At 41.0% G+C, this 107,080-nt stretch overlaps 1 protein-coding gene across 1 annotated transcript; it reads right to left on the bottom strand.

Annotated features, from left to right (window-relative positions):
• Window positions 1-974: 974 nt before the first annotated feature.
• Window positions 975-78,348, bottom strand: rps6kc1 (ribosomal protein S6 kinase polypeptide 1). Its single transcript, XM_079831496.1, has 15 exons — window positions 78,076-78,348; window positions 77,351-77,386; window positions 74,522-74,642; window positions 74,225-74,340; window positions 45,561-45,654; window positions 30,599-30,949; window positions 28,134-28,255; window positions 26,206-26,298; window positions 15,212-15,259; window positions 10,169-10,301; window positions 8,887-10,089; window positions 7,129-7,218; window positions 6,131-6,213; window positions 5,877-5,972; window positions 975-2,043 (listed from the first exon to the last, which is right to left on the bottom strand). Exons 1-15 carry the CDS (start codon window positions 78,175-78,177, stop codon window positions 1,942-1,944), a joined length of 2,790 nt encoding a protein of 929 aa, XP_079687622.1. The 5' UTR covers window positions 78,178-78,348; the 3' UTR covers window positions 975-1,941.
• Between the last annotated feature and the right edge of the window lie 28,732 nt (window positions 78,349-107,080).

Here is a 107,080-nt window from a genome sequence, read left to right as displayed (position 1 = left end):
TGTAACAAAGTTTAATGTTAACTGTTTTTGAGAGAGAGAGAGAGAGAGAGAGAGAGAGAGGGAGGTGTTCAGAGAGGAGTCTGTTAGATGTTAAGCTGTTATTTGTTTTATGGACTCAATGTTGAAATATTAAAACATTTCAAACACTGTTGGCAGAAGTTTACTGTTTACTGACAATTACTTATATCTTGTATTTTCACTTTATTACGACCAGATTCTGCAGGTAAAATTACAATAAGGTGACTTGACTTGGACTTGACATGACCTACTACAGGACTTGACTTGCCCAAGAAAAAAATACTTGGGACTTGAGACTTGAAGGTTCAGACTTGAGACTTACTTGAGACTTGCACATGTGTGACTTGGTCCCATCTCTGGCCTTTACTGCGGTCTGTTTAATGTCAAACAACAAAAGACAAGGACATCACTCACTGCTCTTGATTGAATAGCTTTTGTATGTTTCATAGGATTAATCTTTAATTTATACAGTCAAATATGCAATGTTACATTTGATACATTTCTGTACCTGAAAACTAATGTTAGACGTACCTGAAAAACCAGAAATTTTATTAGTAGGCCTATCTTTGCTCAATAGTATTTATTTGTGCTGCTGCTTGTATTTAAATTATTTGTTCTTTTTTCCCCTGAACATATAAATACTGAACCAGACCGAAACCGTGATACAAACCGAACCGTGAGCAATCTGTACCGTTACACCCCTAGTGTAACTTATGCGAGGGGGTGCCACAAAACTGAGAAAATTGTTAAAGGGTGCCATGACTGAAAAAAGGTTGGGAAACACTGAGGGAACTTATATAGACAGGTGTGTGCCTTTCCAAATCATGTCCAGTCAACATCTACCACAGGTGGACTCCAATCAAGTTATAGAATCATCTCAAGGATGATCAGTGGAAACAGGATGCACCTAAGCTCAATTTTGAGTGTCATGGCAAAGGCTTTTTTTTAATTTTTTTATAAATTTGCAAAGATTTCAAAATAATCTTCTTTCACGTTGTCATTATAGGGTATTGTTTGTAGAATTTCGAGGAAAATAATGAATTTAATCCATTTTGGAATAAGGCTGTAACAACATAAAATGTGGAAAAAGTGAAGCGCTGTGAATACTTTCTGGATGCACTGTAATAGGAAATTAATGGAAGAGATTGTTTTGGCGGTACAGCAGCTCTAGAAAAAAGTTATTGTCCAGCTAAAGCAAGTTTTTGATTGATTTATTACCTTTGTAAAAAATCATAAGTTATTTACTTTGGTGCCCCTTACACAACACCATTTTCAACTAAAATAGAAAACTCTTAATGTGTTCCGACCGTTTATTTGCATTACAAATTCTTCTCCATTCCACTCCATAGTTGTATTTGTCTGCAAGAGTATGAACCATCCTTGAAAAAGTAATACTGTACATCAAGTGAAAGAACCAATAAGCTCATTGGCATAGAGCGTTTAATGAGTGTTTAATAAATAACAGAGCATTAGATGGGTTAGTGGAAAATATGTAATGATGTAATGATAAATGTGATAGTGATCAATTTAAATCAAACAAATCACACCAAAAGTGTTTTTTAGCACATGCTAAAGATGTTCACGCAACAAAATTTGCCAACTGTTTTTTATAAACAGTATAAATTAAACACGCCCATACACAAGCAGTTTGATTTATATACCCATCTGATGAGATGAATCAGGTGTGTTTGATTAGGGAGACATCCAAAATGTTTTGGAGGTACAACAGGACCAGGTTTGGGAACCACATATACTATTGATAGTACTCATCTGATTTGAACAGGAAACACCCTATTCTTTCAAGTAACCCTTGAATCTAAATGGCTAACCCTGGTTTAAACAGATGTCGTATTTGTGACATTGTTTTTGTACATAGACACATTTCAGACAGTTTCATCTCATTCTAGTAAAGCATCTGATAGTTCAATTGGTCCAGTTCACATGAGAAAAGAAAGGATGAGACTTAATATCCTCCACACCGACTACTCCTGCACCAAGCCGCTCCACTGGATTATACTGCAACAACTACAGACAGAGACAGAGACAGAGGGTTTCAGTAAAATGTAATTTCTTTTAAGCAATAGCTTAATCCAAGAAAATAAAATTCAGTTCTTTATTCAACCTTATTTTTCAATGGAAAACAAACATTTCATTGTGACCATATGAGATTTGTTGAGATCAAAATATTAATGTCGAAAATATCAACATCACTGATGTGAAAACAGCATTGGTTCTCGAGTCTACTAATGGAAAGTGAATTGTGGATGCAAACGGGCTAGACGTGAGCTTTGGCACAGTAAATAATAATTCTTCTTGAAGTTCTTTTAACTGATCATATTAGCTACTTTACCTGTTGCACACCACTTTTCAAAAAGGGCTGTTTTCTTTCACGCAAACTCCACAAATGTCTGACTAGTAGATTTTGCATGCTTCCTAAAGCATTTGGGTAGGCTTTAGAAATGCACCTCATTTTCATTAAATTCTATAAAGAAAACGATCAAAGAAAGCTCCCTTTCCAATCGTTTGAGCAGCGCGCGCTGAACCTGTCAATCAAACAGGAGTTTATCAGTGACGCGTTTATCAGTGACTCCCGTTTTATTCAACGAATCTCAACTAGATCCCGTTTGCATTGTCAGTGAAGATGAAAGCATTCGTTAGTGTACAGAAACTGAGTTGCAATGACTAGATCGCTGCTTTCATGCGCTCAGCATGTGTGTGATCGGCTACAATGCTCATCACGGCAACCTTTCATGCCATAGATCTAAATATAATGCCATAGATCTAAATGTAATGCAACACTTTTCAAGATTAGTTAACCATGAGAGCTGAAATTGTAAAAACGAGCTAAAAGAGGGAGTAAATTAGTAATACTATTTAAAATGCAAAGACGTTAGCCAATCACAGCAGTGGGTGTTTACACTGAAGTCTCACAGCAGACACGCCCCTTAAAACGGAGCGTTCAGACCAGAGGCCTCATTTATAAACGTTGCGTACGCACAAAAGGCGGCGTACGCCGCTCTCTACGCAATAATTGGTATTTATAAAAAGCAAACTTGACAGGAAAATGTGCGGTCCTTCACGCAAGCTCTGACCCAGGCGGACGCACAAAAACGGGTGAAATGAGAAAATGGCGACACCGTCGGCAGATGGAAGAAACACGTGAATGTGTGAAACTGCAGACTGTTGTGTAAAAGAAATGGCTATGCCTCTCATAAATAACATGAAGACTTCACAAAGCAAGTCTTACAATTAACAGCCTACACGAACACCCGTTTGATCGATCTGCAGTGTAAAACAAACAAAATCAAACGAAAATTACAACAGAAATGCATATTAACACATTTGCAAAAAGAAAAGTGAAATATGTTCTGCAATAATATGGGCATGTTATGCAATTCATCCTCATAAATATGGTAAACAGAACGAAATAGCTAATGTACAAAACTGATATTCTCGTCAATGTGTCCGTCTGGCGGAGCAGATATAGATGCAATTAGATAGACTGATAGATAGATAATTAGGGAGATAGAGAGATAGATAGAGATATAGAGATAGAGAGATAGATAGAGATATAGAGATAGAGAGATAGAGAGATAGATAGATGTATTAATTGTCCACTGTGGAAAGTTGTTTTCATAGTAAAATTTCTTCATCAGCTACGGAATCATGGTATTCATGCATATGCCTTTAGTTTTATTTTTGATAAAATAACGTATGACGTATGTCTCAACCATTCAGAAAGCTGCAAGACATTACATTTGCACTGAATTAGTTCCCATTTCCACGTAGATGATAACCGACATCTGTAGCTTGTCAGATGCAATTAAATGGATGGAAATAAAATGCCCCATCACAATGCGTAATGACGCACAATGGCTGATCTTGCACTCTTAGAAGATGTGGCAAATGGAAGGATTCGGTGTGAACGCATCTTCAGACAGCAAGAAGACACACTCTGGCGATGGAGCGCTAGGCGCTTTTTTGCATCGACTTTGATGTCCGACCATTTCTTTTTTATTTCGGCCACGGTCCGAGGTTGTGAGGCTACAGAATTTACGGCGTCTGCAACCTTTTGCCACTCAAGTGCCTTTTTGGCATTAGTAATGCCCACACTGTGCCCTCCAAAACAACGTTTTTCTCCTCTTTTCCACCTTGCCAACGATAACTTCTACTTCACATTGAGTGAAGTTACGTTTTTTTTTTTCCTCTCTGTGTTTGCCATGATTTCGCAATCGATGAATATTAACTTGTGGGCGTTTCACAGACTATTTATGGGCAACTATGGGCGTGACATGAAGCCGCAAAAGCTGCGCTATATTTAGAATTGATTGTGATTTATTAAGGGAAAACTGCGTAGGATGTGCGTGCGCACAGTTTTATAAATCCGAATATTTCTGTGCGCACGCACGTCCTATGTTTCATCCGTACACCACTTCTGACGCAAATCCTACGCAAAGTTTTATAAATGAGGCCCCAGAAGGCTAAAATCAGGGTAGGAAAAATGCCTTTTATTTATAAATTATGACTATTTTTGATGTAAAAAGCATTCTAACATAACAAGTGCACCCCAGGAAACATAAAACAATATTAAAAAATGCAGTTCATGACCCCTTTAAACCTCCACCTAAATTATCCTGCGGAGGTGTGTTTACCACACATTCAAAAGTAGTTCTGTTAATGCAACTGGATGTATTTTGCAATTAGTCACTTCAGAAAGCATGGACTTGCTGAAAAGTCAAAGTCAATGCATCAAAAATATCTGGCAAAGGATAAAAAAAAAACTTGTGTTGAAGTCCCCTCCAATTATTAGAGCGGATTCAAAAACATAATTAAAGATAAATTGAGTATCCTTACTTGGAATGTATAGATTTACAATTTCTAATGTTTTGATTGCCCTCCTGAGCCAACAATACTGGTGCAAGATGCAAAGTAAAGTTGACAACCCTAATCAGATATGAACCATAATGAAGTGTGTGTCTTGTATAATACAGTATATCTGCTAACGCGTTTGTTCTTTAGCCTCATTTAAGACTTCCACTGCCATGATTGGGAAACATCTTTGGATACTTCCTAAGTATTACATGTGGAACACTTTTGAAACTTTTACTCCCTTTTTACTGCCGAGATAAACTTATCATGAAAAGGGATTATAGCATTATATTTTGATGTACTCCCACTGAATAAAAGGTTGAGGCACTGAGCACACTATAACAGTTTTATCTGTTGGGCACACGATTGCAGTGATATCGCCATTGAGTTTTGAGTGCAGAACTCCCTAAGCTTGCTCTGAAATAAAGTGATTGACAGCTCCAGTGATTATAAAGGGAGCTTTCTTTGCTCGCTTTCTGTATATAATTCAATCACAATTTAAATAATTTATTTTCATGCTACTAAGAGGAACAATGTGGAGTTAATGGTTTAGTCACTGGCCTGATTTGCAGATGTTGCATAAAAAGCCATAAGCAGCCTAAAGTGTATGCGAGTCCTTCCATATCACTGAGTAAGCTTTAGAATTAATATGGTAACTTACATTTTGTGGCATTACTAAACTTCAACTGGTTTACCAGAGAATCCACAATGAAATGTACTGAACAAATAAATAATGCTCTACTGAGACATCCTAGTGATAGTATCTCTCACTCTTTCCATTTCACTTCACTAACACGTCAGTGGACAAGACAAATGGATAATTGTGCATGCAGTCTTATGCTGATATATTCATCGCTATTACGTAATAAAGAGGTGGAAGTACAAAATGAGTCCTTTTTGCAGTTTAGATTCCAAAATTTGTTTTGGGGCCCTTCCCAGTCCTCTCACTTCTGGTCACATATATACTTTTCCACCATGGTAATATGTACCTGTTCCAGCAGAGACCGCGCCTCCTCTGACACAAATTCTGGGATGTTCAGGGATGAGTGTCTACCAATGCCAGCAGGATGACACTGATATAGAGACTACACACACAGCAAACTACAGATGAACAACTACAAACTTAAACTATAAGAGTGTTAAACTTTAACATTTTGATGTTGAAATTACAATTATCCCTCCATTACATTCATTTTAAAATTATTCACTGAAAATAATTCAACTGTTGATGAAATACTCTCACCTTTCCAACTATGAGCTCATATAGAAGGGCTCCCAAACTCCACCAATCACACGCTAGAGTCTCTTCACAGATTCCGCCCACTTCTAAATGTCATAGAGAAAGAGAAATGAAGAGTGTTTAATTTTTTTGTATTTACTGACAAAGACAAAAAGCTTTTGCAATAAAATATGCATTGGGTGTAATTGGTGTAAGAATGTCAACTCATAAACCAGCTAAATTAGTAAAGTAGTTGTATTGCTACTCTTCTAAACTTCTGGCCTTGCACCATTTCCATCCAAATATAACTGCCATGTCACCTCAAGCTGGATAATTGGAAACCTTTAGTTTGGCATTTGAACAAGGGCTCTCTACTCAAATCTGGACTCTCATCTGAGATTACAGAGACATTTTGAATGCAAGAGCTCCTTTTACTAGAAAGCTCTACGTTTTCAAGTGCCGTTTGTTTGTGTCCTTGTGCAGGAAACTATAACTTGGACCCAATTTACTGCCCAGTTGGTTCAGTACTAGAGTTCCTTCAAAATAGTTTTCTTGGGTCTCATGACTCATCTATAGTCTTAGAGGGTTTAACGGTTCTCCCTTTGAACTGTTGGAGTCAGCTACCGAGAGAATTCTGACTGTAGTTTCACGGCTCTAACATGCGACTGAAAGTTAAGTTATGTTCCTAAAGTTGCTTCTAATTCTTCCTACTCTCGGTTTGTAGTCTTGAAATCGTTTTCTTCTCCACCAATGCATAGGCTTATGTGGTTTCACTGGGTGATAAACAGCAGTTACACATTAGCATGGTACTGTGGCACTGTGGCACAGTTCAGTTTGAATGGATGTTTTGATCTTGATATGAGTTTTGATGATTATTAAATTCTGCTTTAGAAAATTATTTTTATAAAACTCTATAGTTGATTGTGGTGAATAGTAAGCTTAATGAAAGACGAAATACAGTGCATTTAATGAACAAGCACAAAACAGTACAGAATGTGTCTATAATGTTAAGACAAGCTGACCTGGTGCGCAGTACATCTTAGAGAAGGCGTTAGGGTCACATGACTCCTCTACATCACTCCAGCTACAGAAATAGGTCAGCTGCACACGACCTGAGAGAGATAGAGTGATTACACCACAGTCTTAAAAAAAAAAAAGTTATGTAGTGTGTACTGTGTACTAGTCTTTTAGTTATAATTCAAGACCCCACAAAATGGTTTAATGAATATTAAATAATATTTAAGGGCTATATCCTTTAAATAGCCAGTGGCATTGTGTGTGTAAATGCCACTGGCTATTTTTCAATATTCATTAAGCCATATTCATTAATCCATTTTGTGGGCGCGCGCAGGCACACGCGCGCACGCACGCACGTTTTTTTTACATTTCGTAGGCTTCAAAAATATAACTTAATTAAGTGAACTTAAAATAATCCTCACATAAACCCATAATAAATATCATACCTGTTCCCTTCTGTCTAACAGGTATGAAATATACAGAAATTAAATAAAGTTATCAAACAATCTGTACTGTATAAATTATAAATTAAATATAGATTAATCTTTATTTTAGCAACAAATGTTCTTTAGTCAACAGCAGTGAGTAAAATCTCTGTCATCTTATTCTATCTGTAAAAGAAAACGTGCCTAATAATTATGCATACCTGAATAAGGCATTTTTCATTTCCAGCTTTTATTAACAATTATTTATCACTTATAAATGATTAAATACAAAATAAATAGTAGTTATTAAGATTAATGTGGGTTGGAATTGTTCAAATGTGCCTGGAAATAAAATATGACCAGAAAATCAACGCGTCTAAGAATTTTGCACACACTGTATGTACCATCCCAAAAGATGGCATGCAGATGGCATGCAAAAGCTTGCTAGTAGCCTATACGCTGAGTGGATTCCTTTTTGTGACGTACTCCACAAACTTCACAGAAAAGAAACTGAGATAGCAGAAAGTGCCATCCTGTTTGTTTTCTTTATTTTGCAAAACATGTACGCAAATAAAAAATGACCCTTTTTTATACTTTTCTGTATGACCATAAATGACAGAATATTTTAAGTTGTTTCCCCTGTTATAATGAGACAAAATGATTTGGCATTGTGCAGATTCGTGTCATGGAAGTCTCACTACAGTCCAGTGATGAAATATGAAATGGGAGGCCTCAGTGCTGCTTCACTCGGTGTCTCCTCGTAGAAAGGTGAAGTAGGCTCAGATGTAGATGGCACTTTTCTCCTACTTGCTCATCTCTCCATGATTTCTTGAAAAAGCCTAATATTGAATTTTGTGCATCCGAATCGGTTACGTTTGAAAACAGCCATTGCATTTTACCCAACAGCACTTGTCAATCTATCAATTAAGAGTAATAAATCAACAATTCCTTAATTCTTTGTTTTAAGCAATCAATTACAAAAAATTACTTAAGCAAGAGTGCATTCGGTTTACTGCTTAGTGCATAATAAAGGAGGCTGTACTGTACCAACTATGCTCAGCTGTACCAACTCAGCGGGGATAAAATACCGCTAGATGGACCAAACTGTAATTTGCACTATGCCTGTTTAAAATAAATGAAAAGAAACCTAGCATTGTGGATTTTTTGCTCTTCCTGTTGTAGCAAACTCGTATCGAACCATGACCCCAAAACCGTTATGGTGAGTAACCAAAAAAAATGAATAGCCAATGGCGATACTGTAAGTTTTAAAGGATTATATCTGTCTTTAATAGTGTAATTAAGTACGTTTCAACAGTATGCAGTGAGTAGGTGATTCACCTGTGTTATTTAGCAGTATGTTGCTGGGGTTTAGGTCTCGGCATATGATTCCCTCCTGATGCAGTGCATCCAGAGCCACAACCATGTCAGCGGCCCAGCTCCTCACCAGAGCCTCTGGGATGTGCGTATCTAACGAAACAGCAGCCAACTTATCCAGCTCTTGAAACAACTTTGACACCTCCTGCTCTCCTGAAGTGCCCGCTGACCCCATCCCCACAACTTCATGTTCAACAAAGCTCTTCTGAGTTCTGGGAACAGCTGAGTCCAGCATGCCAGACAGCGTGGAGGAAGACAGAGTCAATAAGTCTGCGTTAAATGGTGTTTTTGATGGTTTGTGTAGAAGTGGAAGGGTGGCTACATCAACAGACAGGTCCAACTCAGCTTTCTCTCCTCTCTCTAGAACATCTGGCCTGCCAAATGTGGGAGAGGTTTGGTCTACAACAGCGAAAGCGATGCCTTCAGTGATAAGCTCTTCCTCTAACACGTCTACTGTGCCCCCTTCGAGTGCTGGCAGATTGACCAAAAGATCAGGCGGTTGTCCCTCAACAGCACAGCTGACATTGGCATCCTCCAATACAGCCTCTTTAAAGGAAATTACTGACACCAACTCATTTGAGCATTGATCACAGTCAGACCTCCAGAGATCTGACACTTCCTGTAGCTTCTCCAGTGGCTCTTCTGTGACCTCTATACCAGCATCTGAGGGTAAAAACAGTGGCTTGCAGACATCTTTACTCTCACTGTAGAAGAGCTCCTTTGGCGGTGATTGGTTCAGATGGTCAGGTGAACGTGTGCATTGATCCATAAAGCCAGCCAGTTTATCCTCCTCAGTGAAGAAGCACAGCTCCTGCATTGAAATCGGAGAGCACAGACTATCTGTGTTTAATACTGAACATGTATGTTTTTGGGAGCAGTGGTCTTCCTCCGGCTCCAGCTTCTCCTGCTCATACTCATTGCATAGTGTCAAGTAGCTGTTGGTGCATTCCTCCTCAGAGGTGGCACCCGAGTCTGGCAGTTGGGCTTCTAATGGACACTCCCCAATGCTTAGGCCCCGAGATTCCACACTGCTGGAACCGGTGGGCACAGGAGTCAGGGTTGAATGTATAGCTGTAGAGTGAGCTTTCTGGATGAAAGGTATGTTGAAGCTTTCGTCGGGACTGCTGCCATGCAGATACTTGCAGATATGCGTCCATAATTTACCACCTGATGAGACAAAGAGGAAGTACTAGTAAACACCTTGTTTACACGCTTAGGCATTTAGTAAAAAGTGAAAACAACACACCCTCAGCATACTCCAGTAAAAGAAAGATGGAATCCTCTGAGATTATGTATTTCTCCAGTTGTACCATGTTAGGCACGGAACGAGGCACAACAGTCTTCTTAACACGCCCACACGCACTGCTTTTCCTTAAACCCTGAACACACACAGAAATCATATCAGTACAAACCAGGGATCTCAATCTACCAGACTGCAGTCCAAAAAGAGTTTTATAAAACCATGTTAAAACAGTTGCACATTCAGATGATGGAAGCTCAGTTTCCATTTTTAATTTGCTGTACAGCTAATCCAGCCACTTTATTTTGTCTCTCAAACTTTAAAATATTGCAAATATAATGTGTAAACTGATTGCTATACATTCCTCTCATATATATTTATATTATTTATATTTATATACAAAGAAAGGTTGAGACGTTTCTAGTCTCTAAAGGGACTGCTACTTTCAGTGGGATTTCTTGGAGAGCAGTGCGTCCCCAGAACCAGGACTGAAAACCACTGCAGTATCGGACAGCACGCTGCATGCTAATACCCAATTTAATAATGGTAAGGTGTTCAGAAATACTTTTTTTGCCACAAGGTCAGTAGGCAAGTTTTTGTTCCAGGAAAATCAAAATGGGGGGGGGGAGCATCTGTATGGCATTTGTCTACCAATTATTCTTTTAGTTGTGCAACCCATAATTTTACACCCCCTTGAGATATTTAACATTTTAAAAAAATCAGGAGGGATCATTCACTGTCCAAATAAGTTCTCTCTCACAACACATACTTTCATTCCACAAGACAAAATTAATTGAATTCACACTAATGAGTTAATTCAATCGTTTAAATCTCTTGGTTCTTATTATGGTGTGTAGCTTCCTCTATGATTTATCATATTAAGTATTAGTATTACGTCATAAGATATAGTAAACTCTGATCTTACCTTTTAAAAATTCATATAATTGGGCTCAACTGATGGTATATAATTATTATTTATTTTTTTAATTCTCAGACTTCACTGCTTTGGCTCTTGAGACCCAATATCCTCATCTTTGATGACGTATCTATGTATCCTTGAAGTGCTACTGCTGCCCAGATGAATATGTATATAACGATTCAAAAAAACTATTGTCTGGACCTCCGCTGGGAAGGCTGTTCTAGTGTGTATACAGTACACAAAATGACATAAAAAGTACCAACAGGCGTGCAAATACAAAAGGTCAATAAACCAAAATTTAAGAAGCTAATATAAAATTAAATAAAAAATAAATAAGTTTTTAAAAAAACCATAGCACACCAAGAGAAACGATAACCCACCAGGTTTATAAATGTGATTGCATGCACATATCTGTTCTCTCCTATGTGATTTGTTAGTCGTTGTGTAATAGTCTTGAAATTGGGCTACATCTTGCCTCAAAATTATTCAACTGAAGTCAAGTCAAGCCGCTCCGGAGAAAATGGAGATGTCATCTAGCTCATTTCAATTATCATACAGTAACAATGTGGGCATTAGATTAATAAATAGATCAGTAATTTAGTTTATTTGGTTCATTTAGTTTACTAATTAGTTTTATTTGGATATTTAGTTGAAAAATTTTGTGTCCCCAACTGAGCAAGCCAAGTCTAAGGAAGTAAGTTATTTTTTTTCTATTTAATAAATATCTCGGACCCTTTGGACCCACTTTTGCATTTCATAGCTGCTGCAAGTAGTATCTGAAGCGATTCAATCTTCTTTCTTTCATACCCTCAGACATTGCCCCTAAAATGGCCTCATTAGGCTCAAAATGAATATCAGTGTTAAATATACAGTATCTCTGAGCAATCTATAAACGTGATGTGAACAGAAGATGTATGGTTACCTAATTGTGCCCCACAATCTCTCCGACTAGAATGAGTTCGTATTGACCATTTTTTAAAACTTGTCTAATTTAGATGGTTTCAATGATGACTACTTTATTCCACATTTTTAAAGTAACATCCATTTACCTATTATAATATTGTCAAAATGGGTATCTACAAAGGGAAGTAAGATCAGGGGCTGTAGGCCGAATCTTTTCTCTATGTTTAGCTAGTGTGTATAATGTTATCCTTCAACTGCGTTTCTATTGGTTTTAGCTGCGCTGCCCAGTAATAATACTTGAAATATGGAAGACTCGCATCTCCATTAGTCGTCATAAGCTGTAAGGTTTTGAACTTAATTCTTGGCCTCTACCCTGCTCAAAATACATTTAGAAATCCATTTTTCTAACTTGACTGATGTACTTTTTGGGATTTCTACAGGCAACATCTGTGGGCCCTTGAATCCACTAATATTCACTTAATATTTTGCTTATGCTATCACCAAAATTCTGATTGGTTGATTTTTTGCCGCATTCATTTCATTAGTTTTGCCGTGTTCATTTCGTCAGTTTTGCTGCGTTCATTTCATCAGGTGGAAAGCACTAATTGCTAATGGGGGTGTTTTCAGAGCACCCCTGTTTCACAGGTAACAGTCTGTCTTCAGAACACCCCCCCCCCTTGTTTTCACTTCTTTTGGATTAGCCCAACCCACTGGAGAAGAGAGACAGATTGAAGTAACGTTAGGCTGCTTTGCTGAATATTATTTATTTAATTGTGAGAGCGTTTTCCTAGTCAGTCCTCTTCTACCATGTCAACAAAGACATTTTGGCAGCATTTTTTTTAAATAGAAAATGGGAAAAAAGTAGAATGCACATTTTGCAAGCAACAGTTTGCATATCACAGCTCGACGACAAACATGTCATATCACCTAAAGACGGTGAGCTAACTTGTCTGCGTTAGGTTGCCCCGTCTGTTTTGAGTTGTCCCTTTTACTATTGTGCAAACTGCAAATTTATTTCTAGTATTATTTATTGGATTTGGGCACTTTATTATTTTATTTTTTATTTGGTCGCTGTGCCCACTGTTTGTATTAGTTTTGAGCCTATGCTTTATTTTTCAGTTGTGCACTTTATTTAGTTTCTGCTCTTGATCTGGCTTGTTTAATAAATATTCCTAGTTTATTAAAGTGTACTATTAACGTAAAGTTAATAAACGTTTTACTCTTAAACACAAAAGAGTAAAAGCTTTACGTTAATAGTCTATTCGTGTCTCAGCCACGAAGCTGAGCTGAGCTCCTATGTTTGAGCTAGAGCCCTGCATTTCTGTCCGAGCCCGAAGTGCCCCGCCAATTTTCACGTCATACCTCAAATGCGGGCCGGGCTTCGGGCATTTTATATTTTAAACATTCATTAATTAAAAGAAACAATGAGATGTGCTGTGCTGGTGGAAACAACATGAGACCATGATACCTGGCGCTATGCAGCGTATCGCCGCAAATAAGTAAAGCAAGCCAACACGCAAACGGCCGCAAGTGAAACTGAAAATAGGCTACGTCTTAGTAGCTCAAAAACACAATCATCTTAATTAAAACGAATTAGACTAAATGCTCTTACCAGTGCTTAGGTCGCGGTCTTTGATCTTGAAATGAGCTGATGAATAGGCTATAATGCAGCTCATGTCTGTTGCTTTCGTTGACGTGAACTCCGTTAAATGTGCATATAGCGCGGGTCGGGAATTGAAGTTCGAATTTATATTAATTTTGTAGAGAGGTGTAAGGAAAAATAAAAAAATAATAAAAAACATGTTGGTTGTCTGTTTCGATTGTGTAGCCCGTTATGTTTGCATGTGCCGTTGCGAGCATCATCAGCCTGCCTCAGCTTGTCAAAAATGCCTATTTTAGGCTAAAAGTTTAAACTAACATTGTGAACTTGAAATGTTTTATATCTATGGATTTTATTATAAACAAGACAAGTCCAGTGTTGATTTGAGAGGCTAAATTTATCTAACGTGGTTAACTCACTGTCGGCTGCTTGGTTGTTACTTTAAAAAACAAAAACTTTAATTTAACGAACAAAAAAATGCTTCAAACATTTTTCTAAATTAACGTAATAAAGAAACTAAACGAAATATAACTACTTTGACATTAAAATCAAAACTGAACTATTTTAATGGCTGCAACAATGTGTAATAGGGAGGATAAAAAAATAATAAATAAAAAAAACACGGGCTTCAGTCGGACTTGGGCCGAAAATTTTGATAAGCTGTCGGACATGGGCCTGGCTATGGCCTCAGCGTTTCGGGCCAGGGCCTAGATTTGAGGCCCATGCAGGGCTCTAGTTCGAGCTGCACAGAGCAGCTAAAATGATAGTGTCTGTCAATTATTATAATATGCTACATATGACAAACAATTGTCTAAATTATGTTGATAATCAATCAGGTCAAAAACAAAAAAAAGCAAAATAATCAGGTCAAAAACAATTTAATATACTGCAAATAGTCTACTAGTTTTTTATGTTTATTTATAATTCATTTAGGCAGACAACAAGGCTACCAAGTACTACGCACAATGCGCAGCTAATTAATTTAACCTTTTTTTACCTAACGTCATTTTTAGTAGATTTTTTGTCGAAAATTTCAGGACTTCAGTCGACCAAGATTTTCTTTGGTTGATTACAGCCCTAATAAATATTGGTAATCACTAAATTTAATAGTTGAAATAAGATGGTTATTTATATACAAAGATCCTAATTTAATAGAAGATCCCTGTATAACACGTTGGGCCCTTGCCTTCCTTATGCATGACAGTTTTCAAAAAGAGACTATTTTCAGTAAAATTCTAAATGGCAAAGGAAGGCATTTTTACAAACCATGGCAAAATTGGTAACACTGTTCTCCACAAAAGTTGTCTTTTCGTATATAGTTTAATCACTAGATAAGTTCACCAAACCTCTCAGGTCTCTATTATTACTTGCAAATACATCCATTAGGCCCCCTCTTTTTTCAATATTAAATTATTTATCAATTTGTAATACTTCAGTCCTCGATATGGTTCAGATACAGCTTTTCTGGTAGTTACTCTTGCTGTAAATAGTTAATCAAATCAAATGCAAACAGTCAAACTAAACAGAAGCAAAGCATTACACCTTTTAGGAGTATTATAACTCACTGTAAGTTTTAGAGATTCCTCTAACATTGTTAGGTGTTATTAACTCTTACTTTCTAACTTACTTTCAAAATAAAAGTTTCCTGAGTTCTCTTATCCATCACCAACAGCACCTGCAAATAAAACACTCATATAAATAAATAAAGTTTAAACAAAAACACTTTAGAACATTTAAAACAGTGTTATATAACGGCAAACTCTAAAAAAAATTGTCTAGGGAGTTATATTTACAGTAAATATGGATCACTGAATCACTGTAGCATATAGATAGAAAATAATTTTTTTGCAATGTATTTGTGGGTTGTTGTTGTTGTTGTTGTTCTGAACGAGCTGTAAAACAGGGAGATATCTGGGGACAGCTCCAGTCTGGGACAAAACCCCAAAAACGGGGGCATTTGGCCACCTTACTTAATGTGAAATTTCGTAGTTAATGCGGTAAGGCGGTGATATTAAAAGACCTTATTGAACATGCAACGCACTATATCGCTCATTAAGCGTTTTTATAATGGTTTTCTATGGGAGAAAAATGCCTAACCTCTCATGTTGTGTTCATAACCTTATTTAATCTGCTTGCCTGTACAAAGCATGCTTTATTAATAAGGTAGCCTACAGGCTTGCAGAGTTTTAACGTTTGTAATGTAAAAGCAGTTTGTAACACTTTTAATGTTAGCCTGCTGTGTTAATTAATTACGTTAAGCGGTTTCTTTATAATGAGGAAACATTCAACGTGAAACTTTGTACAGACAAGCAGAAAAATATGAACTCAAAACACGCAAAGTAAGCTATGTTTTATTAATAAGGTCTGTACTGAATTTGGTGCTTCCATATCACTTTCTTAAGCCACTTTGGCCCTGTCTCAAATGGCACACTTAATATGTACTTTCGGTCTTTTAGACTTACAATGGCTGCTGCGTGTGCGTGTCCATTAAGTCCATAGCATAGGGTGTCCCATTTGTCATTTTAGGTCTTAGAAGTGTGCTCGCACACTTGCAATGTAAGCTCCTCACCTGACTCGTAGGAAGGCTGCAAATGTTTAGGGTGCCATTTGGGACAGGGCCATCAAGATTTTTATGAGTGCCGTTGTCTGTTTTAGAAGGCTACTGCCATCTAGTGGTAGCAGGTTTTCTTAGACAGCCGTGTGTGGATTGCAAGCTATTTTTGTGTGGATCGTGCAAGGCTAAACTGGCAAAATGAAAGTCTCAAAAGTTTTATATTCACAGCTACAGTTGTGTTCAAAATAATAGCAGTGTGTTTAAAAAAAGTAAGTAAAGCTCAAAATCCTTATAATAGCTTTTATTTCAATACATGCAAAAGCATTGGGAACACTGCACGTTCTATTCAAAATTAAAACGAAGAAAAATGGATCAAATTTGTTATTACTTTACAGAAAGTGAAGAAAAAGGAATATTAGGCTGTAAAATAAATTGCAGTGTCTGCATTTTTCTTTACAAAGTCAAACATTTACTGTATAAACTGCTTGAAAAATGCTTGAAGATTTCTTGTCAATCACTGAACTAATATTTGGTTGTATAACCACGGTTTCTGAGAACTGCTTCACATCTGTGTTGCATTGAGTCGACCAACTTCTGGCACCTGTGAACAGGTATTCCAGCCCAGGACGATTGCACTACATACCACAATTCCTCCGCATTTATTGGTTTTGCCTCAGAAACTTTAATCTTGTTGATCTGGAACCAAGATGCTGCTTGCTTACTGGTGTGTTTGGGGTCATTGTCTTGTTGAAACACCCATTTCAAAGGAATTTCCTCTTCGGCATAAGGCAACATGAGTATTTTGATGTACACAAACTGATCCATGATCCCTGGAATGCGATAAATAGGCCCAACGCCATAGTATGAGAAACATCCCCATATCATGATGCTTGCTCCACCATGCTTCACTGTCTTCACAGTGTACTGTGGCTTGAAATCAGTATTTGGGGGTCGTCTGACAAACTGTCTGCAGCCCCTAAGAACAATCTTGCTTTCATTAGTCCACAAAATATTGCGGCATTTCTCTTTAGGCCAGTCAATGTGTTCTTTGGCAAATTGTAACCTCTTCAGCATGTGTCGTTTTTTTCAACAATGGAACTTTGCGGGGGCTTCTTGCCGATAATTTGGCTTCACATAGGCATCTTCTAATTGTTACAGTACTCACAGATAACTATAGACTTTCTTTGATCTCCCTGGAGCTGATCATTGGCTTTGCCATTTTGGCTATTCTTCGATCCATTCGAATGGTAGTTCTCTTCCACGTCTTTCTGGTTTTGGTTGTCATTTTAAAGCATTTGATATCATTTTAGCTGAGCAGCCTATCCTTTTCTGCACTTCTTTATATGTTTTCCCCAATCTAATAAACTTTTTAATCACAGTAAGCTGTTCTTTTAAACAATGTCTGGAACGACCCATTTTACTCAGATTTTCAGAGAGAAAAGCACAGTTCAACATTTGCTGCCTTCGTCCTTAAATAAGGGCCAAAAGAATCAAATAAGATGGACTCAGAAAAAACACCAATGTTTGTTGCACGTGCAAATTATGATACACTAATTCAAAAAGAAAACACTGAATTTTGCACACGCAAGTTAAAAGATGCTTGGTTGTGGATAGTAAAACATCTGCAACATTTATCAAGTTCATGGATAATTGTGCATGCATTTGTTAATCATTTTGAGACTAATTTCATCCCATTGAGGGAAAGCAGTGAGGGAGCCATCGATGCAGATCAATGTCTCCATTAATATGTGCATGTAATTATGTTTCTATATTTTAAAGCATTGAATCAAAATCGAATTACAATTCATTGGATTCAACATTTTAAATTGATTATTGACCAAAACAAAATTATTCTCAAAACCTGTTTCAAGATCATTGCATAGGCAAGATTTGTAATCAATGCAACAATCAAGAAAAATTAGTTAATTATTACACCCCTTACAGCAGTATGCAAAAATAACACATTCAGGGCCAGATTTACTAAACATGGCAAAGTAGTGCGAGTCGCAATTCCAAAAATGTGCAGATGGGAGTAGAAAGTTATGCGTGTGATCTACTGACGACGAGCAGATAAAAGAACACAGACGCCCAGATCATTTCCATAATGACTAACGCAATCTACCAAGAGCAGCGCAAATTAGCATCAGGTTTAAAATCCATCCCTTGTGGGTAAAAATTACCTGAAGCCCTAAAATTATACCTTTTTTTGTCCAGAAAGCTTATATCATTTCATTTTTATAAAATATTTTTTTCTCTTCAATTCGGCACTCAAGTCAAGTAACGTCATGTTTATTTATATAGCACTTTATACAATAGATTGCTTTAAAGGAAAGCAGCTTTACAGCATTAAACATGAAACGGCGTCAGTGTCTCTTTCAATTAGAATTACAACTTCAATTTAAAGCAGTTCTCCAGTGTATTCATGTTTTTATTCGTGTCTGACCTAGACAGACTGAAAAAAAGAAATGAACCGGAGAATATTTTTTACGTTAAAGGCGACAGAGCCATAGAGCACTCCTACCACATTGGTACTTAGATTCTTTTCCAGAAAGTTCAAGTTGGCAAGCTGTTTCTAACTCTAGCAAGCCATTTGAATTTCAAGCAAGTATCATTCTCTCCTATCCTCTTTCTCCTCTAGTGCTTCTGCTACTTACTACCAATACAAAAATCAGCAGCACCCAGACACTATTCACAACATTCTCCTCTTAACTCTGTCCCCCTCCACCTTCTCCCATCCTTCTCTGAATGCTGATGACTTTGCAAGATATTTTACAGATGAGGTGGCAACCATTAGCAACCAATTCTCTGCACCACTCACCCATAGCCATCTTCCACCCCCACACATTCCACTCTTCTCTTCCTTCTCTCCCCTTACAGAGAACAAGGACTTCAAAAGTTCTCTGCCAGCCGTCCTACAACCTGTTCATTAGACCCAAGAACAATTCCACTCTGGTGGAAGGAGTTGCCATCCTCCACCCAAACTGCTGAGACCATCACATATTTTAAGAAGCAGCTGAATACACACCTCTGCTGCAAGCACTTAAAGGGATAATTCACCCAAAAATGAAAATTACCGCATGATTTACTCACCCTCAAGCCTTCCTAATTCTATATATGACATTATTCTTTCAGACGAATACAATAAGGTTAATTAGTGAACTACATTAGTTCACATTAACTAATAAGGAACTGCACTTTTAAAGCATTTATTTAACTTTGTTAATGTTAATTTCAACATTTACTAATGCATTATTAAAATCTTAACATTAGTTAATGCACTGTGAACAAACCATGAACAGCTGTATTTTTATTAACCAACGTTAACAAAGATTAACTAATGCTGAACAGAGGTGTTGTTCATGGTTAGTTTATGTTAACTAATGCACTAACTAATGTTAACTAATACAACCTTATTGTAAAGTGTTACCAAAAAATGCTGTGGCTCTTCAAAGCATTATAATGGCAGTGAATGGCAGCCCAAAATTTGAAGACCAAAATAGTGTCTCCATCCATTATAAAAGTAATTCACACGGCTCCTGAAGCAAATCGATGGGTTTTTGTAATAAAAATATCCATTTACCACCGCTTTCCATATTCACCTTACAAAGAATGTGTAGTGCCTCTCGCAGCATTATGAATCAGTGAGTCGAATCATGATTTGGATTGCGTGTCAAACCGCCAAACTGCTGAAATTTGGCGATTCAAACCGCTGATTCGACTCGCTGATTCATAACGCTTCGAAGCTTCATGATGACTTGTTTTGAAATCGTCATCACAATGTAAGTTATTTAGGGTTTTTTTGCGCACAAAAACTATTCTCGCCGATTCATAAAGTAATTTTAGAACCACTGTAGTGAGATGGACTTTGTAACGACGTCTTTAGTACCTTTAAAGGGTCTTGAGAGTGTAAAGTGCCATTGTGCCAATGAAGGCCTTTCAGAGCCATCAGATTTCAACTAAAATATCTTCATTTCTGTCCTGAAGATGAACGGAGGTCTTACGGGTGTCGAACGACATGAGGGTGAGTAATTAATGACTTGATGAATTTGCATTTTTGGGTGAACTAACGCTTAAATTAACAAACTCCAGCTGGTCCAAAACGCAGCAGCTCGAGTTCTTACTAGAACCAGGAAGTATGACCATATTAGCCCAGTTCTGTCAACACTGCTCTGGCTCCCTATTAAACATTGTATACATTTTAAAATCTTGCTTATTACTTACAAAGCACTAAATGGTTTAGCTCCCCAATACTTGAGCGAGCTCTTAACACATTATACTCCATCACGTCTACTGCGGTCTCAAAATTCTGGCCAGTTAATAATACCTAGAATATCGAAATCAACGGCAGGCGGTCGATCGTTTTCCTATTTTGCACCTAAACTCTGGAACAGTCTTCCTAGCATTGTTCGGGAAGCAGACACACACTGTCAGTTTAAATCTAGACTAAAACACATCTCTTTACTATGGCATACACATAAAACACTTTTTCAATTAAATGATTGTTAGGCTGCATTAACTAGGTAAGCCGGAACCGGGAACAATTCCCATAACACCTGATGTACTCGTTACATCATCAGAAGAATGGCATCTACGCTAATGTTAGTCTACTGCAGTCAGCCGGATCCGGGCCGTATCCAGTTCAGATGGTGGACCTGCGCCCAGCAAGACCAGACCCTGAAGTGTCTGCAGAGACCGTGTCAATTAGACTCCCCCTGAAATTGCCTCATGGACACGGCATCCTCAATAAACCCGTCTCCGGCGTGATGACTCCGATTAGGGTTGGGCGATGGGTTGGGGGGGGGGGGGGGTGTAGATAATATACTATCTCTTTACATAAATACTATTTCCTACTTAAAACTATAATTTCGTTATTTTTACTAACCCAAATAATGACTCATCCGCTAGTTTGCACGTGAGCGGGAAAAAAAATAGGTTCCTTCCACTTAAGAGTTGAGCTCTTTTTATTTTAATAGCCTCTCTTTACAAAAATAGGCCTACTATTTTCTACTCTAAAAAAATTATTTTGTTATTTTACTAACCCAGTGTTTTGCATGTGAATGCTGTTTCACGTTAATATTACCACAGGAGTGAAGCACAAAGCTTTGTTTAGCCTAGAAAGGAAATAATGGTCAGATAGCACTTTTTCATTCTGTTTTGCAATCTGGATCTGGTCACTCGATTTTCCGTGATTTTTAACAAAAGGCCTAGTCCATTTTATCCCAATGGACATGGAAATCTCGTTTCCTTTCCCAAATCTTCACTCACGTCACCATTTTCGCAGGGGATTATAAACGTTTCTTCCTTTCGTTTGCTTATAATTAAGTCTATTATAACTATACTGTGGTAAAGTATAAAAAACACTGTGGGACAAATACCTTTTTACTTCAAACTTTATTTAACACAGTTTGTTCTTGTTATTAAACTTGGTAATGCGCGTCAAGTTTGGTTTATTTGAATAGCGCATTTCACACACACGCCGCGGTGATTTTAGTTTCGTTTTCTCTGGCTGTGAATAATCAAACATTGCCTAAATGTCTTGACCTTGTGGAAGATAAAATCCGCTCTTCAGACCTTTTACAACAAGTGTTGCCTTGCAACATCAGGAGAAAACAAAGATATATTTGAAAGGTGTCTATCCAGCTGGTGTCCCATTCCTCTCAAAGCGCAGAGCACGTCTTTGCGGGGAAATAGTATGAATCAAATATTTTTCTAACTAATATTTAATTTTCTTATATTCTTTAGGTAACCATTATTTACTGAAAATCGTTTAAATGTTGAATAGGCTGTGTTGTTTCACTGACGGAAGTGCTAAAATAAACATGCATGCTTATGGATGTTTCAGCCTCAAATGATTTCAAAATGTAGGCTATACATATATCTGGCATAGACTACAGTATTTAAAATAGCATATATGCATTAGTTACATTCTCAAATTAATTTACAGAGCAATCCCTGCTAAGTTTTTAGTCTAACTATAACTATAGAAGAGGATTAGTGTGCGTCGCACTCACAACAGACTCGCAACGGGGGCGTGGCATCACGATGGTGGCGCTCCATCGTGATGTCGGTCAGCCATCACGATGGACAATGATAACGTCCATCGGCACAACCCTAACTCCGATTGTTCGAATATCCCTATTTAATAATTGTTAAATCGATATGTCATCCTCAATAAAACCCGTCTCTGGCATGTTGCCTCCGATCTTTCGAATATTGCACTTTAATAATGGTTTCATCAATACGGCATCCTCAATAAACCCGTCTCCGGTATGATAATTCCGATATTTCGGTTATTCCTATTTAATAATTGTTTAATCGACACATCATCCTCAATAAACCAGTCTCCGGCGTGTTGCCTCCGTTCTTTCAAATATTCCGATCTATTATGACCTCTGACCTGTAAAGTTGTCAGAATAATCATCATACGCTGTTTGTTAATTGGCCATAGGAGAACTGGCACCCTGACTGAGCCTGGTTTCTCCCAAGGTTTATTTTTCTCCATTAGGTCACCTGATGGGTTTTGGTTTCCTTGCCACTGTCGCCTCTGGCTTGGCTTGCTCAGTTGGGGACAATACATTTTTCAACTAAATATCCAAATAAATCTAATTATTAAACTAAATTAACCATATAAACTAAATTACTGATCTAAAGCCCACATTGTCACTGTATGATCATTGAAATGAACTGATGACATCACCGCTTTCTCCAGAATGGCTATACAGCTGAATAAAATTCTGTTGCATTATTTTCCTGTTTAACACTGTGAAGATGCTTTGAAACAATCTAAATTGTTAAAAGCGCTTTATAAATAAAGTTGACTTGATGTACACTCAACATAACATGGACAACAAAGCAGAACATCTGCTTCTATATCTAGATTATGTAAAGTTCTTAGTGATTAGTTTAACCCTCTGGAGTCTGAGCTCTTTTGGGGCCCTTTAGAAGTTTTTGCATGCTCTGACATTTGTGTTTTTTTCAGTTGCTTATAAACACATTAATGGCAAAAGTATAATTACACTGTATTCAGCACAAACTGGGCTACCATAGTATGTGAGCAACATGTATGTACATGCTTGTATTTTTGAGAGAAAAATGTTAATGCACGGTAAAAAAAAAAAACAGTTTTGAAATGAAGGCATCAAAACACACAATAGATGTGTGTTCCCAAGACTTTTGACTCCTATTTGTTTTTACATAGACTTTTTTCTTTAAACCGATGTGAGAATCATTGAGCCTACTCATTTCACATAAAACAATATATTAATTTACAATTTGTAAGATTGTCAATATGCGAGGAGGCATGATATCTAATGAATAATGATGAGATAACACCTGAGATAACAAAAGGACATAATAGTTTGCATAATGAGCTGCATAATGAATGAGCTTCAGGTAGGCCTATGTGACAGAGCAACAGAGCAAAGGAAATATATTTTTTGTAGTTTTTTTTATTTGGAATGTGATCAACAAATGCCTATTATATTTTAAAATGATCAGAAGATTTGACTACACTGCAAAAAATGCACTTCTTATTTGGTACTTTTTCTTGTTTCCAGTCCAGTTATTTAAACTTCTTAAATCAAGATTAATTTACTAGATAAGTAAAAAATTCTGGGGGGAAAATCAAAATGAAGTGAGTTTTTGCTTAGTTAGTTAGTTAGTTAACTTTATTGTCCCCAAGGGGAAATTCTGCTTGGGCACAGTGCAGCGTTGCTTCATAAAGGTAGACCAGATAACTTAAAATAATCTATATTATCTGCCACAACAATTTATGATTTATTAAACCATAATTTAATGATTGATTACACCAATTTATTAAAACACAACAATTAGCTAATGAGATTAAAACCATGTTTTACAAACTTACTTTATATCACAAGTCAAATGTTTTAAATAACCTTGTGAGATCTCATTTGGCTTTGGATCAAAAAATCTGACAGAAAATATATCATTACAATATTCAGCATAATTATAAAAGCTCGAATAGCATTGCATTATAAATATAATCTATTATGAAAACACCCAACATGGTTTAAATAACGCAGATAAGCCATATATTGTCGCGATTGTGTGTTTATTATCTTCAAACCTGTCTGCCTGCATGTTAGAGCGATTTCTGGAAGCTGTTAATGTCAATGTCACATGGTATCTTCTTCATGCGTGCTATATATGGACTACATGTGCACGGAGCGCCCTCCGGCTGCCAGTATGAACTAAAAACAACACAGAGTATCCAGCGCTCATAATGATTACATCTGCGATTGAAATAATAACACTTCTCTGTATAGAAATTTGACACAGATATATGAGAATCTATCAATATTTCTCCTCATCTGCACACTTTTGAACTAAAAGCCCTGAGGGATGTTGTTTTGTCTTGAGTTTTTTATGAATGAGAGCTGACGCTCGTATTACAATCTTTAGAAGGTACTGATGCGGTTTTCATATTCATAACTCCTGACACATATTAACAAATTACGGTCACTATATGACTTTGAGAATAAAACAGAGGTCAAAAATGGAAGCTTGAGTCTTAGATCTTTTAAATGATGTATATTTTGTCAAGGTAACTACTTACATCCGACAGTAATTTTGAGCTAATTTAAACAAAGAAAGCTTCAGTGCGTCCTCGCGCAGTTTTTTACGTTTAATATTCACAGATGCTTACAGAGTAAACTTAGCCTACTTACACACAGCGGGGGATCGTTGCTTTCAGAAATGAACAGCTTTTCATGGAGAATTATTCCAGGATTATTAATAAGTAGGAATGCAGTACTTAATGTGTTTGTTTGTGTGTGTGGGCGTCGCCTCCGGAGCCTCAGTATTTGAATCTCAATAGAACGTGCACTTCGTGGGCATGGTCGCATTAGTGTATAATGAGCCGCTCAGGAACGACTAACATCTCTCTGCTTTCAAACGGATTACATAAACACAGAATATTTGTTTTTGATTTGGTTTACAGTGTTTAAAACCTGACATTTCAGCGTTTCTTTAGACATAGGTCTCATGTTTGTGAGACAAGTATTCACTAAGCTAGAGGTCATTTTCTGAAGACTATCTGAATGAGCGTCTTTGACAGAGAGGCTGCAGATCACACATCATGTTTGATTTCTTTATTTTGCAAAAAGCACAACAATTTGTTTTTATTGTGACTGTACTCAAAAAAAAAAGAAACTTAACAGATTATATTGATGTATAACACTTGCCTGAATGATAAAAAACGATGTTATTTGAGTCTCTTTGGCACTAATAAGAAAAAAGTGAGCCGATCGCCGACTCAAGAGGCTTAAAAGTGCTTATTGTATCAATCTGGTTGAAACTGGTTTTCAAGCAGGCCTAAATGACAATGTATTTAGTTCAATAAAACGCATGTAAGGGATGATAGTGTTGATACGAGCGAGAGTGATTCTGCAGTATAAATCGTAAAGAGTGAGGGCAATCAGGGCGGCATATGAATGGCAATCCGCTGTCTCCTCAAAAGAGCCTGTTTGCAAGCAGCAGATAGCCGCCTTCATGCAACGTGCACACAGTAAACCAGCGTTGTTTGCTCTGCTACGCATAATAGCACTAAATTGATAAAAGACAATATATTGACCGCATTCTGTTTTCTATAGTGTGGCGTGCGCGTTTGTGATGGCGTTAGGTGAACGCAAATGCACCAGGGTTTGATATAATTATAGGCTCACTCCAGTGATTTAGCATTAAGCTTTGTATCAGTAGAAACCCTGTAGAATATTTGAATTATGGTACTTTCCCCCCCTCATATCCCCCCCGAGACGAGAGAATTATGCATTTTATTTCTGGAAAAGTAATCGGATCAGATCGTTTACATGGTGGAATTTTTCGTTTGATCGGTTCATGAAAAGGTTTATCCCACCCCTCTCAAACCGATTACATTTCATTCGGTTTGGGCATTTTTATTCCGATGGAGGTGTTTATATGGAGCATTTTCATTCGGATTGGACTTTTAAACCGATTACAGTGCTCCATGTAAATGCAACTAGTGATGATTTTGGTCATCACACTGCCAGTCTTAGAAAAGAGCTTGTGAAGATTGTGATGTTTACCTTATCAATAACGCCCAGCACTCTGTAATGCTTCAGCTCATCGGAGTGAGTCTGCTCAGACCACGAGCCACCACAGCACTGCGAGCCCAAAGTCTGAAGACACACCAAAAAAGAAACGCATGATGGAAATGGAAAGGTTGCAATTCATGTTTTAAAAGGTCTTGTGAATGATGTATAAAACATTCATATGCAAAATGTAAAGAGTGTCCACATTTTGACTCTCATCAGGATACTTTGGTGCATGTAAATACTGTTCATTCACTTATTCGCTTTTACATCAATTAAAATGGTAAAAATCAAGTCAACATAAATTGAGTAGCAGTGCATAACAAATACTGTACACATGCTTTTCTGTTGCCATACATACACTATATTGCCAAAAGTTTTGGGACACCTGCCTCTACATAAACATGAAATTTTAATGACATCCCATTCTTAATCTGTAGGGTTTAATATGGAGTTGACCCACCCTTTGAAGCTATAACAGCTTTTACTTTTCTGGGAAGGCTTTCCACAAGGTTTAGGAGTGTGTTTATGGGAATTTTTGACCATTTTTCTAGAAGCGTATTTGTGAGGGGACTGATGTTGGAAGAGAAGGCCTGGCAGTCTCTGCTCTAATACATTCTAAAGGTGTTCTATCGGGTTGAGGTCAGGACTCTGTGCAGGCCAGTCAAGTTCCACCACACCAAACTCGCTCATCCATGTCTTTACGGACCTTGCTTTGTGCACTGGTGCGCTTTCATGTTGGAAAAGGAAGGGGCCATCCCCAAACTATTCCCACAAAGTTGGGAGCATAGAATTGTCCAAAATGTGATATGATGAAGCATTAAGAGTTCCTTTCACTGGAACTAAGGGGCCAAGCCTAACCCCTGAAAAACAACCCCACACCATAATCCCATCTCCACCAAACTTTACACAACGCACAATACAGTAAGGCAAATACCGTTCTCCTGGTAACCGCCAAACCCAGACTCATCCATTGGATTGCCAGACAGAGAAGTGTGATTCGCCACTCCAGAGAACACGCTTCCACTGCTCGAGAGTCCTGTGGCGGCGTGATTTACACCACTGCATCCAACGCTTTGCATTGCACTTGGTGATGTAAGGCTTGGATGCAGCTGCTCGGCCATGGAAACCCATTTCATGAAGCACTCTATGCAGTATTCTTTAGCTAATCTGAAGGCCACACAAAGTTTGGAGGTCTGTAGCTATTGACACTGCAGAAAGTTGGCGACTTCTGCGCACCTCAGCATGCGCTGACCCCACTCTAGGATTTTACGTGGCCTACCACTCCGTGGCTGAGTTACTGTTGGTCTCAATTGCTTCCACTTTGTTATAATACCACTAACAAGTGACCGTGGAATATTTAGTAGTGACATTTTTTTAATGGACTTATTGCACAGGTGGCAACCTATCATGGCTATCACCCATTCTTTAACAAATGTTTGTAGAAGCAGTCTGCATGCCTAGGTGCTTGATTTTATACACCTTTGGCCACAGAAGTGATTGGAACACCTGAATTCAATGAATTGGATGGGTTTCGCAAAACTTTTGGCAATATAGTGTATAAAAGAACATTGATTTCCGTTTCTGCTTGAGATGCACTAAAATAAAAAAAATTGACAGAAACTGAAATTTCTGGACTCATCTGAAGCCAAAACCAGACATGCTAACTTAACATTAATCTTTGATGCACATATCACACATGCCTCTTATTGCCTGGAAATATTGTTCATAATGAAGTTTATCCAGTTTCTGTTCAGATTTTCAGCCTATTTACTTTAAACGAAAAAAAATAAAAATAATAATAATAATTCTCTAGTTTATGCCTTTATAAATCCTGATTTGTTCCTCACTTTATAGAGGATCAAAAATGCATGTGCATTTTATTAATGATGTCTCAGGTGAAAGGTCAGGCACACACAGACCCTGCTTTGAGTGGAGCTCTGGCCCATGCTGTCCTTGAGCTGTGCAGAAATTAGCTCGGCACGCATCAGATATTCTGCCGTCTTTCTCTTCACAGCCTCCCTTCTGCTGGGGCTCACCTCTCCTGAAATATGCAATAAATACACACACAATTAACATCAGGGGTGTGAATCTTTAGGCACTTCACAATCTGAATTCAATTTCAAATGTATTTGTGTATTTTTATTAAATTCCTTTTACAATACTTTTATAATACTTTTATAATATAATACTTTTGAGAATAATTACAAATTCCATAAAAACTATTGATTATTAAGAATTATTAACGGACTAAATATAGCTTCATAACAGCAAATATAAAGTAATAGAAGGGAAATAAAAACATATAAACAATAAACAAAAAGTGCTTTAAGTATCTGAAAGTTTTCCAGTGAGGGATTTTTCTCTTTTTCTCTGCATTAATGCTGTTTGATTAATAGAACAACCGCATTCCACAAGCGCCCTTCAAAATAAACACACACAAAGCACACGTGAGCATTTGAAATACCGACAGGTGAAACAGCACATTGTTAAGCAAAGCGCACGTCACAGTGTGTATCCTGTGCCATAAAGCCCACGATTCCCCCTATATTTTGCTTCCACCATGAAACCTTATGAAAGATTATAGACTTGTGTGCGAGCAGAAAATGAGACGCTTAAAATTCATCATTATTGATCTGACTGTACTGATGCTGGATGATGAAATTGTTTTATTTCAGAACTGCTTTTAAATTAAATGAACTATTTAATAATTGATGGTCTTTACAATGGAACTGAATTAACACTGAACTGACTTCAGCTGACCAACAGCGGAAATGCATAATTGTCCTGTTATCACTGTAAAGCTGCTTTGAAACAATCTGTATTGTATAAAGCGCTATATAAATAAAGTCACCTTCATTTATATAGCGCTTTTTACAACACAGATTGCTTCAAAGCAGCTTTCCAGTGACAATAGGAAATTATCACTGTAAAGCTAAAGGTGACGACTAGCGCAAAGAAATGCCATGATGTACATGCGGGGGAAACATTAGCCCAGATTCGATTCTGAAAGCTTTGGAATCGTAAAACAGAGAATCACGATGCATTGGAGATTCAGATAATTTTTTTCTCCTACCCCTAATAAACATGTTTGTTTGTTGGTCCGCACCAAAAGTTTGAGTTTGGTACATTTGCTTGGTGTGAAAGCTGTTTTTCAAACTTGGTACAACCACTACCGATAAGAAACTGCACAAATTACTTATCTAAGGTTGACAGTAACAAGTGAAAGTTTTTTTTTTTTGTGCAAAAAAAGTTTTTGCTGTAAACCAAAGGGACAAATCATGAGAAAAATTGAAATGGGTATTAGGGATGTTATGATGTACATTTTACGACTACGATTAGTCTGATAAAATAAAGCACTATTTCTATGATTTATCTATAAATTTACCCTTTATGCAAAAATAAAAATATCCACAATCAATTTTATTGCAGCATTTCTTAGGAGTAAAGATTCTAATTCCTACTTTTAACTGAAAACATGTACTTACCAAAATAAACTTTCAACAAAAAAGTATGTACCCTTTCAATAAAATATAAATATAATAGTTAAAATTGACAACAAAGCCCAAAACTACCACATTCAATTTCTATTTACTTTCAGATATACCAGTAATAATCAGCACTAAGCTGTATGCAAACATTTAAATTGCACATGGCTAATGATATACTTGTGTTTCTACTCCAATTTGTTGTTGAAATATAATAATTTAAATGGTGTCTGTCATAAAAAGTTTATGACATTTAATCAAATATACATTACTAACAGGTTGAGCAAAAATATAAATGAATACATAATACATGTATTTATAAAAATGCTCTAGAGTGAATTTCTCTAGCGAAGTAACGAGTGGCTTTCCTGAGGTGAATAGGGTTTACTAACTGGTCACTAGCTGTTTTATTGACATCAATTACACAATGCATGATATATTTCAGTAAGTTATTTTTCAACATACTGTTGAACATGCTATAATTAGCAGTAAAGTGGGAGAGTTGATCAGCGGCTATATGTGGCTATAGCAATATCAATACATTTGGATGGAAGGCTGAAACTTTTGTTCTGCATGTTTTGCAGTGGATACCAGTCTTCAACCACTCCTGAATAATTTATAGATAGCCAAAATACTCACAAATAGCTTTTTAATTTACTTCTTCTGCAGAAGTAAATTAAGTCTAGGAGGTTGCATTGGTTCACCATGTTATCATTTTGAGAGTTTCATCGCTATGCACACACCCCGTCCTACCTAGACCATCACCTAGAGAACTCAACTACTATAGTTTCATACTTTACTTTCTGCATAAGCCCTGGAATGAGCCAAAGCAAGCACATGCAACCACTAGGGGACAATTGCAGCTTTGCATGTTGAAATACATTAATTTAATGACACACCTTGTACACCCTGCAGCAGAAGATCCACACCTCTACGATAGTAGGAAAACGCCACTGCAAATTCCTGCTCCCCCTCTTTCTGGACCGCTAGAGTGATCAGTTCACTGGCCTTTTCCAGGTAGTCCTCCTTCTCTGTCGAGTTCCTGAGACTGGAGGCAAAGCTCAAAGTCCCACTGGAATGGCTGGACTCTACTCCCACCCGGCTTGGGGATGTCACTGACTGTGGGACGGAAGATGAGTTGCTTTGTGTTGCTGCATGCTTGATGCTGCCTGATGCCATTCCATCACCCACAGCAGCCAGAAAGTCTCCATCAACCTCAAGAGAATTCAGATCACTGTGACTGCTGCCACCTGCAATTAAAGACACAAATCTAGCATTAACTACACAACTGGATATGATGCAAATAAATTATTTGGTAAAAAAAAAATCAGATTTAAGAAAGCAATGTGCTGTGGGAACATCCAGTTTCCCTTTCTTGTCATTAATTTAATCCCTAACCTTGGCCCCACACAGACGCACACTTTAGTCAAGCGGGGGCGCTACAGAGTCCAACTGCACATCCATGTTTCAGCTTTTGCCTATGCCTCCTAACGGCCAACAACTCTAATAAGCATGAAGAATTTAATGAAATTTTAAGCATGCTAAGAGCTTTGAAACAACTTCAAAACGCTTTTATTTGCACATTCTGGTATGCGTTACAATTTTACATGAGCATCGGTAGTATAGTGGACAGTATCTCTGCCCATCACACGGAAGTCCGGGGTTCGATTCCCAGACCACCGTAGACAGCGTACCTTCCATAGGGGCGGCCATTGCTAACCAAGCCATCACCTGCTGTTAGCATCCCATTGACTCCCATTCATTTTGGCCTCACTTTGACAGTGAATATCCTTACATCTGAGGCGTTTAAAAGACTCCATTTGTTCACTGTTTATTTCTAAACAAACACGACAATGTATAAATGGCTCCATTACCTTGTATCTTACACTATCGCCCCGTTGAAGCTGTTTTTGTAAAATATAGGCTAACGATTGCGTCATAACCACGCGACTCGAGGAGAAGCTCGTAGGCAATCTTTTACTGTCTATGAGGCAATCGGGGGGACGTGGAGGCATAAAGTCCGATAAAGTCAAGGGAGAAGCCCATAGAGAGCCAAAAGCAACGGGACAAGATATTTCAAAAACGTGATTCAGATTTCACTTCGCACAACTACTAGAAGACTTGCCACTGTCAGACAGGTTGCTCATGTCACATCTACGTCGTCAAGCTCAGTACGCTCAGCCATCAGGAAGTGAGTGCTTCTACGTGACTTAATTTTTTCTCAGTGAAGTCTATGGGGTCGCTGTGTCCATTTCTTTTACTGTCTATGCACTTAACCCGCTCCCCGGGCCCGGGCACCGCAGCATAAAGGGCTGTCCACTGGTCTGGGTGCGTGTTCACGGTGTGTGTGTGTGTTCAATACTCACTGTGGTCTGTGTGCACTTGGATGGGTGAAATGCAGAGCACAAATTCCGGGTATGGGACACCATACTTGTCTACACGTCACTTTGCTGAAATTATTCTAACAGCATTTGAAGCAATTTGGGTATATACGAAGAGAATCTTTCAAAGCCTGTTGTATGTGTCATGATTCCTGCTGCCAGCTGTTGGCACTATGACCTTGACTCACAAAAGGCCTTTATCACAGCCCGTGTGTCGTCACATCCGGCTCCGATTGTTAGTATAAATGAATTTCCACATACATTATTGTCAATGGACAAATGCCAGTTGAGAAGACAATTTAACTAATTTAGTTAACTTAAAAGGTCCCATAACATGAAAATTTCCCTTTGTGAGCTTTTTTAACATTAATATGAGTTCCCCTAGCCTGTCTATGGTCCCCCAGTGGCTAGAAATGGAGATAGGTGTAAACCAAGCCCTGGGTATCCTGCTCTGCCTTTGAGAAAATGAAAGCTCAGATGGGCCAATCTGGAATCTTTCCTATTTGTTGTCATACGGGGAAAGGTTATCTCCCCTTTCTCTTTTTTGCCCGCCCAGAGAAATTGGATTCAGTTTATTTTTACATTTAATTTAGTCGCAATGTCAGCACATGCTTTACAAACAGACTTTTACGATATGGATTCGAAAGCACCGCCAAAAACAGTAAGTAACACTGTTCATTAATGCCTGATCTATGATCAGTGATTTCTGATGTGAAGCTAATTATTCAAGTTCACAAAGATTTTCTTTCTAAATCTTTTAATACTGTTTATGCATCAGTGAATCAAGCCAGTAACTAAACAATCAACTTTACATTGCTTCTCTCAGTAGAATAAAAAAAAAACAAATCTGTTATTTAAATTGTAATTAAACTGCAGAGAGCGATCAAAGAACACTCTCTTTATAATGGCTGAAGCTGTCAATCACACGTTGTGAGTATAACTGCACACTTGCCCAAACTGCGGTTATATCAAATGACACCGTTATGCTGCACAACGAAGCTCTTAATGTATTCATATCGATATTGTGTTTGCTGCTAGTTGTGGTGAAAGCATTTTGTGAGACAAATAGCGTTGCAATGACGAGATCACTGCATTCACGCAATAAACAGACTGTCTGTCTACTCAATGCTCATCACTGCAGCCTTTCATGTGATGGGAAAAGATCTCAAAATAATGCTGTTGGAAAGGCGGGACTTAGCGCACCTGTCAATCACCGCCAGGACGCAACCGAATGAAGAGAGAGAGACTTGCTCGCGACCGGGAGAAATAACTTCAGTTTGTTTACTATAGTGTGCATCTATGACTAATTAACCACACACATACCAACCTCCCCCTCTGTATACCTGCAGTGTTCAATAAACCCTTTTGATTGAACCCTTTACTGCCTTGATACACTCCTGTGTTCTGACCGACACACCAAGAGCATGGCAAGAGACATTAGAACCTCCTTAAAATACAATCCTTGTTCAACTCCTTAACAAAATTGGTCCTTCAAGCCGGAGGCGGCCATTGCTCTTAAAGAGGATCAATCAGCTTTAATATGCAACCAGAAGGGGTAAATGCAGATGGTGGCAGACCTCAACGCCATGTTCGCCCTCCAGCCTATCTCGAGGACTACAATCTCACAGCTGCACGACGCAGACAGATCAGCCAGCCAATGAGGCCTCATGCTGCAGAAGAATCCCTCAGATGCCGCCATGATTTCTCCCTCCCTCTCTGACAGAGCCTCTAGTCCCTTGAGTCAGTATTTCTGGAACGTGGTGGACGAGTGGTCGACGGCTGCTTTCGATACAGAGCATTCCTATGAAAGACAGCAGGTGAGAGTACCATCACAATATAGTCCCCATGCCCCCGACTCAATCTGCTCAGTCTTCACCATATCATCGGCCTTGGGAAGGGACTGAGGTTCAATCATATGCACAAACTGTCTGTAACGCTGCACGCAGGCCTTCGCAACCCATGTTGCGCTCGGAGTCTCTTTCAATGCCACGTCCCCACTCATTTACCACCTAGGAATGCTGAGGAGCCGCTAAGGGAACATGTGCTGGTAGATTTCCTGGGCAAGATGCTTAGTGAGTACAAACTGGATCGCCTGCCGAGCAGGAAGTTACACAGTCAGTTAAGCCACCTAATTATTATGACTCCATTCCTGCTAGCTATCCAGATGCATCTGTCCTAACGACTTCTGGCGGATTACCTCCGCCACTCGCTGAGTACAGTACCTACCCCCATGATTCAAGTTGATATCCAGAGCAGATGTTTGGGTCTGATAGGGCTGCCCACCGGCCTCACCCGCACGACAGCTATGAGCCAAAGAGACCTAGGTATCTGACACCTATGCACAGAGCTACCACCTTGCATCCAGATGAAAGAGCGAACCTATCATGGTCCTACACCGACCATTCCAGACTTCATCACAGGGGATCCTAGTGAGTTTACCAGACTAAAACTTGCTCTGGAGAACCTTTTGCCCCCTGATGCTACTGCGCTCTTCCGTTATCAGATCTTGATGGATCATCTGAGATTAGATGAAGCCCGCCTGGTAGCCGACTCTTATCTCAACTGACCTTTCCCATATAGTGCTACCATGGCAGCTCTGACAGAGAGGTTTGGACAACCTTACAAGTTAGCCCTCAGAAGGATAGCTAAAGTGATGGATGCTCCCGATATTCGCCAAGGTGATACAGCAGCCTTGACAATTTGCCTTGCAAATCAGATCCCTTGTCGGTATGCTGGAGCCTTTAGGCCATGAGGGTCAAGCTGAATTGAGATGTGGTTCGCATGTGGAGAGGCTGCTGAGCAAATTACCTCCTGAAATGAGGTCAGAATTCAGAAGACACATGTTTCGTCATCCTGGTGCAGTGTATAACCTCCTGGACTTCTCTGAATGGTTGCAGTATGAAGCATGGTGTCAGAGCAGTGAGAGTCAAATTTTAGACTGCCGGCGGAGGGTAGAGCAGAAGACTGACCGAGGGAGAGCGACGAACCCTGTTGGACGCTCTGCTACCGTACATCATGGATCAGAGGAGGGCCCTGCCAAACTACCTACCGGACAGGCTCTGATTCCACTAGCCATTTCAGGGACCCCCAAGGGACAGGCCAAAGCTTTCTGCCCGTTTTGTGACAAAAATGATCATTACCTCAGTCAATGTGATACCTTCAAGTCCTTCAAGAAACAGCAGATAACCGATTGGATCCAGACAAATCACCGCTGTTGGCGTGCACACACAGCAGCTAAGTGTAACCTCAAGAAACCATGTAATATCTGTAAAGGCAGGCACCTGCAGATCCTTCATGAAGTTAACTCCAAACCAGTGATTGAAGGTTCTTGTCTGGTTAATTCAGCGACCAAGACTCTGTATCTGGATAGACCTACAGGATGTAGGAAAGTTCTTCTCAAGGTCGTTAGAGTTCTGCTTCGTCACAAAGACAAGACCCTGGATACCTATGCCGTCCTTGACGATGGTTCAGAAAGGACGATTCTCCCATCCCTTGCAGCCACCAAACTGGGAATCTAGGACATGTGGAAAGCTTAGCCCTGCGGACTATCCGCCAGGATGTCCAAACTGTCAATGGTGCCGTGGTTTCCTTCCAGATTTCTCCAGTAACTCAGCCACAGAAAATATTTTGAATCTCAGCTGCCTTCACTGCCGAACGCCTTGGTCTAGCGGACCATTTTTACCCTCTGAGTGTCCTGGAAAAGTATCAGTACCTAATGAACCTCCCCCTGCAGTCTTTGGAAGGAGTACGCCCATTATTGCTTATTGGAGCTGACAATACTAACCTCATTACTCCCATATCGCCTGTTCGTCTGGGTCCCTCTGGAGGTCCTGCAGCTGTTCAGACAAGGCTTGGGTGGACATTGCAGGGACCTGTAAGACTCTTAAAAGATCAGTTGTCACCGCAACAGTGCTTCATCTTGTCCCTCCTGAACTAGAGTTGAAGAGGGATGGCGAAAGGCTGTGACAGATTGATGTCTTACCTTACCGCTGTGAGAAGCAAGCTACCCGATCCAGAGAGGATCAAGAAGCTAGTCTCTTGGAGGCCAAGACTACTAGGGTCGAGGTTGTAAACACCCTTATTGCGCAGGAAGGATTTTTCCCTTCTTCTGTGCTCCGAAGGAAGCAGTGATGCCTAGTCTCAGAGGCAGTGGCGTGCACAAGGGGGGGCTCAAGCCCCTGCCCCTTTTGTCTCAAAATGTAATGTGCACCTAGCCTGGTTTTACCAGACTCTCGTACATTTCATTTGTACATAGAGTCTGGCCACTCTCCATTGACAAGCGTTTACTTCCTTGAAGGCGGGTTCTCTGTTGAAGTTTAAAACTATTGGATCTGCCAAGAGTCACTCTGGATCTGCCTAACCAATCGCTAACGTTTGGTCGTGACGTATGTCACGCGCCGTTCGCCTTTGATTCTCACATTAACTGAGCACACCACCTCAGTATCAGTGATAAAACCTCGTGCATTCGGATTGTTATTTATTCACGGTGGAGGAGAGTTTTGTGATCGGAACGCGCTGCTCTCGTGGTGCATATATCGTGCAATCATAACATGATTGTATGCTGTCAATAAAATGTCATATGCTTAGTATGATAAGAATAAATGCTGCCTTGAATAACAGCCCAATTCAAATGTTTACGTGCTTTTCTTCTTTAATTTTTTGAGCGGTGATGAAATATTTTGCTCTTGTAAACACTTGCCAGTATTTAAAGAAATACAAGTCTAGAAATGCAAATTACAGCTCACGCAACCGCGCAGTGCTCTGAAAGGGTCTATAAAGGATATAAACAGTGAGTTTTGAAGTGATATATTCTTGAAAACTCAGAGATGTGGATTCGGACAGCAATTACATTACCACACGACCTTGGTGTTTGTCAAAAGTCGATAATTCAGCGTGGGTTTTTCTCGCGGGTGGTGGGAGACGGACGGCTTCAGCAGCTCCTTCACCACTAACGGAGCGAGCTGGAAAAGACTTTTCCCGGACCACAACATCAGCAGTACAGCAGTGTTTGTTCTTGCTCCGTGTAACGGGAGTTCGTTTGTTCAGGGAAGAAGGAGGCGGGAACCGGCGAACGTTTAACAACTTTTAATCAAATAATAAACACAAAATGAAAGTAAAAGCGGCAGCCCCTACGGACGACTGCCGCGCACAAACATAACAAAACCCAACTTAAAATCCAGGCCTGGTCCTCTCTCGTCCTTCACCGGTGACGCTGGTCCTTATATGCCTCCGTGCTCCCTCATGAGAGGACTCGAGACCGGTGTGTCTCAATCACGCACACCGGTCTCGCTCGCTCGTCCACCTCGCCACACTCCGGTTTTAACTTCTGGACATTCGTCAGCGCTGCCACACACTCGCATCTTTCTCCGACGCCATTACTGAACTACAACTCAAACTAGCGCACGACATCAACGTCATCGCTCTCAGCCACTCCCTCTGTGCGCTGATTGGACCGGTAAAAAATTGTTCGGGGGGAAAACCTAAGCATACACCGCAGTCCCAGACGTAGTACTGAAGGAAAATGAAAATTGAGCGGAAGTACGTAGGAGGGCGGAGCCAGGCTAATGTGCACCTCCCTGGTAATAGTAAATAATATTTATTACTATTATTATAAATATTTTAATGAATAACAATACGCTTATATACCATTTTACCACTAACAATATTACAAAAAGTATTTTTTTTAATTATTATTATTTTTGGCGGAGAAGGATCGGTAGGCGGAGTTACATTTTCATCTCTATACACGCAGCCTGCGCACAGCACAGCAATTAGCCGCGCGAGTTTTCAAACTATACGATCAGCAGGTAAGCTAATAGCCTACAGAAAATGTATATTTATCCTACCACCACGCTACTGTAAAGGTTGCTGGAGCGTGCAAGTTATGCTTAATTATAATAAAAGCATAACTATAGTCTTGAGTTCAGCAGCAGCATTCTGAGTCTGACAACAATGTCATTCAATTTGTTTTTATCCAAGACCATAGCATAGCACATCCTCTTGTTATTAGTTCGGGGAAATAAATCTAGTCAATTGAAATGAAAAAGTCCATGTCAAACTGTAAATTGTATGGAATTTATATATTTGATATCATGGTAACACTTGCATGAAGGTCTCATTTGTAAAGTCAATGTATTAACCAACATGAACTAACGTTAACCATGAGCAATACATTTGTTATTGTATATTATTTTAATCTTTGTCAATGTTAGTTAACAAAAATACAGCTGTTCATTGTTTGTTCATGTTACTTGACACAGTGCATTAACTAATATAACATATACAACTTTTAATTTTAATAATGTATTAGTAAATGCTGAAATTAATATCAACTAAGATTAATACATGCTGTAGAAGGGCAGTTTATTATTAGTTCATGTTAACAAATGTAGTCAACTAATGAAATCTTATTGTAAAATGTTACCCATTTCATGATAGCAAATACTTTCATACTTATAATACAGGTTTACAACATCAACAAAACTGAACATGAATTCCTCATAATTACCTGCTCGATTCTCACTGTTTTGTTTAGCAAAGTGTATATGTATATATATATATATATATATATATATATATATATATATATATATATAGTAATATTCTCATAATTTCCCTGTTTTTGTTTGATGTGTTATGCATTCTATTTGTATCAATGTCTTTTCATAGAATGCCAAGGAAATATGGAATATTTTTAAGAATGGTTTTAACCATATATTGAAAGCCAGTGGAGAACAAAATTGCCCCCCCCCCCCTTTTTTTTTGTTCAAATATTTAAAAACACAACAGACAGACGCATACTGCTTTAAATACAGGTGATTTATGTCATAAATAAATGAATTTAAATTATGTAAAAAATGCATTTTATTCTTGTTATTTTTTTTGTGCCCTTTTTGGTCCTTCTGCCCCTGCCCCTGAGGAGGTCTGTGCACGCCACTGCTCAGAGGCATGGAGCGTCAGCTCGCTCGGTCACCAGGGAAGGCAGATGTGTATAGGTCTGAGATTAAGAAGCTGGAGGTGACTGGTGCAGCCATCAAACTGCAGAACGAGGGAGAGGGAGCCACAGGAGAGAAGTGGTATGAATGTTCCTTTGAATATGAGGGGCTGAACCTTAATAACTCCTTACTACCTGGTCCAGTCCTAAGCCCCTCTCTTCTGGGTGTCCTCCTGCAGTTCAGGGAGCATCGAGTGGCCAAAAGTGGGGATACACATGGGATGTTCCACCAGGTCCTGCTACTGCCTGAGGACAGACCACTCCTACGTTTCCTATGGCGTGACCTGCGTCGAGATGACCCTCCAGATACTTATGAGCGGCAAGTCCTTCCCTTCGGGACTACGTGCAGTCCCTGCTGTGCGTCCTTCGCCCTCCAGCGACATGTGGCACTGCACAGTGGACAGGTTCTCAGTGGACAGATGCTTGTACATGGATAACTGTCTACAAAGTTTGATTTCTGTTCAAGAAGCGCGACTGATGGTGGATAAGTTACGTGCCCTCTTATCCTCTGGTGGTTTCGACATCCGGCAGTGGGCCAGTAATGTAATGGAAGTTGTCAGTCACCTGCCTCCGGAAGCCAGGTCCTCTAAGCTGGAGTTGTGGCTCTCTCAGGACAAAGCTGACCCACGAGAGTCGACCTTGGGCCTGAGCTGACACTGTGAGCTGGATCATCTTGGGTTCAAACACAGACCTGTCACATACAATGCCTTAACGATGCGAAGCATCTACCGGGTGCTAGCGAGTCAATACAACCTCCTTGGAGTCATTCTGCCATACACTACACGAGCCAAGGTAATTGTGCAGGAGCTTTGGGTAAACCACCGGGACGATCCACAACTCCCTGGTGAGCTTCGGCAAGCATGGATAGACTGGGAAGAGGAGCTTCAATTTCTACCACAGGTAACGCTTCCTAGGTGCTATAACCCCTCCTATATGGATAATTCAGAGGTATGCTGGGAGATTCACATTTTCAGTGATGCCTCCGAGAAGGCATATGGGGCTGTTGCTTACCTGCGTTCAGAAGGTCGCCAGGGGGAACTCCACCTTGCCTTTCTTCTAGCTCGATCTAAAGTGGCCCCACGAAAGCAGCAGTCAATACAGAGGCTTGAGCTCTGCGCCGCTTTGATGGGTGCACAATTGGCTAAGTTGCTTATGTAAGATTACAAATGTATACATTGTTATATCTAGGTTCCAATGTAATAGAATATAACTGAACATAGAAGTACTAACCTCCATGAACAGTGACGCCTTCCTGATGGCACTGAGAAGATTCAATGATCGACGTGGCCAGCCTGCAGAGCTGTACTCCGACCAAGGCACAAACTTCCGAGGTGGAGAGACAGAACTATGACTATGACTAAGTCTATGACTGATTAACCACACACATACCAACCTCCCACTCTGTATACCTGCAGTGTTCAATAAATCCTTTTGATTGAACCCTTTAATGCCTTGATCCACTCCTATGTTCTGACCGACACACCAAGAGCATGGCAAGAGACATTTGAACCTCCTTAAAATACAATCCTTGTTCAACACTTTCATGATTCGTTAATCTTGACAGCTGTATAGTAAAAAAATGTAAGTATTCGAGAGGGGTTCCACATGTAATACGCATTAATTAATGATTGTAAACTGAGATTGGTGTCTTTAGAAGAAGCATCTGTGTTGAATTTTACATAAATCACAATCCCACACTATGTGCAGTCATCGATACAGGCTGCAGCGGAAGTTTTTTTATTACTACTAATTGAAGCTTCCTTTTTTCATACCCAGAAGTGTGACAAAGGCTTAAAGCCTCATCCATGTGATCAACCCCTGAGACCAAACCTACAGCTCAAGTTTGATCTAAATCACCTAATGCATGCAGAAGATTTGAGACACAACACAACAGCACAATAAACTGCAGTACAAAGAGTACAAAACTCCAGTTGTCATTGTTAGTTCACAGAGTTCAGCACGTTTATGAATCCCTTCTTAATAACCAGCAAAGTAATGACGATGTAAATAAGAGATTTATTGTGCAGAATAGGGATGAAACGGTATGGAAATTTCACATCACGATTATAGTGACCCAAATAATCACGGTTATCAATATTATCACTGTTTTGTTCAAATGAGATGAAAGTGACGAGTGAACAGATGCACGCACTTAAAAGATTTCAACAAGTTATTTTTGAAAATCAAAAAACAACAAATAAATAAAGCAGCTCTATGCACTTTTTAAAACTAGATTCTATTCTGTGGGATTTACTTCCTTATAATGGCCGTCAATAGCAACGCATAAATAATAATAATTTGGTGTAAATATAATCTCTAATATTATCTCTGTAAATATATTCTCAAGCAATATTCTCATCAGTGTTCAGCTATGATGCATTTAAATCTAGCATATTTTGTGTAAGAGCCCAAACAGTGAACTACTAGTGAAATACTGCATATCCATATTTTCATGATTTGACTGTTTATTTTATTAAATATAAATTAATATGTTTTAAATTGTATTTGTTTTTACATTTTATTAATATGTTTTGAGTGCAGATTTCAGTGAGTGTGAGAGCACGCTCTGAACAAAACTCTGGCTAATCTGAACGCCTCTGATTTTGACACATTGCATTCATAAACTCAATAGAAACAAGTGTGATTGGTGTGAATTGCAACGCGATTATAACAGATGGCTTTTGAGAAGACTATAATAAGTTAAACCGCCAAAGTGGCTAGTGTGCAGCCGAAATAACGTTACACCCGTAAATGCCGGTTGTTAATGTCATGCCCTGATTATTATCCCTTAAATGTCACCTTAGTCTTGTCTGAATTTGTTCGTTCGCTTCACGTTATTATTTGCCAGACGTAGTTTTGGGGCGGTCAAAGTCCACTTGCCGTGGGTTCGCAGATTTGAAGTGTTTCCCCGTATTACAGTGACTTTCTTCTGGCATGTTCTGCAGACAGGGTGACCATCTTCGATTAAGTTTCGAAAATATACCACGAAAATATATTAAAATATGACCACACCTTAGATTTGGTCCTTTTAGAAGTCTGAACAATCCCCGAGTGCTGTCACTGCCTTCTGCCATTTCTTCTCAATTCAAAAAAACAGCGTTGCCCACTGCACCTGCATCAGACTGATGCTGACTGGACAAGATTTACCGCAAGTTTTCAAAATTGTGATAATCACATGTGGTTTTAATGATAATTCAATTTTAAATTATATTACTAACCGTCACTAAATTCTATCGTGGTTTATCGTGAAACCTGTAATCGTTTCATCCCTAGTGCAGAAGGCAGTTTCAATTATAAAAGGGGTTCTTCAAAAGTACACAACTCAGTGAGTCCAGCAGCTTCAGTTCTTTACTCACTTTCTTTTTGAAAGAAGGCCAGTATCACATACCAATACTGCTACTGATATCTCTATGAAACAGATTTCCCCCCCTCAATTTTAGCCATTATAACCATTCAGCATTACAGTATAATTAAAAGCTATCAATTTGAACATTTATTAGTTTTTCAAAAATATTACTTTTAAATTAAAACAATCTTGACATTGTAATAAATGTCACATTTCCCTGTGCCCTTCAATATATCAGGGCCATTTTTTTTCTATTGGCCCAGTCAGACCAGTTCAGTTTTTTACTTGACCTTGTCAAAATGCACAAAAAGTGTATGCAGTTTAACTTTACACAGTTAATTAACTGAACTGAATCAATACTAAACTGACTTAAGCTGAATAATGACACTATTGTCTTCTGTAGAGCTGTTTAACAGAGAAAAAAAGAATTCTAATATTTGATGGTTTTCTTGATTGAGTTATTTTCCTGTTTATTACTGTGAAGTTGGTTAAAAAAAATCTGTATTGTATAAAGTGCTAAATAAATTAAGGTGACTTCACTTGACAAAATCCCAATTTTACATGCAGGATTTAATCAGAGACTGACAGTGACGATAGCAAAGCAATAGCACAGGGTGCAAGAAAAAAACCTGGCATGTCAAAATAGGCTAAATGCTAAGGTTATAATTTATTATTTACATACAACTATTAGGCATTAATAATGAGCTAATTCAATTTCTTTATTATTCTTTTTGAGATTTAAATAAAATAGTTAAATAGTTTGTTATAAATCGCTGTAATAGTTTTTTGCCATGGTACATTGGTACAGAGAAACATTAAATTTTACTGGTATTGGTACAAACCAGAATTGGAAACTCAAGTCTGTGACTTGGACTTAGTTAAGTCACCGTTATTTATATAGCATTTTTCACAATACAGATTGTTTCAAAGCAGCTTTCCAGTGATAAGAGGAAATTAATGCAACAAAGATTGTTTTGGCTATACAGCAGCTCTAGAAGAAAGTCATTGTCCTGTTTAAGTAAGTTCAGCGTTGATTACTTTTCCATTGTAAAAATCATCATCATGAAATGCACCGTTTTCAACAACAAAGTTTGTGTGCGCAGGCCATTCATTTACACGACAATAGTGTTTTAGTGGCCTGAGAACGCAAACTTTGAAATAGGTTTTAAAGTGCCATGTTTTTAAAAACATTTAAAAAAAAAAAAGTTATCATCACGTGTAAACTTCAAAAATGTGAATCTATGAAAATGGTGACGGCATGCAGCTCGACTTGGACTGAGTAACTGACTGATTTGACTTTGACTTGAAGACAGAGAATCATGAAAAACAAGTTATTTTGGTACGGCATTCATAGATATGTATACATTTCTATGCAGTATTTCCGATTACGTTCTCTCTTTACTACCCCACATGACCGCATGAAACAACATTTTACTCTTCATTCTTAATTGATTCATTCACTATCAATATGTGCTGCAGAAAACACACAAAGCCAGCGTTAATATATTGCACATAGCACATCTGAAGGCACGCATATTCATCACCCATAGGAAAAGTGCTGCTATATGCCAAAAGTTTTGGGACGCCTGCCTTTACATGCACATAAACTTTAATTACATCCCATTCTTAAACTGCATGGTTTAATATGCAGTTGGCCCACCCTTTGCAGTTATAACAGCTTAAAGCTACACTGTGTAACTTTTTTAGTCTATTCTTAGCTAAAAACACTTAGTTATTTCAAAAATATATGTGCTCATTAATGTATATTTACTTCTTTCAAGTAATAAAGTATTCTCGTAAGTTTATAATATGCCATTGAAAATACATACGTGAGGGGTTCGAATGCGGGTCGCCATGTTGCCCCTCCATCTTGAAAGTACATTAGCCAAAGAGGGACATACCTTTTCGCATTTTAACACTCGATGGCACCGTGTCGAATGTGGACGAGGTCGAACTGGAAGCCATGTTAATCTTGGACTAAATCGGCCACCGTAGGAGTTAAAACGAAATCAGAATTGAGAAGAACAGAAACTAATATTCACTGGATGGTCATATACCTTGTCACCGCTAGATGGGGGAAAATATCACACAGTGTAGCTTTAAGTTTTGGCATTGTGACTACATTATTTACACATTCAGGATCGTCTCCAGATGGCTCATGTCCAGATGGGTTGGCCACTACTAAATCATCCACAAAACTGATATGTTTGGGAACTACAGAAAGACAACATAGAAAAAAGAAGAAAAAAAAATAATTACACCGTTTTCTGAGGCAGTGTAAGGGTGTGTTCACACTTGGCATGTTTGGCTAGATTAAAACAAACCCTGGTGCGATTGCTCTGTTAGTGCAGTCCATTTGAATAAGTGTGAAAGCTGCCATCCCAACCGTGGTGCACACCAAACAAGCGGACTGAGACTGCTGAAAAGATGGGTCTCAGTCTGTGTCCAAACAAACTCAGGTGTGGTTCGACTGAACTGAAATATGAACACTGACCAAAGACATGTAAACGAACCAAAAACAGGATGTAATGTTGTGACCCTAAAAAGGACATAATGCTCAAGCATAACTGTTTTTTTCTCGTCATAGTCGCGATGTTGCTCATCATAGTTCAGTACAGACATCAGAATCCTTGCAGCAGATCTTTGTTTTTGTGTGTGACGGAGGGACTCAAAATATGCAGATATGAAACTAAACTGAACCGATACATTGACACTACCTAATGATTCAATACTGTCATCAGTGTTTGAAAATAACACTTGCCAAATGCAAACACTCGCTTTCCATTTGCACAGTTTTTTCAACCACCTAAATCAACTTATGCTACTTTGTTCGTTCTTGATGTGAACTTTTTCAAAGGAGTGAGAACAGGTTGGCTTTTTTATTTTGACATCCATTTTTTATTTATATTTTATTTTAATAGTATCCCCAAACAAAGATTGACTGTTGTAAAACTGAAAGGCATTCAATGACTCAGAATCTTCAATATTTATATTCTATTGAAATGTATTTAGGGTAGATGTATTTGTTGGACCCTTTTTGGATATTATTTATCCATGCTAACTCTACTGGGTGTGGGAAATATTTTATGTGTCTTTAATTCAAAGAAGCAAGTTTTTGACACTTTAATGAAGAAACTTACCTTCAGAACTGCTATCTAAGAGACTGTCAGCTAGGAAATCAGAGAAGGGCTCGGCTGGGCCGATGAGCTCAGAGCTGTCTTGCACCTCACCACCCTAAAACACACAAACCATTTGAGATTACCATATTTAATTACAGCAAGAAGGGGAAGAAACGATAAACAAGAAATGCAGGAAACGATGGTTACTCTGTCTGTACAGGACTTCCTTCACACCGTTCTCAGTTTTGATTTGATTAGCTGATTGATTATCCTGGATTACCTGGATACCGGAGTTTGATTCCACAAAAAAACCCTACACTACTTGTCAAAAGTTTGGACAAATCTACTACTTTTCTTTATTATCATACTTTAACTTTTTACAATAACTTTTAGTCATTCCACAACTATAAAATAATACAAATGGAAGTATAGGAAATGTGTAGACTAAAAATGTCAAACAAAAAAACAACCTATTTTTCTATCAGGACCACTATTGTCAAAGATGATTGACAATTAGCATACAGTTTTAATTGGCGGAGTGGTTCTGAATCTGTTCTGGGCAAGAACACCCAGCCTAGCATGGGTAAGAGCACGGAGAGCAGCGAACCCCCAAGTTCTCATATGACGCAATTTCATTCATCCCATCAATCCAATCTTCCCTTATATTCCCTTATATCCTTACCCACATTAGAAATGAGGTACAGCCAGTCGTTTTCTAAAATCCCCAAATCCTTCTGCCATATAGTTTTCAGATTATTACAGGTATCTGCAGTTACATTAAGCATTGATTAGTAACACATAGAAGCAGTCTGAGCTTCACATGGCAACTGAAGATAAGCATAAACAGGTTTATCACTTGTTAGGGGTTCAAGCATGAAATGCTGAAACCCTATTGTAATTGTAGGGATTCGTAAAACGCATCGTGCAGGCCAAACCGTAAGGCCTAGAGACTTGAAACCTGGCCAGATGGTAGGCCTCAACTTGGGGACAACCTATCAGAGTATGACCCCGAATGGCCCATAGGTGGCGCTACAGCAAACAAAAGTTCAAAATTGCTCATAACTCTTAGACTGTTTGTCCCAGGATCAAGTGTCTTATATCGTTGGAATCCTTGGCTCAAGGCGGACAAAATGGCTATCTCCGATTTGCTCGCCCTTCAGGCGACAATTTCGAGTAAATTGCATTTTTTTGAAAAACATATTTTTGCTGACTTCTCCTAGGTTTTCCTAGGCAAGGCGCACGTGTCGGATTCTGCAGTCGCGCGCAGTTGCTCTCCACCGACTGCGCTGATCAAAAGCATGATGGGAAACGACTTGCTGACGACACAGCTGAATGCTTATTGGTTTAAACAACTGTGATGTATTCTCTTTTAAAATGTTTGATTTTAAAACTCTAATATCATGTTTTATGTGTATATGTTGTTTGTGAAAATTCCCAAACTATCTGTCTGTGCGATCTCTTTGGGTAATGCAATTTATTTTTTATAAAAAAATAAAATAAATAAAAACACATATGTCTATATTAAAGAAAGAAATATTGATAAACATGTATTTGGAATGGAATTAAATAACAAGTACTTTGGGTGTCTTGTTCATTTTATTTATTTTCATATAAAAGCAACAACTTGAAACCAGTACATCCAGTTTATTAGCAAAACTGTGCATGAGCGTGAATCGCGTGAATCCCGCGATATCCATCTTTGTCTAAATTCCTTTGTCTAATTGTCTAAACTCCTTATTAAAATTACATATTTACAACAAATCTGACACATATATACAGTATGGGCACACTTTGAGTACTACTAATAAAAGTGGTGGAGATCAGGCAAGACTATAAGAAGACTCAGGCAAAAGGTGCTATAACTGTAAAAACGCTTTAAAACCATATTTCCTATGGTAAACTGCCTGTATAGGCTGTAAATTGACTTTTTCATCTATGATGGCAGCTGTTAAATGCTTGCTAAATCAAACTTAATGTCTTTTGATGCTTGTGTGCTTAAAGGCCTTAACTGCTTGAACCCCGATAAATGCTGCTTGCAGCTTTAATATTGAATTTGTTTTTGGTCCTGCACACTTTATGCTTTTTTCTTGACAGTCTTGAGTGAATTGTCGCTGGATTTGAGTCTGCATATAACATTAACTTGTGCTCTATACCCTCCTCTCCACCCCTTACTCCCATAATGTTTGGGAGTTCCTTTTCAGCATCTAAGGATATAGCCGCGATTGGGGAGTTTTCTGAAGAATTTAGCCACATCAGAAGAATTAGCCTTCTCATACTATTGGCTGATGATCTTCCTTTAATGAAGCCCACTTTATCCTTATAAATTATACTTGGTAGAACCTTTTCTAACTGCAATGCAAAATTTTTTGCCAACACCTTACAGTCCACATTAATAAGACTTACTGGCCTAAAATTAGCCGGATCAGAACTTAGGTCCCTATCTTTGTTATCAATGCTTCCATGAAAGTCTTAGGCAATTCTTCAGCTTCAAACGCCTCAATGGCCCCAATTCTAACAGAAGTTTACATAATGTCAACATATTTTCTATAATATTCAGTTGGAAACCCATCCACCCCTCGTGATTTACAAGAGTGTATAGAGGTTATAGCAGCTTTGACCTCCTCTTCTGTAATGGGAAGGTCTAGAGACTTAGATTGCAATACATCTAATTTAGGTAAATCTATATTAGACTCTTTTTTTCAGTTATTCTCCATCCAGACTACCAGAAGATGTATATAAATGTTTATACAACTTCTGAAAAACCTAATTTATTTATTTTGTCAGATACCATGGTATCTCCTTTCTTAATTGTCGGAATAATGTTAGCAGCCTTTTGTCGTTTTAACAGGAGGACAGGACAGGAGCTGGTCTAGACAGGAGCTGGACAGGAGCTAACCTGCTTTTTCACCTCCTTCATAAAACCTGGTCTGTAGCCTAAATAGTGCATATTCAGCTTTGTTATTATATATACACACTCACCTAAAGGATTATTAGGAACACCTGTTCAATTTCTCATTAATGCAATTATCTAATCAACCAATCACATGGCAGTTGCTTCAATGCATTTAGGGGTGTGGTCCTGGTCAAGACAATCTCTTGAACTCCAAACTGAATGTCAGATTGGGACAAAAAGGTGATTTAAGCAATTTTGAGCGTGGCATGGTTGTTGGTGCCAGACGGGCCGGTCTGAGTATTTCACAATCTGCTCAGTTACTGGGATTTTCACACACAACCATTTCTAGGGTTTACAAAGAATGGTGTGAAAATTGGAAAAACATCCAGTATGCGGCAGTCCTGTGGGCGAAAATGCCTTGTTGATGCTAGAGGTCAGAGGAGAATGGGCCGACTGATTCAAGCTGATAGAAGAGCAACTTTGACTGGTTGCAGCAACCTAGGTATGCAGCAAAGCATTTGTGAAGCCACAACACGCACAACCTTGAGGCGGATGGGCTACAACAGCAGAAGACCCCACCGGGTACCACTCATCTCCACTACAAATAGGAAAAAGAGGCTACAATTTGCACGAGCTCACCAAAATTGGACAGTTGAAGACTGGAAAAATGTTGCCTGGTCTGATGAGTCTCGATTTCTGTTGAGACATTCAGATGGTAGTGTCAGAATTTGGCGTAAACAGAATGAGAACAAGTGTACTGTACACAATGTGTACATTCCCTTGTTACCACTGTGCAGGCTGGTGGTGGTGGTGTAATGTGTGGGAGATGTTTTCTTGCCACACTTTAGGCCCCTTAGTGCCAATTGGGCATCATGTCCATCCCTTTATGACCACCATGTACCCATCCTCTGATGGCTACTTCCAGCAGGATAATGCACCATGTCACAAAGCTTGAATCATTTCAAATTGGTACTGTACTAAAATGGCCCCCACAGTCACCAGATCTTAACCCAATAGAGCATGTTTGGGATGTGGTGGAACGGGAGCTTCGTGCCCTGGATGTGCATCCCACAGATCTCCATCAACTGCAAGATGCGATCCTATCAATATGGGCCAACATTTCTAAAGAATGCTTTCAGCACCTTGTTGAATCAATGCCACGTAGAATTAAGGCAGTTCTGAAGGCAAAAGGGGGTCAAATACAGTATTAGTATGGTGTTCCTAATAATCCTTTAGGTGAGTGTAGCATGTTATTGAAATGTTTATTTACAAATATCTATCTATATAAATCATTAGAATAGTGTTTAGCCTGCTCTTTCTCCAGTGTACAAATGGTTGCTTCCAAGTTCTTAACCAGGTCTCTTCCTTCCTTTTTCTTTCTAGCTGCCTGGGCAATCAGTTTCCCTCTAATGTATGCATTTGAGTATAATTTGTATTTGAGGCCTCCCATACAGATGCCAATCTATCAGTGCTTCCCACATTCAATTTAAAGAAGGAGGTCAGATCATCAGCCAATAATGTGCTAAATTCTTCATCCTGTTATAATGCAGTATTTAAATCACCATCTTCCCTTTCCACCATTTTCTGTATTTTGAGCTATATCCAATTCCACAGTCGAATGGTCTGACAATGTTATTGCTCCAATTTTACAATTTACTACCTGATCGGTGATATAATTAGAAAGTGTGAGATTACAAATGTATAATTTGTTATATCTAGGTTCCAATGTAATAGAATATAACTGAAAACCTTATCTACATTGTGTTTTACATTATGAGGTAAACTTGAGGACATTATAAGGAGATTAAGTCAGGCAGTTTAAGTGTTTGAGACATTAAGTCTTGTCTTTATGCGCTTCCTGACCATTTAGCATAAACTCAGAGCACAATATCGTTTGGCTGATTGGATTATCATCTATGCATTTGAATGGCACTGTCATACTGATTGGATTAGAACTAGTGATTGGTCATTGCTTTGTTTAGAATTGTCTCCTCCCCTACTGTGTGAACACCTTTAAGGACTGCCCACTGAATGCCTATAAAATACAACATACAGCTCCCTTTGTTAGACTTGACGACCTCAGCCGAAAGACAGCACAAGTTCTCAATAAAGAATACTGCTGAAAATATATCCAAGTTCTCCTGGTTTCTACTTCAAGGAACAAAAGAAGTTCACAACAAAAAGAAAAAAAATCTATCCTAGAGTGAGATTTATGGCAATGAGAATAAAAAGTATACTCCCTTTCTGTTGGATTGACCCATTGCCCTATCACTTGGTATAGAAGGTCCCTGATATTTACTCTTATCCAAAACCCCATCCATGATTAAAGTAACCAGCCAAAATTATTTGCCCCTCTTTGTCACCAAGAATTGTGTTTACTTTATTAATAAAACCCGGGTCTGTCTTATTGGGGGCATACACATTTCATAATATCACTTTAACTCCATTAATGAGGGTTCCTATACATATAATCCTCCCCACATCGTCTTTTGTTTCTGTTAACATTACAAAATTCAGCCTTTTATTTATTAAGTTCATTACCCCATTTAGTTTGCTCGTAAATTATTAATAAAATACATGTCCCACCCAGTCTCGTTTGAATTTGAGCACTTCATTATCTGTTACATGACTTTCCTGCACAAAAGCAACATCCACCTGTTTATGTTTGAGATATGACCGGACCTTTTTTAAAAAAAAATTGGACTTGCATCCATTAATATTCCATGTTATAAACCTGATGTGACTACCTATGCACAATACAAATGAAATTAATCGCCAGGGGCGGACTGGCCATCTGGCGTACCGGGCGTTTTCCCGGTGGGCCGCTGGACAATGTGGGCCGGCCCGTTGCTACGTAAATATACAGTGAGGAAAATAAGTATTTGAACACCCTGCTATTTTGTAAGTTCTCCCACTTAGAAATCATGGAGGGGTCTGAAATTGTCATCGTAGGTGCATGTCCACTGTGAGAGACGTCATCTAAAAATAAATAAATCCAGAAATCACAATGTATGATTTTTTAACTATTTATTTGTATGATACAGCTGCAAATAAGTATTTGAACACCTGTCTATCAGCTAGAATTCTGACCCTCAAAGACCTGTTAGTCTGCCTTTAAAATGTCCACCTCCACTCCATTTATTATCCTAAATTAGATGCACCTGTTTGAGGTCGTTAGCTGCATAAAAGACACCTGTCCACCCCACACAATCAGTAAGAATCCAACTACTAACATGGCCAAGACCAAAGAGCTGTCCAAAGACACTAGAGACAAAATTGTACACCTCCACAAGGCTGGAAAGGGCTACGGGGAAATTGCCAAGCAGCTCGGTGAAAAAAGCTCCACTGTTGGAGCAATCATTAGAAAATGGAAGAAGCTAAACATGACTGTCAATCTCCCTCGGACTGGGGCTCCATGCAAGATCTCACCTCCTACTCGTCTGTATATAGCATGCATCATCAAAAAGGTGTAAACTGAATTTGATCTTTTAATATCACTGTTTTAGTTCATTACAGCACTTTAAGGGTGGGTTGCACTGAGGATTCTTTAGCCTGTCAGTTCACCCTCCGCCTGATTGGATTAACTAGCAAATTCTATATTTATTTTCATATATGACACTTTCCATAGGCTACTTGAATATGAAAGTTGCCACTTGCCAGTTTTAGCATGATGTATGTGTAGGCTAAGCCTACGTTTCAGAAATATATTTTGAGTATTATGAATAATTTGAAAATTATTGTGAAATTACTGAAGAAAGTAATTTCACAGTAATTTCCTACATTATCAGCTCAATAACGTTTTACTGCGTAATTAATCTGGTTTTAAAATTAAGTGTTGCAACAACTCGATTTAAAATAAAACCCATATCAACAAATCCTTTAAACTTTGCTTAATTTAATCCTTATTGGTGCAGCTCACCCTATAGTGTTTTTCACGTTAAGCGTTTTAAAAATGTCCCGCTGTTTTCAGTGATTGAAATACTGCAGCAGGTGCTGTATATGGATCATAAGTGCCAAAAACGTGTATCTTGTTCACATATTTTTGTATTAAGATGGAAATTTGACAGGCTTGTGCTGTAGTTCTATGGAGTTCTATGGCGGTTTTGCCCTCCAAGGCTCAGCGACAGTCACGTGACTGAAAACTATGGATAGCCTGCTCAGTCCCAGTGTCTCAGTGGTGTAAAAGCGCTCGTCACTGTCAAAATGTTTGCGATATCCAATCAAATTGAAGGAGGCGGGATTTACTGTGCACAGCAGCCGAGCAGCGCGGGCGGCACTTGAATGCAAGCCGAGGTAAGAGCTGAATATGGGTCAATGGCAGAGGAGTCAAATTGCTACAGCAATATTTCCAGACTGTTAACGATTTTAAAAATGTTAAACCACTGACATTAATTTCCAGGGATGTAAACTAGGCTACTGCTGATCTTTTAGAATTAATCAGATTGTAATGCCTTTTACGTTATTCGTCACAGAATGCACAAAAAAACATTAGCATAGGTGTCGCAAGTTTGCAGGAAATCAGAGGGAATGTTTGTCTTTCTGTTTCCAGGCTTTCTTCATTAATTTCACAATCATTTTCAAATTATTCATAATACTCAAAATATATTTCTGAAACGTAGACTTAGCCTACACATACATCATGCTAAAACTGGCAAGTGGCAACTTTCATATTCACGTAGCCTATGGAAAGTGTCATATATTAAAATAAATATGTAATTTGCTAGTTAGTTCACATACATTATTTTACACACTGGTAATCAAAAGTTTGAAATAATTAAGACTTTTTAAAATGTTTTTGATAGAAGGCTGAATTTATTTGATCAAAAATACCACAAATATTAAGAAATATTAATACAGTTTCCAATTGGCCTAGTTGTTTTCTATGAGAATGTATTGTAAAATGTAATTTTTTTCTGTAAAAGCTGACTTTTCAGCATCATTACTTCAGTGTGTCACAAAGTGTCACATGATCCTTCAGAAATCATTTTAATATGCTGTATTTTTCATAATTTTTAAACTCTTTTCCACTATTTGAGCTCTATTCCATAAAATTACAGATGTCTAGATACTATAATAACCATTAGAGAGGCACCCTAAAACAGTCCACATTCTGCACTACATCCTAAGTCTTCTAGACCAGTGGTTTTCAATAGGTGAGGCGCGCCTCCCCTGGGGGGCGCCAAAGAGCCACAGGGGAGGCGCGACGTGAAGAAAAAATAAAAATAAACCATATACTCGCGTCGCGGTATACTGGGTAAAAGCTACGCGGGATACTCGCGTCGTGGTACAAACGAGTTGACTGATTACTGACAAGTAGTAATGCTGACAGATTAAGCAATGGCTCCTTCTGGCTCAACGTGTGCACAGGTGCTCAAAAAACTGCAATACAATTATTTTTTTAAGGGGTAGGCTATGTTTATTTTTTTCAATCATTTTAAAATTAATTGGAGAATTAACTTGAATGTGCCTAATAGCCTATGTGTTGTAGCCATTAAATAAGCGCATTTAGTTTCATATGTTAAAATATTATATGTTATTTTTTTTCCATCTATATGTTGATTATGAAAACTGAACACCATGAGTAAGATAGGATACATCGGGGACATGGAGTGGGTCAGACATGACCACTTCATTAAGTTTCGTTTTGTAGAAAGACTTTCTTTAGTTTAAAGTGAATTTCGTTTTGTATAAATTGTATCTTAATTTTAATAAATGTTTATTCAACAAATTGCCTGGATTTAATAAATAAGAAGCAAATATAGCCGCGATCAATTGCATTGCACGCGTGAACTGGAGAGCATCATAAATTCATATCTCATATCTCTTTAATTTTTTATTATAAATTAATCGAAACTCAGTTTATGCCTCATAGACATGAAAAATATTTAAGAAAGCTTTACATTTCTTTAAACGAAACTATTCAAAACGAAAAGAAATAGGCTAGCTAACGTTACTCAATGTAATCCATGATGTGCATTTCTCTCTGTAGGCTTGGCTTCTTCAATACGGAGATGGCGATCTTCAACTTAATTTTTGCAGCTGACACAGACAGAAAAGACTAGTGTAGGCCTAATACAAATCAATGCACGAAATCGAACTTTTTTATTTTAAATTTTTATTTTATTCAGCTCGAATGGGGACTTGAAGCAGAGACTAAATGCCGATCACGCGTTTCTGGTTGTCTGTGGAGAGCGAGTTCCCTCAGATCTCCACTAAGGCTATGCAAGTCCTAATCCCCTTCACCTCCACTTACTTGTGTGAGTGTGGGTTTTCCGCACTGACCATGATTAAAAATAAATACAGATCAAGGCTGCTGGTGGAGGACGACTTGCGTTTATTTCTCTCTGAAGTGCAGCCCCGCATCGAACACCTCTGCGCGTCAAAAGCGCGTCCTCATTGTTCCCACTGATATGGGCGGTTATTCAAAGTTCAAAATTAAAATTCAAATGACGTGAATGACACGTGCAAATGACGTGAATTGTGCATTTTGTTTATTGTTTAAATCTGAATGTATGATTATAAATAATTTTAGCCAAAAAACATTGTAATGCAAATCTTTTTGAACATGCCTTCAATGCAGTTGACTGTTATGTGTTATGCGCTGTGAACAAAAAGCGTTGTCGTTCATTGATCAGAGAGCTGTCCATTGTGCTGATTTTGTTCGAGAAGATGTGCATTAAAATGTGCGCTTAAAGAGATAGTTCACTTTAAAATGAAAATTCTGTCATCATATACTCACCCTCAATTTGTTTCAAGCCTGTATGAATTTCTTTCTTCTGCTAAACACAAAGCAAGATATTTTGAAGAATGTCAGTAACCAAACAGTTAACTGGTCCCATTGACCTCCATAGTATATATATTTTTTCTTACTATGGAAGTCAATGGGACCAGTTAACTGTTTGGTTACTGACATTCTTCAAAATATCTTGCTTTGTGTGCAGCAGAAGAAATTCATACAGGCTTGAAACAAATTGAGGGTGAGTATATGATGACAGAATTTTCATTTTAAAGTGAACTATCCCTTTAAGACCCAGACACAAGTTTCACACTTGTAACATTCACATGTTAAGCATGTTTTGTTGACTTATGGTTAGGCCTACTGATGTTCTTAAAATGATTTTTAAAAGTAGCCTCAAATAGGCCTGCATAAAGTTGGAAGTTATTTGCTGTTGCAAAGATTTATGAATGCACTTCTTAAAAAAAAAAAGGAAATAAAATACAATATGAAAAAATATTTACATTTTATTAGTTGTTATTGAAACTCATCATTGCCAGGAACACACAGAAGATGGCATTTACTGCCGAGGCGTGTGTGGGTTAGAAGAGGCGGACAGGATTTTGGGGAAGGGGGGGCTCGGCTGTCCTTACCTACTCTAAGGGGAGGCTCACATTCACACAATTTGAAAACCCCTGTTCTAGACCATAGCATTGTATACGGTCTGATTTTATGGTAGGTATTGAACTTAATGATATTAAACTACAGTGTATGGAAAAGAGAAATCAAAATTTGTATAAAAAAATATATATATATTTGCCATGTGCACCAGGAAAGACAAATTATAACCTGAAGAAGTATGCCGGTCATTCAGTATCATTCAAAACCTAAAATCCGAATGCACAAGTTGTGATTTATTCATGGTGGAGGGGAGTGTTTTGTGATCGGGAACGCGCTGCACACGTGGTCCGTAACATGATTGTATGCTGTAAATAAAATGTCATATGCTTGGTATGATAATAAATGCTGCCATAAATAAGGGCCCAATTCAAATGTTTACATGCTTTTCTTCTTTTTATTTTTTGAGCGGTGATGAAATATATTGCTCTTGTAAATATTTGCCAGCATTTTAAGCAATACAAGTCAAGTCAAGTCAACTTTACTTATATAGCGCTTTTAACAATACAGATTGTTTCAAAGCAGCTTTACAGTGTTAAACAGGAAAATAATTAGGGTTGGGTACCGAAATCCGGTTCCAATATGGCACCGGTACTTATATAACCGGTATGTACCAGACCGAATCAGAACGCAGATTTCGGTTCCTCATTTCGGTGCCAAAATTCAAACGTGCTTTCGCGCTTTGGCTGAGCCAGAGACAGACGCTCAGCGCTGGTCACATCACAACTATTCAGTGTTTTCAACCACATCATGTTTATTTCAGGTTTCAGACATTTAAATGTTCATAAGTACTAGCAAAAAACACACACTGATGTCTATGAAAGCGGCAATGACAATCCTTTCAGACGTTTATAATTTGACTAACGTTACGTGTTTTATTCACATCAGATACATGCACATTATATAGTAACTATATAGTTTACTCTATTCTTCTTCCAGTTCACTGGTCACTTACTTTCATGTATTTCGTGAGACGAGAATGAACTCAAGTGTTGTAAATCCGACAGATCCGATTCTGAGGCGCAAACTAACATGGCGCCGCCCATTGCGCTTTATAGATCAACTAACACACATTCACTCACACATTTGAACATCAGATAGTTCGTGACACAGTTAAGAAGTTTGTGAATATTTTGAATAAAAAGAAAAAACGAAATAAACCCGATACAGCTGAGCTGTCAGCGCTTTTGCGGCTGCTGTGTGTCATGTGAGAAACATGACGCGTCACCATGGAAACATTAAGGCGACGTGTTCTAAAATATTTAGCCAGAGAATATGATCATATTTCAAAATAAAGCTGAAGCTCGAAGCTGGTTTGTAGCAGAGCAAGAATACAGACAACTGCTGTTATTACTGTAACTGTTATTTAGAGTTATATTAGGCTTGTTGTAGTTGGGTGGCTTAGGTTTTACTGTGAATTTGTAAATATGTCAATTATAATTTGTAAATAAGTAAATTGTGTTTTGTATTTATTTATATTCATACATTTAAGTATACATTAAACTTTTAATAAATGGTTCAATTTAAATAATAAATAAATAAATAAAAAGCCATTTAATGTCATCCACCTCGTTTGGTGGCCTTTAAAAAAAAAAAAAAGTATCGGTTCAGGCACCGTTTAGGCACCGGAACCGTTTTAAAAGTATCGGTTTGGCACCGGAATCGAAAAAAACCCAAACGATACCCAACCCTAAAAATAATGCAGCATAATTTTATTCAGCCGTCTAGCCATTCTGGAGAAAAAATTTCATCAGTTAATTTAAATTATCATACAGTGACAGTGTGGGCTTTAGATTAGTAATTAGAGCAGTAATTTAGTTGATATGGTTAATTTAGTTTAATAATTAGATTTATTTCGATATTTAGTTGAAAAATTTAGAATAATTTAGTGTCCCCAACTGAGCACGCCAAGCCAGAGGCAACAGAGGCAAGGAAATCAAAACCCCATCAGGTGATCTAATGGAGAAAAATAAACATTGGGAGAAACCAGGCTCAGTCGGGGTGCCAGTTCTCCTCTGGCCAAGTCTAGAAATGCATCCAAATTACAGCGAAGCGCAACCATATGGTGCTCTGCAGTGGTCAAAAAGGATAAACAGGGAATTTTGAAGTGATATATTCTTGAAAACTCAGACAGCAATTAAATTACCACACAACCTTGGTGTTTGTCTAAAACAGTAGGTAATTTGGCCGGGGATTTTTACGTGGGTGGTGGCAGACGGTCGGCAATAAAATCACTGACTAGCCCCTGTACGAGAAACAATTAACGTCCGAATAGGGCTTCAGCCAACTCCTTCACCACTAACTGAGTGAGCTGGAAAATCAAACTTTTCCCAAACCCTGTGGGGAGGAGGGCCACAACATCATAGCCACCAACAAAACTCAGCAAAGATTGTTCTTGCTCCGGCTTTAACTTCTGGATATTTGGCCGTGGTGCCAAAACGGAATGAATGGCTTTGCTCGCATCTTTCTACATTACTGAACTACAACTCAAACTAGCGCACGACATCAACATCATCGTTCTCAGCCACTCCCTCTGTGCGCTGATTGGACCGGTAAAAATTTGTTCGGAGAAAACCTAAGAATATACCGCAGTCCCAGACGGAGTACTGAAGGAAAATGAAAATTGAGAGGAAGTACCTAGGAGGGCAGAGCCAGGCTAATCCAGCCTCGCAGCACAGTTATCCGACTCACCTGGCCAACTCTCTTGACATGTCGGGGAAAAAGGAAATCCTACATCCGTCATTCCCTTTTCTCTGGCCGCTTGTTATACTTTCTGGCTGACGAACGTAGAAACTTGATAAAAACTATTCTCGGTGGCTGATCTAAATTGGGCCTGGGAGTGAGAGCGCGATGTGCCCTCTCAATCTCGAACTCTCCATCCAGATCAATACCCAGTCCTTCCAATAAGATTTTATACAAGCACTTGATCATTCCACCTGCCTCCAGCCCTTCTCTCAGACCGATTACCCTCACGTTGTTGCGACGGTTCCTGTTTTTTTAAATCTTCGATTCGGTTCCACTTAACTTTCAGCCGTTTATCATGCCGCTCGCCGTCACCGACGAGCTTCGAGGTGATGTCTTCCATATTAGAGATGCGGCCCTCTGCTTCGTCCAGCCTTTCTTGGATTGCATTTACCGAGTTAAGGTCGGTAACAACCTCTTTGATTGATGACAGATCCGTCGCTACTCATTGTTAGGTAGAGCTTATTTTGCTTATTATGGATATGTTTTCCATCATTGAACCTTGTTAAGTCAGCTGAGGTGATAGGCGATTTGTGTGCCGGCGAAGTCTGTCTGTTCATACGGCTCGTCGTTGTCCCCTTAAAATATTTAGATGTGGAGGTCGACACTTTTTATAGGTTCACAAGTGCTTAACCTAACCAGGGACACTAGTTTTGAGAGATAAATGTGGAGTAAATATGCTCGGATAAATTGAAAATATTGGTGGGCCTACGGAGCTACACAACTAGGCTGATCCCTGATCGATTGCTCCCGTCTCCTGTCTGCCTCCTGCTCAGTATTTGTAGCTCTGTACAGTCTTGCTTTTGAATCTCTATTTTGATATATTTTCTTTGTTCTACTGCTAAATATAACTTACTCATCACCATACATTGTTTAAATATTGCCTATCACGTTAAATACGCTAGTCTGTTAGCTTGTCATCTCTGTACCCGGGTCTCCTGTTTTCTGAGTTCATTAAACAACCGTGGTGAGTTGGATTAGTAAATAGTGTCCAGCAAACAACTGTGGTGAGTTGGATTAATCAACAAACATGGTAAGCCATGGTAAGTCATCTCCTGTTATTGTCACTTGCACTGCTTGCTGCATGTTTAGCATAGGCTTCTCCGTTGGCGAACAGGGCTTCACATGTGATAAATGTAAGGAGATAGTTAGGATGATGGAGAAGATTTCAGAATTAGAAACACACATCCATACTTTATCAGAGTAGTGAGGATGTAACAGCTTTAGACACTGATTTGGATGCAAATAGCTTAGTGAACTCTGTACAGTCTTCGGTAGCAGGGAAACTGGGTGACTGTGAGACGGCATAGTCGCGGATCTAAAAAACGCTTTTCCGTTCCGATTAGATCATCAAACAGGTTCTCCCCTCTCAGTGAAGCACTCACTGAGTATCCTGTTGAAAATGCCCTAGTGATTGGCGATTCTATTACACGGAACGTGAAAATAGACACCAGCCACCATAGTCACATGTTTACCGGGAGCCAGAGCACCTGACATCAAAGCAAATTTATAAGTGCTGGCTAAAGCTAATCGTAAATTCTCTAAGATTATTATTCACGTCGGCACTAATGATGTTCGACTTCGCCAGTCGGAGATCACCAAAATTAACATTAAAGAGGTGTATGAACTCGCTAGTAAGATGTCAAACGCAGTTTTTTTTTGTTCTGGTCCGCTCCCCGTTAAAAGGAGTGATGAGATAGTTAGCAGACTATCATCACTCAATGGCTGGTTGTCTAAGTGGTGTCCACAAAATAACATAGGGTTCATAGACAATTGGAAAAGCTTTTGGGGCAGACCTGACCTGTTGAAGAAGGATGGCATCCATCCCTCTTGGGGTGGTTCCGCTCTTCTCTCTAGTAATTTGGCACATAATCTTAGAACTAAACCTTGACTCACTAGGGCCCGGGTCAGGAAGCAGACAAACTGGCTAAACCGACCGTCTGCTAGCTGTCTCACGTCCCCGGAGTCAGATAAATCCCAGCACATAGAGACTCTTTCACCTAGATATTATCATATAGAGTCTGTGTCTGTTCCCCGAATTAGTAAATACAAAAAAACATCAAAACCATTCAACAGTAAAAATGTAATTGATGTCCAACAAATAAACAACAGATATAATACAGATGAACAATTGATAAAGCTCGGGTTGCTAATTATTAGATCCCTTTCCCCAAAAGCGCTTTTCTATCAGAGTTAGTACTGGCCGTAAATAAATTACTAATTGTTGGTGATTTTAATATCCATGTAGACAACAAAAAAAGACGCACTGGGATTAGCATTTAAAGACATTCTTAACTCTAGTGGAGTTAGGCAACACGTGTCAGACCTAATATTGTCACATGGAATAAATGTTGATACCGTTGAAATTCTGCAGCAGAGCGATGACATCTCAGATCATTACCTAGTATCATGTATACTTAATTTAGCTAAGGCTGCAAAGCCGCCCCCTTGTTTAAAAAATGGCAGGTCTATCACTGCCCCCCCTAAAGATTGCTTTTTAAATAAGCTTCCTCATCATTCCTATCATCTCCTCAGCATCCCAGATAGCTTAGAAGAACTCGATGTTGCAACAGAAACTATTGACTCTCTCTTTTCCAGCACTTTAGACACAGTTGCTTCCCTGCGCTTAAAGAAGATTAAAGAAAATAGTCCAACACCGTGGTACAACGAGCACACTCTGGCCCTTAAAACAGCAGCCAGAAAAATGGAGCGCAGCTGGAAGAAAACAAAACTAGAGTTCTTTCGTAATTTGTGGAGCACGTGATCGCATACAGAAAGGCCGTAAAAACTGCTAGATCTGCTTATTTCTCAACTCTCTTGGAAGAAAACAAACACAACCCTAGGTATTTATTCGATACAGTGGCTAAATTAATCAAAAATAAAGCTTCAACTTCTGATGTTTGTAAACAGCACAGCAGTAATGACTTTATGAACTTCTTTACATGTAAGATTGATAATATTGGGAAGAAAATTAACCATGCAGTGGTCTACTACAGTATCACATCAGACAGAGCATTGTAGTGTCACTGAGGAAAAATTACACTCATTCACTGCTATAGCAGAAGAAGAATTGGCTAAACTCATTAAATCATCAAAATAAACATGTATGCTTGACCCTGTACCGACTAGGCTATTAAAAGAGATGCTACCAGAGGTCATAGATCCTCTTCTTAATATAATTCATTCATCTTTGTCATTAGGATATGTACCAAAAACTTTTAAGTTGGCTATTATTAAACCACTTATTTGAAAAAACGCAACTTGATCCTACAGAATTAGTAAATTACAGGCCAATCTCAAATCTACCCTTTCTGTCAAAAATAATTGAAAAGGCAGTGTCTTCACAGTTATGTTCCTTTTTAGAAAGAAATGGTTTCTGTGAGCATTTCCAGTCAGGATTTAGACCATATCATAGTCCTGAGACTGCTCTCATCAGAGTTACAAATGATTTACTCTTATCATCCGATCGTGGCTGTATCTCTCTTTTAGTGTTACTCGATCTTAGCACTGCATTCGATACTATCGACCACAACATTCTTTTGTATAGACTCGAAAATTATGTAGGAATTAGTGGAATTGCATTGGCATGGTTTAAATCATACCTATCTGACCGTTATCAGTTTGTAGCAGTAAATGAAGAGATGTCACACCGATCACAAGTTCAGTATGGAGTACCGCAGGGCTCAGTGCTAGGAATGTTGCTTTTCACCCTGTATATGCTACCACTAGGAGATATCATTAGGAAGCATGGCATTAGTTTTCATTGTTATGCTGATGATACTCAGCTCTATATTTCTTCACGCCCTGAAGAAACTAGGGATGCCACAATTCTCAATATAATATTGAACCGTTCGGTACGGCCTTCACGGTTCAATTCGCGCATGTGAATTGCGGTTTTTCGGTTTTGCATTTAATTAAGTATTTTTCTACAAATTCTATCATTAGCCTCCATCCCAATTAGGGATGAAACGGTATGGAAATTTAACATCACGATTATAGTGACCCAAATGATCACGGTTATCAATATTATCACGGTTTTGTTCAAGTTTTATATTTGAAAATCAACAAACAAACTAAAGCAGCTCTATGCACTTTTTTAAGCAAGATTCTGTGGGATTTTCTTCCTTATAATGGCCGTCGTCAATATCAACGCATAAATAACAATAATTTATCGTAAATATAATCTCTAATATTATCTCTGTAAATATATTCTCAAGCAATATTCTCATCAGTGTTCAACAATGATGCATTTAAATCTAGCATGTTTTGTGTAAAAGCCCAAACAGTATCCTAGAGAAATAATGCATATCCATATTTCCATATGATTTGACAGTTTATTTTATTAAATATCAAAATGTCTGCATCATACCTGACACCTAGATGATCACTTTACAGCCAGTTTTATGACTTTCATTCTCTTCAAATGCTATTAAAGTTTCAAACGTGTATAACGTTACCAATGTTGTGTGTAACTTTAGAGACGGTCCCTAAATTCACCAACTTTATGCCAGTCACATCAGACGCGCTGTGGTTCTGCTGTGTTTGTTTGAAACTATTTTCGCTGCTGAAATAGAATAAAAACAGTCATCCACTGTATGATGAGTGAATCTCTTGCGTACATCACACACACATCTCTGCTTTTAGTGTAGATTTCAGCGCGTGAGAGCGGCGCGCGCTCTGAACAAAATTCCGGATAATCTGAACGCCTCTGATTATGAGACATTGCATTCATAAACTCAATATAAACACGTGTGAGTGGTTATAATGCGCAACGCGATTATAACAGATGGATTTTGAGAAGACTATAATAAGTTCAACAGCAGAGTGGCTAGTGTGCAGCCGAAATAACGTTAACTTACACCCGCAAATGGCGGTTGTTAATGGCAAACTCTGATTATTATCCCTTAAATGTCACCCTAGTCTTGTCTGAACTTGTTCGTTCGCTTCACGTTATTATTTCCCAGACGTAGTTTTGGTATTGAGGTCAAAGTCCACTTGCCTTGCGTTCGTAGTTTTGAAGTGTTCCCCCTATTACAGCGACTTTATTCTGGCATGTTCTGCAGACAGGGTGACCATCTTCGATTAAGTTTCCCTCTGGACTTTTGTAAAAGCCAAAATATGACAACGCCTCAGATTTGGTCCTTTTAGATATCTGAAAAATCTCCCGGTGCTGTCACATGCCTTCTGCCATATCTTCTCATTCAGAAAACAGCGCTGCAGCCAGACTGACGCTGACTGGACAAGATTTACCGCGAGTTTTAAAATCGTGATAATCACACGCGGTTTTAATGATAATTAAATTTTATACGATATTACTAACCGTCACTACATTTAATCGTGGTTTATCGTGAAACCGGTAATCGTTTCATCCCTAATCCCAATATACTGAACAACACGACATACATTCACATCACACGTTAGTGGTAGAGTTATACTCACGGAACACTATAGTTATTCACAATCACGAAAGTTCAATATTTGCACGCGTTTTAAAGCCTTGCCGGCGTGTGCGCGGTTTTAACATGCGCTTTTCCGAGCGCGCACACTAAACGCTTGTCAAACACGTGATTACTGGACTAAGTCGTCTTACTGGGCTAATACTGTCAAATACACACAAGGTTTACATAAACACAGTCAGTTATGTCTAAAGTGAAAGTAAAATCGGCGCGTGTCCGTAGTAGATGCACGCAGGTCTTACATTGACAGCGCAGCCTATAGTGAACACGCCGTCCTTAAAGGGACAGTTCACCTCTAAAATTATGTCATTATTTACTCACTCTAATATTGTTCCAAACCTGTATTCATTTCTCATTTTTGAGTGAACTATCCATTTAATGTTAATACAACAACAAAAGACAAAGAGAAAACCACTCACTGCTCTTGACTGAAAAACTAATACAGTAGCATCAGTGTATATTTTATAGGGAAGTCTATGTAGTGTTTTATTTTTACATTTATTCATTCAATTTCATACTTAAATGCTGTACAGCTCTGAGCTGCCAGTGTAAATCATATATATATATATATATTTTATATTATACAATACACTAGGAATGTGTACAAGGGTTTTAAAGGTCCCCTTCTTCGCGATTCCATTGTTCAAACTTTAGTTAGTGTGTAATGTTGCTGTTAGAGCATAAATAATACCTGTAAAATTATAAAGCTCAAAGTTCAATGCCAAGCGAGATATTTTATTTAACAGAAGTTCCCTTTCAAAGCCTACAGCGAACGGCTGGCTTGGACTACATCCTGGTACTTCCTTCTTTAATTACGTCAGTAGAGCAGTAGAACAGACTAACCTCCGCCCACAAGAATACGCGAAAAAGGGGGCGTGGTCTTGTTGCTGTCCCACGTGGAGAAGAGGACGGTCGCGTGGAGAAAAGGAACTGTTGCGTTGAGTGTGTTTATCGCCATGTCATCGAGACGCTGTTATTTTCATCCAGGAGTCAAATCACCTTTGTTTGGCTTTCCCAGGGACGCTGTAGAGATTATTGAACGCATGCATCTCTCCGTTAAGAGGCGTGACCTTTCCAACGTGCGCTAAGCTGTGGTCTAATCACAGCACAGGAACCGCTTGCACAATCAGAACTCGTTACGTGTTTCTGAAGGAGGGACTTTATAGAACAAGGAAAATCACCAGCCGTTTTTAGGACAGTGGAAACAGCGGTATACAGATAAGTAAATAGTGTGAAAAATACTGTGTTTTTTTACACGCGAAACATGAACACATGTTATATTGCACACTGTAAACACAATCAAAGCTTCAAAAAAACACGAAGAACGGGACCTTTAAGTAAGGTTTTTCAATTATTTTAAGTAAAATAAAGAAAGAGTATTGCAATTAAAAAAATGTCTTTTTTCTCCTTAACCTCTTGCTGTTCCTGTCGCTTAAAATAGAATAGCAAAAAACTTATGTGACAAGCCATCAGAACCGAACCGAACCGAAAACCGTGGTTAAAAAACCGAGGTATGTATTGAACCGTGGACTAACTGTATTGTTGCATCCCTAGAAGAAACGTACCAATTCACAAGATTAACAGAATGCATAGCTGATATAAAAATATAGAAAAAAATGAATTTTTAATTATTGGACAAAAAAAGCTCCACAAGTAGTAACCTAGAATACTGTCTAACACTTGATGGCTGCTCTGTCAAGTCCTCGTCGTCAGTGAGGAAACTGGGTGTGCTCTTTGATACCAATCTTTCATTTGAAAGCCACGTTTCTAGCATCGGTAAAATTGCATTCTACCATCTTAAAAATATATCTAAATTACGGCACATGCTCACAATGCAACATGCTGAACAGTTAGTTCATGCGTTCATGACCTCAAGGCTAGATTATTGTAATTCTCTGCTGGGTAGTTGCCCTGCTCGCTTAATAAACAAACTCCAGCTGGTCCAAAAGAAGCAGCTCGAGTTCTTACTAGAACCAGGTAGTATGACCATATTAGCCCGGTTCTGTCAACACTGTACTGGCTCCCTATTAAACATTGCATACATTTTAAAATCTTGCTTATTACTTACAAAGCACTAAATGGTTTAGCTCCCCAGTACTTGAGCGAGATCTAAACACATTATACTCCATCACGTCTACTGCGGTCTCAAAATCCGCTACTGCAGTCAGCCGTATCCAGTTCAGATGGTGGACCTGCGCCAAGACAAGACCAACGCATGACCCTGAAGTGTCTGCAGAGACCGTGACAATTATGTGGCGTTCACACCGGACGCAATTCGCGCTGATCGCGCGAAGGTGGACGCGTGTACATTTTGAGTTTACTCGCGCGAATCGCGCGTGACATTCACTGCACAACAGATGCGAATTCCAAAGATGGCGCCGCCGTGCTCGGTCGCCGTTCAGGTCGCTCCGCTAAGACTTTGCTTTTATTTATTATTCTACTCTCTTTTACTCTCTATTTTTTCCAACGGATCATCTGCTTTGATCTGTTACGACAGCAAAACACTTCTGGAAATTGGTTACCGCTACACTGACCTGTTTCAGGACACTTTCTCCAATCTTCCATCTGAGATTCGCCGGGACGCCGAGTTGAACAATGGCCACTCGAGTCGACGGCGAAGATTCAAAAAACACCGCGGGAAACGCGCTGGGATCCGCAACAGACTGAGAAAAAGAGCATTCAGTCCTCCTCTCCCGAGCATTTTGCTCGCAAATGTCCAATCCTTGGAGAATAAGATGGGCGATCTTAGAGCCAGGATAAGTTTTCAACGGGACATGAGAGACTGCAACATCTATTGTCTGTCCGAAACATGGCTCACGCCAGCGGTCCCGGATACAGCCGTGACGCCGTCCGAGAACTTCTCTGTTTTTCGGATGGACAGAACAGCCGAGGCCGGGAAATCTAAAGGCGGTGGAGTGTGTTTCATGATAAACAAGAAATGGTGCGATCCTAGGAACATCTCCATTCTTTCGCGATCCTGCTCGCCTCACTTGGAACATTTAACTCTCATGTGCCGGCCTTTCTACCTGCCGAGGGAGTTTTCCTCGGTCATCACCACTGCCGTTTATATTCCACCACAAGCAGACACGGGGCTGGCTTTATCTGCCCTCCATGATGTGACCAGCGGCTTCATAAACAAACACCCCGACGCTGCTTTCATCGTCGCGGGTGATTTTAACAAAGCAAACCTAAAGAAAGTATTGCCAAACTTTCACCAGCATGTCTCCTGTCCCACACGAGGAGCAAACACACTGGATCATTGCTACTCTCCGTTTAAGAACGCCTACAAAGCTCGTTCACAGCCAGCTTTTGGCAAATCGGACCATGCCGCCATTTTCCTCACACCGGAATATAAACAAAGGCTCGTTCAAGAGCCCCCGGTGAGGAGGGAAGTCAAACGCTGGTCATCCCATTCAGAGATCACGCTACAGGCAGCTCTTGATGACGTCGACTGGGACATGTTCCGCGCGAGTTCTGAAGACGTCAGCGAGTTCACAGAAGTGGCGCTCTGCTTTATTAACACACTGACAGAGCAAGCCACACAAACATTAACTATAACGTCCTTCCCTAATCAGAAACCGTGGGTGGACAGTTCAATTCGCACTGCAGTAAACTCGCGCACCACCGCTTACAATGCCGGTCTCCTAACGGGGGATATGAGGGAGTACAAAGCTTCATGTTACGCTCTCCGGCGCGCCGTTAAAGCCGCAAAACTCCGCTATAAAGACCGAGTGGAATCTCATTTCCAACTCAACGACTCCCGGCGGATGTGGCAGGGACTGAGAACCATCTGTGCTTTTGGAACTAAATCCTCTGCAGAGGTGAGAGCTGATCCGTTACTGGTGAACGAGTTAAACTCTTTCTACGCTCGCTTTGATGGTAATCGCGGCAGCGCGACTCCGGCGAGTGACGCGTCAGAGAGAGTCCCTCAGAGCAGCAACGGTCACGTGATCTCTGTCTCGGAGGACGAGGTTCGGAGGGCACTCAAACGTGTGGATGTCAGGAAAGCTGCTGGGCCGGATGGTATTTCAGGTCGTGTTCTGCGGTCCTGTGCTGATCAGCTCGCAGGGCTCTTTACATCCATATTCAACGAGTCCCTTGCTACATCTGTTGTCCCCACCTCCTTCAAACGATCCTCCATCATCCCTGTACCTAAGATCAGTAAACCCTCTTGCCTAAATGACTATCGTCCAGTGGCTCTCACATCTTTAGTCATGAAGGTCTTTGAGAGACTCATTAAAAACAACATTTGCTCCTCCATTCCTGACACTTTGGACCCTCTTCAGTTTGCCTATCGTCCCAATAGATCGACTGAAGATGCCATTTCTCACGTCCTTCACTCCTGCCTCACTCACATCGACAGCAAAAGTGGGAACTATGTCAGGCTGCTATTTATTGACTATAGCTCAGCCTTTAACACCATAGTTCCCATTAAGCTAACACACAAACTCCTGGATCTAGGCCTGAATTCTTCTCTCTGCCTCTGGATTGAAGATTTCCTCACTGGCAGACCCCAGGCGGTGAGAGTAGGCCAGTTCACCTCCACCTCCATCACCCTGAGTGTTGGAGCTCCACAGGGCTGTGTGCTGAGTCCCCTGCTCTACTCTCTCTACACCCATGACTGTTTGTCCACACACAGCTCCACCTCGATCATCAAGTTTGCTGATGATACTGTTGTCCTGGGTCTCATCTCCAACAACAATGAGACGGCATACTTGGACGAAGTGGAGCAACTGACATCATGGTGCCAGGACAACTGTCTCTCTCTGAATGTTAACAAGACCAAAGAACTGATTGTGGACTTCAGGAAGAGACAGCATCGGTCATACTCCCCTCTCATGATCAGCGGGACACCGGTAGAGAGAGTGAGCAGCTTCAAATACCTGGGTGTGAACATCTCCGAGGATCTGACCTGGACTACACACATCCAGACACAGGTGAAAAAAGCCAGGCAAAGACTGTACCACCTGCGCCAGCTGAGGAAATTCAGGGTTTCACCAGCCATCCTGAAAACTTTCTATCGAGGGGCGATAGAAAGTGTCCTGACTCAGTGCATCACAGCGTGGTACGGGAACAGCACCAGTCACGACTGCAAAGCCCTGCAAAGAGTGGTGCGCTTATCCGAGCGCATCTCAGGCTCAGCTCTCCCGTCTCTGCAGGACATCTTCACCAAACGCTGCAGAGGTAGAGCTACTAAAATCATCAGAGACATTAATCACCCTGCAAACTCTCACTTCACCCTGCTGCCATCTGGTAAGCGCTTCCGTAGCCTGATGGCAAAGACTGAAAGACTCAGGAGGAGTTTCTTCCCCCAGGCCATCAGACTCCTGAACTCAGTCACGTGACTCACTTCACCCCCGCACACGCATAAACATACGGTCTTTCAACATTAACATCCACATACTGCAATTGCACTGCACTTTACTTTACGTCCCTATTGTTACTGCGTAACAACCTGTAATAAACCTTGCACATTATACTTCTTTATATATACATATTATATATTTTATGTTAACCACTTATTTTTAAGTCTACAGTTTATCTCACTTATCATCCACATATTTTTTATATTTTTATTTTTATCTTATTTCCTATTTTTATCTTTTACTTGATTTATTTATAATTCTACTTATGTTAATACTTTTTATTCTAACTTTATTCTATTTCTATTTAATTTCTTGTAACTGTTATTTGCACTGTCCATGGAGCGGACCTGTTTACATTTCACTGCCAGTTGTATATTGTGTATATAACTGTGTATGTGACAAATAAAACTCTTGAATCTTGAATCTTGAATTCGCGTCATGGGCGGGGCTTCCGCCAGCAGCTCGTCTCGTTGAGAAATGGCTGACATGGCTTGTGTTTACATGTCTTTTTTTTGTTCATATCTACTGTTAATGTGTGACAAAACGTAGTTAAGACTTTTTCAGTCGATAATGTAGTTGTTTAAAGCTCAAATCTGTGGTTTATTTACATAAACAGTGCCTATTTGAACATTTTATCTGCCGTTGTCGGAGCTGTGAGCTCCAGCGGACAGCGCGCTCAGCGCACGTGAAAGCCGACGAGGGCAACCTTTCCTCGGGCAGTCCTTCTGCCGTCTACCGCTGGCTCTGATGTCTCTGTGGTGTGTCTCGAGCTATAATTCGTCTTGTAACGGCCGATCTTTGGTCTCATGGATCTATAATTTGTAATTTGTTTGAATGTTTGACTGCATTGTTTGCTTTATTTCATGTATAGCTTGTTATACATTACTTATACTTTTGTATTATTGATCATACATAAACTTGCATTTAACAAAAAGAGACTGGGTTGTGTTTCATGTCATTTAATGTTATCACAGTGATAATCATATTGTCTGAACCAGATATTAATATACAGATTTTCTCCTCATTGTTGTCACTACTAGAGCAAGCTCCTGATTGGTTAACGCGGCGCGAAATATCCGCCAAAGTTCAGATTTTTCAACTTGAGCGTTTCACGCGATTTGCGCGAATCGCACGTTCAAAACGCTCAATTCGCGCGAATCTCGCCGCCTCATTCGCGCGAATTGCGCCGCAGAATGCCATTTCGCGTCTCTGCATTGACTTAACATGTAAATCACTCGCGCGAATCGCGTCCGGTGTGAATGCACCATTAGACTCCCCCTGGAATTGCCTCATCGACACGAAATATTCCTATTTAATAATTGAGAAATCGATCATCCTCAATAAAACCTGTCTCCGGCTTGTTGCCTCCAATCCTTCGAATATTGCACTTTAATAATAGTTTAATCAATACAGCATCCTCAATAAACCCGTCTCAGGCGTGTTGCCTCCGTTCTTTCAAATATTCCGATCTACTATGACCTCTGACCTGTAAAGTTGTCAGAATAATAAATCATACGCTGTTTGTTAATTGGCCAGAGGAGAACTGGCACCCCGACTGAGCCTTGTTTCTCCCAAGGTTTATTTTTCTCCATTAGGTGACCAGATGGGGTTTTGGTTTCCTTGCCGCTGTCGCCTCTGGCTTGGCTTGCTCAGTCGGGGACACTACATTTTTCTATTAGCGTTCGGGAATCCATGAAATGCACACTATTACGGGGTCTTACGGGTGTCGAATGACATTAGGGTGAGTAATTAATGACAGAATTTTCATTTTTGGGTGAACTAACCCTTTAACATATAACATGTTATATGCATGTGTGTATGAGACAGAGGGGAACAGGTCGCATTTGCAGCAGATATATGCTGCCCATCATAAACCAAAGCACGAGACAGATAGGGGTCGGAGGAGAAGACCGGAAAATGTGACATAATGGACAATATTCATCTGTATTTGCAATACACGAGCCGCGGATTTAAAAACAGAAGCTGTTTACGGGCCACAACCTGTAAGTATGATTTATTTTTCGTCGATGTGTTTTCCTGTAATAGTTTGTATTGTTAATTGTACATTGTAGCAAGGAAGTACACAGATGACAACGCTGTTTGGCTCTGCAAACCAGTTTGTTAAATGCTCATTCATACTTAACGTTATCCGACAAACACCTAATGTTACAAACTTTTTTTTAAATCTCAACAGCGAACTTGGCATTAGTGTAAATTATTCTTTGATTAGAGCTTTTATGTATTGTTTATCTACAGACATGCTAAACATGGTTCTGTGTTTGAATTAGATACTATAGTAAAGCCAATGTTTAGTGTTCGTTTTAGGTTAATAGTTCTTGCGACAGATATTTTGCTATAATCGTTCTAAAAATACAAAAGTAACAGTGCCCTTCAGTAGCGATCACTATAGATCCGCAGTCTTTACTCTTGAGGACTGAACAGGTTGTGCTCGATCATCTTCACTAAAATTGTCTGGGTCTGATTCGGGCTCAAATTGGAATGGTTTTATTGACGCCATTGTTTCTAATACTGACCAAAGCACAGTCTACCGGTAAAGGTAAGGGGCGTGACGTTTCCGACAAACGTGCACTAGACGGTTAGCGAATCACAACACACTGGGCCAGCTAACCAATCTGAGCCCATAGCGTATTTTTGAGGGACCGACTTCATAGAACCTGTAAACCATCATACTGTTTTTAAAAGGAAGGACAGAGCAGTGTAGAATAAAGGTCAAATATATGAAAAATAATGCAATTTTTTAAAAACGAAGCATGAACACGTTAACTCATAACTCAGCGGTCCCACGTGACTTAAAAAAAAAAAAAAATGCATTGCAATAACAGTACTTGCAATAACAGTACTTGTCTGTTTAAAAACACAACTTATACTAATATTCAACCGGAAATTTTCGATCCATTTGATTTTGCTCAAATTGTGAAGCTTGTTGGTTTGATTACAGCGAAGAGATCACCTCATTGCTGATAAATATAATATATCTTTCAGTAGTGGAACTATTTATAAAACTCACAGGGCAGAGGTTGAAAACAAGCTCCTGAATGTTTCTGTGTGCGCAATTTATTTTCTTTATAAAGTTCCCAACTCAACAAAAAATGCGAGCGAGCACATACAGGCACATCTGCTTCATAATACAACATTAAAAATCTTTGTGCGCAAATGTGTCGCCCTCACCTTGTGGTGGCTTGGAATTCAAAGGGGAATCAGATATTTACGGTGGCCCAGTAGTGCACAACACAACGAAATTTAAAAAGCATACATAAGTTCACAACACAACGAAATCAAGACAACACAACAAAATCAAGCCACAACACAACGAAAAATCCACAACACAACGAAAATGCTCCCGACCACTAGGGGACTCTCGGAGTGCGGTAAAGTTAGTTTTCCTTGCATTGTTCTATATAGATTCGCCAATCTTACAAATATTTAAACACTACGATCAGTTTTAAGTGTGCAGTTATATATCGACATGAAATATCAATTAAAAATCACCTACGTGCATAATAGCTGCATATTTATACTCGAGAACGCTTTGACCCGCTGCCACGGCGCTAAGGGAGCATCTGCCAATTCCATCAAGTTGAAACATAATTTGTATGAATTAAATTAACTTCTTTTTTAATTTTCAAATTCCAATGTTGTGTTGTGCATTATTAAGTCAATTTTACCAATACAATCAAGCTGTGGAATTTTAACATGTCTGTTTTTAAATGTTAAAAGCAATTTTAATTCATACAAATTATACGTTTCAACCAATTGGTGGAATTGGTAGACGTTCCCTTAGCGCCGTGGTATCGGGTCAAAGCATTCTCAAGCATAAATATGCAGCTATAAGGCATGTAGGTGATTTTAAATTAATATTTCATATAGATAAACAATGGTTAGCCTACATACTGTTAAAACTAATTGTGGTATTGATTTCTTTGTAAGATTGCCATCTCTATAGAACAGTGGCAACTTTACAGCGCTCCGAGTGCCCCTGAGTGGTTGAGAGCATTTCCGTTGTGTTGTGGCTTGATTTCGTTGTGTTGTGGCTTGTTTCCGTTGTGTTGTGGCTTGATTTATTTGTGTTGTGGCTTTTTCGTTGTGTTGTGGCTTGTTTTCGTTGTGTTGTGAACTTATGTTTGCTTTTTATATTTCGTTGTGTTGTGCACTACTGGGCCACCGTAGATATTCGTGTTTAGACATAGGACGGATGTCTAGATATCGGATATGTATTTGATTTAAAACCCCATTTGGAAGTGGCTCAGATCGGTTGAAAAAAAAAAAATAATTGGATCGTGCAGATTTTTATGTTTACACGTGAGCAACAAATGCCAATCCGTTTTCTGATTTTTTTTTTTATCAAATTTTTTTGTGCCAGTGTAAACACAGCCATTGAGATGTTTCTACACTTGGACTGGAGCTCACCTTTGGCCAAATCCATTGATTGGACATGATATCGAAAGACTCTGGGGAGAAGGGCGTTGGTAAAAGGGGTGACCAAGAACAAGATGGTCACTATTTGAGTTGAAAATGCAGAAGGCACATACATATAAATGGGTGTATATATTTATACACTTTTAAAAACTATAAAAGTAGTTCTGCATAAGGCTGCAACATAAAAAAGTGAAAAATTTAAGGGGTCTAAATACTTTCTGAATGCACCGTAGTTGACAGTGAAATAAGGCATGTTATGCGTGATGTCCAGAGGGTTTCCTATTACTTAGGAAAACTCCGTTAAAATGCACATGACTATATTTAATAAATTAATAAATGCTGAAATATCCTTGAAAACAACCTGACAGCTTTTACAGCATCTTAGTCAATATACATACCTTAAAGAAATCCTGTATGTATTGGCTGCCATACAGAGCAGGGATATTAGCACTGAACTGCAGCAAATCCTCTGAGCACTGTCTTCTCTTTTCAATCACAGAATCATCAAAACGACCTTAAAAACACAAAAACACAGGTTAACAATAAACACTTGCTTTCGGGATATTTGATTTTAAACCTGCAATACCAGTCAAAAGTTTGGACACAAATACTCAATCATTTAATTCATAATTTTTTTTTTTATTTAACAAATTTAAGGAGTATCCATGTATGCTAACACAAACACACACACTTACCAAAGACTTTAGCTTTGGCGAAGGGGGGAAAGAGCTCTGACTGCCCAAAGAGGTTTCGATGTATCTGCCAAAGGTCTTGATGAAGCTTTTTGAAATCACTATACCTTTTCCACACTGTGATCTATTGAGAGGAAGTCAGACAAATAAGGACAGCCCGATGTCTGTTAGTATCTCACTCCAGTGCTCACTGAACATGCCAGTGAAGTCTACCATGCTTTGTGCAGTTTTCAAAACATTGTTTCCAGTTGTTTAACTGTTAACACAAGCCATTTGCATTACATTTCACTTCTGCAATGTGGCAAACAGCCACGGCTCGTCTGTAAGGGCAGGTGGGGCAGTGCCCCATCAAAATATTAATCAAAAACATAAACATCTATATAAACTGAATCAATAATAAAGTGTAAATGTGTTCAGAATTCTACAACAAATATTGTTATTGTTACCCCACTAGTGATTTTGGCGGCTGCTAACAAGTGGCTAAATGGAACTACAGAGGCAGTCGGGGAGATTAAACGTCATAACATCGAACAGGTAAACTCAGTCTGCTTTCTCAGCCTCATTATGCTAATAATTGTGCTCTTATAAACTATTCTAACTCAAACTTTCTGGGAAAATGTTTTTAGATAAAAACTGAAAGAGTTGTCGGAAGCTTAGTGATGGTGATGTTGAAATTGTGGGACAGTGGTCTAGTTCGTTTATAGTCTACCGTTAGTTTTTTACATCTGGCGACTGCATTTAGGCATCAAAATTCATGCCTAAATGCAGTTGTCTAAAAGTCCTAAAATGCCTAAAAGTTGTGTTTGTCTGTGAAAATCATCTTGATGGACAAAATGTGTACGCATCATAAACCTTTGTTGATCACAGAGCTTGTTTTTTGCGATAATTCAAAAGCTTATGGGAAAATCCTATTGGGTTTTTTGTTGAGAGAACCAGTGATGCTAACTGCTGGTTGGCCTACAAAGTGACGTCATACCTGCACAATCTATTTTCAAGTTACTTTACGTAAACCTCACTCCAGACCAAGACGATGATCAATCTGCTTCAGCTATGTGCATATTAGACTGCATCAGGTCAGTAACATGTCTGTTCTTCCTATGTGGAGTAGCACATCAAATTAATTAAAGTATAAATCCTTTACTTTACACATGCTCATGTGAATAGCCTTTAAATAGTTTTGTTGTGTTCATTTTATGTTTAAGAATAGACGTGATTTTCTTTTCCTTGCTGGAACTCCTCCACAACTTGTAATATTTTACTACATTAAAGGAACACTCCACTTTTTTTGAAAATAAGCTCATTTTACAAGTACCCTAGAGTTAAATAGTTGAGTTTTACCGTTTTTTAATCCATTCAGCCGATCTTTGTATCTGGCGGTAGCACTTTTAGCATAGCTTAGCATACATCATTGATCCTGATCAGTCCATTAGCATCTCATTCAAAAAATGACCAAAGAGACTTTCATTATTTTTCCTATTTAAAACTTGACTCTTCTACAGTTACATCATGTGTTAAGACCAACTGAAAATGAAAAGTTGCGATTTTCTACACCTATATGGCTAGGAACTACTTTCTCATTCCTGCGTAATAGTCGCGGATCTTCACGGCCGTACCATGGATGCAGCGGCGCAATGATTCGTTGGTATTCTGTGAAACATGGTGGTAGTATACACCTTCGACTTACTATCACAGCACTTTACAACACACAGAACCATGGCTAATCACACAGGTAAATCCACAACACAATTTGTCGGCTGCAAGCCTGAAACTTTCTCTGCAACTACACAAACTTAGTGCCGGTCACATTGAAAGTTACCTAGCTGGGGGCTACTTTCAGGTGCTGCGTTCCATCATTGCGCTGCTGCAGCCATGGTACTGCCGCGAAGATCCGCGACTATTACGCAGAAATGAGAAAGTAGTTCCTACTTCCTAGCCATATAGGTGTAGAAAATCGCAACTTTTCATTTTCAGTTGGTCTTAGCACACGATGTAACTGTAGAAGAGTCAAGTTTTAAATAGGAAAATATTGAAAGTGTCTTTGGTCATTTTTTGAATGAGATGCTAATGGACTGATCAGAATCAATGATGCATGCTAAGCTATGCTAAAAGTTCTACCGCCAGATACAAAGATCGGCTGAATGGATTCAAAAACGGTAAAACTCAATTATTTAACTCTAGGGGACTTGTAAAATGAGCCTATTTTCAAAAAAAGTGGAGTGTTCCTTTAAGGCAATGCTAAGATAGTCTTTCAATCAACATTAGAGCGCCACCCTCAGGCTGAATAACACAATCTCTGCCAAAAGTGTTCTGCGCATGCGTGTTCAGCGATATCAATATAAATCTGACAAAATGATTATGATGAACTAGAGCTAAGACCCAGAATTTGCCCTACCTAAATTTACAGTCAGGAGCAGCTATGGTGGCAAATGTATGAGTGCAACAAGACTTTCAAATCTATCGTTACTTTCAATTGCAAATCATTTTCATAACCTGCATTCAATTACTATAAGTTATAGTAATTAAATACGGAGTAACATAAGGAAAATTATTTTCGCCATTTTAGGCCAAATAGCAGTTTAGGTATTTTGAGGCTACTGTTGTAGGGTATGCTGCTTCTCTGAAATCTTGCCAGTGGCAAACTAGTTAGTCTATAATTACTGGTAAAATTACAAACACATTTTTTTAAAGGAAAGTGGTTTCAGAAGTAGAACTTATTACTACATTTTGATGAAACAGTACTTTTTCCCCTGAGGAATAATGTGCACTGATTAAACATGCACAATACGACCAGTGAAATGCATTAATAAGAGTAAATATTATTAGGATACTCACCTCCTGAATGTCCTCTGGGTTCTTCCGTGAGATAATCTGTGAAGAAACAGAATAATATAGTCATCAATACTCTATAGAGAGCAGCAAATATCCTTGATCTAGATTATGAACAACAATGAAGCTTGTTTAGTGTGTGTGTGTGTGTGTGTGTGTGTGTGTGTGTGTGTGTGTGTGTGTGTGTGTGTGTGTGTGTGTGTGTGTGTGTAAGAGGAAGGAGAAGGAAGCGAATGCAAAGACTGAAACAAACTGCACCATTCTAAAACACCATTAATTTGTTTATATTAAATAACATATTTCATGGATTGTTACTATATATACAGTATATTTGTCTGTTTGATTCAGTCACATCTGATCTGATGCCTCTGTTGACATGTCAAAGTTTGAGGGGGGGGGGGATCACAGTATGATTATGATTTAACACAGCTGACTGTGACTGTTAAAGATGCATTAGATTTACTTGACATCAGTAAACACAGCACGCACGCACACATACATACATACATACATACATACATACATACATACATACATACATACATACATACATACATACACATACATACACATACATACATACATACATACATACATACATACATACATACATACATACATACATACATGGCATTACAAATGTTAATAGTTTGTGTTAGTGTTCCTGATAAACATTAGCGTTAGCACATGGGCACTGACGTTACACCCAGCTAAAATCAGTCAAGTCTTACCCGGGCCGTGACTTTATACACCGTGTAGCCTTTCTTGTGTGTCGTAGGGTCGGTGACCGTGTAGAATCGCACAATTTCGTCTTTGTTCCGCGCGGAGATCATCCTGAGACAAGCATCGCCATAGCAGGACAATTACCCGTACAATAGAGAGCAGAGCTACAGCTGAGCTCATGAATAATAATCAGGCCGTGCTGACGCTGCGAGGTAACCTTCTTCTTCTTATTATTTTACGGCGGATCGCAAACAAATACGTGCATTACCGCCACCTATATCAGAAATGGACCATTGACACTTCCTACATTTCTATACCCAACATAAATTCCCTTTATTTACCCGCATAGAGACATCATCGAATTTCATCCAGCGCTGCGTGTTCAGCTCCTCCGTCCACTCTCAGCCCCCATGACAGAAAAAAAAAGTAAAAAAAAAAAGAACAAAAACACCTATTTTAAATACGCTTATTTAACACAGTACTTCCCAAATAATCTACCAATACATTTATTATAGTCCTATCTGATTTTAATACATTTTGAATAGTCAACTTAAGTCCTATATTATTTAATTCATCCTTCAACTCTTTCCTTTCAACCTTATATCTCCTACAGTGCATTATTACATGTTCAACTGTTTCACTAACTTCACATACCTCACATAAACCTGTTGGATACTTACTTATTAAGTGCAATGTGCTATTCAATCTTGTATGCCCCAATCTTAGTCTTGTAATCATATTCTCTTCATTCCTACTCCTCCCTGATATTCTTCCCTCCACTGTTGACTGTATTTGATGCATATGTCTACCTTTTAGTTCATTGTCCCAATACTGCTGCCATAATTTCAGAATATTCTACGAGGTAACCTTCCGGGGAGCGTCGAATAAGCCACTTTAAAATTTAAAGGGATAGTTCACCCCCCGCCAGTGGCAATCAGCTGTGTATCAAACCAAAATTTAGAAGTAACCTCACAATAAAAGAATAAGTGATCGAAAAGAAAAGCAAAATCTACAAGAATTCACCTAGAAATGAAATAGTTTCTAAACTTAATGGGTAAATCTTATGATTTTGTCTCCTTGACCTTTCGAGCAACTGGGTATGCCATATAACAGGTAAAAGCTTTATCCCTTACTGAGGTTTCAACATCCAGAAAATAACGCTGATAATCGCAGCAGTGATAATACGTTTAAGTTCTTTGTAAATAAGTTTATTACACTTGCTGTCTAAGAGGTCTACATTAGGCTACATATGTTTAAAGAGGGAAGAGAAACTACAAGTCTAGATAAGGGGATAAGAAAAACTGCTTTGGATTATTCTTAAAGGCAGGGACGTGCACAGGAATTTTGAGGGGCAGTTGCTCTGACCAAAAAAAAAAAGGGCACTCCCCTACCAACCCACCCATATGAAGGAGTAACAGGGTCTTTATTAAAATATATATACACAAAGAAGTAAAACACTGATATACAGCACTCAATCACCTTAACTACTACTAATAATAACATAGAAAAACATGACTTGAGTCATGAAAATCCCTACATGTGACTGCTCTTCCTCATCTTAAATGGAATGTAATTATGAAACTAAAATATGAGGCTAAAATATGAGTCTGATTAATTAATCAATTCACCTACAGAGTGTCATGTCATCTTTATTACAGTGCAAGGTCTATCACCTGCTGGTTGGCTTTTTTGCAGCCAACCCTGCAGTTATGTGCGCTCTTTGCTGCCTCCCTGAATCAGCCTGAATCCGCCTCTTTTCAGTGGGCATCTTGGCTTCAAACAATACCCAAAATAGTGATAGGATTTAGGCATTTAACCATTTTGAATAAAATAATTAATGTGATGCATTACTTCCATCATTCATTGTTCTTGGTAAAACGAAATGTGAGAAACTAACTATCAGCAGACATGTAGCTTAGTTTGCCTAATGCCTACCAAAAAAATAGTAGCCTAGGCTGCTTGTCTGCAAGCTGTCTGATTATTTAGGCTAAACGTGGCAAACTCATCCTGGATTTATGAAGATTTTAATTCATTTCATAAAACTTGATGATGATGATCATCCGTTTGTTGTACCTTTCCGACAACGTTAAGTCGTCTCTCACCCGACAACCGCGTATACATAGGCCTATATAGGCTATATATTAAAAGTTTGGAAACTGACTGTACTATTTTGATTGTTTTTGAAAGAAGTCTCTTCTGCTCACCAAGGCTGCGTTTATTTGATCCAAAATACAGCAAAAACAGTACTATTGATAAATATTTTTACAATTTAAAATAGGCTAACTTTTTTTTTTCTATTTGAATATATTTTGAAATACAAGTTATTTCTGTGATTCACATGATCCTTCAGAAATCATTCTAATATGCAATATATGCAATTATATAATATATTTCAAGAAACAGTTCTGATTATTATCAATGTTGAAAACAGTTGTGCACCTTTTTTTCAGGATTATTTAATGAAAAAAAGTTAAAAAGAACATCATTTATCCGAAATATAAAGCATACAACATTATAAATGTCTATCCTTGATCAATTTAATGCATTCTTGCTGAATAAATGTACTAATTTCTTTGAATTAATCATAAATTGATCTTTATTAAATTTAAATTGATCACAGGAATAAATTACATTTTAAAATATACTCAAATAGAAAACAGTTACTTAACATTTAAGTAATATTTCACAATATTACAGCTTATTTTGTATTTTAATAACATAAATGCAGCCTTGGTGAGCAGAAGAGACTTCTTTAAAAACAATTAAAATAGTAGTTTCCAAACTTTTGACTGTGTGTGTGTGTGTGTGTGTGTGTGTGTGTGTGTGTGTGTGTGTGTGTGTGTGTGTGTGTGTGTGTGTGTGTGTGTGTGTGTGTGTGTGTGTGTGTGTGTGTGTGTGTGTGTGTGTGTGTGTGTGTGTGTGTGTGTGTGTGTGTGTGTGTGTGTGTGTGTGTGTGTGTGTGTGTGTGTGTGTGTGTGTGTGTGTGTGTGTGTGTGTGTGTGTGTGTGTGTATATATAACAGAACTATATACAATCTTAGGGCTGTTTTCTTTTAGACATCTCTGCTCTCTTCCCCACCTTTCTGAATAGATTTCAGCAGTAAAGAGAGAAAGCATTTGCAGTGATGGTTTTTCTCCATTTAACGTTACCTGACAATTTATAATGCTGCTTGTTCTTCCACGGACAACCGAACCGATGCTTCTACTATAACCATAACTCATGTGATGTTATGTCAAATGCACACGAGCAGCAGCGGTTGTTGCCAAGTATTCATTCCCAGGGGAACAATATGTAAACTAATAAACGGTTCCATTTTCATATTTCTTTGCCTGCAATTTTTGTTGCGGCCGCGGTACATTATAAAAGTAGCCCAAAAAACGCAGCCCGCAGCTCCGTAACCTTTCCCGCGACTCCTTTTTTAAAATAGCCCAATTGTGCAGGAAAACGTGACCCTGGCAACTATGCTCCTTCTAGTGCCGCTCATGAGGCTCTCAGGTGCCGGTCGCGTGCAGCGCTGCAGCCACGTAAACAGAGAGTGTGCCCTTCCCCCCTACTGACTTTCACTTTCGGACGGGTGCACGAATATGGAAGTGAATGCGATTTTTAAAATATTTTATGCCTACGTGAAATTCTGCATCCGATTTTTTTATTTATTTTTGTCCACCTCGGAAGGGCAACGTGAGTCGAGAAGGGCAGTTGCCCGGGCAACCTGAGCAACCCCCCTGTGCACGTCCCTGTGTGAGAGTGTCTTTTATGATGTGGGTGATTGTAGTGCTGATGGGATGCAGGTGCTCATGTCATGGTTAATAATCTGGTGAAGGAGTGCGTTGTGATTGGATGACGTGGGAGCCTGGCGTGTCTGTGACAACTGTGGTTTCACATTTAAGCCCTGTCCACACGAACACGGGTATTTTCAAAACCGCAGCTTTTTCTACATGGTTTGGCTGTTCGTCCACACCCAAACGCAGTATCCCGTTACTGAAACCGGACTTTTTTGAAAACTCCGGCCATGGTGAAGTTTTTTAGGATATTTCCATAACCTGAATAATCAAGGATAATCAAATTGTGTATCTCTTTCTCTGCTTTCATATATTTAGTTTAAGGATTTTACGTTTTGTCCGATGGGGTCATTGTTCCAAAGTAGCATGTCATCCAGCAGTTAGTAGGACCACATTTTTGGTTAAGCAACGATTCTGGTGGCCAGGTATGGCTCTGGACATTCGAGATTTTGTCTTGGATTGTTCGGTTTGTGCCACCGGTAAGACTTCCAATCGTCCCCCAGATGGGTTACTCCAACCGCTGTCTGTCCCTTCTAGACCCTGGTTTCACATTGCGCTAGATTTTATTACCGCCCTCACGCCCTCCCAGGTCAAGACTGTCGTTTTGACTGTCGTAGACCTGTTCTCGAAGGCGGCTCATTTTATCCCTTTGCCTAAATTACCCTCTGCTAAGGAGACAGCGGTGGCTGTCGTGGACCACGTCTTTCGTTTACATGGCCTTCCGATAGACGTGGTTTCTGACAGGGGTCCCCAATTTGTGTCCAAATTTTGGCGAGAGTTTTGTAAATTACTGGGGGCGACAGTCAGTCTGTCTTCGGGTTTCCATCCCCAGAGCAATGGCCAGACCGAGAGAGCCAACCAGGACCTTGAGAGAACGTTACGATGTTTGGTGTCCAAGAATCCTTCCTCCTGGAGCCAACAGATCTCATGGGTTGAGTACGCACATAACTCGTTGCCAGTGTCGCCTACGGGTCTATCTCCGTTTGAAGGAAGTATATGTTACCAGCCACCTAATTTTCCTGGTCTGGAATCAGAGGTCGGGTTTGTAACAAACTTGCTCCTAAATTCATTGGCCTGTTTTCTGTCGCCGAGATCCTTAGTCCGGTGACAGTCCGCCTCAAACTACCTCCCGCATACGAGAGAATTCACCCCGTCTTCCATGTATCCAAATTAAAACCCGTATTTCATGCCCAGATTAATCCGCCTGTTCCGGTTCCTCCCCCGCCTCTTAGATGGGGAACCCACTTATTCGGTCAACCGTATTCTGGACTCAAGGCGGAGGGGACGCGGATTTCAGTACTTGGTGGACTGGGAGGGTTACGGTCCGGAGGAGAGAAGTTGGGTTCCTGCTAGGGACATACTGGATCACTCCCTTATCGATGAATACAAACGACAGGTAGGTTCCTCTGGGAGCGTCAGGAGATGTTCCTAGGGGGAGGGTGCTGTCACGGTTCATGGATTCACTGGCTCATTTCTTTTAGATGTGTGTTTGGTTGTGTTGGAGGCGTGGTCACTGATCACTGCTATCATCATCATCATCATCACCACCAGCTGCACCTCATTTCACCTGCCTATTTATTGCCTTACCTGCCATCTGTGTGTTTGTCGATCGTTGCAGTTGTCCCTGAGTGTCCTCGTGTGCAGTTTGTCTTCCCTGGTGTCGTGTGTGTGTGAGTTTCCACTTCCTGGAGTTTCCATTGCCTGGTCTTCGCCCATTGCGTCCCTGTGTCACGTCTCGCTCCGCCGACTTCCTGTCTTACTAACTTCTTGCATGCTCTGGACTTCGCTCATTCTCATTGACATTCTGCCACATGTTTGTTCTTCTGAGTTTGTGTCAGAAATAAAGACCTTTTGCACTCGCTATTGGACGGTCTTGAAACAAAATCCCAAGTCCTCTTAGTCTGAGACTAAGACAAGGCAGAGTACAAATGTGGTCGAGACCCAGACAAGACCAAGACCGTCAAAAAATGGTCTGAAAAGACCGGTCTTAAGACCAAGACCTGTCTCGAGTACTACAACACTACAAATTACCTTTCATGTAGTGTGTATCATAGCTCTAAGTGAATGAAAACATGCAGTTTTAAATCTGAAAGTGCACTGATATAAAGTTATTGCCTCTCAATAGTCATCTCTGAATCAATTATAAAAATCGTTTTGTTTACCATTGAGTAAGGTCGTGTTTGCGATTGACTTTCTGGTTCATCAGCAACTCTGGGCGTTTCCTTGTCTGACTCCGGCTCAAATTGGTAAGGCAAAATTGATGCCATGTCTGTTCATACAATGTATAACATGTTCAACAATAGGTATTCCGTTTTGCGTTTTCGACATGTGCAGTATACCAATCACAACTGACTGGGTCATCTGACCAATCACTGCAGATTAGCGTCACACAAAAGAGGGGTTTGGAATCAATGAATCGTTGAGCGAATCCTTTGGGAGTCGTTGAGTAAATAAGGTAAAAATAAATGCATATTATAAGACAATATATTTTTGACCTTGCATGCATGTAAACCTGTTGTTGGGGACTCCCAAAGCATAAATAGGAACCTTTCAAATGCCATAATAGGGGCATTTTAAAATAATTGGTGTTTCTTACTTCTCTGAACTGTGCAGAGCTGGAAGTAAAGCCAAAGAAACTCAACTTGGGCACGTTCAAAGCAGTGCGCAACGTTTTGCTATGGTTTCTGGCTGAACGTCATGTTTCCTGGAAACGATTTGCTACGGGTTTGAGATGCGTTTTCTCTCGTTTGGTGGGTGTGTCAAATATGCCCAATCAGCAGCAACATGTATATAAACCACACGGTATTAAAGAGACGGCTTGCACAATGGATCCAAGTTAAGTTGTTTACAAATGTGTCCGCTGCAGCTCAGTATACACAATGATTGAAGATATTAGAAGACATGATTGTCATAAGAGTTTTATTGTAAAATTAAAGCATATCAACATGATGTAGTTGTTTATATTTTTAGCTTCATCAGTTCAGTTCAGTTTTCAGCACATTTAAAAAACGGCCTCAGGCCGACCAAAGTGCTGTACACATAAAAACATAGCAAATAGTAACTAGAACCACAGGTAAAATTTACAAGCGCAAAAAAAAGAAAAAAAAAGTCCAAGACAAAATACTTATGCGCTAAAAGCAACAGAAAATAAATAAGTTTTAAGACATGACTTGAACTCAGACAGAGAGGAAGTCGATCTGATATACAGTGGAAGCCTGTTCCACAGTGTGGGGCCTGCTACTTCAAAAGCTTGTTTGCCCCTTGATTTTAACCCTGTTCTAGGTATCTGAAGGAGAAGTTTTGTTTCAGATCTAAGACTTCTAGTTGGTGAATATAAATGCAGTAAATCCGATAGATATGAGGGCGCCAAATCATGTAAATATTTATATACCAAAAATAATAATAATAATATTATAAAATGTTATATTCAATTCTGAAATTTATCGGAAGCCAATGGAGGGATCTCAAAAGGGGGGTGGTTTCCTCTTTCCCTTCAAGAATTTAGCCACAGCATTTTTAACAACCTCAGTCGCGATATCTGGAATTTTGATATAGCAAAATAAAGTGAGTTGCAGTAGTCCAGGCGCAAGGGGATAAGAGCATGGATCGTAGTCTCCAACAAGCGCTTGGGAAGATAGGATTTAATTTTTTCCAGGGAGCGAAGATAGAAAAAGCTAGATCCAATGACACTACTAATTTGTTTATCAAATTTGAGGTAACTATCTAATATCACATCTAAATTCCGTACTTGAGGAGATAGAAAGATCTAGAGAACTAAGGTCAAGATCGTGTTTTGGCCTGGTTTCTGAAGGGTCAAAAACAACTTCTGTTTTCTTCAAAAATAGGAAATTCTTGGCAAGCCAAGCTTTAACTGTTAAACACAACGTTTATAGTTCCCACAACTTTAAGTGCATGGCCAAGTTCAACACAACTACCATCACAGTCACCTACACGCAGAGCACCGCACTGCGCATGCGCCAAACCATAGGCACACCGTTCCGTATTCAACAGTGTAGAGGCACCTTGTACCATAGTGAACAATGTAAAGGGGAAATAGCATGTTAACAATCTCCCTATACTCTAAACAAAAAATAAAAAATAAATAAAAATATATATATAACAAAGTCAACAGTTACCACAAACAAGACAGTTATAGAAAGTGTTCAGTCTTTTCAAATGTACCCCTTTTTTAAGCTTAGTACCATATGTCACGATTCTATGAGAGAGGACTCAAATGCAGGAATGAGTGATCAGGGGTTTATTGACAAACAGCAGACAAGACAAGAAATGGTGAGGAGGTGAACGGTCCAAACAGTAGGCGGGTTTAGGAGCACAATCACAGGCAGGAAGAGCAGCCACAATAACTAGCTCCAGAAGGTGGTAGACGGGAGAGCAGTTCTGACAGAGCAGCATGAGACCAGAGGATACCAGCGATGGCCAGGCAGGATTCCTAGGGTAATGCAGTCAGGTCGTATCAGGAAACTCACCAAGCTTTCAGCTAGGCAAGGAGAGCAAGCTGCCAGGGAAGCTCTACTTGCAGGACAGGAACTAGAGACAGAAAACAAGAGGATACAAGACCAAAAGGCAGCACAAACACTTAGCACTACTAGTATAACACACGTAGGTATAACGTATAACGAACCAGCAACCACATGAGGGAAACACACCTTATAAAGGGAGCAGAGAACAAGAGGAACAGGTGAACACACTCAGACAAACAAGGAGCAGAGAACATGAGGAAAGGGTGAGCACACGCAGACAAGGAACAGGTGAGCACACAATCAGTTAATCAATGAGGACTAGACAAGGACTAAACAAGGGGGCGTGGTAACAGGAAACAAGGAGGCAGGACACAGGGAGCACATGGCAAACACAAACCAAGACAAAGCCATGTGTTCATGCACAACACAAACAAAGACACATTAAACAAAACATACAGAGCTGTCAGAGGAGAACCCTGCAGGCGTCCAAACCAGGCAAAGAAATCCCCAGTGACACCAACTGGGGGGGGCGGGTAGGGCATAAACATGGAAGTCCCAAACTGGCCAGGGAACACAGAGGGAGGGAAGGGGCGGGTGGGTACCGAACCTGGCAAAATGTTCATGGCAGCATTGAAAAGGTGCTAGCTTAGGGAAACCATAACCAGAAAACATGGAGGGTGGGAAGGGAGGGGTGGGAACTTGACTGGGGAGATCCTTAGATACAGGGAACGGCCTAACTGGTCTGGACTTCCAACTGGGCTTGGTAGACTTGGGGGAAATGACAGAATGGGAGAAGACTCTTGAAACAGTCTCTGGGACTTCAGGGACAGACACAGGACTTGACTCGGGAGCGCCCTCCTGGGCTGCACTGACAGGCCCTGAAATGGGAGACCAAGTCCTCTCAGGATTGGGGACAGAAGAAGCCATCACGGTGACTGCGCTCTCCGGAGCGGGAACGAGCTCGGTGACTGCGCGCTCCAGAGCGGGAACGAGCTCGGTGACTGCGCTCTCCGGAGCGGGAACGAGCTCGGTGACTGCGCTCTCCGGAGCGGGAACGAGCTCGGGGACTGCGCTCTCAGGAGCGGGAACGAGCTCGGGGACTGCGCTCTCAGGAGCGGGAACGAGCTCGGGGACTGCGCTCTCAGGAGCGGGAACGAGCTCGGGGACTGCGCTCTCAGGAGCGGGAACGAGCTCGGGGACTGCGCTCTCAGGAGCGGGAACGAGCTCGGGGACTGCCCTCTCGGCAGCGGGCTCGGGGACTGCCCTCTCGGGAAAATTCCACTCTGTAGCCATGACAGGTTTGACTGAAATCTCTGTGGACTTGAGAAGACTTTCAAGACATTTAGAGAAAGCCTCCGCAGCACTGATAATGGGCAGCTTAGGGACGGCCTCTGTGACCGTGACTGGACTGGCATAAACTGTCTCTGAGGTTATGACATGACTAGTAAAAGGCTTAAATGACTTCACAGGACTTGATACCTCAGTATCCACTGGACTTGGAGCTTGAGGATGGAGGATAGTAGACTGCTTTGCACGGGCCCTCTTCTTGCGCTTTCGACGGGTTGACCCGGTGTGCTTAACTGCCTCTGTAGTATCTGCAGCTAACTCGGCCCACCCAGGCAGAATAGCAGTGACTTTCGTTGCCTCAGCAGTGACTGAAACAGATCTGGCAGACTCTGAAGTAAAGGGAACAGACTTGATTGACTGAGGGACAACAATTGACTTGCCTGGCTCAGGAATGATCTTGGCAGACACCGGAAAACCAGAAGTTGATCTTGGAGACTCTGAAGTGGCTGGAACTGACTTAATTGTCTGACACATGAATGCGGTTGACTTGACTGGTGTTTGAATAACAGAGGTGGACAGGTCTGGTTCAAGAATGGCAGAAATTGACTTGGATTTAGTGACTGCAACTGACCTGGTAGCCTGGGAGAAGATAGCTGTTGGCGTGACTGGCTCTGGGGTAGCCTGAGCAGTCTCAGCTTACTCTGGGGTAGGTGTGATGGACTGGACCACCCTTCGCTCTCTGGACCTTAGTTTCTTGGTAGAAGCCAGGTGAGGATCATGAACATGACGTGACAGGTGATGAAGGGTGTTTTCTGCAAGCAGATTCTGGTCGACTAGGCATACCTCCATGACTGCGATGACTAAGGTACCTGGAAAAAAAACAGAAATCCAGACTCCTGAGAGAATCCATCTCCCATGCTGGCAGGGGATCATCTAAGCAGGTGTTAAAGATGTCCTTGAGAGCAGCATCATTATAATCTAGCCCCACGGCCATGGTCCAGAAAAACTGGGCAAAGCCCCCCACATCCAAATCCTCCTGGCGAAGAGCAGTCAAACCTTGATGACGGGCCACTATCTGCTGGATGTTAGCAGGTGGTAGGATTCTGATACTCATTCTGCTGAGTCCAATGTTGGCTGGTTCGTTCTGTCACGATTCTATGAGAGAGGACTCAAATGCAGGAATGAGTGATCAGGGGTTTATTGACAAACAGCAGACAAGACAAGAAATGGTGAGGAGGTGAACAGTCCAAACAGTAGGCGGGTTAGGAGCACAATCACAGGCAGGAAGAGCAGCCACAATAACTAGCTCCAGAAGGTGGTAGACGGGAGAGCAGTTCTGACAGAGCAGCATGAGACCAGAGGATACCAGCGATGGCCAGGCAGGATTCCTAGGGTAATGCAGTTAGGTCATATCAGGAAACTCACCAAGCTTTCAGCTAGGCAAGGAGAGCAAGCTGCCAGGGAAGCTCTACTTGCAGGACAGGAACTAGAGACAGAAAACAAGAGGATACAAGACCAAAAGGCAGCACAAACACTTAGCACTACTAGTATAACACGTAGGTATAACGTATAATGAACCAGCAACCACATGAGGGAACGAACACACCTTATAAAGGGAGCAGAGAACATGAGGAACAGGTGAACACACTCAGACAAACAAGGAGCAGAAAACATGAGGAAAGGGTGAGCACACAATCAGTTAATCAATGAGGACTAGACAAGGGCTGCGTTCGAAACCGCATACTTCCCTACTATATAGTATGTAAAAAGCAGTAGGCGAGCAAAAAGTATGTACGAATCCACAGGATTTATAAAAGAGTAGGCGAGAACTACCGGGGTTTTGGACTATTTCTCGCGAGATTCAGATGTGCGTATACTACTGTTGCGCTCGAATATGCCTACTTACCTACTATATAGTAGGCGAAAACAGTACGTGAAAGGAGTAGTATGTTCGAAACCTCAGTAATCATAAAAGAGTATGCGAGAAATCCCCGGATGGCTTACTGATTCCGCCCAGATTGTGAAGTACCCATCGTCGGATACTTTTCTATCCCTGCCTTCCCATGAGGCCACAGGAAAGGAGACGTCAGGCGGAGAAAAGCGAATCAAATGTGAGTATTACTAACCAAAATCACGGTTCCTTGTGTTAAAATCGCATTTGTTGAACTACTGTAGAGTAAACTGTTAAATTGTTGAAGGTGTAAAGACGACAGACAGTATAGTGTAGTTGTGATTGGGCTGTAAAACATGTTTTATTATGTATGAGCTCCAGTAACACACACGTCTCCAAAGTGGATTTACATAAACGATATACTTAAAGATAAAGATGTTTGCTAAATGTTTATTTAACATCTGACAGGAACATTTTCGATAAGTATTGCAGATGACATCACAGCATGAAATAGACATCTGATCAGAGTGATGTGTGTGTGCTATAATGTAGTTCTGTTGTCAACAATGTTCACTTTACATGAACGTCAGTAATGTTAATAAATCTACATAAAGTAACTAAACATAAGTTATCTTTTTTATTTGTCCATTAGTAGCCTACTGTTGATGAATTGAGGAACATTAACACATCAGCAACTACCTCAACATTTAAATGTAGTATTGAGCACAAAAACTTTTGTGCTTTTATCAAGGTGTTGTTTAAGATACAGGTAACGTGAATGTTGTCTGATGTTACAGGAGCAGAAGAGCACGTGTGTGTTTATCTGGTGGAGACTGGAGAGAGGGTGATGAAGGAAGCCTGTCATCAAAGGCTTTGAGTATACTACAGAAATGAATAAAACATCAATTTAAATATTAAGTTGTATTTTATTTTAATTTCAAACAGAGTTATTTAAGCACTTTTCTGATTCTTGATGTCTGTGCATTTGCTGCAGAGCTTCTGTGGTTGAGCCTTGCTCAAGGAAACCTTCTGCTTATCAGTTCAGTGTTTAGCCCACTACACCACAAAAGTCATAAAGCTACAATACAAATAGCATGTAATTGTAAAAATATTAAATCAAATATGGCAAGAAATGGGATGCTGACAACATGAATTGTAAAATGTTTTAAGTAGTCATGCTGATGGAGAGCAGGCACACTGATGTTTGGAGCAGACATCAGCAGTCAGAGATTGTCCCACACATGTTCTCCCACTCTTGCTTCAAGGTTGTGAGGTACAGGAGGAACATGATGGATGGATAGGACAGGTGAAGGTGTTCACGGTGGTCAACTTCTTCATCAACATAAAGCCACAGAATTGGCACAGCTGTGTTGAGATGGCAGCAGATGTAGGGCTCACCGCCTGTAAATGTGTGATGGTTTGTTAGAACAATACGTTTGAATAAAGCTTTGTTTCATGGTGACTTATTCATTTGTGATGTTTACTTTTATTCATTATTTTACTCATTAATTCATGCTTCCTATTGTTGTCAGTAAATAAAATATTTTATTAACTCATGCATTTATTCATTGCTTGACTGAAAATTGGTATTCACATCGGCTGCATTTGTCTAGTGTGTATTCATGCATCGCTATGTCATATGACATCAAGTTGCATTTTGCTTGTTTTACTAAAACAATATAATTTTCAGTAAAAAATAAAAGTAATATAATTAAGTATTGGTCAGCATTTGTTATTATTATTATTGTAAGTGTTTTAGTGGGCTAGCAATGCAATTCATTCTGAGGTAATCTTAATTTTGAATAGTGATAACTTACATTTTAAGAGTATAAAATCAACAGTGTTCTCCCAAGGTGAGATCTTCGAGCAGCTGAAAGACGTCCTCGTTGCAGACTCTGCGGGAAACCGCACAGGTCGGGCGGTGGAGTTACTGATGCTTTGAGCTGTTACTGCACCTGTCACTTATAGGCCTATCTTTTATTTTATAATTACATGGTTGTATCTTTAACAATCCTAATAATAAAACAAATATCATGGGGTTGCACACATTATATACAAAGAAAAAACAATAACAAGGTTAGATATCTTTGAATAATTCATCATAATGCAATTAAATTTTATTTCATAAGCTTGAGGGATAAAACAGGAGTTAAATTTAAAAAGAAAAAGGAAAATATAAAGGAGATTTAGGCCAATTTTGCGTGTGGATGAAATGTCTTGCATATAAAATAAAGAAATTAACAACATATTTAAGAGATCACGATTGTGGGTTTTGGTAAAGATAAAACTGGGTCAGATTAGTAGGGTTAATATCAAAAAATAAATGGGCAGCTGTTTCTTCAACAAGCCCACAAAATTTACAAGTTTAATCAATATTAAGATATTTATAGATCGATGAATTAAACCTGTCACTCGTCTTTCAAGTTGTTGCGCTTGAGATAACGTCGTAGGTCACATGATAACGTCAACATGGCGCATAAAGTGCGGATCGCATTCATACTTAACGAGATCAGGCAATATAGTACCTACTCTTTTAGAGCTCGTTAAGTAAGTACTTATTGAAAATGAGTACCTACTCAATGAGTATGCGGTTTCGAACGCAGCCAAGGACTAAACAAGGGGGCGTGGTAACAGGAAACAAGGAGGCAGGACACAGGGAGCACATGGCAAACACAAACCAAGACAAAGCCATGTGTTCATGCACAACACAAACAAAGACACATTAAACAAAGACAAAACATACAGAGCTGTCAGAGGAGAACCCTGACACCATAGTCCTTAGCGGAGTACTTTTAATAGAACCACAGCCCTTCACTGAGTGCTTTCAATAACAATAGAGCAGATGCTCCCTTCTTGATAAGACAGTCAGCGAGTTGGGTTTTTGTGTCTGACCAGAGTACCTTCTTTATCCTTTTACTCTGTATGAGCTCCTTTATACTGCTTAGTTCCAGTCGAAGTTGTTTCTCAGTGACCTGTTTTGTTGACTTAAGAGCATCAAACAGAGAGTGATTGTCCGTAACACAGATCAAGGGAGGAGCATTAAGCTTTGCATTTCCAGTTGTGAGCTCAGAAAAGAGGATAGCCAGAAAAACAGCATTATCAATTCCATCTGATAGGGCCAGAGTCTCCCCTGCCAAAGTACTCCTCACCACATGTCGAATTCTCTTAGATTGCCAACAGAGAGGAGAAAACTTCCCTCCTTCTCCCATGAGACTGATCAATGTTCCCACTTGTGTGCCCCCATCAGGGAGATTTCCAAGGGAAGCATCACTGAAAACAATCAAGTTCAGAGCATCATTGTGTCCCAAATGTTGAAACTTGAGAGTAACCTTTTCAGATTGAATCTTTCTAATGACCTTATTTGTCTTGTGAATAGACTGGACTGTGGCATCTTTTATATTTGATGCTAAGCTGCTTGCATCAAACATAATGTCTGGTCTGGTTTGTTTTGCAACCCACAGTATCTGTCTAAGCTGCTCTTTCTCAGTCTCATTAAGAGAGGCATCTCTCTGCACTGCACGTGCTGCTTGCAGGCGAATAGGCTGTAGATTTTCAATGTAAGTATGCTGATGTACATGAACTTCACCATTAATAGTAACAAAGTCCAGTCCCACGCAGCAGAAATTTTCATGTTCTTCACGTCCACATGGAATGCAGACTTTAGTATAGGAATTACATCTGTTGAGAAGTTTTCTGAGCCTGCCCAAAGAAAATCATCAACATGACATGCGAGTACTCCAGTAACCTTACACTGTTCATCCAACCAAAAATATACTGCTGGATCTACTTGAGACATTCTACCACCCGTACTCAGCATTATTTCTTTCACCTTTTTGTACCAATATAGTGATGCGTCTGCAAGGCCAAAAACACACTTGTTTAGTTTCCATAGGATATCTTACTTTCCAGCTTCAGGAGGGGGTCCGACATAGACTTCTCTGGACAACTGCATACCTTGCAAGAAAGCGGATTTGATGTCCATAGAATGGACATGCCACTTATTTTGACAGATTACTGCTAATAATAGCCTTAGAGAGTCGGAAGCACAGGTTGGAGAGTCTTTCTGCAGATCGTGAATATTAAGCTCTTCAAAACCTCTGGCTACGAGTCGTGCTTTAGGCACTATACCACTGGGAGTTTCTTTGAGACTACAGACCCATCTGGTAGAGACACACTTTTGACCTGCATCATCAACTTCTTCAAAAACATTGTTTTTGTTCCAATTCATAATTTCATCCTGTTTAGCTGCATCAAATGAAATGTCTTTTGTTATGAGTACATCATTCTCCCTTTCAGTTGATTCAATGTTAAGATTTTCAACACATGACATATCCACTGGCTCCATCAATTGCAATATGTTGCAAATTAAACCAGTTTTTGTATTTTCCTGAGGATTTGCCTGCTCTGCCTAAAACCTTGGCTCTTTGTAGACCACTACCATCCTGTTTCACAAATGTTACAGTCTGTCCTGTCTTTAACTTTAACTTTAACACCAGCAGAAGAGACATCGTTACCACAAGCACTGTGATCTTTTTCAGTTTGTGTCATACTAGGATGAACCACTTCTCCTGTATTCACCTCATTGTCGCTGATGTTTTCCTGTTCGCTGTCTATGTTTTCTTCACCATCTGAGCTTTCTGCTCCATTGTTTAAGCTGCATTTTTCACTTGTCTCGCTGTGGTCTTGCACAGTTTGTTTATCCGGTGATTCCTGATCATGTGTGTTTGTTTTGCTGAGTCTGGATTGATGTACTCTAACTAAAGTCCCCCCAGGTCTTACAAATACAACAGCTCCATCTTGTCCGATAACTACCCCTGGTCCCTTCCACTCAGGACAGTCTGCTCTTTTGTAATATACCATGTCTCCTGTCACATACATGTCGTCTGTGGGCCTGAGCTGTTTATGTAGCGCCCTTCTTATCCTCTCAGAAGACTCCGCTTCAGCGAATGCTTTCCTAGAAGCATGTAAAGCAGAAATGTGTTCTCCAACTCTGATGGTCATAGTGGTGCCTTCTAGAGCAGGTAGTTTGTCAACTAATACAGAAGGAAGATTTGGATTCTGTCCAAACACTAATGGATCTGGACTGTAGCCATGAACATTCAACACACTGTTCTTGACCATAAGGGCCCAGTCAAGGGAAGTATGCCAGTCACATCCATTTTCTCGTTTGACCCTCTGGATTATCTCAGTGAGCGTTTGATTGTCTTTCAAGTAGTCCGTTGCTGTTGTTTTTGTCTCAATGTTAAAGTTTTCAGCCATGTCTCTGATTTCTTCGTTGTTGAATTCTCCACCATTGTCACTGTACAGCAGTACATCACTGCACTGTCCTTTTCCATGTCCAAAATGGTCCCTGCCTTCTTCAGGGATGTTTTACTCAGCAGAAGTGGAATGTCAACCTTGACAACTTCAGTCTCAATTTGGCATTTTGTCAGTCCTATTTTAGCTGGGAGTTTGACGTTTTTTGTGGAATATACCAAATTCCAAATCACCAAAGCGAAATGGTCTGCAACTGGGAGTTTCTGTTTGCATCAACTGGTTCACTTGATCCTGGGTGAGGTCATCAATATAGCTTTCCAGCCATTTCTCCCCACACACAGTACGGGTACAAGCAGTGTCAATAATAGCTGATCCCAATGATTCAGTCATAAATATCTCTGCATCTGAGATGGCGGCCTTTGTAAACAATGTAATGTTACATTCTTCTTTATTTGCATCTTCAGTTACTCTTACTTGTTCCGTTTTTTTTGTGGGGACAGTCTTTAGCCCAATGAAATGTACACTGGCAAATAGCACATCTGGATCTCTTACCGAACTTATCCAGTGGATTAGTCCCGGGTAATGGCTGCTTTAGTTGTCCACTTTGGAAAGTTGTGCTCCGTTTTCCCCTGCCTTGTGGTCTTTGTTCTGTGAAAAACGCCACGTCCTGGTTCACTTGTATTCCGCTCAACGAGCCTGTCGATTTCCCCCCGAAAATCCTTTTTAGAGCCAGAGGTGTCAAGTAACGAAGTACAAATACTTCGTTACCTTACTTAAGTAGAAATTTTGAGTATCTATACTTTACTGGAGTAATTATTTTTCAGCCTACTTTTTACTTCTACTCCTTACATTTTCAAGCAATTATCTGTACTTTCTACTCCTTACATTTTAAAAATAGCCTCGTTACTCCTATTCCAGAGTGAATTTGATTGTGGTTGGATGAGAAGGATAAACACAAACCATTCCGACACCCTATTGGGTTGTAGGCGATCATTCACGCCTGCACCTGCACAAATCACACACCATGTTGCCAGATGGGGCGGGTTCTCGCCGACGAGCACGCACTTTCAGCCAATCAGCGATCAGCAGGCAGACGAGCTCCTCATTCATGACTTTAGCCGGGTTTTTAGCGCGATAACTCATAGCTGTATATTCCAGTGATCGCTATGCCAGTGGCATAAATACACAGTAAGTTGTATCTACAGTAAAGAGTGGGAGAGTGACAACTCTCAAACGTGAATTACACCTGTGACTCGAAGATTCTTTAAATATAACCGTGACTCCTGTCCATCATCATATACACACTTAGGACATCTGCAACTAGCAACCTCGACAGCTGCTGAAAGAGGTTCAAATCAACGACTAATCCGTTTTGACTGTGCTAAGTGCATGTGCCATGTACTTCACGAAAGACATACTGTAGTTTTGTCAAAGCAAAGTGCAACACAAGAGTAAGCGCATTGTTGTTATATATTTGTTGACGGATTATTGTACAGTATAAATGAATTACGCGTTTTGGCAGTGGTGTGTGCATTAACGTGTGAAATGCGTGTTTATTACATTGCTTTTTCCCATCTCTATATTGGGCACTTTTTGCACGTAAATTGGCTTCTTACTGTTGACATTGAAAATCTTGTGTTTTTCTAAGGGATTGCTGTTTTGACAGTTTCTACCTGGACATATAGTCATATTTGAACCGTTTTACTGGGATTTTTTTTTTTTTTTTTTTAATCATCAATGTTATGCTTTAAGGAGATAAAATGGTAACTTACTAATCAACATTGATTGGTATGGCAATAAAATAATATCACATTATTTTGGCAGATAAAGTTTTGGGGTTTTTTTCTTGGAGTGACTAGTTGCCTATAAGTATTGTAAGAGGTGCAAAATTGTTATCAATAAACACTAAACAGGCATGTTATCAATAACCATTTAAAAAAAAAAATATATAAATATTCATTTGGTGAGGTTTTTGGGCTGGAAATTGTTGACCCAATCTGGCCACACTGATCACACATTCAAAAAATGGTTATTGATAACATGCATCTGAATTTTGACTTTTTGCACCTTTACAATATTTATAGGCAACTAGTCATCAAATCTTCCACTCCATGAAACACGTTAATGCTCAGTAGTACACAATATGGTTCTTTAATGTATTTGCATTGTCCTAAAATGCGTTCATTTTCATATATGCGGCTGAAACGCGTAGCCAAGTGCATCTAAAAATGTTCAACATTAACTTTTTAATATAACATTATAGTCATTATGGCCTTCAGAAAAAATGTTTTTTTGAGGAGGTGGGGGATGCACTGTGGCGCGGCCTAATCTTTTGATACTTCATCCAAAAATGAAAATTCTGTCATCATTTACTCACCCTCAAGTTGTTCCAAACCTGTATGAGTTTTTGTTCTGAAGATATTTTGAAGAATGTTTGTAACCAAGCAGATTATATGCAACCATTGACTGCCATAGTAGGGGGAAAATGCTATGGCAGTCAATGGTTGCATATAATCTGCTTGGTTACAAAAATTCTTCAATCTTCAGAACAAAGAAACTCATACAGGTTTGGAACAATTTGAGTAAATTATGACAGAATTTTCATTTTTGGGTGAACTACCCCTTTAATGGCATTTTTTCCCCTTACATTACTTTTACTTTTATACTTTAAGTAGTTTTGAAACCAGTTACTTTTACACTTTTACTTGAGTAAAAAGCTTGAGTTGATACTTCAACTTCTACAGAAGTCTTTTTAAACCCCAGTATCTATACTTCTACCTGAGTAATGAATGCGAATACTTTTGACACCTCTGTTTAGAGCAGACTTCATGGAGGAGAACGTCAACTCGGTGCATGCCGTCAATGCTAGCTGTCTGCTTTTATCGTCGAGACAGGCCGTGTCTAATAGTTTAAACGCCAGTACAGCATCAGGAAGCGTCATACTATACTTTTTCATCCGGTTGTATCGCTGTTCGAAGTAAATTAAGTAGTCCTACATGGAAACTGAACTATTCTTAGTTATGCCATCAAAATATGAAGCCAATTTTTTTCCTCTTTAAGGAACACGCCGTCCAGCTTTGCCATCAACGTTGTCATGCCGTTATCACTGTCCAAATCTTCAGCAGGTATTTCCATCGCCGTTTCACAGGCTCTCCCTTCAAGCCCCAAGGCGACAGCAAGGGTTTGCTTCTTTTTATCGAGATCGGTAACCCGCTGTAACATACTGCTCTGAGACAGAAGGTAGAAGATCCAAATGCAGCTTTATTGGAGGGGTAATCCACACTCGTAGTCAAAAACAAGCAAAAGGTCATACACAGGCAAGCAGTCCAAACAGGCAAACAAGGCAGGAGAGACAGGCAAAAGGGTAATCCGGGAGACAGGCAAGAAATCCAAAAACCAGAGACATGAAACCAGGGAAACGCTCAGAAATGCAGTAGAAACACTAAACAAGACTTGGCAATGATAGACAGAGTGAACATGGTTTATATAGGCTGGGGTAATGGGGTAATGTGACACAGGTGCAAACAATGAGTGAAGATGAGTCCAGGCAAAGGATAATGGGTAATGTAGTTTATGATGAAGTGATAAGTCCGGGGTGGAGTGCCCTCAGGTGGTTCTCATGGGCACTCACACTGGTGAATTGTGACATAGCCCCCCTCCTAAGGAGTGGCTTCCAGACACTCCTATAATAATAATCCCGGAGGGAGGTGGAGCGGAGGCGGACCCGGGGGTGGGATGGAGGGCCAGGCCCATGGAGCGGAAGAGGGCCTGGAGACTCAGGCACAGCAGAACACCAGGGTGGCCCAGGCTGCCACGGCTGAGCAGACGACCACCACAGCAGCGCAGACGAGGTTGAAGACCCCCACGGCGGAGCAGACGACCACCACAGCAGCGCAGACGAGGTTGAAGACCCCCACGGCGGAGCAGACGACCACCACAGCAGCGCAGACGAGGTTGAAGACCCCCATGGCGGAGCAGATGACCACCACAGCAGCGCAGACGAGTTTGAAGACCCCCACGGCGGAGCAGACGACCACCACAGCAGCGGAGACAGGCTTGAAGCCCCCCACGGTGGAGCAGACGACCACCACATCAGCGCAGACGAGGTTGACGACCCCCACGGTGGAGCAGACGACCACCACAGCAGCGGAGACGGGTTTGAAGACCACCACGGTGGAGCAGATGACCACCACAGCAGTGTAGACGGTCTTGAAAAACCCCACGGTGGAGCAGACTGAGCAGGTGACCCGGTCGGAGTCCTCCCTGTATTCGGGACAGGAGATGGAGTCCTCTCTGGAATGGTGACTGGAGGCGGCGTCCTCTCTGGACTGGTGACTGGAGGCGGAGTCCTCTCTGGACTGGTGACTGGAGGCGGAGTCCTCTCTGGACTGGTGACTGGAGGCGAAGTCCTCTCTGGACTGGTGACTGGAGGCGGAGTCCTCTCTGGACTGGTGACTGGAGGCGGAGTCCTCTCTGGACTGGTGACTGGAGGCGGAGTCCTCTCTGGACTCGTGACTGGAGGCGGAGCCCTCTCTGGACTCGTGACTGGAGGCGGAGCCCTCTCTGGACTCGGGACACGGGCCGGAGCCCTTTCTGGACTCGGGACATGGGCCGGAGCCATCTCTGGACGTTGGTCAGTGGCCGGAGCCATCTCTGGACGTTGGTCAGTGGCCAGAGCCATATCTGGACGTTGGTCAGTGGCCAGAGCCATCTCTGGACGCTGGTCAGTGGCGGGAGCCATCTCTGGACGCTGGTCAGTGGCGGGAGCCATCTCTGGACGCTGGTCAGTGGCGGGAGCCATCTCTGGACGCTGGTCAGGGGCTGGAGCCATCTCTGGACGCTGGTCAGTGGCGGGAGCCGTCTCTGGACGCTGGTCAGTGGCGGGAGCCGTCTCTGGACGCTGGTCTGTGGCTGGAGCCATCTCTGGACGCTGGTCAGTGACAGGAGCCATCTCTGGACGCTGGTCAGTGGCGGGAGCCATCTCTGGATGCTGGTCAGTGGCGGGAGCAATCTCTGGACGCTGGTCAGTGGCGGGAGCCATCTCTGGACGCTGGTCAGTGGCGGGAGCAATCTCTGGACGCTGGTCAGTGGCGGGAGCCATCTCTGGACGCAGGTCAGTGGCGGGAGCCATCTCTGGACGCTGGTCAGTGGCTGGAGCCATCTCTAGACGCTGGTCAGTGGCTGGAGCCATCTCTAGACGCTGGTCAGTGGCTGGAGCCATCTCTAGACGCTGGTCAGTAGCTGGAGCCATCTCTGGACGCTGGTCTGTGGCTGGAGCCATCTCTGGACGCTGGTCTGTGGCTGGAGCCGTCTCTGGACGCTGGTCAGTAGCTGGAGCCATCTCTGGACGCTGGTCAGTAGCTGGAGCCGTCTCTGGACGCTGGTCAGTGGCTGGAGCCGTCTCTGGACGCTGGTCAGTGGCTGGAGCCATCTCTAGACGCTGGTCAGTGGCTGGAGCCATCTCTAGACGCTGGTCAGTGGCCGGAACCGTCTCTGGATGCTGGTCTGTGGCTGGATGAGATTCTGAACTGGTGGGTACTGCGGGAGTGCAGTGTTCCTCATCTGAAACTCCCACAGTGAATGCAGAACCGCTCACCTGAAGGGCATAATCAAGGAACCCACTCAGGGACCCTCAAGGACCATCACGGACAAGTTGGGTTTGTATCGGTTTATTGAGTCCATGGCAAAAAAAATCAATCAACATAAAGTCCAGGAGGTTGGTGGTGTTTGCAATGTTCAGAAAGACACTGATGTGGTCCTCGAGTGAGTGAGTTCCTTGGCATAGACGGACGAGACATACTGCTGCTGGATCCATTGTTGGCGAAGTTTTCTGTAACGTACTGCTCTGAGACAGAAGGTAGAAGATCCAAATGCAGCTTTATTGGAGGGGTAATCCACACTCGTAGTCAAAAACTAGCAAAAGGTCATACACAGGCAAGCAGTCCAAACAGGCAAACAAGGCAGGAGAGACAGGCAAAAGGGTAATCCGGGAGACAGGCAAGAAATCCAAAAACCAGAGACATGAAACCAGGGAAACGCTCAGAAATGCAGTAGAAACACTAAACAAGACTTGGCAATGATAGACAGAGTGAACATGGTTTATATAGGCTGGGGTAATGGGGTAATGTGACACAGGTGCAAACAATGAGTGAAGATGAGTCCAGGCAAAGGATAATGGGTAATGTAGTTTATGATGAAGTGATAAGTCCGGGGTGGAGTGCCCTCAGGTGGTTCTCATGGGCACTCACACTGGTGAATTGTGACATAGCCCCCCTCCTAAGGAGTGGCTTCCAGACACTCCTATAATAATAATCCCGGAGGGAGGTGGAGCGGAGGCGGACCCGGGGGTGGGATGGAGGGCCAGGCCCATGGAGCGGAAGAGGGCCTGGAGACTCAGGCACAGCAGAACACCAGGGTGGCCCAGGCTGCCACGGCTGAGCAGACGACCACCACAGCAGCGCAGACGAGGTTGAAGACCCCCACGGCGGAGCAGACGACCACCACAGCAGCGCAGACGAGGTTGAAGACCCCCACGGCGGAGCAGACGACCACCACAGCAGCGCAGACGAGGTTGAAGACCCCCATGGCGGAGCAGATGACCACCACAGCAGCGCAGACGAGTTTGAAGACCCCCACGGCGGAGCAGACGACCACCACAGCAGCGGAGACAGGCTTGAAGCCCCCCACGGTGGAGCAGACGACCACCACATCAGCGCAGACGAGGTTGACGACCCCCACGGTGGAGCAGACGACCACCACAGCAGCGGAGACGGGTTTGAAGACCACCACGGTGGAGCAGATGACCACCACAGCAGTGTAGACGGTCTTGAAAAACCCCACGGTGGAGCAGACTGAGCAGGTGACCCGGTCGGAGTCCTCCCTGTATTCGGGACAGGAGATGGAGTCCTCTCTGGAATGGTGACTGGAGGCGGCGTCCTCTCTGGACTGGTGACTGGAGGCGGAGTCCTCTCTGGACTGGTGACTGGAGGCGGAGTCCTCTCTGGACTGGTGACTGGAGGCGAAGTCCTCTCTGGACTGGTGACTGGAGGCGGAGTCCTCTCTGGACTGGTGACTGGAGGCGGAGTCCTCTCTGGACTGGTGACTGGAGGCGGAGTCCTCTCTGGACTCGTGACTGGAGGCGGAGCCCTCTCTGGACTCGTGACTGGAGGCGGAGCCCTCTCTGGACTCGGGACACGGGCCGGAGCCCTTTCTGGACTCGGGACATGGGCCGGAGCCATCTCTGGACGTTGGTCAGTGGCCGGAGCCATCTCTGGACGTTGGTCAGTGGCCAGAGCCATATCTGGACGTTGGTCAGTGGCCAGAGCCATCTCTGGACGCTGGTCAGTGGCGGGAGCCATCTCTGGACGCTGGTCAGTGGCGGGAGCCATCTCTGGACGCTGGTCAGTGGCGGGAGCCATCTCTGGACGCTGGTCAGGGGCTGGAGCCATCTCTGGACGCTGGTCAGTGGCGGGAGCCGTCTCTGGACGCTGGTCAGTGGCGGGAGCCGTCTCTGGACGCTGGTCTGTGGCTGGAGCCATCTCTGGACGCTGGTCAGTGACAGGAGCCATCTCTGGACGCTGGTCAGTGGCGGGAGCCATCTCTGGATGCTGGTCAGTGGCGGGAGCAATCTCTGGACGCTGGTCAGTGGCGGGAGCCATCTCTGGACGCTGGTCAGTGGCGGGAGCAATCTCTGGACGCTGGTCAGTGGCGGGAGCCATCTCTGGACGCAGGTCAGTGGCGGGAGCCATCTCTGGACGCTGGTCAGTGGCTGGAGCCATCTCTAGACGCTGGTCAGTGGCTGGAGCCATCTCTAGACGCTGGTCAGTGGCTGGAGCCATCTCTAGACGCTGGTCAGTAGCTGGAGCCATCTCTGGACGCTGGTCTGTGGCTGGAGCCATCTCTGGACGCTGGTCTGTGGCTGGAGCCGTCTCTGGACGCTGGTCAGTAGCTGGAGCCATCTCTGGACGCTGGTCAGTAGCTGGAGCCGTCTCTGGACGCTGGTCAGTGGCTGGAGCCGTCTCTGGACGCTGGTCAGTGGCTGGAGCCATCTCTAGACGCTGGTCAGTGGCTGGAGCCATCTCTAGACGCTGGTCAGTGGCCGGAACCGTCTCTGGATGCTGGTCTGTGGCTGGATGAGATTCTGAACTGGTGGGTACTGCGGGAGTGCAGTGTTCCTCATCTGAAACTCCCACAGTGAATGCAGAACCGCTCACCTGAAGGGCATAATCAAGGAACCCACTCAGGGACCCTCAAGGACCATCACGGACAAGTTGGGTTTGTATCGGTTTATTGAGTCCATGGCAAAAAAAATCAATCAACATAAAGTCCAGGAGGTTGGTGGTGTTTGCAATGTTCAGAAAGACACTGATGTGGTCCTCGAGTGAGTGAGTTCCTTGGCATAGACGGACGAGACATACTGCTGCTGGATCCATTGTTGGCGAAGTCTTCTGTAACGTACTGCTCTGAGACAGAAGGTAGAAGATCCAAATGCAGCTTATTTGGAGGGGTAATCCACACTCGTAGTCAAAAACTAGCAAAAGGTCATACACAGGCAAGCAGTCCAAACAGGCAAACAAGGCAGGAGAGACAGGCAAAAGGGTAATCCGGGAGACAGGCAAGAAATCCAAAAACCAGAGACATGAAACCAGGGAAACGCTCAGAAATGCAGTAGAAACACTAAACAAGACTTGGCAATGATAGACAGAGTGAACATGGTTTATATAGGCTGGGGTAATGGGGTAATGTGACACAGGTGCAAACAATGAGTGAAGATGAGTCCAGGCAAAGGATAATGGGTAATGTAGTTTATGATGAAGTGATAAGTCCGGGGTGGAGTGCCCTCAGGTGGTTCTCATGGGCACTCACACTGGTGAATTGTGACATAGCCCCCCTCCTAAGGAGTGGCTTCCAGACACTCCTATAATAATAATCCCGGAGGGAGGTGGAGCGGAGGCGGACCCGGGGGTGGGATGGAGGGCCAGGCCCATGGAGCGGAAGAGGGCCTGGAGACTCAGGCACAGCAGAACACCAGGGTGGCCCAGGCTGCCACGGCTGAGCAGACGACCACCACAGCAGCGCAGACGAGGTTGAAGACCCCCACGGCGGAGCAGACGACCACCACAGCAGCGCAGACGAGGTTGAAGACCCCCACGGCGGAGCAGACGACCACCACAGCAGCGCAGACGAGGTTGAAGACCCCCATGGCGGAGCAGATGACCACCACAGCAGCGCAGACGAGTTTGAAGACCCCCACGGCGGAGCAGACGACCACCACAGCAGCGGAGACAGGCTTGAAGCCCCCCACGGTGGAGCAGACGACCACCACATCAGCGCAGATGAGGTTGACGACCCCCACGGTGGAGCAGACGACCACCACAGCAGCGGAGACGGGTTTGAAGACCAGCACGGTGGAGCAGATGACCACCACAGCAGTGTAGACGGTCTTGAAAAACCCCACGGTGGAGCAGACTGAGCAGGTGACCCGGTCGGAGTCCTCCCTGTATTCGGGACAGGAGATGGAGTCCTCTCTGGACTGGTGACTGGAGGCGGCGTCCTCTCTGGACTGGTGACTGGAGGCGGAGTCCTCTCTGGACTGGTGACTGGAGGCGGAGTCCTCTCTGGACTGGTGACTGGAGGCGAAGTCCTCTCTGGACTGGTGACTGGAGGCGGAGTCCTCTCTGGACTGGTGACTGGAGGCGGAGTCCTCTCTGGACTGGTGACTGGAGGCGGAGTCCTCTCTGGACTCGTGACTGGAGGCGGAGCCCTCTCTGGACTCGTGACTGGAGGCGGAGCCCTCTCTGGACTCGGGACACGGGCCGGAGCCCTTTCTGGACTCGGGACATGGGCCGGAGCCATCTCTGGACGTTGGTCAGTGGCCGGAGCCATCTCTGGACGTTGGTCAGTGGCCAGAGCCATATCTGGACGTTGGTCAGTGGCCAGAGCCATCTCTGGATGCTGGTCAGTGGCGGGAGCCATCTCTGGACGCTGGTCAGTGGCGGGAGCCATCTCTGGACGCTGGTCAGTGGCGGGAGCCATCTCTGGACGCTGGTCAGTGGCGGGAGCCATCTCTGGACGCTGGTCAGGGGCTGGAGCCGTCTCTGGACGCTGGTCAGTGGCGGGAGCCGTCTCTGGACGCTGGTCAGTGGCGGGAGCCATCTCTGGACGCTGGTCTGTGGCTGGAGCCATCTCTGGACGCTGGTCAGTGACAGGAGCCATCTCTGGACGCTGGTCAGTGGCGGGAGCCATCTCTGGATGCTGGTCAGTGGCGGGAGCAATCTCTGGACGCTGGTCAGTGGCGGGAGCCATCTCTGGACGCTGGTCAGTGGCGGGAGCAATCTCTGGACGCTGGTCAGTGGCGGGAGCCATCTCTGGACGCATGTCAGTGGCGGGAGCCATCTCTGGACGCTGGTCAGTGGCTGGAGCCATCTCTAGACGCTGGTCAGTGGCTGGAGCCATCTCTAGACGCTGGTCAGTGGCTGGAGCCATCTCTAGACGCTGGTCAGTAGCTGGAGCCATCTCTGGACGCTGGTCTGTGGCTGGAGCCGTCTCTGGACGCTGGTCAGTAGCTGGAGCCATCTCTGGACGCTGGTCAGTAGCTGGAGCCGTCTCTGGACGCTGGTCTGTGGCTGGAGCCGTCTCTGGACGCTGGTCAGTGGCTGGAGCCATCTCTGGACGCTGGTCAGTGGCTGGAGCCATCTCTAGACGCTGGTCAGTGGCCGGAACCGTCTCTGGATGCTGGTCTGTGGCTGGATGAGATTCTGAACTGGTGGGTACTGCGGGAGTGCAGTGTTCCTCATCTGAAACTCCCACAGTGAATGCAGAACCGCTCACCTGAAGGGCATAATCAAGGAACCCACTCAGGGACCCTCAAGGACCATCACGGACAAGTTGGGTTTGTATCGGTTTATTGAGTCCATGGCAAAAAAAATCAATCAACATAAAGTCCAGGAGGTTGGTGGTGTTTGCAATGTTCAGAAAGACACTGATGTGGTCCTCGAGTGAGTGAGTTCCTTGGCATAGACGGACGAGACATACTGCTGCTGGATCCATTGTTGGCGAAGTCTTCTGTAACGTACTGCTCTGAGACAGAAGGTAGAAGATCCAAATGCAGCTTTATTGGAGGGGTAATCCACACTCGTAGTCAAAAACTAGCAAAAGGTCATACACAGGCAAGCAGTCCAAACAGGCAAACAAGGCAGGAGAGACAGGCAAAAGGGTAATCCGGGAGACAGGCAAGAAATCCAAAAACCAGAGACATGAAACCAGGGAAACGCTCAGAAATGCAGTAGAAACACTAAACAAGACTTGGCAATGATAGACAGAGTGAACATGGTTTATATAGGCTGGGGTAATGGGGTAATGTGACACAGGTGCAAACAATGAGTGAAGATGAGTCCAGGCAAAGGATAATGGGTAATGTAGTTTATGATGAAGTGATAAGTCCGGGGTGGAGTGCCCTCAGGTGGTTCTCATGGGCACTCACACTGGTGAATTGTGACACCCGCGTCCAGATATTGACTTCATTCTTCCAACACTCGTATGGCCTGGCTTCATCAAACTTCGGCGGAACTTTATAACTAGCAGCCATCCTACAACCATCCTCTGCTAACATGTTAAACACAATACACACGACGTTTATAGTTCCCACAACTTTATTAAGTGCATGGCCAAGTTCAACACAACTACCATCACCGTCACCTACACGCAGAGCACCGCACTGCGCATGCGCCAAACCTTAGGCACACCGTTCCGTATTCAACAGTGTAGAGGCACCTTGTACCGTAATGAACAATGTAAAGGGGAAATAACATGTTAACATTAACCTCCTCAAGACATGCTGTCAAACTGTCTAGACAACATGACATCATGACTTTGCGTAAACATACACGCACTTTCTGAAGCCAAATGGCGTGTTATCTGTACACATTTTGAGCTATCCGCGTGTATGTCTACGCCGTGTGATTCCACGTGTATGTGTATGCCGAAACGAACCATCATCTCCGCGTGTATGTCTACGCCGTGTGATTCCGCGTGTATGTCTACACCGCGTGTATGTCTACGCCGTGTGATTCCGCGTGAATGTAAATTTATTTATAAACATACTAAATTATGTTTTTTGGAAAATGTAAAAATGCAGAATGTTTCTTGTAATGGGTAGGTTTAGGGGCAGTGAGTGCGTGTGCGTGTGTGTGTGTGTGTGTGTGTGTGTGTGATGGGTAGATTTAGGGGTAGGGGCAGTGTAGGGGGATAGAATGAAATGGGGTTGATAAACATGCTAAAAAGCGATTATGCGTCTTGATAGCACGCCAAAATGGCATAG

The sequence above is a fragment of the Gobio gobio genome, assembly GCF_949357685.1.
Source record: "Gobio gobio genome assembly, chromosome: 12".
Taxonomy (NCBI): Eukaryota; Metazoa; Chordata; class Actinopteri; order Cypriniformes; family Gobionidae; genus Gobio; species Gobio gobio.
Note: the sequence above shows the minus strand (reverse complement) of the source record. Positions and strands in the feature narration are given on the sequence as shown.

Coding starts and splice junctions, on each gene's coding strand:
- rps6kc1 (XM_079831496.1), bottom strand. CDS start 78,177: ATGATCTCCGCGCGGAACAAAGACGAAATTGTGCGATTCTACACGGTC. Junction 30,950..45,560: donor CTTAGATAGCAGTTCTGAAG/GTAAGTTTCTTC, acceptor CTTTAATTGCAG/GTGGCAGCAGTCACAGTGAT. Junction 10,302..15,211: donor AGGAAACTTTTATTTTGAAA/GTAAGTTAGAAA, acceptor GTGTGTGTTCAG/GGTTTAAGGAAAAGCAGTGC.